The following is a 144,179-nucleotide window of genomic DNA, read 5'->3' as shown; positions in this document are numbered from 1 at the left end:
CAGTGAAACTTTGAAAGTCCCACGTAAGCAAATTTCGCTGTAGGACAGCTCACTTGGCTCAACTAGTTGGCTCAACAAGTCCATTTCTACCTTAAAAAAAAAGAGAGGCAGAGGACTGCCTCTGAATATTAATGATGACTGCTACATATTAAATCCCATGTGTAATAGAAACATAATTTCAGACAACCTTGGTGTCCTGATCCTCTTGTTGCTTCTTTTTGTCATCGCTTTCACTTCTCCTTTGTGTAAATAAAATAATCAGGAGAAGCTGTATTCTGAACCAAAATGACAAAAAATACAGGTGACAGACAGGGAGAAAGGAACTGAGAACATGCAAAATCACACTGGCCACCCATATGATAACAGAGCTAGTTAGTCGAACTCTGGGTTTCTTAGATTTCTATCCCCCTTTTTACTCATGGCAGCTAGTAATTTTAATAGAGAATACAAGGTTTAATAATTAAATCGAATATATTAAAATTAGTAAAGATACACATTTGCCAATAACTGAGTGGTGTTTATAATCTCTAAATCTATAGAAATTCAGACCAAATGCATTCTGTAGCCTGTCACGGAAAGTATAAGACATATTGTCCCAAAAGTGCCTTTTAACAAAAAGGCAACTGGACTTTTTATTTTTGGACGTTTCATTTTTCATCCAAGAAACTTCTTCAGTTCAGAACTGAAGACGATTCTTGGATGAAAAGTGAAATGTTTTCAAAGAAACCTCCCCTCCCCCCCAAGAAATCCAGGTTCCCTTTTGGAAAAAAGCACCTTTGGGACAACCGTGACCTGAATGATTGCAAATCTCCCTAGAAATATAGGGCATCTTCTATGCCGTTTTATACTGACACCTGCCCTCAGCTAATAAACTGACCACACTTCAGAGATTATTTGTGGAAAAGAATATTCTGCTAAAAGATTAGATGTTCTCTCTTTCCATGCCCCAAGACTGCAAGTTTGTCTTTTAAGTAATGTTTCAACTGCATTCTTCTCTTCATGGTAACAAAATTCATATACAGGGTGAATGCAAATTATAAGGCTGGAATCCATCATCCTGGCTGCCTTTTATCCACTGCCTCCTTGATCAAACTGCACATCTCAGTGACTCTACCAGAAATCCACTTAACCCACTACATAGTACAATTAAGCATCTTTATGCCAAATTTAATACATACTTTTAATGGGAAAGAGTTTTAAAGATTTAAAATAAAATAGTGAATATGGCTGGTGCAGAAGCCTGGCTCCTCTCTTCGGTCAGCTCTTTTTATTACCTTCTTTAGCAGAAATAACAGCTTCCAGAAATTTTCTATAGCCGCCTGAGCTAATTTAGTTTACTTGGGAAAAATTGGAAATGGCTCTTCTGAGATTCCGGAGAATGATGAACCTGCCCGTCCTTTCCCAGAGACAGAGAACATAGGATTGATTTCAGAGACAATTACTGTGACGAAAGTAGGATAGCTGCTTAATCTCCAAAAATGTCAGGATGGAATGAACTTTTGCTGGTTCTAGTATTAGCTCAAGCTCTAGAAATAGATTAGTAGTGCAGCAAATGTTGTGATGAGAACTTATCCCTAATTTTACCTTCCAATAAGGGGGTCATCTAGTTGCAAATCATGGTTTATGGCTTGAATCATGGCTTCTTGGCTTTAATTTCTGAGGTTTGGTTTTTTTTTAAAATGTTCTGAAAGTTGTGCCAACAAAGCTATTTGAGCTCTGGAAGATCATATCATGCAATGCTGCAGAGACTCAGAGCCCAATTGGTAGAATCTCGGAAACCACAATGAGGAACTGACAGGCAGGCAGTGAAGTAGAAAAGGTGAGTCATAGTGTCCCCTTCCCCCCAAAAAAATGTTTTACATTTTATTTCATCGGGACTGGCTACACATTTTCTTCCTGGTTAACTTATACAACAGGCCTTTACCTGAGAATTGGTACAGAATGCCAGGGAAAAGCATATAGAGGTATAGTGGGTCCAAGCAGCATGTCAAAAAGCAAACAACACAAGCTAAAGTTGACTGTTTCAAAGGGGGAAACAATTAACCTTGCTTGAAACTGAAACGAATTAAAATGAATCTCATAATGAATGAACAGAGAAATTATTTCAGATTGTACTAAAATTGAGAATTCTTTATATGAAACCTCATGGCACGCTTTCCTAACATTGAAGCAGAAGTTAGAATATGAGGAAGCAAACCAAACACATAGAAACAAAGGCCATATGTTGCCAGACATTCTGCCAAGAAATGTTATGTTTATTGTTGAATGTGCTGACAGTCAATATTGCATTATTGATCCATGCATATTTTATACATGGATTTTATGTGTCATGATACAGTACTTTATGTGCATGAATGTGTGTACTGGCAACTGCATCTACTTCAGTTAGCATTCATCCCATCTTACCTAAATTCATTGGTTGAGATTTTTTGGAGTTTCTCATTTAATTTCTACGAATTTATGTCTCAGCTTCCTTTAAAAAAAAGGGGGGGGGGATATATTTTACACTTTGCTAATAATTTTCCCCAATACAGCTTTTGCAATACCACAACAATCATCCATTTGCTATATGTTTGTATATTTCATTGGAAAATTGGGACTTCACTACTTAAACCTATCTTTTTTTTCTTCTTCATATTCCAGTTGGGGAACTGGAAAACAGATCATAGATAAGCACTTTTCCACCACACCCAGTTCAGCAGCTATCAGGTTGGGCACAGTTTAAATATGCTTTGATAGAGAAAAGTCCCTCCTTTTCTCAGTATGCATGGGGAGGCTGGGAATGATTGTTACCTTTCCCATTTCAGTGGAGAACGAAAGAGAAGTGAAAGTGAGTTCCTCCTTAAATTCCAACCTTTTGCTATTGCTTTAATGTTTTACACACAAACACACACACACACACACACACACACACACACACACACGTAGATCAGTGGGGCAGAATTTAGTTTCCTATTTTGGAGCATTCATCTCTACCTAAAATAATGTTGAACTAGAAATCCCAACTGCTTCAAGACATTTACAATGTTTAATACTTAAATTTTATTGTTTTGTGAACACATTGAAAGAACGCAAAACTCCCATAAGTCCTCCAAAGCAGGGTTCTTCTTTCTGCGCCTCTACTTCCCAGCTATTTGGATACTGTGAAGCAAATCCCCCCCGCCCGCCCACCCCAAATGTCCAGAAAGGAAGTACAGATTCATCCTTAAACCTGACACTCCTGTGCTCTCATTCCGGACACAATACATGCACAGAAAGGCAGTATCATGCAGATAATCCAATGACCAACAAGGTATAGGCAAGATGAGGTAGAGGCTGGAGCAAGGCGCTCAGCCTCGGAAGTGAAATGGCCATGCTGGAATCCATATATGGAGATATATAGATATATAGATATAGGCATTTTTTTTCTGAACCATCCACCCTACCTTAAACTGGACAGGGTTGTGGGAAGACTTGAGAAATTATGGGGGCCACTGCCTCACCTATGAACAGGCTGGGAGAATGGGCATAACCCAGTCTTAACAGGCCTCACATTCTGGAAAAAAAGGAATTCACGAACAACATAGCACGGTTTAAATAAGGGGAGAATGGATTCCCATTGCGCCCTTCCCCTCCACCCATCCCTAGGGGGCATGAGTTCAGGAACACTGGCTGCATTGTAGGTCAGTGAAGACCACAAACAGAAGCCAAGAACCAGGACCAATGGGAATGGAAAACTCTTTGGGATTGTACAGAAGCTCTCTCCTCCTCGTCCTAGCGGCACTGTCTGCCAGCTTCTGGCCTCGACAAGGCAGAGCCTCTCTCTCTCTCTCTCCCTCTCTCTCTCTCCCCCTCTCTCTATCTGCATGGTGTTTTTAGCTTCTTTCTCTCCCATCTGTGGCCTCTACAGGCCCAATCAGAGCATCAGCTGCTGCAAGTAAGAAAATGCAGAGACTTTCCCTCTTGGGTTTACTCCTCACTCTCCAGCTTCAGACTGACACTCCGGATTTTGGCTCGGGGCTGGGCACTTCCGGTTCCCTCTCGTTCCACCTGGCTCTGTCCCCGGGAGCGCAACAGCTGGCTCTGCTTGCGCAGGAAGTCGACAGGAGCGGGGCAGCCATAACTGCCTTTGCCCAAAGTGGGCCTTGTGGTTCCCTTCGGTGAGTGGGCGAGGGATGCCGCTTCCAGCTGGGCTAGATGGGCAACATAGCCATCTGAAAGGAACTGCAAGGGGAAAAGATTAAGGCAATTAATGCCTGCTTTTACCCGGCCCACCCATTTCTGAATGAGCCACAGCCTCTGCGCGAGGGGCGGGGGGGGGGGGGGGGGGCAGAAGCGCTTATCAAAATGTGGCACTTGCACATTTCAGTCCCTCTGTTAGTTGGGAAGGGCAGTAGCTGAGCCAACTCCATACCTGGCATTGGTTTTGCAGTTTTTTCACAGCCCGACCCACAATGTAGATCTGGGATGAAGGGATCCCTAAAGAGGTATAAACTGAGATGTCCTTGGTGGAACCATATGCAGCTACAATAGTGACCTCTGCCTACAAGAAATAAACAAAGACATTTTAGAATTAACGTTAGGCCCTTCCTATTCAAGCAAATATACAAGTGCAATAATAATTAAAATACAGAAAGTACCAAGTCCATAAATTAAAATGAATATTGACACTAATTAGCCACTCAAGACCTGGTGAAATTAATGCACTGTTACACACACGTTACACTTTACACTTAACACGCTTCAGATCTATTATGAACCAACCCACCTCCAGAGTTACACAGCCTGACTTGGCAGCAATGTGAGAAAAGTCTCCCTCCCATGTGCCACCCAGATAAGCAACGCCATGAGGCCTCTCCCGCAGAGTGTTACATAGCAAAACCAGGGAAAGATGTCCCTCTGAGAGTTGGGCTCTACTATGCCACCTCAGCACCATTGTTCACTAACTTCCCCTTCTCCAGCTTTTTCCACAAGCCCCCTCAGTTACACCACAGTAGACTCTCCATTGTATGCCTCTCCTGGTAGTGCAAGAACACAAGCGGCTACCTACCTCTTGCTGAAGGCCCTGTAGAAAGGCAGCTTTCTGGCGCAGAGGGTCATGCGTGAGGCCATCACAGAAAGAGACAATGCCATGTGGGAAATTATGCTGGGTAAGCCAAGCCACCACTCTGTGCTTCTGCATGTCTGGACGCCCTGTCACGTAGATGATCATGAAACCAGAATCTTGCCAATGCCTGTAAAAGCAGAGGGAAAGATAAATTATCTCTGGAAAACAAACTGAAAACCTATTGTTCTCCAAATATTTCAGGATACTTCTCCTTAGCACGGTCAACCCTAGCCACTCCCATAACCCTAGCAAAGGGTTTATAACATCTAAATTGCCTGCCCCTGTCTAGAGTATGAAGATAGAACTAATTATGACAAAGCTTAACAAAAGGTCATGCTGTGTTTATAACATTTTTGCATCTTAGTTCCTTAAAGAACGTCCTGTTGAGTGACCAGACCAAGGGTCCATCAATGCATGTTCAAAGAATACTGGTGAGACGGATGATAAATATCTATTGCCTCTGGAAAAGTCATAAAGGGTCAGAGAGGGAACAGTTATCACTAGAACCTTCCTTCATGCTCCACTGACACTGAACAACAGAAGTTACTGTGAGGTGAAGAGTTACTGAGTGGCCCATCTTCCTCCCACTGTGAGTCTGCACAAATCCCCTCCATGGCCATTGCCCATATCTTATAGCAAGCATGGGCAACTACAGGTACAGTTCTCAACTCACAACCCCAACTGAGCCCCAAATTTCTGTTGCTACCATAAACGACAGTTGTTGAGTTTTGGTCCATTTTATGACTTTTCTTGACACTGTTGTTAAATGAATCACTGCAATTGTTAACTGAATCTGGCTTCCCCATTGACTGTGCTTGTCAAAACGTGACTCCGGGACACTGCAACTATCATAAATATGACTCACTTGCCAAATGTCCAAATTTTGATCATGTGATCTTGGGGGTGCTACAATGCAGTGGTGTGATTCAAAAAACTACCAGTTCTGTGGGCGTGGCTTGGCGGTGGTGGCAGGGGAAGGTTACTGTAAAATCCCCATTCCTTCCCAATCAGCTGGGACTCGGGAGGCAGAGAATAGATGGGGTCGGGGCCAGTCAGAGATGGTATTTACAAATTCTCCGAACTACTCAAAATTTCCGCTACCGGTTTTCCAGAACTGGTCAGAACCTGCTGAATACCCCCTCTGCTACAACAGTTGTTAAGTGTGAAAAACAGTTGTAAGTCACTTACATCAATGGCGTTGTAACTTTGAACGATCACTAAACAAATGGTTGTAAGTCAAGGACCGCCTATATGGCCCCTTCACGACCTGTGGACTTCAACTGCCACAATTCCTGAGCCGCCATGCTGGTTCAGGAATTCTGGAAGTTGAAATCCACAGTTGTCCACCCCTATCTTAAAGCAACCTGATACCAGTGAGTTTGCTATGTCGGCTAAAAAATCTACAATTTGTGGTCCAACATTTGGAGGAATTCTCCCTCACTGCAATAAACTTCATTTTTTAATTTGGGGTTTATATAAAGACATCCTTTCATTTGATTAACTACAATGAACAATAAAAAGAATCTGCATTCTGTAACAAATGCTCATATTGTTGGTATGAATCCAGTCTGATTCATAGAAAACACTATCTATATTCAACTACCAGACTGTTTATTAAAGCTCAGAAAGTGAGCAGACATGCTTATCTCTTCCCTTTTCATAAAAAGAACAGGGATGGTTAGAATGCTACTTTAAAGTAGAAAAAACATCCAGTTGCTTTTACCAAAGCTTCTTCCAAGAAATCCATTTTGACAGCATGTTGGCAAGGACAAATATGGAAGCTGGCAAGTGTGAAGGAAAACAGCAGAACTATTTCCAATTGGTGCTTTAAATAGCTTTTCTGATACTGTGTTAACTTATTAAACATCTTTTAAAAATATTTTCACTTAATAGAAAAAATTAATTAGGCTAAATATTGGGAGAAAAAGATTTACAGAATGTGGAAACATACTAGAGAGTATCTCAGTTGAGGAATGTAACATATATAAGGATTTCTCTATAGTCCTGGGACAGATTTTGGAGGCCTTAAGAAAGAGAAACAGCCGATCAAGTTGGTTCAAAGAAATACAAGGAGTCTCTAAGGAGGGGTATTCACCTACCTTACCACATCAACAGCACCTGCTCGTACCTTGGGGTCACTGCCCATAATGGAGACACTAGCTGTGAAGGAGCCATCAATACTAAAGACGACACAAGGTGTGCCCTTAGCTACCACTGTCAGAAAGCATTCAGCATAGGTGTGATCACCTCTGTGGAGAGACAGAAAAGTGTCAGCCCAAAAGCAAATATTCCTACACAGTCAGAATCAGAAATGCTCAACTTCTGCATTCAAACAAGCCATGAAGATAGAAGCAAGGGAGGGTGTCGTCCCCCCCCTGTAGTGTAGAAAACCAAAGAAAAAAGCCAAGCAGTTCAACTATTAACTATAAACCTGCAGAGATCCTGTGGTGAAGTACACCTCCAAGCATCCCCCACATCGGCCATGCTGATCGGGGCTGCTGGGAATTGCAGTTCAGCAACATCTAAAGAGCCACCAGTTGCTCACTTTCACTGGCAGGCAACTGGATTCTAACAATTGAACCTGTGTGCTAAATAGTTGTCAAGGCCAAATTTGAACCGTTCTGGTCCAGAGGATCACACCCCACAATCAAGTGCTGCAACCGATATAATATCTGGCACAGAGGCAGCTGCTCAAAAGACCAAGCACAGGAAAGGATCTACCATGCATTCACCTCACCACCATACGGATAGGGTACATGCCAATGCCCAGCATCTTCTCTTCGGGAAGGGTATAAGAGAGCCTCCCGCTACCACTTGTCACTTCTGTGCCATAAAGTACCCACTTCCCTGACAATGGCTGCGCCATGATGTAGATATCGACCTGTAAAGGAAGATCAGGGCGGTGTTCACCTCATTGCATGTACTGTTATACTGCATTGCTAGCCACAAATAACACCTTGAAATTGCTAAATTACAGCTGTTATTACAAGGAAAGAACACAAACCCTTCCTTCACTCCTACATTAAGTTGGTTTTTAAAAATCCATATTCTTATAACCTTTTCATATTCATTACTCTGGAGGAGACAGGCAAAATTCTATTTTTTTTAAACTTACTTTTACTTAATTTCTACTACCTTTTTTCTTGCACTTCTGTCCTTCTGGAAAAATGTCTATTCTTTGCCTTCTCCAGGGTCTGTGGCCTTTTCATATTGCAACTCCAACTACATCTACTCCATTTTGCCTGCAAATTATTTCCTGCTCTTAGGATACAACACTTGCTGTCTACCACAGTTTCAATGTGAATGGCTTCCTTCAAACACTCCCCCCCCCACCCCTTTTTTTTTTTTTTTTTTTCATTTTAGACTGCTAGCTCATATTATGGATGAGCTCCAGGCTCATATCATTAATGACCTCAACGCAGCTCTAACCCTGGAGAAATGAGGAATTCGCACTAAGATGATCTGAAAACTGGTTCTACGGTAGGTCTCCTGACAACCAGGCAACTGTCTGGGTCACCTAAACAAAAGAACTAGGGAGGTTTTCCCCAAAAAACGTTAAGAATCCCTCTGGCGGCCACATTCTATCCCATGGTCTTGGCTCAGCTTTAAATATGCAGTCACTTGTCCATGGGAAATCAACCCTAGAACTAAAACCTTGGTTACCTTCTCTCCAGTGAGAGTTACCACATCAAGTGGACCATACATGAAGCGCCCACTAAGAACTTGGGGTCGTCCCTCACATACAACCGCATCGCTGGCACGATGGTTTGCTGTCACATTCTGAGAAACAAAAAGCCAGACATTATTAACCTCATCATGTCAGAATTTCTCAAGAAATGGATGACTGCAGTGGGATTGCAACAGAGCTGGTTGGAGAATTTAAATACCTTGGATCCCAACTCATGAACGGAACTCATGCAACAACGAAGAGTTGTTTAGAGCGGGCAGGAGAATCTTACTACATGATAGCTATCTGTTCTTCTAACTGCCTTAGAAGGATGTTTGTGGGGCAGAACAGGTCCTGTTTTTCTTGGTTGTGTGCCAATTTGATTAACAATATAATGCTATCATTAATATTAAAATCAGCTGCCATAGGAATGATAGGGATATCTTGTATTGAGTTTTCCTTACTAATAAAACAACCATTATATTCCACTAGAGAAGGCAGCTTATCACCTTTTATGTACTATGAGTAAATGAATTTTCATCCTACATTTAGCAATATGACCCTACATTTAGTTTGCCAAGAGCTCGTGTTTTGGGTGCCAGTGCTCACAACCATCACATCCCACACAGCTTGCTGCTAATTTATTTCAGGGGCTAAAACCTGAACTTAAAAAAATTCAAGATGTTATAAAAGTGAAGTAACTCTCCCATTCAATAACAAAAACCTAATATATTATCTAAGTAAAATCAGATTTTGAATTGCAGCAACAGTATGTCGCTCCCGCAGAATCAAAATGAGTATTCTAAAGTTTAGGGGAGTTAAAGGCAAACAAGGTGAGGTCAACACTGGTGATGGATTCAGGAACATTACCAGCAGAAAATAAATAGGATCACATTGTGTATCATCCTACAAAGCCAGTAGAGCAACCTCAGCCACACCTCAACACATGCCCTGAAAACTACAAAAAAACAAAAAAAGACCCCCAAAAGCCGAGGGAAGCCACAGCAGGTTCGTACCCGGATCTTCACTTGCGTGCGTTTACGCTGCCACTTTTCGCGGGGAAATGCTGGGCTGTAGATCGAGCTCTCCTCATTCTCGGTCACTTGATGCTGCTCCGTCTCAATCACCTGCAATCAAAGACTGTAAATTCTAGGCTTCGAAAAATACCGGGCAAAAGGACAAGATTCGCCCTCCATTAATATGTGGCCATTATTTAAAAGGAACAATTCCTTAACTTTCGGCACCTAGATTGCTGCAAACGCGGACAAGGCAAGCACCTTTGCGCTGCTTCTGCTAGCCTTGGCAGAATAGCGCTGGGATCCCTATTATCTCTGAGGCACTGCTTCCTGGTATTTTTCCAAATGCCGTTTTTGCTGAGTTGGCACTTGTTAATGAATATGGCATTTAATCTATGATGGGTAATACAAAATTAAGGGCCACATAGCAATGTACAGAATTGAAATTTTGGGAGAAGCAGCCAAAGTTTTAAAGGTCACTGATGTTTTATTATACCCAACGATGCCAAAAGGCGCAGCATAATGCAGTAAGTAGAGGGGTATTCACAAAAGCTGCTTCTTTGTTGATGCAATGTATAGCTGCATGAACACCTGTAGAGTTATAAACAAATGCTCGCTTCAAAATAAAGCCAAGTAAAAGGCTATAATTCTGTGAGCCGTGGGAAATAGTGCAGCAGTTTTATGCCCTGTAACAGACTGTGCAATTACTGTATATAATACACCTGCAATTATACACAGCAGAATCTAACTTTAAACATAAAATTGCATGCGTATTGAAACCAACGCAACTGTGTGGGTGTATGCAGAAAAGCAGCAAAACAGGCCTCCCCCCCCCCCCCCACTATTGCAAGCATTTTCCTGCTTACAAGTTTTTCCCCATTTGTGACTCAAGAAAAGGGAAAATGCTAAAAGCATTTTGATTTTAAAAAGATTTCCGCTGACGATTATAATTTTATTAAATTAGAAAACAGGGAGGAGGAATAGAAATTCTGGTAGCAGGATGGAGTGGGATGCGTATCGTGTGTCTTACGAAGGGGGCACTGGAATAAAACCTAGGGCAGTTGGGCCATGGTTGTTCTCCACAGATGGTCCTTGACTTAGGACCACAATTGAGCCGAACATTTCTGTTGCTAAGCAAAATATTTGTTAAGTGAATTTTGCCTCATTTTAGGACTTTTCTTGCATTCACAGTTAAGGGAATCACTACCGTTCGTAACACAGTTGTTAAGTGGCTTCCCCTTGTGGCTCGTCGGAAGGTCACAAAAGAGATGGATCACATGGCCCCAGGACACTGCAAGCTGTTATAAATACATGCCAGCTGTCAAACATCCGAATGTTAACCACGTGACCATGATGCTGCAACAGTCATTTAAGGGTGAAAAACGGTCATAAGTCACTTTTTTCAGTGCCACTGACTGCTTTGAAGAGTCACTAAATGAACTGTTTTAAGTAGAGGACTATCTGTACTACATTGCTTTTCCAGCTCTCCGGGAACTCAAGACAAAAAGGTCTTTCTCTTTTGGATGGAGATGCTAAGCATTAAGTGTACAACATTTGGAAATCTAAGCACATCATTTAGCCGCTAAACTAGATGAGTCTCAGAACTCCATCTAGACCTGACCTGTTAAGGTAAAATTTAGCCACCAAAGCAGCCTCGATTTCTATGCCTTCTACCTTAGACTGCTTCAAAAGGGATCCTGCATCATTTCAAAGGACGTTTCAGGTTTCTATGATCCCATGATGATAGACATGATCAAGAGATGAGGCCATGTATTTCCAACTCAATAATGGGGTGTTTAAAAACTGAAAGAAAATTCCTTCCTTTATTTTTTCATGAGAAATACTCTTTCCCCCTTTTGCATTTAACAAGGCATTACAGAGTATGAGGATGCCACAGGGATATATATCTAGGTGCATAGGCCTGGAAGCAATCTATTTCATCCTCCTTTTTGCCCAGAGAGGCGGGCGATGCGAGTTCTTTTCTTGCAAGGCCTATAGCAGTCTGGCAGTGATTCTTTGCTTGATGGCCTGAAAGACAATCCCAGATCATCTTTAAGCTGCTTTTGAGGGAAGCTCCCTTAGTTGCCTCTGGTCAAATCAAGCCGTTAAAGGAACCAGTTCCACAGGACATACACACGTCAATTTCTATCTTGCTTGCAAAAGCCCACCTGGCGTAAGATGAAGGCAGCCACATCAGCACTTTCCCAATAGCTGGCATGGAAAAGATGAGGCAGGGTGATGGTGGGAAAGGCTGTGAGTGCCTCGGGGCAGTAGAGAGAGTAATCGATGCGTTTTGAACCCCACCAACGATCCAGAACTAGACCAAAGGGGAGGAGAAATCATATTAGCACAATCCCCTGAAGATGCCCCTATTTTTTCCCCCTTTCTCCTCCTCTAGAATAGATAACAAGGTCCTTGGCAGGTTTGGCTGCTTTTATTGGTCATCCTTTTCTTACATTTCTCTATGTTTTACCCTTCAAAAACCATACGGAGATTCAAAATACAAGGGAAAACAATCCCTGAAAAAGAAATGGTGAAGGAACTTTTTCCCTGTATGCATTAATGCACCGTATCTTTCATCTTATAAAGCTATATAAAAACATTAATACAGATATAGTGGATCCATCAAAGCAATTAGTCCTTTGCAGATATTAGTATACTCAAGATAGAAGCATTACGTTACACTGACTAAGACCTCAAAATGTTTGACAAAACAGAAATGAACAATGCATTTTTTTAAAAAGCCAGCAAAACATGTCTCTTCAATAGCTTTTATCAAGATACATGAATAAAGTTACAACGTGGGAGATTGTTGTCTTCTCCAGAAGGTTAGGAACAATACTGACTAGCAGTAAACCATATCCATGTTGTGACATATGCTAGAACAGAACTATAGTGAGGAAGCTCATTCCCAAGGTAACACAAATACTGTAATATCTATTTCTTTCCAGCAAGTTAATATTGCCTATGTGCAGAAGGAAAAGCAGAAGGAAGTAATAGCCAAAGGAGGTGACTCTAAGTGAAATCTCAGCTCAACAGCAGCTGGTGAACAGTTTCACTAACACTCTGATGAATACTTTTTCAATTTATTCCCCCCACTCTCCCAAAAAATCACAAAAGACTCAAGGATCATAGGGAACTTGCCATAAAGGTAAAGGTTCCCCTCACACATATGTGCTAGTTGTTTCTGACTCTAGGGGGCGGTGCTCATCTCCGTTTCAAAACCAAAGAGCCAGCGCTGTCCGAAGACGTCTCCGTGGTCATGTGGCCGGCATGACTAAGTGACAAAGACGCACGGAACACTGTTACCTTCCCACCAAAGGTGGTTCCTATTTTTCTACTTGCATTTTACATGCTTTTGAACTGCTAGGTTCCCAGAAGCTGGGACAAGTAATAGGAGCTCACTCCATTAAACGGTGCTAAGGATTCGAACTGCCGAACTGCCGACCTTTCTAATCGACAAGCTCAGCATCTTAGCCACTGAGCCACTGCGTCCCCTGACTTGCCATTAAATGCATCTTTAATTTTAAGCTGCAGTTGCCTAAAAGTGCAATTAGCATTAATTTCTAAGCATTAGTACAGATATGGCAAAGGAATTCAATGTTCTATTCTTCCACTTCAATGGAAGCTATAACCTTGTTTTTAATGATTAAATTCTGATAGACGTCACTCCCTACTTCCAACTAATGACTGGGGTTTAAAAGAAACACACAGACCTCACATGCTTAATACAAATATTCTTTAAACATCATATCTAGTTTGATGATAGTTATCAAAACTTCCACGGAAACTTCTAAAACTGTTTTATAACACTCTGCTCCGTTTGCCAGAAATTGAAGTGGCCCAGGTCTGCCCAGAACTACATTCTTAATCACCATAATGGCCCTTGGATGTTTCTGAGCACTCCAGAAGTGACATAAAGTGGCCCAGTGTGGCCAAGCTTATGGCAACACTGTGGAATTTGGGTTTCCCACTCAATGAACAAGTATTTTCTTGGCACCAGAATAAATTGCAACCTTTGCAAAATGTACTTGTTTGCTTCACAGAAACAAGAACCTTTGTTCAGATTTCTGCTTGAATCGTCAATGAATCTATTCAAGGAGCAGGCAGTTCATTCTGAACGGCTGATGTGAAAGAACAGCTTTATATACCAGCCTCAGGGATACAAGAGAGACACAGTAAAAGATATATAGCTTTGCAGCACTTCAACTGAATAACTAGATGACACATTTTCTAATATTTATTATTTGTAAAGCCTAAAGCAATTAAAACAGGGCTCCACCTGCCAAAAATAAGAATGTCTAAAAGAAAATAATGCTTTTTAAATGTAGAAAACTCATGGTAGCCTTTCCTATCAGCAAATGGATTCATAATACCAAATGGCCCACTAAGCTGACTAGATGCACAGTCAAATCTGGTTTTGAGGAAATTAGTATAAAAAGGCAGCAGGTAACTCACTCTTGACAACTTCATTGGTGCTGGTTGCAGTGCTGTCACTTGCAGCTCCCTCATTTCCTTTCCAGAAGCCCCCAAATGCACCTGTTGGAGTGGGTGGTGTCACAAGGTCTAGCTCACTCACAAAGAGGGAAGAATGACTCTGCAAGGCGTCGGCTAGTTCAAGGAGAAACGTAAGCAGAGGTGAACACAGGGATGGCATATTTCCAATCCTCCGTTACTGTACTGCAGCACCAGCCTTTTCTAAATTCATTGTTTCCAGCTGTATTGGAACTATAATTCTCATAATTTCTTTTGCGGAATTAACTTAGCAAGACAGCACAAGGTTGCCACTCCTTAAAAGGAAATCAGTACATGTACACTACACACACACACACACACACACACACCCCTCATACACACACAATATAGCAGTAGTTTCAATCATGACATGGATCCTGCGATGTAGTGGGGGAGAAAACTGGATTAGGATCAGAGAAACTCAGTTTTAGTTCACTCCCAAGCTCATCGGATGACTTTGGCCCAGTCATTCACCTCTCAGCCTAACCCTTTCAATGGGTTATTTGAGGGAAAACAAGAGAAGGGAGTGTCTTGAGCTGCTGAATGACATGTTAATATATGTATAATATTATGCAATATGTAAATATAATAAACACACTAATGTTTCTATGGACTTTCTCCTACAATAGCACTGTCTCTCTTGCTAGGCTCCAATTCCTCAAGAAATACTCCTTGCTCAGCTTCCTTTCCGCAGATGTCTCAATGCAACAGAGCATGGCATCAGAATGCATGACAGGCAAATGTGAAAGGCTCCTTAGCATGGCAGATGAATGTAGAGGATTCCTCAGGAGCACTGGGGTCACCAGTCAAAAGCACATCTGCAGTTCCTCTTAATTTATGCAGCATTCTAAAAGTTCTCACACACACATATACACTTCCTTTCACGTGCATACTCCATCTACCTCTATCAATTACACAGGAAAGTAATTAAAAGGTTAGTTCTAAAAAGAAAAAAAATGGAATAAAATTAAAATAAATTACGCATTTCTACTCAGAAGTTTCAAATTTATACTGCTGACAGCTAAAAAAAGAAACAGAAAGGAAATTCCCCTCCTATCATTATAAATGACTCAATATACATTCTGAGAAAGGAAGTAGACTTCCTCCTTGGGCTTTACAGATAAAACCTTTCAAAAGCTGCTGGTTAATCATTTGCATACGGAAGAATTGTAGAAGAAGCTCCCTCTGAACAGATCTGGCATAAAAGGAAAAACACTACTTTGACATGAGTCTAGTTAAAAGGGCTTAACACTGCCTCACTCGTGGGCTGGGGGTCCAAAGCAGGCAATGTCATGAGGACACTAAAAGCAATACAGATTCTGTCACAACATGTTTCTGTCTCGGTTAGCCTCAAGTGCAGAGAAGCCCTGCATATCAATCAGCGCATGCAGCAGAATTTAGTGGTGGTTATCATGTCAGACCAGAGATGAGAACTTCTATGTCCTTTCCTATAACATTCCCTACAAATAGAAATCTATTATTCAGAGATGTCTACTTCACACCATTACCATCAGTTCCATGCTGATTTTCAATGTAAGGACAAAATATTTTATTATACCGCTACTGCAGGATAATAAATAGGAAGCAAGGCTAATTAACGACTAAGTGATGAAAGACCAGCTCCATCAGGCTCCTTCTCTTCCTAAGCTGTTTCCCTTCCAAACAGTCAAGCACTTTCCAGTTGTAATTTCAAATGTGGTTGACCTTTTGCTTGCTTTCCTCTTTGTCCCTCTCTCTTCCCTTTTTCCGTGTCAGCTTAAATAAACCACCCTGGGAGCTTTTCCACTTAGAAATAGATGCAGCGGCTACAAATAAATAATATAAACATGTGACATCCTCCCAGCAAAGGGGTAAAGGGACACGGCTGCTCTACCAAACTCCTCTATTGAATTATGAGACTGACTCCAGAGAATTCCTCTTTAGATATCAGGGCTCTCAAACTCAAACTGGATGCATCATGCGCTGGCCACGCCCATGCCTGGTATAGCGAAGGGGGGGAAAAGTCCCGATACGTCACATGACACCACAGTGACAATGTGAGTTTGACACCCCTGTTATATATTATTCCCCCTCAGCTCCGTTATAGCCTATGGTTGAAAACAACATAGAAGCCCTTGTTATTGAACAAAACGATGTCTCCTAAAACATGCATTTTACTTTATTTTGTGTCATAGATTTAAAACAAATGCACCACCGTACTCCGTAATATTATAATCCAGAGAACCAAATCTTGTGTTCTGCAGTTCCCGAAGTGCAGAACCACATCTGAAACATCCTCCATCCCTTACACTACAGCCCCAGCCTTCCACTTTCATATTTCCAAAAGAAAAGAAGCAACAGAGCCCTCCCAGGTCAGGCCAAAGCTCTTTCGAGTCCATTATTTAGTGCCTGGACTTCACCATTTTCCTCACCTAATAAAGTGGATGAGCCATCTCCCAGGGGATACTTCTGATAGCGGGGGACCCCAAAAGGAGGCACGGCATGAAACTGTTGAGCTAGTAGAGGTTCCAGGCGGGAGGCACAGGGGTCAGCAGCATGAAACAGGTTATAGATCTGTTCGCAGGACGGTCGCATCTGAGCCACTGAAAGACACAAACCAATGTGTAGATTGCTGCTGTCTACAATGGATGAGAAAAGCAGAAAATGTGATGAACTGCAGAAAGATGGAAGAAGTAAACATTTCCGTACCATCCAGGGCGGGCATTACTGTCTTACGAAGTGCAAGTACCAATCCCAGAGGGGAGCCAAATAAGAAAAAACCAGACACTTTAAACTCCAGCTTCCCAACCATGCTAGGGCCTTCAAAAGTCTCCACCATCGAAGATGAAGAGTTACTGCTCCGTCGAGGGTCTCCTTCTGTTTCTGAGGCAGGCACGCTAGACTGCAGGCTAAAGACAAGAGGAGGGTAAAATCATGTCCCTGATAGAAAATACAAACAGCCCCCAACCAAGTCCAAGTAGTCCACAAATTACATTTGTCCATTTATTTTAATTTCTAAAGAAACTAAGAATGCATGATGGTAAATGGAAAATCAATAACAATTAGAAAAAAAAGAAAGAAAAGAAATTTAATGAGTGCAACACTTATAGGGTGGAAATTAAAATTAATGACAGAAATGTTGCATTCCGAAGAAGCTTCTTCTCCAGCCCAATTGATTCAGAGTTACTGAACTACAATTTTCAGCATCCTTCTTATTGTTAACTATAGACATACAGCCTTTGGATCTGAAGTGGGAAAGAATACTGGAAATCCAGGAGGGTCACACTTACTGTAGTGTTGTGTAAATGAGTTGTGTAAGCCCTAAGAAATGCATGACTTTAAGGAACAGCCACCCAGCACAGCAAGAGCAACTGTATTGGATCCAAAGCACCTCTGCCTAGTTCAGATCTGTACATTGCACAACTCCAGTGATCTTTACAACATTATTACCACAGCAACTTCTTACACAACCAAGGAGTAGCCATAGCTGTCTTCCAAAATTCTGCCTTTCCAGGGAGAAAGGCAGCACAATATTATAAGTCTTCACATGTTGCTGAATTACCACTCTCAGTTTTTCTTAATTATATGCCATCAAGTCAGTATCAATCCCTAATGATCAAATAAACAGATTTTTCTCAGGAGGATCCTCCCCTAACGCGAAACCTTCGGGTCTTGCAATGATGCAGCCATTGCTGCTGTACTTGAACCCATTCATCTTGCTCCTGGTCATCCTCTTCTTCTCTTTATTTCCACCTTTTGTCAGCATTACAGAATATAACGCTTCTGGGATTCAGCAACTTCTTGAGGATTCTAGATTGTGCACCCATGATTTTACTACATTTCCTCCAAGTGTGAAAAGTTTAACAGACTCCTTAGAGTATGCTACTTAGGGTTAGAGAAATTCTTTAGAAGACTGAGAGCAATTCAGCTGACCTCCTGTTCTCAACTGGCAAACAAGCAGCTCAGATGACTGAAAAAACGATACCTAATAAGTCATCTCGGCTTTATAGCCTTGGATTCCTTAATCTCTCACCTGGACAAGATTTGTTGCTGTTGTAAAGAGTCACTCTCTGGAGCTACACTATCGCAATATTTCGGAGTAGGAGGAAGTACTCCTGGCTCAGGACTGACACGGCCAATCCCCCCCAATGGTTCCGGCTTCTTGAGCAGTGGATCTCGCACCATAGAAGTCTCTGGAGACAGGAGATCAGCATTCTGGAAAGAAACATGGAAGCTTGAGAAGTTTCCCTTTTGCTCAGGAAATTAGAATGCCTTTTCTTTAGGCAAAAAAGGGTAAATCATGACCGCAGGAAAGTTACCCAATTATTTTTACAGAATTTAATAGCAAGCTGCTGAAGCATGATTGGTCACTAAAACAAGCAGCATAACACTCCAACAGCCACAAGATGCCTCTTTTAGCAAACCAAATTGTAACCATGACAAAATATTGCCCCTCTCTCTCTTAATTAGCCCTCAGAATTTGAAACAGCTGTGCCTCCTGGCTACAAAAAAAAATATTAGCCACCCGTGCGGTTGATCTCAGCTAAAAAGAAACAGGACGCTTGACTGATCTACTACATTGCATTCTAGAGCAGACATACTTGGGCAGTTCATCCCTAGAATGAAGTCAGAAGAAAATATTGCTCCTCTTCAGCTATTTTCAGTTCACCTCGTCAGTATGTAATCCCTCTGCCCATTTTACAATTCGGAAGGAGAACACCATCACAGGTAAGGAGCACTATCCCAGGGCTTGGGAACTGACCATGCTGCCACGACGGCTGCTCCCATGACTTCCTGATCCACCAGCACGACTGTGGCAAAGAGCATCAAAGGCCAGGATACCCCCAACACAGTCTCCAATCAGCAGCACCTGTTGGGAGAGATGAAGATGAATTGCTAATAGAAGAAACTCAAGGCATCAGCATTCTTTCTTGCTAAATTGTCAAGAAAACTAGAAAGGATCCAAAATATATATTCTACCTCTTTTCTACAATGGTTATGACTGGAGTAGCTGGAAAATATGCTGCATATTAGAGCAGCATTTCCCAAACTTGTCAACTTTAAGATGTCTGAACGTCAACTCCAAGAAGTCCCTAGCCAGCCGTGGCATTACAAAATTACTAATTTACTAATTACTAAATTATAAATTTTCTAATTTCTAAAATTAGAAAATAAATTTTCTAGTTCCGCATAGTGCACAACCATTGCATGGTTAGATGGGAATAGGCTCCTATCCTTATGGTTATAGGGAAATACATAACCTTGAAATCATAAGGGATTTGAAGACCTCAATTGCTATGATTGTTATGGTGGCCTCAATCATCTTGCAAATGTTCATGTTGTAAAAAGAATGGATCTTTGTAATGTATTATCTCAGTGATTTCTGAATTACTTTTTCAATAAACATCACAGCTCTATTTCAAAAGAAAAAAAAAACTGAACAGGATGCAGATCTAAATGTCTTTTCCATTGGCTCATGTGGGCACATTGAAATTAAAGATCTTTCTTCCTCTGTTCTAGATTTCTGCCTTCAACTTCCTATGCAAGCTCTAAAAATTTCCAGCAATCTAACCTGGCCACAGAAGCCCAAGCCGTCAGGGGAATGGATGAAACTGGCATAAGCCTGGTTGGTACGGGAAATGACCTTTGCCACAGCGCTCTGATAACTGCCCGAGGAGGTTGCAAGCAGAGGCAAAGCAGCCAGTGGAATGTGATCTTGGCTACTGGACAGACTGTCGCCATCGTGGCTGTAGGGGCTGAGTCTAGGAAAGACGAGTTGAAAGGAACGTCAAGACACAATCTAAAACACAGGCATGGCTCTGTAGAGAGAGCTATGAAACTATCCCCCATGTATAATCACCCAATGACGTGTTTTTTTTAAAAAATATACATGCTTGGGGATTAAAAGACCAATCATCTACTATGTCAATGACAAAATAAGGCATTCTCCACACGCAGCTTAAGAAATGGCCACGGGCCAGCAATCATTTGAAATTAAGACCTGTAGTAAGAGTTTAGCCCAATATCCAGAGCTATGAGCACCTGAAGAAAGAGAGACTAATTCTGAAAAGACAAAACATAATTTTCCTGGAAAGTCCTGCCCAGAAGTCTCTAGTGTTGGGCCAAAGCACAGTTCACCTTCTTGGGTCTTCATTCTGAGTGGTACATCACATACTTCAAGTATTTTACTTGCCTCTACCATACCCAAGCTAGTGCAAAGATCAGGTCTCATATTTTTTTTCTAGTTCTCAGAACAAAAAACAATATTGATGAAGCGGGTACCACTGCCCTCATTAAGCCCCTTCATACTCCTGGTGCCTGCAATTCTTGGTTTCTCAGGCAGACAGCCAAATAGCACTACTCACATCAAGTCTTTAGCAACTCAAAAAAAAAAAACCATGCTTCCTACTTGGAGACCAGGACATAGGCAGCAGAGCAGATCGGTGGACAGGGCACTAGGCGTAATGCTATGTGCCCCAATGCTTCAGGAAAGTGCAGTCGGGTGACTGAGTCCAAAGTAGCAGTGAGTGTATGCACATCAGCCTGTTTGGAGCCTGGTTCTCCCACACCCTGGTCTAGGATGTTGCCACTGTGGAGGATCAGGAAAAGGGCATGAATACGGCAGGTCCCAGAGAGCCCTTCTGAGCCAACCTATGGAAACAAGGCAACAAGGCACTGTGAGAATGTACGCTATATAATACTTTTGTACGTCGCCCCGAGTCCCTGTGGGGAGAGGGGGCGACTAATAAGTTCAAGTAATAAATAATAAATAAATAAATAATCCACTGATGGAGGTGGTGTGTATCATCCGGGGCGGGGGGGGGGGGGTTAAATGTGACCATGTATTGCAGCTAAGGATATGAAAAATTGGCTAAGGATATGGCAACAGTAATCCTGTAATCATCACAAGCCCTCTCCGATTGCTTGGGGCCACAACAACTTAAGGCCATGAAATAGCAATGCTGTGTTGCAGGCATGGGTTTCCTCACCTCTGGTGGGCCAGGTACAGGGGCACCATCACTATCTGACTTGGCTGCTCCAGTCACATCAACTGCAAAGGAAATTTATATTGCACTCAGTGCAAGGTGGCAAAAGGCAAAAGACCAATAACAGACTCTAGAGGTCAGAAAGGGCAGAAGTCGTAGAGCATGGAAATGTATTTCTCTTACCTAGAACCTCATCCCGTTCATTGGGTCGCTCCAGAGTATCAAGGAAGTCATTTGAATTCCACTTAGTGATTTCCTTTGCAAACACATCATCACTGTCAGACAAATCCTCTAAAATGAAAAAGGGTTACATGCAGTCTAGTCACTGCAAATACACTGAAATGCCCACCATGGTTAAGAATCAGAGTTAACAAAGAAGAGATAATTTTTAAAGGAAGAAAGGCACATTAGATGAATGTCTCTAACAGTCCTCCAGATTCATAGGAAGAATTCTTTTCTAGCTTTGCAATCTATCATCTATGGAGTCCTTGGTGCTTTCTGAGCTTGGTTGTTTGCTTGCAGGCATTCCATTACCCAACTAGATAATAACATCAGTGAGAGTACTGTAGGTCTTGCTCCCTATGTGTATACAGTAGTTTGCCTTGCCAGTTTTAGTGAGGTATGGTATTCTCCTTGGTAGTTCCTTAATTGTATTCTGCCTGATTGTCTGATGTTAATCTGCCCTACACAGCAGCATAGTGCTTGTATTGAAGCTTGTAGATGACTCATTTTTAATTCTTGGGCTATTGGGTCTTTTTGTTTTCTTAAGATGTTTTGGAGGGCTGACAGGTAGTCCTAGGTAAAGAACTACTTGTTTAACAATGGAAGTTACAATGGCACTGAATGAGAGGTGATAACAATCAGTACTCAAATGTTCTGGCCATCTAAGCAATCCCACAGTCATATGATTGCCATATGGGCACTTTGAAACTGGCTCACTTTTATGACAGTTGGGAATGTTCCACAATTACATGATTACAATTTGCAACCTCCCCTGCTGGATGCCCACAAAGTCAATGTGAAAGATGGAAAGGAATGTTGCAAGTTGCCTAGATAAGCCTCCCCAACCTGCACACCCTCCCTCAGCCTTCTGTGCTCATGTCAGCTACCCACGCACCTTCCCTAAGCTTGTGGTGCATCTCCCTTTCATGTGCCGTTCCCAAGCCTTCTTGTACTCATGCAGCACCTCCCCAGCCACCCTTCTCAACCAGCAGCCATCCAAAGCCCCACAGCATTTGTGCTGTGCCTCCCTGCTACTTGGATACACTCCCCAAGCTTCGCTGCCTCAGAACAAACCCTGGCAACCTCCTTCCTGGCAGCAGCTGCAGCCACCCCAAACCCCACCATACTCAGGCCTCCTCGGCTATCCATACATCTCCTTGCTCCCTTTCTCATCTGGCAGCAACCACTTATCTACTGGCTGGGCTGCTTGCAAGCCACCTGACAACTTTCTGCTGGGTTCCTCACTGAGTTTGCTTGGAAGCTGGTAGGAAGTTGTGAGGTGGTGCCTGCTTAACAACCCACTATCCTTCCTTAACAATGGCAATGGGAACTACAGAGATTGCTACTACTTAGTGATGCACTCACTCTGTATTGAGCTTTATAACCATATCGCTTAGTGATGGAAATTCCAGTAAAAATTACTGTCCCAACCTAAGGGCTACCTGTAGTTGGGCCATATGCTACAGAAAGTTGTCAGGTGGTTATTTCTGGTGTTGATGTATGCTAATGCTCCCCATTTTTGAAGCTTCTGCTGGTTGTGCTATAGTGGGTTAAGTGGTCAGGCACCTTTAAACAAAGCTGTGTGACTATTTTGATGTATAGGCGGTCTGTTTCTTTTTTTGGTGTTGCCATTGTTGGAGGAAATGTCCTTCTGGGTTCGGCTCCAAGTGGGGAAAAAGACACGCAATGCATTTACATCTGAAATAATATTCTTATATAGTTCCTCTTGTGAGAGGTTGAGTTGTTACTTTGGTAATGGAGAACTTGGGTTACTGTGGGTTGCTGTACAAAGACTGTAATAGCTATTATGTAGGACAAACACACAGAAGATTAGCAGAGTGCTTGATATTCAGACAACTCAGCCACCAATAGATACATAGTAATAAACCACATTTACATTCAAAAGAGGCACTATAAATGCTAAGAAGAAAACAAAGCGACTAGAATACTTCCTCTCCAGCAGCCGAAACCCAGATAAGGATTAACACCAGGCAAAGAGACAGAAAAGAATACCCTAATCAAGGAATTACCAAGGAAAAAATGCACACAACTGAACTGGCAGGGCAAGCTACTATATGTAAACAAAGAGCAAACCACACACACATTGTTAATGATATCTCAGTAGGTAATGAAATGTCTGCAAGCAAACAACCAAGCTTAGAGAGCACCAAGAACTCCAATATATGAGCTTATACGTATATGTCCACCTATACATATTCTACTAGAATCCATGATCTGTAAGCAGAAATTTTAAATCCCTGGAATTAACATTTGGGATTCACAAAATAGGAATCAAAAAGATTTCTATCTAAAATTATTAAAAGTTATTGACCTACCTATTGATAATAATGGATTGGTTTTCTGGAAGGTAGTTTCCTATATTTCCTATGACCTTGATCACATATACACACACACACAAAAAAAACCCTCATGTGCATTTAACAACTAAGCTACGAACCATCTTTTCATGTATGGACATACTACCTCTTTTCAAAGAGTAAGGATAAGAGATTCTGACCATTCCCTCACCATATAAATCCATATAAACCCAACTCTCAATACATACGCAAAGAATTAATTCTTACAGGTCTGCTTCTGCATAACTGGGATCCCAAGTCTTGGAACCAAAAGTAGCTCACTTGTCATCTATAATTGAGTCTGAACTCAAGTCTTCTCAGAAACAAAATACAATGTGGAACCATGTTACTCTATTCAGTATTACGAACCATGAGCATCAAAGAATTCCTCTTCGGAACTGTTCTCAGAGTCCCGTGCAATATTTTGCATCCGCCATTCTGATAAACAGTGTGGAGACACCGATACTGCAGTGGAGACATATCAAGTGAAATCATAATGACCAAGGGAGCTGGGTAAAAGACAGTCATTCTCAGCAACAACAGGAACACTTCTTCATTACAGGAGCTATGATCACTGGAAGCAATAGTATCTTACTATGAAGTTTGCTTTGCTATCTTAATTTTCTGAATTTGCAGAAAATTGCAGGAAGTCCTTAATTTTTTACAGACAAGAAAAGAGTAGGAAAAGGAAATAGGTCAGATTACAATTATTAATAGAATCAATTTCACAAAAACTATTCTGCAACGGAACTTTCTTCCCTGTATATCAATATCTATTTTCACCTTTTCGTCAGTTCTTTTCCTCCTTTAGGTTCCAAACGCAAGAAAAAAATTACAAACAAAAACAAAAACAATGGCTGCTATAATGGATACTGTAATACACACCCCAGCTAATCTTTCTTTAACATGTGTACCAATATTCATAATGCCATGCCTTTGCACAATGCAAAAAAAAGTAAAGCATTTCAAAGGAGTCAAAAATCAAACGAGTCAAGAACTAGTAAGGGAAGAGACAAAATACATTTGTGAAAAAACTAAGCCAACATTACCACCAATACAGGAGTAGTTAGTCCCTGATTATAATCTAGAATGAAATGTTAGTGAATTTCATCCTTTCTTACAACTGTCGTTCCTCTGCAGCGAGAGTGCATTTTCATTAGTATCATACAATACAATACAATACAATACAATAGTAGAGTTGGAAGGGACCTTGGAGGTCTTCTAGTCCAACCCCCTGCCTAGGCAGGAAACCCTATACCGTTCCAGACAAATGGCTATCCAACATCTTCTTAAAGACTTCCAGTGTTGGGGCATTCACAACTTCTGGAGGCAAGCTGTTCCACTGATTAATTGTTCTAACTGTCAGGAATATTATGTACTATTCTTATAAAAGTTCCTTTCCATTTGTTGCAGTGGTCACTCACCAGCATGTTGAGAAGAGTACGAGGACCGAGAAGAACTTGACCACTGCTTTGCAAACGGGTCATCTGGAGAGGAATCGGGAGCCCTCAGGCTATCCACCCTGTCCTGTGTCTCATGGCCACCCAACTCAACTGGACACTCAGGGCTGGGCACACCAGGATCTAATTCAGGTTCCACACATGTAGCCATCTTCTGAGCCAGCATACGAGCTGTTTCCTCCTCCAACCTTCGAATGTCATCCATTGTGAGATCTATCCATTCGTCCTGCCAACACCAGGCCTGGCGATGAGCTCGCAGCATCACTTTCCGTAGACCTACAGTGGGAAGGCAATCAGGAATCATGATGGCATAGCCTTGCCCAGACACACCGCCCTTTGGTTAGGTATAACTTCAGCTCCTCAATACGTTAAAAGAGATTAAATGTTATTTACTTAGTGCAGTGTTTCTCAAACTTGGCGACTTTAAGTCCTGTGGACTTCAACTCCCAGAATTCCCCAGCCAGCTATGCTGGCTGGGGGATTCTGGGAGTTGAAGTCCACAGGACTTAAAGTCGCCAAGTTTGAGAAACACTGACTTAGTGAGTGCTTCTTCCAATGCTTTTTAATAACTTAAAGGATTACAATCCAGTTCAGCTTTAAAAGAAAAATTCAGTTTAGAGAATAAAAGAAGATAACAGGATTGCAGTTCTTTTTCCTTTTGCATATGAAGATGCAAGATTCATTTTGGCATTTTATTTACCTGTAACCAATACATGAGCATTTTTATTTATTTACGGTATTTATGTAGCCCCCTATCATACGTGAAAGTGGCTTTGGGAAGCATATAGCACTTAACAAAATAATAAATATATAAAGACAGTCACACTTAAAAATAACTATTAAAAAGGCAAACAAAAAAGAGGGGGTGATATTAAACCGTAGCAAGGGAGTAATTGATAAATCTCCCTGGTTCCCCCCAGGGCTGATGACATAACCACATCTTGAGGGGTTTATGGAATGCTAAAAGGGGTGGGGCTAATCTTATTGGGATGTGGGGCTCTGCTAGATGTAATTACTCTGCTAAAATCACAAGACAATGTCAAACTAGTAGTCAGGAATGGAGATAATCCCTTGAGTTAAATTGAAACCAGGGTCTCTAAATCAACCTACATTATTCACATAATGATGTTGTGGAAAAAGTGAAGGAAGGAATCTAAACTTCTACAGACACCAAAAATCAAAACATGCCGCACCATCCCATTACTACCACTTCACTACATCAAGCATGTCATTAGACAGTTGTGGTTTAGCTTCTTTGCCTAATTTCATATCACAAAACTTTATCGTTAACTTGATATGACCATTTCCATCACACATGTTTAAATTGAAGAAGAGATCTCACTTTTTTTTTTCAATCTAAACTCTTTCAGAAATCCAGAAAACATGCTCAAATCCAACCAAAAATTATTGTATCCAATCTATATTGGGATCTTGTCATCCTCATAATCTGCCACATGTCAGCTACTGCATTCAGGGACACAGATTAGATGAGCAGATAGCACAGCTTAGCTCATTTTTTTTTGTCTGAGAGTGCTGCACAAACTTGGATGACAATTCAGTTCATGTCAGAAGCTGATTTACATGGATAGTCATAAATGTCTTTTAAGCCTCTACCCGTAGTATCTCCTAATTCTAAACAAATCTCCCCAATCTAATATTAGGTTTAATTGGCAACCATTATTTTATATCATCTATGTTTCTGAAGTCTTTTGAAATCTGGCTGCTCCTTCAACTGTGCTGTCAACACAGTCTCTTTCTCTAATTTACTGATTTCAGCCCTTGTGACTGTCTGAAGCCTTTCTCTTACACGGTTACTACCACTAATACTTCTGAGGTCACAGTAGCAAGAGTATCTCCCAAGCAACCAATCAATACATTAAAACCTTTTGGGTGCAGTTTTAAATTGGACTAAAGCAGTAGTTAATCAGCAATACAGAGGAAGAAAATCCAATTTCTCACCAATTTTAGAGATAACGTTTAGAGTTGCCATATGTTGGAAGATTGTAGATTCTGAACAAATGCCTTGTAATTAGCAGAGAAATGTGAACAATATTGGTTTTCAAAATGACAGAGGACCCAATCATTTATTTTCAGGTCAGAAAAAATGGTTCTGAACATTGTGCAGCCTAGGCCTTAGACCAGGGGTGTCAAACTCAAGGCCTGCGGGCTGGATCCAGCCCATGGGGTGCTTAGATCTGGCCTGCAAGGCCGCCCTGGAAACAGCAAAGGACCAGCCCGTGGAGCTTCGTTTTCACTGGCAGAGGATTGCAGGAGGCTGTCGCAGCCGAAAACGGAGCCTGGACAAGTGACATCGAGCTGGCCATGCCCACTCCAGCCAAACCTACCCCACCGGCCTCCCAAGGTCAAACACAACCCTGAGGTGGCTCTCAATGAAATCAAGTTTGGCACCCATGCCTTAGACTGTCTCTTTAATATAGGGACCACAATAGCAGCTTAGAACTGTATCTTTGGGACAGTATTAAATCTGATTTTGCATTAGAGTAGCTTTAATGAAATTCATGAGAAGGGCAGCTCAATAGATAAGGTAAGTACTGCTACAGAGAGGAAATGGACAACATGCCTCTGCCAGCACAAATATAGCATCAATCATCCCATTCCATATTATTGTGGCCTAAATCAACTAGGTTCAGTAGGCCAGAGTTAGGGGACCTGTAGCCCTCCAGATGCTACTAAACTATTACCATTTGGATGGAGCTGCTATGAGTTACAGTTCAACATCAGGAAAAACCAAACCATCCACTACTCCCACGGATCTTTGTTTGCTGAAAGAAAATGAAAAAGAATGGCAATAAAGAAGATACCATGCTTACCTACATCATGGATGAATTGTTCAATCTTGGACTGCATGCCCCAATAGCGAAACTCCACCTTACAAAGCTTGTAAGCACACATAAAAGGCCCAGTATTTCCACTGTCTAGCCAATCATCTCCCAGAGGACCACGTCCTGTCTTCATCGAATGGTATAATCGTGGATCTTCCTCTATCTTGTATTCACTGGGTGAGATGAAATCCCGTACAATATCAATAGTATCTGTGGGTACAATAGAGGTGGTTTTATAAAAAGTGATTAATTGTAGGAAATTAAGATAATCATACTTCGATTTCTCAAGTTGCTGTTCCTTCTCATCTCAAAATTGCTTCAGATGCTCAGCTACATTCCTGACTACTCCTCTTACATGGTGCACATATTTTGCCAGGAGCCTGGCTGTTCTTCCACTCCCGTGTGTAACAGCAGCATCCCCTAATCTATTGTCCTCCAGCTGCATTGGATTTCAACAATGGAATGATGGTTGGGAATTCAAAATGTGAAAGTTCCTAACATCTACATGGAGTGAAGCATTCTCAAGGCTGGTGAAGGCTGCCTTATAGCACAGCACTTTATATGCTATGAGTGAAACAGATGTCCACTTATACCTCAGTCACTTACTGACCCTAAATATCATCAGATAACCATCATTGTTCAGCCACTCCTGGACAATTAGTTACTCAGCATAGAAGCATTCATGCGATACTACATCCTGATAACTTAAAAGTGAAAGGAATGGGTCAGTGTTTGAGAACTCACCCACAATCCTTTGCCTGCGCTCTGTGGTATTTAGATTGAAGATATTGGTTTGCTTTCCAGCATCTGGTCGGTAGTAAGTCTCAATCTCAATTGAAAATTTCTCCACAAAGGGGCATGTGTATCTATGAAGAAGAGTATGAAACTCACAGTTCCACCTTGGCAAACGCCAACCACATCTTCCAGCCCCCTATTGTCTTCCTCTCACCTGGTCCGTGTGTAGGGGTAGGCATTCCAAGATTCTTCCTCCACCTGCAGAGCAGCCTTAGGTAGGAGAGCACGGAACCAGCTAGGAATATGAGAGCCCACATGGTAGATCTTATGTGTATATTGACCACTTCCTCCTGGACCATCATCATATGGTCGGTTGGACAGGATTTCAACTCCACTGCCTTCGCCACTGGATTCCTCACGGCTTTTTTTCTAAGGAGGGAGGGAGGGAGGGAAGGAGAGAAAGGGGGGGGAGGGAGGGAGGGAGGGGGAGAGAGATCTTCAGCTTGCAATCTATATCTTTTGTTCTTTACACCCCTCAACCTGCTTGGTTTTGGTCCTGTTAACCCCAAAACTCTATCTGGTTAAATAAATATGCCTGCTCTATCTATCAGCCTGCTCTATCTATCTAAACTGATGTTACCTGGATCATGTAAAGTTGGGCCACCTGGTATTCAGACAGGCTCATGGGCAGCAGTATATGATATTCTTTGATCAGCATCTTGACTGTCAGATCCTGTGAGTTGAGACACAGTAGAGGGCAAATAAAGGTGTGCAGCCAACTCAAGTGCCTATTTGTGGCTGTGGGAGTCTTAAAAACATAGTATGACAACAGGATCACAGAAAACATTAAAACAGCCTAAGAAAATTGTGTTTTGGAGAACACAGCTTAGCCAATTAAAAGATTTTTCCCAAATGCTCACCTCTATCATAAAGATATTTTTTTTGTATCAACCAGATTGGCATGTATTTATTTTTCTCATCATCAGAAAACTATCATATGTCAAAATGAAGCATTATATAAGTATGGAAAGGAGTTGCTGGTCAAAAGTAGTAGCTTAAACCACATTCTTACTTCCTCAAATGAGAAGCTGGAAAGAAATCCCCATTTGACCTTATTTCAAAATCCAACCCACCGGGTAAGTTTCCATAGCAACTCTTAAGCAAATGAGGGAGTTTCAACATAGCAAAAGGGAAATGTGGAAGGGAGTAAAATAATAGCATCTGATGCTCTTTTACATCTTCCTGGACCATGTCAATGGTTCCCAAACTTTGCCATATTATGATCTGAGAAAAAGAAATTGTGCCATCTCACATGTAAATAAATGTTTTCACTGGGACTGGGTGAGGCAAGAAACAAACCTAAACTTATAACAATACATAACAATTACATTTTAACCTATATAGCAAATAAAGTGGCAGACTTTTTAAAACAAGTTACTTTGGGAAAAAAGCAAAGATACAATTTAAAACCATGTTTAACATGAAGAATGAATTGCTTTTTTTGGCCTAACATTTGAAATTGGAATTCCGTTTTGAAAGCCATTCTCTCATTTACCAAATTGGGGGAGGGAGAGGGGGAATTGCCACCTTGCCCCAAAACTACTTCTCTTAAACTGTTCTTAAAATGCTATAGCTTGCAGAACATGGGCAGATTATAATCTACTTTTGGTGCTCTTTGAATTAATACAGTCACTCTGAGGTAACAGTCTCACACATATCCCCCCTCCCCCCATGCTTGTAAATCCTTCCCCTTACTGTTGCAATTTCCTTCTAGCTGCAGTCTTACAGCTCTTCCTCTCAGAAGTGATAATTTCCTATGCAGAGTGAGTATTTGATCAGATGGTCAATTTTGCACAGAAGCTTCATGCCTTCTAGGCATGATTAACTCCTCCTCTAAAAGGCAAATGCAATGTGTTAAAAGCAAACGTTCAGACTTCATATAGGGATCTGGAACTGAGGGTTACTTTGCATTCAGAATAATTTTGAATCGAACTGTAATTTTTGTGCAAAAACAGCACCAAAAAGTACTTTGTGGTGATCCTCCTCCTCTCATCTCACAACCTCCTTTAAGAGTTCATTTAGAGAAATGCTGAAATATGTAATTTCTTTGGTTTTGGCTTAACATAGTTTCAAAAGCCAATTATATAGCTTATTATGTTGTATGAAGCCAGCTAATAATGGCTTGTGCACCAAACAATGGCTAAATGAACCTTAGCTAAATAAGATGTATGAATTTGTTTTATGATTTACAGGCTTGTGTCAATCCAGCTAGACTAGAACATGGAATTGCTAAAGCTATGTAAATAACTTGCTAAAATAAGGCTTTAGAGTTAGCCAAATTTATTAGAACCAAGGTTTCTAGATAAGTATGCATACAGTTGCGGTGTCAATGCTGATGCTCCTTCTAATTCTGTATTTCTATAATTCTGTTTATGCAACACTTTGCAATCAAGGTTTCTGGGGATTTAAGGGGTGTCACTACCGCCCCTTCTCTTCTCCACCAGCATGCCATGCAGAATTTAAATCATGCATAACTTTGCTCAGCAGTGTTGTGCAGGGAGAAGCTACTAAATCTCTGCCCATCATGCATCTATTCAAAGCATTGGAGTACTTTCAAGAAAAAAAAAGTCTGCAGCCCTCCTAGAGAGTTATTATCATGAATATCTTTTGCCTTATGAGTCTATCAAATTGCTCTGGCCCTTGCAACCTATTGTTCCTGTAACATACCTCAAGCAATCCTATAACTTCACATAGATTATTACATCCTGCCATATCCTGAAAAGTCAAAAAAGCCTTATTATCATCATAAGGGAATAAAAAGGCAAGAACTGCCACTAAAATTACAATTTACCCATTGAAAGTTATATCATAATTCTTGTGAACTCTGTATCCCATTTGAAAAATAAAGTACTATACTAGATGTGGCCATAATTGAAAGCAATACAACACAGGGGTTTACAGAGTTTTTATGAAAATACATCTGAAGAATGTAAACAATTAAGTTGTATGTTCTCCTCACTAACTGGGAAATGTCAGTGTACCCTATGCTCTATATTCCAGTATCAGTGTTTATGAAAAAACCTCTTTCCAAGTACAAATACATTAAACCTTTCAAAATTCTGAATGTGAAAAAAAGAAAGCCAAAACCTGTTGAGACTTTACAATAAACAAATTAGTATGCTATGTTTTCCATTCCATATATATAGACAAATATGTAGGAAAAATGTGTTAAGGAAATTAAGCAACATTTATTGTCTACAGTACATTTGTAAGATAAGGTGAACTTCAGCACAAGCAGATGAAAGATGAAATTCACTATTTCCCACAACATATTAGACAACTACTTCAGAATCTAACTCCTTATAAAGTCATGTTCTACAGAAATAGCTTCTAAAATAGTGTCTAAAACATTCCCATGTTCTGGCCACAAATCAGTCAGCCTGCTATACATTTAACATACATTGTATTGTGACTAGTAAGTAATCTTTTTCAAATGAGTTACCCAAATTCTTACAAGCACATGATGGAAAGCTTGCTAATTGCCATAACCAATTAAGCAAAGCTCCTTAGAGGGAAATACATGTAAGCTTCCATCCTAAAAACTTATTCAGGACATACAAATAGGATTTGGATACAAAGCTAAGCATACTTAGAAGAGAAGGAAATGGGCACACTGAGTAAACACACACACACACACACACACACACACACACACGTTTATATGATCTTCAGCAATTTCGTGGAAGCCTTAGATTAGGCTATGTATTTTTGTTTGTTTCTTGGTGTAGTTATCCTCATAGTCTATATCTCACTTTTTAAAAATAATAAAGGAAGCACCTCTCTCCCCCAAAACATGCTTGCCTCAAAAAAATAACACAAATTTAACTTTGCCTAATTCATCCACAAAGCTCAGGTTTCAATAGGTCTGCCCCATTAGAAGAAATTACCACTTCCACAAGAACAAAATTAAGCCAGCAGATGCAGTTTACACTTGACTTCCATGTTTTGGACGCTACTCAAGTGACTAAAGGTATGCTTGCCTTGCAGCCATTAACGGGCAAAGGCGCCCTGTATAAATAAAACATGGCAATCTCATGGCTGAACGATGGTTGGTTCAAAACACCTTCCTTCCGACCCAGACATTCAACACAGCAGTAAATTACCATTTAAAAAAAACTACCGTTCACGCTAACTAAATTCAACCCACAGCACACTGTCAGAAAGTCAGAAAAGCGTTGCTCGGTTGGAATAATCGGAGCAGAAGGGAACACGAGGCGCTGTCATCACCCACGGCGCCTTTGCTCAGGTGAAAGACTGTTGCTTTTGGAGAATGGCGACCTGAGATGAAAGAGGGCTGGCTGGCAAGGGGGGGGGGGGTCCCGCTTCAACCCACATGAGAAGTCGGTGAGGAGGGGGAAACGAGCTGGGCTGCTTCATTTCTTTCCGGGGCCCAAAGAGGGCCATCCCCGTCGTCTTCGGAGCGACATCCCTTCCCACCTTTCTTCCCACCTCCACCAAAGCCCATGCAAGCGTTATTCTGCACCCCTTCCTTACAGCCCAAACCGTGTCCCAAAACCGCCCCTGCTGATACCGGGCTCCTGTCCCGTCCCGCCCGCCCCTTCCACCCAGTGCAGCGCGTGCCTTTCCCCAGCCTCCGTCCCAGCCCCACGGCTACGCGTGCACACCGACACTGCCTGCACAACACATACACGCGCCACCTCCCGGGCCCAGCCAGACCTGTGGCTCGATGTAGGGATGCCGGCGATGGAAGCAATGGTATGCTACGTCGGGGGTGGGGGCGGGGAGGGGGGGGGAGAGAAGGGAAAGAGACCGCCAACCTCACTGAGCCCTCCCCGAACCCGCCCTTTCTCTGCCTGGGGCTGCCCGGGCGCTGTCAGGGCTCGGTTGCTGCGCTGGCGGGAGCATGGTCTTGAGAAGCAGCGCGGCCGGGGGTGGGGGGAAGTCCCACTGACTGGCGATGGATGGATCGACAGACCGAACCAGCCCGCTGGCTCTCGCGTCACCGCGGCGGAGAACCGCGTTCAGCCGCAGTCCTTGCGGGGGAGGGAAGGAGGAAGAGGAGGAGGCGGGAGTGTGATTGGGAGGGGAGCGGGCAGGGCTGCTCGTGTGAAGGAGCGTCGAAGTGGGCGCGCGGAGAGAGAGAGAGACGGGCAGCCGGAGGCAGCAAGGCAGGCAAAGCCTCCGGCCGAGCTGTGTCTGGACCTCGTGGGTTTTGAAGGATACTGACACGGCCGGTCTCCTGTGCATTCAGTGAGAGGCCCTCTACTGATCCTTAGGGGTCGAACGGTCGGACCCCATTGTTATTTTTCACCCCTTTTGAGAGAGAGCGAGCAGAGGATCGGAGGAAGGAAAGCTTAAAGGGGAGCGGGCTGCAGTTCAGAGGGAAACCGCCTGTGCCGGCATCGGGCAAGTGAGGAGCTGGCTGGGGAAGCAAGTGCAGCCTCCGGGTCCCCAACACTCGGGGCTCTCCCCCCCCCCTTCATTCACAGAGTGCGAGGCCTCCCGCTGGCTAGTTCCTTTTTTTAGCACGGCCGTAGGTTTCCATAGAAACTGCGACCCAGAACTTGCAAAGTCTCGGCACCTCCGAGCGCGCGAGCTCGCTCTTCCCCGCCCATCCTTCTGTGACTTCATTGCTCGTTACCACGGAAACGCCAGTGACGTCAGATCCCGGTGACATCAAGGACTCGAGGAACGGCGAACTTTTTTCGAAACCGTTCAAATAAGCTTGGTTGTTTTGTGTTTGGCGTGGCTGAACTTAAGGCAGGCGGGAAACTGAAGTCTACTCCCACCTTAGGCATGAAAGCTTACTGGGAGATTGTGGGCCAGTCGTGCGCCCTCTCTCAGCCCCGATCCACTTGTGAGGAAAAGAGGAAGCTGTATTAGGCATCTTTGCCGCCTTGAATTACTTATAATAAAGGCACGGGGGGGGGGGGAGATCAAATAATTAAATAAGCCTATGTGAATAACTAGCAACTAGAACAGAAATATATTTGTATTAGACCACATTCAAGGGACTCCTTCACCATTTTTTTTACAGAGAACCCTTACTGTCTGCTTAATTTCCCAAATAATGGATCATTGTCAAACACTCAGTGTCTCCAGACTCTAACCTACTGCAACACACTGGAATGGAATAAGACCAAGAAACATCAGCTTTAATTATGTTAGTCTTTGGGTGGAACTGGGGCTTTTGTCAGGATAAATTCTTCCTCAGGTTGAGCTTGGCGTCTGGTCAACTCCGTATTATTATTATCTGTATTAAACAGTAGTGAAATGGTTTTCATTGCTTTTTTTGTGGGGCGTTTTCCAGTTCCTCATCTAGCTTGTGATTTCCTGGTAATCTATCAAAGTATGAACTGGTCTGGCTCTTGAGTTTTTCTGACAGCAGCCATACCGGTAGTTGGCTAAGCATGACTGCCTGACATGATGAGACTATCTGTTATATCTGTTAGCAAAATAAATTTAAAAAATCTCAGATTAATGCTATTCAGATATTACATACAGCCACAGAGATAACGTTAGAGAAACCACATGGAGCTTGTTACAACATGTTCAAAAACATCACTTGAGCCTTAGAAATGGAATTTGTTTGGAAAAGATACAAACGGACTCCTCCTTGATTCCCTGGGATATAAGGGAAAATGCATTCAGGCTTGCAAGAGTGATGTCAGACCTTTGAAATCAGGAAACAGGCTCCTCACTAGAACTATGTTGATACAAGATATTGTGACACAATCCTGCAAGCATGACTACAAATCTAGAATAGGGGTGTAAAACTCGCATTGTCACAGAAGTGTCATGTAATGTACCAGGACTTCCCCCCCCCTTCACTAAATCGGGTATGGGTGTGGCCAGCGTGTGACGCATCCGGCCCACGGCCTGCAAGATTCACAGCTCTGCTCTAGAAGCTGCCTCTTCTCTAGAACACAGTGGCACATTCTGGATACTCTGCAATTTTCCTATGTTGCATCATTGCTATGCAAGCTGCACTGGCTGCCAGTTGCTTTCCAGGTCCAATTCAAGGTGCTGATGATCACCTTCATGGTACATGGCCAGTTATCTGCTGGACTGCCTATCTTTGGGGGTATCTGTCCATCTCACTAGGCTAGAAAGAGAGGACACATCTCTAAAATTCTGTCATCATGGAACCTCAGAAGGGCAGATTTTCTGTAGCCACCTGGGTTTTTGAAATACCTGAGATTGAGAGGGCCTCTAGCCTTTTAGCCTTCCAAAAGGCCAAGAAGACCTGAGTCTTCCCCCAAGTATTCAGCTAGCATGGAAAAAAGTTAGGTAGTCAACAAAATGGATGGTTCTGGCACCTTGGCAGGAAGGGTATGATAGTTTTTAAGGCAAGAGATGTACAGTATATGATTTGAGGAGAAACTTTTATTGGTTGTTGTGAACTGCCTAGGATTACTGTGTGAGGCCAGCGGACATGTTCATTTAAATGAAATAAAATGTGCAGTTTGGAAATTATTCTCGACTCTCAGCTCTTGTAGTTGAAAAGCTTTTATACAACAGATGTGCCAATTGTGCCCTTTTTGGATCAGAAGGCACGACTCACCGTTATTCATACTTGAACAGGTCTCAAGTGGATTTCTGCAACATGCTTTACATAGACCATCCAGAATGCAGCAATGCGTCCACATCTCTGTGCCCACCTCTGCTCTGCAAACTGCACTGATTCTCTGTATGCTTCCAGGAGTGATTCGAGGTGCTCGTTGTCATCTATAAAGCTGTATGTGGCATGGGGCCAGGTTATTTAAGGGACCACTTCTCTCCAATTGATTCTACCTGTCCCATTTAATCTGATAGAAGGCATGTATCAGGTCCTGCGTATTAAGGAATTTCATCTTGCAGGATCTAGAGAGTGCCTTTTCTGTCAGAGTGTCTGCCCTCAAGAACATCACAACCCCGCCCAAGATTCAGTTGGTTCCAGCTCTGCTGACATTTCAGAAAGCTTAAAAGCATGGTTGTTTTCCTGGGCATGGGGACTTGGAGTTTAATTGGCTTTGTGAGATTAGCCAGTCATTTGCTAATGATTTAATGCTGTCCTCAGTTGCCATTATACTGTATACATGACTGTTTATTGTGTCTCTGCATTTAACATTATGCCAGCCTCCAGAATCACTATTGTAAAATGGGCAGCCTTACAAATTGATTAAAGTAAATCAATCAATCAAAATTAAAAATACATTGTGTTCTTTGTATTTTTTGAATATCTTTTGAAAAGACATTTGCAACTGTTCTTCAAATATTTGTTAATACACTAGATGGCAAGCAAATTCTAAGAACAAAAACATATTATACTGGGTGAAATTTAATGTACTGGCCTTCCTCCCTCCCTCTTTTTTTGCCATCACTAGTCAGTAGAATCATAGGATGATAAATCTTGTGGTCTTATGTCAGTATCTCATTAAAGCAAAATCTACAAGCAGGATTCTGCAAGATTTTCAGGCAACACTTTGCTTGTGAAATTAGTTAAATCCACTCAGATCTTAATTCTGAATGTGACAAATGTATATTGATAACAGAGGTAGAGTATTGCAATTAGTGATTTCATGAATCTTTAAGGATAGGTGCCTTGTAAGTATGAGTCTTATTACATGGAAATTGGAATGGCTGACCAGGCTCTTTAAGAAGCAAGTGGGTGAGTGATTAGCTGGATTTTAGGGGTGTGCGTGTGTATGTGAGTATCTCATTAAGAGAAGAGGCAAAACCTACCCTGAACAAGATAGTAATATGGGCTATCCTGAAAAGATGTTATTTGAATCCGGCCATATTACTCTTATCCAGCTTTGAATCTCTTAGGCGATATTTATGGAGAGGCTGCGGGGAAGGGAATATTTCAGGCTTGTGCATTGGATTAAAATGGCATTGTTTACATTGGTATTTGTAGATGTATCCCTGCCCATCTGTGATGAATTGTGTCTGTGAAAGGGGGGGGGGGGTATGATGAACTACAGTGAAGCTGCAGTTTCCCAGGAAGGAGAGAGCACATTCCAAGGAGGGAGCTGATGTGAGACAAGACACAGACAACCCAGAGCTGGATCAGGGAAAGATGAAGAGATTTTGGATAGCCACTCCTTAGAACAGTGATGGCAAATCTTTTTTGGCTGCCGTGCCAAAAGCGGGGGGAGCACAGGGGGGTCCTGTGCTGGCGTGCCACACCCATAATGCTATGAGCGATCAGTGACACACACACACATGCTTTTCCTGCCTTTTTTTGCCTTCCCCTGAAGCCTCCGGAGGGCAAAAAAATGGACCTACGGGGAACCCGGAGGTTCGGGAATGGTGTCTTCCGGTTTGTCCGTAGTGCCAATTTTCAACCTCTGGAGTCTTCAGGAGGCTTCCCTGAAGGTCTGAAGGGCAAAAAACAGACCTACGGACAAACCAGAAATCATCATTCCTGAACTTTCAGGAAAGCGTCCAGAGGGTGAAAAACAGCCTCAAAAGAAGGCCAAAGTCAGTTGGCCAGCACGCGCATGCACACTGGCCAGCTGACGGCACCTCGCGTGCCCTGACAAATGGCTCCACGTGCCACAGGTTCTCCATCACGGCCCTAGAATCTCATAGGATAGGGGTGTCAAATTCAAGGCCTGGATCTGGCCACGCCTGCTCTGGACCCCCCCCCCCGCCAAGTCAAATACAATCCCCTCAATGAAATCAAGTTTGACACCCCTGTCCTAGAATATATCCATTAGAGTTATAGGTAATAGGGTAATATTGGTTTAATCTGGCAAGATTCTATCTATATGACTAATAAAGAACTGAACTTTAGCTGGATTGTGCTTTGCTGATCATAAACTGGGCCTGACATTGTCCGTTTACATTTCTCTGTAACATTTGATAACAATGGATTGTAGTATTGTTCTTTCATCTCTTCCCCAATGCCTGCAAGGGGCAGTCAAAAGGTTGGAAATCAAAGCCTATTTTATAATGGTTTGGTTCCTTCCTGAGTGGTGGTTCCAAAGTGAAAGGAAGGAATGTTTGTCTATTGGCCTCTCCAACATAGATGCCATAGCATTTTTCTTTTTATTCCCCCATAGACCATGCACATAAAGTGATGTCATCCATTGATTTGGAGTGAGGTGTCATTGATATGTAGATGATACACACTACCATCCAGAACTGAAACAATGATATGGTGCCCTTTTGTCTGGAAGCTGTAAGAAAAAGGATAAAGTACAAGGTTAAGTTACACTCTGCCCAGCAACCTTATGGCATTCTAGATGATTTAGTAGTGTCTCTGAACAGGGAAGTAAGTACTCCCCAAAAGAGATACTCCTAGGACCTAGATGCTTGGCTATTGCTGATAGGTCTGGGGGGCAGTGCAGAAAGGTTGACTGGTTTTGGCTGCAGCACCAGTTGTGACCTTTCTAAAACAAGGAGACTCTGGTTTCTGTGACTTATCTTTGTTTTTAACATATTTCATTAAAAGTTTAACAAATAACATAATAAAGAGTTAAACACACGAATACAAAGTAAAAGAGCAAAGAAAAAGTGCAGAAAGAGGATAGACAAAATAGAAACAAAAAACCTCTGGTTTTCTTTGCAGCAAATATAAACACAATTACACAATTATTTCTTACTCTATGATTGCAAAAAAAGTTACTTTTTTCTATCATTCAGAGATCTTTTTTCTAATCATCAAAGCTACTAATCATTCCTAACCATGTGCATTTTTCCATTTAATGCAAAAAAATCTATAAAGGGTTTCCAGTCAACAATGAATGTAGAATTGTTTTTTCTCTGAATCAAATAAATTAATTTAGCCATCTCTACAAATTCCATCAACAATGGAACAATTTCAACAATCATTTTTCTGTTGTGGGTGTGACTTCATCATTGTCACCTATCTTTTAGATGATTGCAGCATAATCTATATGGGGTGGCAGCCTTCAAACACTATTTTCAAGCTGCAGTTAAAAGATCTTTGTTGGAAGAAATGTCCTCCTGGGTTCAGTTCCAAGTGAGGAAAAAGACACTGGAAACATGGAAGCTGCTTGGAAAGATGGTTTAATGGTGGATAGGATCACATGACGAGCTCCTGAACAGAAAAGGGATCACAATGCTTCAAGATGTTGGGTAAAGAAGAAAAGAGTGTGAGATGCCGAAAGTCCCTGGTTTTATGCCCTCTTTGGCATTTGATCTTGATCTTGCATTCTGATTGGTTGTCAGACTCCCATGGGGCCATGCAGGGGCACCTCTCTAGGCTGTGTTTTGAGTCCAAGTTTGGTTGAGCATTGCTTCTTCCCAGGTGCCCCGTGGTGAAATGGGTAAAGGGTTAATACTATCACGCCTTCATCCCATCACCCTGGAGACGAAGGGGGAGATCTTTGTTATGTAGAATAGACCGGCTCAAGCATTTTAATGGCCCATTGACAAAGGTGGGGGCTATTAAGAGTGAGCCTGTTTCCTACCTAAAAATATGTTTCTTCATTTCTTATCCAGGGAAATATAATATTCTGCCTTTTCAATATTTCCCAGGATATTTCATTTTTCTAGGAGAGGGGTAGGTTTTAATTTTCTACATCTTCAAACACAATTTCATTTCGCTGGGCCTTTGACTCTACTTGAGAGCCAGTTAGACGTAGTGGCAAAGGCATCAAGCTAGAGAGTGAGTTCTAATCTTACCTTGGGCACAAAACCAGTTGGATGACCTTAGGCCACTCACTTTCTCTCAGCCCTAGGAAGGAAGTAATGACAAGCCACTTCTGAAAAACCTTGCCTCCAAATTGGGCACAATTAAACAGAAGAGAATTACTCCACTTAGGCTTGTTTTTGTCTCTCCTGGGGGATGATTGGTTTACAATATGATTTAGTCCCAATTCATTTATTACAAATATTGCTTTTACATTTTGATATGTTATAATCTGCTAAGATTCTTTGGAATTGGGTGAGCTAGAAAGACCTGTAAAGTAAATAACATTTTAAAAAACAAAGCAACTCACTTTCAAACGTATAATATATGTGTTACGAGCAGTGCATTGGCTGCATCAGAGTTCCAAGTACAATTCAAAGTTCTGCTTTTGGCCTAGAAAGTTATACCTGGTTAGAACCTGGATATTTGCTGATTTTTCTGTTTCAAGAAAAATCAACTTAGGTGCTTTATGGAGCATATGGGGAATATGTGGAGGTTTTTAAGTACAAGTGCCCATCTTTTGAAACAGCTTCTTGCCTGCCTTTTGCTTCTGAGTTTTAGAAAAGTTCTGAAAACAGAATCTTTTGTATGGTATTTAGAGATCAACATCTGGTCATGAAATGCCTATTTATATTAATTGCAGCAATGTTGATGTACCTGTGATTTTATTTGTTTTGCTCTTGGCATATCATGCTGATTTACTGTTTTGTTGTTCCATTGTCTTTATACTCTTCGAGGTTTTAATTGTATGCCACCATGAATCCTTGCAGAGTGCAGTGATACAGAATATAAAAGGCATAAAGAAATAAATGTTCATATTTTAAATACAAACCTTAGCAATTTTATTTGTATCCAGTTCTGCTGCCTCTATTTAGTTCAGTTCCAGATTTTAATACTGTATAGTTTATACAGAAATAGACCAATCTGATTTGTATTTTTTCACATTTTTTCATATGCATATTTAATTGGTAATATTCATATAACATCCTAAATTACAATCTAGTTAATATATTTTAGATAGCATATTGATGAACTCACCTCTGCAGTTAGTCTATTGTTCAAAAATATGAGAAGCTGCTAGGTGACCTGTGAACTGTTGGGTCATTTCAGGGATATTTCCTTTCCTAAACAGAGAAGCAGAATGACCATGGAGAGCAGGAGTGACATCTGATTTCCTGCTAGCTTAATCTCCAATAGCCAATAATGAGACTGGTTTACTTGGCCTCCAGAGGGCTAAGACAAGACCACTTTACTAAACCTCTGGATGGCAGTGCGGTAGCACTGAAACCCTGACAAATTTGGCCAGATTTCAATTTAATGAGAGTCATAGGTCCTGGATTTTGAATTTATGCTGTCAGTTAGCCCATTGGAGGTACCTTCGTTCAAAAATGGTGGCCCCATGATGCACTGTTTCATTCAGTGAAAGGTTATAGACACAAGAGTTTTAGTAGTATATAGAAGACAGAGAGATAGATAATAGGTAGATTTATAGATAGATGATAGTGTGTGATGGTACAAATAGAGTGGGGGGATGGATTGATAGATGGATAGATGATAGATAGATAGATAGATAGATAGATAGATAGATAGATAGATAGATGATAGATAGATAGATGATAGATAGATCATTAGATAGATAGATAGATAGATAGATGATAGATAGATAGATAGATAGATAGATAGACGGGCAGACAGAGAATAGGCAGGGAGAGGGGGGGGGGACAGACAGACAGATAGATAAATCTCTATTGGGACTAAATCATATTGTAAACCAATCATCTCCCAGGAGAGAGAAAAACAAGCCTAAGTGGAGTAATTTTCTTCTGTTTAATTGTGCCCAATTTGGAGGCAAGGTTTTTCAGAAGTGGCTTACTTCCTTCCTAGGGCTGAGAGAAAGTGAGTGGCCTAAGGTCATCCAACTGGTTTTGTGCCCAAGGTAAGATTAGAACTCACTCTCTAGCTTGATGCCTTTGCCACTACTTCTAACTGGCTCTCAAGTAGAGTCAAAGGCCCAGCGAAATGAAATTGTGTTTGAAGATATAGGAAATTAAAATCCACCCCTCTCCTAGAAAAATGAAATGTTCTGGGAAATATTGAAAAGGCAGAATATTATATTTCCCTGGATAAGAAATGAAGAAACATATTTTTAGGTAGGAAACAGGCTCACTCTTAATAGCCCCCACCTTTGTCAATGGGCCATTAAAATGCTTGAGCCAGTCTATTCTACATAACAAAGATCTCCCCCCTTTGTCTCCAGGGTGATGGGAGGAAGGCATGATAGTATTAGCCCTTTACCCATTTCACCACGGGGCACCTGGGAAGAAGCAATGCTCAACCAAACTTGGACTCAAAACACAGCCTAGAGAGTTGCGCCTGCATGGCCCCATGGGAGTCTGACAACCAATCAGAATACAAGATCAAATGCCAAAGAGGGCATAAAACCAGGGACTTTCAGCATCTCACACTCTTTTCTTTTTTACCCAACATCTTGAAGCATTGTGATCCCCCTTTTCTAGTAGGTACGTAGGTAGAAAGAAAATAGGAAGATTGATAGATGATAGATAGAATAATAGAACGATAGATAGAAGGTTCACTACATCTTTCCTCCATCTAGACCAGCAAGGGTATATAGAATTAATTTTGTTCTAAGGATCATAAAGCAGGATAGAAATTAAATCTTGGTGTCTCCATAATTAAGAATGAAAGCAACTGCAATGAGTGAGAAATCTCCCCCCCCCCCAATCTATAGCTGCTTCCAACCTCTAATGGGGTTGAAGCTAATGATGGATGGTGTCAGAATACAAAAAGGGCAGGGGGCATTTTTCTTCCTTAGGGAAATGTAAACTCACTTACTGATGATTTTGCCAAGATTTAAAAATGTATTTCAATAGTTTTTATATCCTCCTTTTTGTATACACCATCAGAGTTTTTTTTTTTAAAAGAACAACATATACACTTTCTTTGCCTAAATATATGACACACCTGCAAGCTTTGCTGCTTCCTAATTCCACACATTTCCTAATTCTACACCTTGGTATGTTTTGGAAGTCAAATTTCTTCCATTATTAACTTCATCTTAATCATCATATTTATTTTAACAAAGCATTTCTTTAAAAAAATTCACAACATAGGGAAGTCAATTCAATACCATCATTATTTAAAAATACTCAGCAACAAGTGTGAACCTCAACCTAATTTCCAAAAGTAGTAAGATTGTTGGGAAAAGTTTGTGTCTTTTCTTTATACTTTGCAATAGTTCATCCACCTTCAGTTTAGTTCATACGTCTGTATAAAGCAACTGTTCTTTAGAACAAACCCACTGGTTTTTCTGACTTTGCATCTCACATTTAAGCTGCTAAACTAACAATTACTTATGGGGATATTTCCAAAAATAAAATCTTACAGATTAATGCTACATTTCAGATTTAGAGAGCATTTGTGGGGTAAATCTATTCCTTGTGATATCCAGCTGATACCTGCTATATTCAGAAGATCTGCTGACAAAAAAGATGATTTGCAGTTCTATGTTTTGAGCTTGTGGAGTGCCATGTGGGCTTTGTATTTTATTTATTTCATATTTCTTGACCGCCCATCTCCTTCAGAGGAGCTATGTACAGTAGAACCTCTGGTCACCACCACTTCTGACCAGGACCAAATTGGGTTCCAACCAAAAAATTCACATTTTTTCCCCATGGCCAACTCTGTATGATATTCAGAGATAGCAGTTAAGGGCTGAGTACATTTTACATCTAAAGACATATACTTTTTATCTCAACAATAGTTTTAAAAAGTTCCTCTGTGAAGAAGCATCAGCAGGTAGGAGGGGATTATTTAATACATCCCACTCAATCACTTTTCTACAATTCCTCATCTTGAACTACTACTCTTCTTGACATATATTATTTTTCAACCATCTATGAACTATCATTTTTCTAAAAAAGGAAACACCGGGAAAAGGGAAGGTTTAAACACCCTTGTATTCTATTGTACCCTTCTATAAAGCATACTTTCTAAACATATTGTAGGAAGCACAACTGAATCTTATAGTCCCATGCTTCACTAGTAATATCTAGGCCTCCTTACAACTAATACCCTCTCCCTGGGCACCAAGAAATTATTCTAAGTAAGGTGATTCCCAGTTCATAAGCCAAGCATGTTTAGTGTAGTTGCTCCAGGAAGAGCTGGTTTACAATCTGTGGATTCTCCTGGACTCTCAATTCCCATTGGCACAAGTAAAAACTGTGCCTTGGAGATCCTTTGCCCAGCTTTGACTGCCACAGGAGACATGGCCAGGCCAATGCATGCTCAGGTCAATGTCACTTCCTATTTTGGATTACTAGAATTCTCTCCACATTAAGCTTGGGGCCTGGTTATCTGCAACACCATATATCCAAGCAAAATCTGCATGTCCAAGTCAGGCTGGCAGAGTGTGTACTGAGAGTCCTAACCTCCAATAAGGTGAGGTAAGAGAGGAATTGGAACAAGCATTTTCATTGGCGTTCCTTTGCTGTGGAGTATGATATCACCAGAAATAAAGAGCTGTATTGCCATTCCTAATACTTAGAAAGCTTTGCAAAATGTGGCATTTTCAAAGTGCATTTGAGAGCCAAGTAGTGAGTTGAAAATATGCTTGGGATGGATGATGGTGTTTCATGATGGTTATAATATACATAACAACCAACACATTACATTAGCAATTTGTGTTCTCCTTCTAAGCCACTTAGATCTGAATGGTTGAAGGGGCATAGAAATACTTTAGAAACAAAAATCCAACTTCAAATAGATGAAACTACTTCATGAAAGCTTCTCGCCCCAATGAGAATGGGAAGAGCAGAAACCTAGTTTATTGGGGAAAAAATGCTTTAGAAATGAAATGTTAACATAGGTGTACTCCTAACATGGACACAACAACAGCAAAAACAAGTCATACAGGAGTAGAAACATTTTATTACAAGTTTTCCAATACAGGCTCAATGATCGCTGGTTGAGACTCTTGTTGCAAGAGGAAGACAGGGCCTCATACTGCTTTACTAAGGAAGCATATCTTGCAATACATGCCCTTCAGGAATATTTTAGTGAGGTAGAGAATATTTCCCTCACCACATTAAAAAAAAAATAGAAAAGCACAGTGAAGAAGAAATAATCCAAATTCTAAAGATTTTTATTTATTCCAAAACCCCATGTATTTTATAAAGATATAGAACCTGTCACCAGCAATTATTTCAACTAGTAAACCAAGGATATGCACAACGGACGCTTTCTGTATAATACTCCCAGAATGCCAATTGACCGGAAGTTCTGTGATGCAAGTGGAGATAATTCAGATTCTTAGATGCCAATTGGTATAAAGGTCTTTGAAGGCGATCACAGTTCTAAGACTTGAGACACTGATTGGTAGAAATATTTGAAAGGAAGGGGAAAACTCCAGATTCTAAAATGTTGAGTAGCTGGAAAGTGCTAGGATCCTCCAAGGGTGGTGCAAAGAGGAAGCGAGTGTTACGTGCGGGCATTGCGCTCTGTCTCTGCCAGACACTCTCTTACTAGGGCCCGGGCATGAATAATACCTGCAGAAAGAAAATCACAGGAGTAAGATATGCTGAATAATGGATTTCAAAGTAGCAACACAAACCACAAAGAATGTGACAGAATTTGCAACTGTAGCATCTTCCATATAAAACATTTATATATATATATATATATATATATATATATATATATATATATATATATATGTGTGTGTGTGTGTGTGTGTGTGTGTGTGTGTGTGTGTGTGTGTGTGTGTGTATGTGTATGTGTATGTATATGTGTTACAACCCCTGGTATGCCCAAATATTTATTTATTTTATTTATTTATCAGCACAAATACAACACACACACATATAATCTTATTAATTAAATTCAAGATCAATCAGAAGATGTAAGGCAAAATGCAGATATGTGGGTTTGAATAAATCAGAAAGTACAAGGCACTGCAGCAATGCAGTTATACAACATGTTGTACAGCTGTCTGGCAGAAACAAATCAACTTTTCCTACAAGCTAGGTTTATACCTGCTGGGTATAGATTCTAATCTAGCAGGTTCTACCTGTTTCTACTGTGGCTAGCTATTTGCACTAGTGAGAACTGATTTGGCTGGAAATACTGAGCTCTGGCCTTAGGGTTAGGGAGTTATTTTCATTATTTCCTGAGCAAGACTAGAACTTTAAACTAACTTTCAATTACAAACTCAAAAGTCATGACTTGGAAGAGTTAATGGGAAATTGCCACAATAGTCATCTATTAATCACTGTGCAACATAGTATTTGAGAAGAGGTAAATTTGCAGAACTTCTGGGAAAGTCAGCCACCTATATGCGAACTTATAAGGAACCTGAGAAATTTCAGCTAGTGCCAGTCTCTGACAGGACAAATTTGAGTAGCTGCACAAAAGTGAGTAATTGTACTCATATACAATGATGAAGATGCTTCCTACCTCGCTTCAGTCGTTCCATAGCACTCTTGCTACCTGCGTACGTAGGTCGTATCTCTTTGCCCATCTCTTCAATTACAGAAAGCAAATCTGTGTATGTGCTCTGGGAGCCTTGGGCACCTGGTGGCTTCATAGCCTGCAAGATCATCAGCAGAAATCAAAAACAGGAACCTTCTTCCATTATTTCCATCAATGGGCAAGACCCTTCTCATCCTTATCTGCTCACCTGAACGTAGCCCATAGATGGGGGCCCAAAATCGTTGAAAAGAGGTCGAAAGGGGGCAGATGTTCCAGGGACAGAACCAGACGGGGATGGAACACTGGTAGCTGAAAAATAAATGATGGCATTAAGCTCGCTGCTTAATCTAAATTCTTGGGGCTCATGGACTTCTTGTAAGGGGGTAATACTGTGATTTTGTTATTTCTCTTTGTGGAAACAACTAAGACAATAATGGAAGGGTTTCTTTTGAGTAAACTAAGAGGTTGTTTTGTTTTTTAAAAATCCAAAATCAGATTTACAGTATAGGCCTTCTGAACTGCTCATGGGAATTTGATTTTCAAATGACATCATTTCTATTTGAACAATTATGTGGGACAGTTGACATAAATCACACAACTGTAGAGTTTTATGGCAGCTTGTCTATAATCTAATAGGGGAAAGGGAATTGGGTGTGACTATTTTTGTATAGATGAAAAACAATATATTATTTAATCTTGGAAATCCGTCACCAGACCTCAATCAGTTACATAAAGAGTTGGTTTTTGTTGTTCAAAACATTCATTCAAGGATGTGATTAACTAATTTGTAATTTTTCATGAGTTAAAGAAAAATGTTAATTACATGATTTCTTCTTCCTATCATAAATACATAACAAAGAATTACACAATACATCTGAATATGTTACTTTAACTTTGTGGCACTTATTTGGAAAGATTTTTTTAATATTCAGAAATGCATGAATTAGTATAATATATTCAGAAGACTAAACCAAACCTGGAGCCCAAAAAGGATTTTTATAATCAACATCTAGTTAAAATATAATAATTTTGTATGGAAGATTTTTGATAGTCTCCCTAGAATAAGTACCATTATTTTAATATTAAGCATTTTATGATTGTTTCAAATTTAAATTTGGAGAATGTGGTCAAATTTACGATGAGACTGAAAAAAGAATTTTATTCTTGAAAGTGTAAACCATTTAATGTTTTCACCATTAACAAAACAGAATTTCCTTGGATTAGTACACATCTTGCCAAGACAAGGTTAATATTTATGTAGATTACACAAGTGTATGTAGCTTACATTCTTTCTAATCCTAGAAAGTTTATTTAAAAATGCAAATATACTTACATACATTTTTAAACAGCTGCTTATATGCGAATGCAGCTATTAGTTTATTTTAACTTATTTTTACCAGTCTTTGAATAAAATACTTGTTCTTCCATGTTTATTATGTTTTATATCTTTGATTCCTTTGTTAGGATCGGAAAAAAAGAAATTTAATTTTAGGCTTCACCCTATCTTTTCTCTCTTATTTTAGATTCTAATATTATATTGACAGTGTAATCTTATCTTGAATGACAAACTAATTGTCACCTTTACCTGGTGCTTCATATCATAATATCATAATCTTCATAATCATATTTTCATTACCATCTGGCTGACTCCTGGAATTCACTTTATATGGGGCTGCCATCTCTCCCCCCCCTTCCCACACTTGCTGTTTGTGTACATTTTGTTTTTGCTCGAGTTTTATGGTGTTATTGTTTTAATCCTACCTTGGATGTTTTATATTTTGTTAATACATTATATGAACTACTGATTTTGTCTTGCTTGTCTGAGAAAAGTTACAAATTTAATAAATAAATGAATAAAATATCTTGGAACTATCAGCAAGCCTTCTTTAAGAAATGGAGGCAGAAGTAACAAAAAGATATTTATAATGTGAACAGACAACTTCCCCCTGGGCTTTTCCGTCTTGACCGCAGTAGCTTGTGGGTTTTAACTCAACTTCCGGCAGCCTAATATATAACATAAAGCATAATTTTATGGGTTTTTACTGATAACTTGCTGCCCTTTATGGATCTGAATTCAGCCATTATTCTTGGCTGTCAACTTCATCTTCCTTTTCTCATCCTAACCATGTGAGCCTGAAACTCTAAAAGTAGACCATAATTTCAGTATTTTATGAGTAATCCTGCGAATAAAATGATAGACACATAACAAGTAAAAAGTACAAATGTACACATAAATGGTACACTACTCCTCATTCCTACATCACATTATGGTCTACTAAAACTATTCAACTCAGGACAAGTTTCTAAAAATAGAAAACTTGAAAATAGAGTCTTTAATTGAGAAAAATGGGTATTATTGTGCCACTTATAAAGGGTATGTTTTTAGACTATGAATCATTTGGAATTAATGTGCGGTAGAAAGTAAGGGAGTAGGACAGTAACCCAATTACTTTGATCAGAGGAATCCAGAAGAATAACTACTTGAGGTTGGCCCCTACCAAGATTGCATACAATTTGGATATCTCTTCTGAACCACTTCACTTGCTGTTTTTAATTTGTGCAAATGATTCACCTATGGCTATTGCAAAGTGAAGCAAACTATTGCAGATGTTGGTTTAGTACTGATTTCTTCCACAAGAAATATCATTTTAAAATTGTTATAAATATCATATACAGTTTTCTTTAACACTATCCAATAATGATGGCATCCATATACTTCTGATTAGCATAAAGGCAGTGGGTTTTCTACCAAGTGTCTAGCTAGCATTTAAAATCACTTACACATCCGCACAGTAATTACAGACATGCAATTAACTTCCCTGAATTGAAGAAGAGATGAGAATTAGAAAAGGAAGATTTTATAAAGTGAAAGTCTGCTGATTCTTTTCTTTGGAAACTATTAGTGTTCTGCAGATATCTAATACAAGCATGTAGGAAATTCAGTTAATAACCTAATGCATGGACTAGAATACATGAAGTTTACATGATAGATTGCTCAAATCCAACAGTATTATTCTGGTTACCCATGATTGTGTATAGTGTGGGTGATAATTCAATTTGCTATCTAAAATCTAACTCAAGAAGACTTCCATGGAAAAAAATGGCAAACTAAAGACTGTTCTGCTAGCAGAATGAAGTGACAGTGAGAACACCAGCATTTTATCATTCTTTTCTGGACAAAGAGAGGACTTAAGATCACCCACGATTGTTCCAGATAGTTGCTCCTCATAAGAATGCAAGACAGCAGTTTCCAGGGAATCGAGGGAAAGCCAACTTTGCTCAAACCATAGTCTGCACTTTAATGACACTGGGTTTCCATACTTTCTTCTCTAATTACTTTCAGAAATTGCTTGTTAACTGCTTTTCAGCTATTAAGATTCTTTGAATTGACCCTTTTTACAACACTAGGTGAATTTCTTTTAATCCCTAGCAAAATAAAATCTAAATACAAATTTAGGGACTTAAAAAATTATTGGAACAGTAAATGGGTGATTAGAACTTTGATTTAGGAGACAGGAGCTGACGTCGCAATGACACGACGTGCAATCTCGGAGCTCCGAGATCACAGTTGATACTTTTGCTGCTGGGCGGTCCGTTTGGACCTAAACCGTCCCGAAGAGATGGTGACAGGGAAGAGTACGTCTTGCTGATCTCAGGGACAACGCAAAGTCCCTGATTGATCCAAGAGAATCTCTTCTTGCCAGCAACAGAAACGCAGCCAAAAGCTGCTGAAGTTGGGACAGCTCCAGAACGGGAAGAAAACGGAAAGAGAAAGTGTGTCCATCTGGTGAGGAAATCTTATTGTTATAAAAGAGACTGCACAAAAAAAAAAAAAATAAAGCTAAATTAAATTTGAAAACAAAAGAAAATAAGCAGTGAAATTAAGCTACATTAGACAGTGTGTTATCCTTTTTTAAATTTTCTTTTATGGATGGAATTTTTGCAAATATTTCCTATTTTTTAAAGTGAACGGATTAGTTTTTCTTCTACTTCTTTTTTTACCTATGGATTAAAATCTTTTTCTTTATTTTTATAATATTGGTTTGGATGGTTTTTTTTTTTCTATTTTGCTTCACTTAAGAATTTTGTTTCTTTTAAGCCTGGAATATAAAGAAGATATAAAAGGAATACAAAGAGGGTTGTAATATCAGAGGGAAAGCAAGTAACACTGCCACTTGGAGGTTGGAGGCTTGAGTCCTGGAAACATTGCCCTTTCTTTTTTCGCTTTTTTCGCTTTGATCATTTTAACTTGCACTTCTTCAGCTTGTTTATAGAGAGTGATAAGGAGAAGAGCATGGGTTGTTTATACAGGTGTTCTTTGGGAGTTTCATTGGCAGCTGGAGAGAAGTGGAAACAAAGCCTTGTTTTGAAAGATTATAAATAAACTTGCATCAAATCTAATAAAAAGTTTTGAATGCTAGAGTGGCAGTGTTTGCCAGTTGGAAGACTGGCACAACATCAAAAAGAAACCTTAATATTGCAAAAGATTATGTTTGAAATTCAAAAATTATTAGAAGTAACAGAGAAAATAGGGAAGAGATGGGAAAACATAGATTGTAAAACAGTAAAATTTGATGGAAAAATTGAAGATGTTCTTCAAATGGAAAAAGTGGAGGTTAGAGTCCTAAAAATTGAAAGGAAAAATGAACAAATAGACAAAATAATTGTTGATACCAACAGTGAACTGAGCGTGGTTGGAAATGGAAAGAGTGGAATATGGAAAGGGGAGATAGATGGACAGGAGCTCTACCCCAGATTTCAAGGTATAGAAGAAGAAAAAAGAGAAGAATTGATGGATCTAAGGAGAGAAATTTTGTCAAAAACACTATTGATAACCAAAGATAAGCTGATTAAAGAAGCAAATGGAGGGTTTCAAGATTATATAAGGTATGCAACAAGCAACAAGATGCGAAGAGAAGTCCATACAAATCTTACTAAGGAAACAATCAAAAGACTAATCCCACAAATGGCAAAAGACCTAAGACTGCACTATTACTGGAAAGACACAGGTTGATATATGAAAGCTTATATTAAAAAATTAGTCAAATTTAGTTAAATTTAGAGCATTATGTAAAAAATGAAGTGATAATGGATATAGTTAGATAAATAATTGCTAATGATAACAATGTATACATATGTATTGGTTTGATAGGAAATTTGATATAGATTGCAAATGGTGACTACAAAAGGAAGTTTAGAAATTCTGTTATGTATGAAAGCTTATAATAAAAAATTAAGTCAAATTTAGTTTAAAATAATGCATATATATGTATTGGTTTGATAAAAGGAAATTGGATATAAATTGTAAACAGTGATTAAGAAAGGAGATCTAGAAACTTTGTTATTAAATATAATCATTTTTTTTATTTAGAACATGTCATAAAGATGTCACGTTACCAGATGATAATGGAAACAGTTGACGGAATGCCATTATGTGGTTTTTCTTTAAATTCTGGAATATTTTATATAAAAGGACGTAAAAATAATTGTAGTCAAATGACGGTTGAGGTATGATGATAGTAATATATATAAATATATTTGATTCAAAATATTTAACTTGATATGAATTGTAGGTGATGACTGTGGAAGGGATGCACCAAAGTTTTTTGCAACCAATTGACACACTTTCTACAATTTGTAATGAAATATGGTGTTTTTTGTTTTTTTTTGTCTGTGTTTATTCAAAAATAAAAAAAAATATTTAAAAAAAAAGAACATTGATTTTGGAAAGTTACAAGCAGTGTAAGGGTCCAGATAAATCTGAAAAAAATTGAAATTAGTTGTAAGACGTGTTCCCATGGGAAAATGTTTTTGTTTGAAAAATGATTTGACGGGACTTGAAGGTTACACTAGACTAGAGGGAACTAGAAGGGACTAAAGATTACAGTTGAAGAACTAAATTTAACTTAATAGGAAAACAAAATATTGCATATTTTTGAAAAATAGACACACACACACACCTTTTCTTTGTTGCATTCTTATTGTTTCTTTTCTATTTTTTTCTTCACTAATTTTTCTTTTTTATATTAGTTTTTATCTTTTTAATTGTAAAATTTAATAAAGGTATTATGAAATCAAACTGGACATCATGGCCTGAAACCTGAATGTCCTTTATGCAAAGAACATACTTCATCACTGAGCTAAACAATTTCCTGTTGTGCTCTAGTTTACACACCTATTTATGAATAATTAACATCCTGTAAGTATACAATGAGGAAGTCAATCTCAATCTTTTTCAAGAATATACATACATTCATTCCAATATTTATCTTCAAACCTATATAACAGACTCAAGTATGTCAAAAGAAGCATAGGAACACAGTGGGTATCAGCATAGTTAATACCTCCAGGAACTTTCTGTACCCAGGCCAGGATATATACAAAGAACAGAGTTAGTAGTCTGTACTAGGAAAAAAGTAATTTCCGTTCCTAAACATGGTAACCAGATCCTAGGGAACACCCAGTCAGAATACTCTACAGAAAAACTGACAAGAAATGCAAACCCCAGGATCCAGTTCCATTCCTCATGTATATAAAATTGCTTCTTCCAGGCCACTGCCACTTATGCTATGTTCAAACTTGTTAGCCAGAGTTGCAAGTAAAATTGTAACTTGTCCTCCTTTGTGCTTATTTTTCAATTAAACTCTAGTGAACTGCTTAACCTAGCAAAACGTGATTCACCTGATATTATGCAACCCTATATTGCTCAAACAGAAATCGAACCGGGTTTAATGGGGTTCACTACTCTTGGCACAAACTGCAAATTCTATGCCACCACGCCGAATATAATCAAGAAATCTCTGCAAAGATGCAGACTGAGCTTCCCTTCTGTTTATTCCCCCTGCTTTTACCATCCAGAAGTTAAACTTTTCACTTTTCTGGGCCGATTGGCTTCTCTTTTTAACCACCACCCCTTTCTTACCTTAAAGGAATCAATGTGATAAGACACCCGCATATTTTATACATATACATATATATTAATCGCCTTAGATCCCCCTCCCCCAACTTTTGTTTAAAGTATACATTCATTTTGTTTCTTTCCTATTCTAATACAACCTGGCTTTTCCCCTTCTTCCCTTTCCCGATCGGCCTCCCCAGAGCCCTCTTGTCTTATCCAGCTGCTCTGGAAGGCCTGGAAAAACCTGCCAGGAAAAGGGCGGAGGGGATGGGGAGGAGGGAGGTGAGGCAACCCTCTAGGGCCGGCCACTGACCCCAGGCGACTCCGCCATGTAGCCTTCCGCCCCGTTCGGCTTCCAGCCGGCCACCCGTGGTCGGGCGCGGGAAGAGAGCAGGCGGGCGGGCAGGCGGGGGCTCTTACCGACCAGCGGGGCTCCGGGGGCGGGACTGGCGCTGCTGCTGCTGGTGCCGGCGGCTCCTGAGCTGGTGGGGGCAGGCGCGATAGGCTTGTAGGACATCCCCGACTCCGCGCTCTCTAGTACTGGCTGGGCCGCGATTGGCGCGCTGCTCCGGCTTCAGCCACGACTGCCGCTGCTCCGATTGGAGGGGAAGCTACAAAAAGCACACGCCTCCGGGGCTGGCAAACTCTTTCTTCCCTCCCACTCCGACAGATCTGATTGGTGGGAGGCGTCCTAAACACCGCCTATCCAATCGGCTTGCGTGGGTCTTCCCTCCTACCCAGCACCCCCCCTTTCCCGGCTTCACGCCTCTTCAGCTGCCTGTCCCGGCTTGGTTCCCCGGCGAGTGGGGGGAAATCTTTCTCGCGCCCCGAGGAGGCGCGCGCGCTTCACCCTTCAACCCCGCGAGCGAGCGGCCGCGCTTTTTCCTCCCTCTTTCGCGACCACGATTCTAGGTGGCCTCTCGGACCCTGGGAGAGCGAGCACGCGCGCCTTCTGGCCCCTTTCGCTCCTCTTCCTCTCGCGCTCGGAGCGCTCGAGTCCTGCGAGTGGCCGCCGCGGATTACGCCTTCATCTCGCGCCTACGTGTATCGCTCCCTCCCCCTGTGACCTCACTGCGTACTATCGAACCCGTCCCGTCCGTTTCCATAGCGACGAGAGGGCCCGAACAGTGGCCTACTTGATGTCCCTTCGTCAGGCCTTCAGGCTCCAAAGAAGCCGCTGCGGCCTCAGTGGCCTCTTTACTCCGCGCCTTCGTGTGGCGGCCTTCTACGTGTACTAGAGTGCCCTCTTGAACCGTTTTGAGCCCCCTAAAAGTTTGGGACATTCTTTTTTCGGGGGGGGGGGGAATGTTACCCCAAACGTTAAAATCCTAGATTTTCACATGATCTATTTTTGCATTTTCCCCCTAGATTTCCTATGCCTGAAACTGGGATTTTTATTCGAAGACGGTTGAGTCAGGGATCAGAGGTCAAGGTTTTTCTTTGGATACTGTACGGTTCACTAGTTGGATATTTTGCAACACTTTTCTCCCAGTGAGGTAGAGGCCTTTCTGCCACAGACAAGTCTGTACAGATATTTTCATTGCAATGGACTTCCAAACCTTAATGGCAATTGAACTGCCTTTTTTCTTTGATATACTTTATAAAGAAAGGAGGAAATTACTTTGGACTGAGGGATACGATTTTTATTGTATGACTGCTTTTATAGTTTTGTACATTGATGATAATGAGGGTTTAAAATTATATTAAACCGTAAAAAAATTGGCTTCATTTCAGGTGCTGAGTTGTTTAATGATGGATTCCAGACTCTGGAACAAAAATTGCATTTTTGTTGTCATCTGTAAAAACCTCAATGTATGGCAATAAGTTGAACAGTTTTTTTCCATCAGATAGTAGGCATATGGGGAGCGGTCAATTCATAAACAAGCAGCAAACTGCAATAGTGTCAAAATCATGATGGGTTGTCAAATAAATTACAGCTATGCACTTACATCATGGGTAATTGAGCACATGGAAGAGAGAGATTTATACCCTCTCGGGCTTTCAACTTGTTTCCTGTTCCTGTGCAAAAATGTATTCTGATTGGTTATCAGACTCCCATGGGGCCATGCAACTTGGTAACTTTGTTGGTTGTCTTGAGTCCCAGGCTTGGTTGACTCTTGCTGGATGATGTAATGAAGGGGCTTTGGGCAATTCCTAATATGGTTTAATGGCTTTGTCCTGGTTTAGGTCTTGACTGAGGGCTAATCCTATCAGTCCTGAGGATGAAGGCCTTTTGTTTTGTAGATAAACTATCCCAGCCTTTCGCCTTGTAGATAGATTGGCACCAATCTTTCTGGGGCTATTAACAAAGGTGGGGGCTGCTCTCCAAGAGCATGTTTCTCCTTTTCTCATCCAAGGAAGTATAATATTCTGCCTTTTTAAATATTTCCTAGAATATTTCATTTTCTAGGAGAGGGGTGGGTGCAAACTTCCTACACCTGATAGAAGTTCATTATTTGCCTTTTCTCTTGTGAATAAAAGTGAGGTACAGGTAGTCCTCGACTTACAACCATTTGTTTAGTGGTCAAACTTAAAACTGCACTGAAAAAGTGACTTAAAACCAATCTTCTCATTTATGACCATTGCATCAACTTCATTTGACAAGGGAAGTGAAAACAGAAATGTAAAAATAAAGCTTAAACTTTTCATGGAGCTGTAGTTAATGCCATAGGAGTCTGAATTTCAAGTCCAAAGCTGACTAAGAATCAGAGATGGAATCCAATCTACTTGTAGAGCACCAAGCTAAAGAAATGTATTTTAAAGTATATATAAATATATGGCAGGTTCACTTATTAAAAAACAGCTCTTCCAACATGCAATAGAGATAGGAATACTACGTATATACAATAGAATATCCACTGCCTTGATTTTTTAAATTTGCTAAATGGTTCCCTTTTGTTTAAAAAACGAGTGTAATTTTGTACTGTACTGATTTAAGCTATAAAATATGAATATTTTCTTTACTATCAATAATCCCTTGGAACTCATTTTCAATAATCTATTAGTTAAGCATAATAGAGGAAAAATGCTTTGTTTAGGTAAATATGTCGTGGATGATGGAAATGCAACAAAAATTAAAAGCCAATTTCCAGAAACATTTAAATGTAAAATCTATTTAGAATAAGATTAGGATGATGCCCTATGAATAATTTTGATCCCTGAGGCAACAGTAGGAATGCATTTGGAAAGAGAACAAAGTGCTGTGTCAACATTTGGTCCAAAAGTTTAATTTGTGTAACAATGGGAATCATGCCTAATGAGAAATTTTAAAATAGCTATGTTAAGCAAGGCATTCTCTCATAGTTGTGTTGCTTTAGTCCAGTGATTCTCAACCTTTCCAATGCCGCAACCCTTTAATACAGTTCCTCATGTTGTGGTGACCCCCAACCATAAAATTGGTGTCTCGGTTCCTAAGACCATCAAAAATATGTGTTTTCCAATGGTCATAGGCAACCCCTGTGAAAGGGTCATTCGACCCCCAAAGGGGTCCCGACTCACAGGTTGAGAACCACTGCTTTAGTCAATCTGTGTACTTGTTATGCTGGTGTTTATTTGCATTTAAATTATTATTGCCATATTCATCCTCATCTGCAGGTCTGGTATGAGGAAAGAAAAGAAAGAAAAAATAAGATTATAGAAAAGAAGTGTAACTTACATCTTCTCTTAAAATATGATAAATGATCTCTTCTTCCCATATCTCATCTATAAACAGAACCTTAAAACTTTGTCATTCTGTTCTGTTATGTATAAGTCCACTAAAGATTACCAGAAATAATATATCTATTTTAACCTTGATCAAATAAACCAACTTTATAATTGATCCCTTACTTTTAATAAACTTGACCTTTAGCCTTTCAAATCTGTCCCATATATATAATAATAATATTCATCAGAATTTTAATAAATCACTTCTGTAAATACAATATAAGAAGGCTACCTTAGGAATTAGGATTAGGAAAAGAAATAGCTTCCCTTCAGAAATTGTGGGTGCTCCATCACTGGAGGTTTTTAAGAAGAAACTAGACAGCCACTTATCTGAAATAGTATGGGTTCTCTTGCTTGAGTAATGGGCTGGATTAGAAGACCTCCAACGTCCATTCCAGCTCTATTCTATTCATTACTCTTTCCTTAAGACTTCAGCCATTCACTTGTATGTCTAATGATATTGAGAGAAACACAATGAGGAAAATAGAGAAAAAGGAGAATCCTAGGAATCCTAGACCGGTCAGAGCTACATTGATTCTAGAGCAGATCATAAAAAGCTTTATCTGCAAACATAAAAAATACTCTCTTTGGATTTACCAAAATAAATCTTACAGACTAACTTTAACTCTGATCAATTAACTTCTTTAATTTATCATGGAAATACTGTATACATAGTATTATTTCAGCAAGGCATTCAATAAAAGCACTGAACAACATTCTAATTAGCAAGCTAGAAGAAATGTAGAGTAATAACATAACAAATAGATTCATAACTACCTGAAAATTGTACTCAGAAAGTGTTTATCAAAGTTCTTCATCAAACTTGGTGAGGTATTGAGGGGGCAGGAATAAGGTGTATGACCCTGGGTCTCAGTATTTTTATTAACAACTTGCATTAATAAAACCTGTAAAATAAGTACTGTTTTATTAGTAATTTTCATATGTAGGCTGAATAAATGCTTATTAAATTAGCAGTTGACATAGGGCTGGGAAGGATAATGCCAAAGAAAATAAAATTCGGAACAAACTTGTCAGATTAGAAAAATGGGCTGAGAATGAATGAAATTTAACAGAGACAAATGCCAAAATTGTTCGCTTCAAAAACAAAATATGCAATTATAGAACAGAAAATTATTGGCTTGTTTATAATACTTGTCCAGCAGTTTTTGGAACAGTTGATTAGAAGCTGAACATGAACCAGTAGTTCATCTGGTTATAAAAAGACTTGTATAACAAAATTATTATAGGTAATAGAAGAAATTGTTCCCCTTGTCTGCATTCCCCCTGAAAGTTTCAGATAAACTGAAATGTTCAAAGAAAACCAGCAGAGAAAGGCTAGAAATGACATCTAAAGAACAGGAATTGAAAGAACAAGGATGCTTAGCTTTCAGAATAAAAGGTGAAAGACAACATGACAAACTCCTCAAATATGATATTGCTAGTTCATATTCAGTTTCAGGGGTGAAATCCTTCCAGTATGGCCGAACCGGTAGGGATGATTGTCCTTGATTCTGCGAACCGGTAGTAAAAAAAAAAGCTTCCAAGGATTGCGCGGCTCAGCTGTGAGCCACACAATTGTCGAAAGCTTTTTCTGCTTTTTAAAGCATTTTTTCTCTGCCGGTTCGGGTGAACTGGCAGGGGAAAATGCTTTAAAAAGTGAAAAAAAGTTGGCCACGCCCACCGTCATATGATACCCCCACCAAGCCACGCCCACAGAACCAGTGGAAAATAAAATTAGATTTCACACTGTTCAGTTTATAATCAAATAAAAGATGGTACATATATAAAAATTCAAGATCTGTTTTCTGTTGTTATTGAAAATGAATTTAAATTACAGGAGGGAGATTCTAATAGTTATAAAATGGTAGCAGGAAGAACAGTTTGATAATGCAGCTGCTTTTCTTTGCTCAATGTATTCAGAAAAGGACTACACATCTTTTGGGAATGCTTTAATTTGGATTTCTCTGGAATCCCTATCTTCATAGACCTTTATTTGCCTGCTGTGAAATCATTCTGAAATTGTGAAACATTTTGGTGCACACTTATTTAGGACATCATGCTGGGTTCTGGTGTTTGAGTGCATCTTAAAGCTCATTCTACATTCCCTTTAGGCTGTACATTTTCAAAGACACAATAGGAAAGCTAGTTCAACATTTTTTTTGTGGGAGTTCTAGCAAGCTTCCAAGAGTTTCTAGGGTTTTCCAGAATACTAAAAATTACCAATATAATACAAAATTACTAATAAAATAGATTAATGTATTTTTATCATAGGCCCGGAAGGAGACATTTAGTCATTGAGTTTCCTCCATGCAGGAATCCAAGTTAAAGCATCTCATACAAATCATTGTTTTTGCTGGAGCACAACCAGTGAAAGGGAGTCTACCTTCCTCTGGGTTATTATCTGTTCTTACAGTTAGCATATTTTTTCTAACATTCAATCAGAATTGGTCCTCCTGTGACTTATCCATTGTTTTGTGTTTTGTACTCTGGCATGGTAGAGGGCAATCTACAAAGCATATGTTCATGGAGTGCGTGGAAGACATATGTCCTGGAATTAGACAAAAGAAGCAGTACTGTAGTTATATCCTTTAGCATTCTAGCTCCATCAAAATAGATATACCTCTGGATCACAGATGCTACTTCCTGTGGATTTAACATTTTTGTATCATCAGTTTTATTCAGACATTAAAACTGAATTAAGAGTAACCAGCTGCCTATTTAGGTCCTAGTAATTCTATTTGGGGCCATAAGTCAACCTCTGCATTTCTATTCTGCTTAGGAAGAAGAGTTTATGATACAAAATTGAATTTGGGTCGATCAATGGGATCAGAGATTTACTCTTTACTCCAGTTAGTAAATCTCTGGTTCTGGTGACCGACCAATTCGATTTCACATTGTAATCCTGGGACATGTATGTTTGCTTTCATTTCTAAGAGTTTATGACATATGTCATATCAGAAATGAGGAAATATTATTTATGCCACAGTGGAAAGCAAAATATATTTTGAAACAGAAAACAGCTGTTAGAGGAAGAACAAATAAAGAGAAACAGCCCTTCTTATAGTAGAACAGAGGTATTTGGAATATTTTCACAAATGCACACAGAACAATTAGGGAGATTTGTTGGTTAAGCCTGCTTGGAATGAACAAAATAGAAGTTCTGTGTTACAACAAACAGTTAACAAGATATGATGACATCTGAAATCTATGAGAAGTTGGAGTTAATGTTCATGGCCATGTTTAATACAGAAATCTGGTATTCCTCTGGTTAATGTCCACAACATCTTTAAAGTTGCTGAAGCTGGCTGAACTCTCTGGATTTTAGGAATAGCTGCTTGGCTCCAGGCGGAAAACAGGATATGCGGGAAATTCTTTGCTGCCTTCTCTCCCAATGGCATGATTGATTGAAGCTGGAATATATGGCAATTGTCCTTCTCAAGGCACTTTATTCTTACATTGCTGCTTGTTTTTCTCAGCGAGACATCATCCGTACAAACTCTATATGGAGAAGAGCCAGGATGTCAGCACATTAGGAAAGAAAAAAGAATTTATCATAAAAAAAAAACATTTCTGAGAAGTAGGAATGGACTAGTTAGCTATAGATATTCGTTTTGTAAAACATCACCACATTTTTTCCAATATTACAGTATTTCATCACACACTAGTTTGACCAAGAAACAAATGTATATGCATCAATGGACACCCTCCCTTAAAAAAAAGAATAAAAGAAAGATAAATACATTGCAAGAGGCAAGAGAGCTTCATGAGCAAAACATGATTTTGCCATTTTTCACTGACTTAAAAATCTTCACTGAGTAAAGATTTAGAGTCAGCCATTGAGTTCACATGTTTATCTTCTCCAGTTGAAATATGCCTGCCAATAGGAAAAGATAAAATGTTCTATAGTAGTTGAGTTTAAAATAATGCCATGCTAGGCTTATAATATATAGGTATTCTGGTTAGTATTTGCTGCTTTGAAATAAAATAAAAATCTTAGCTTTCAAACTGTCCCTATTTGACTGTATTAAACAGAAATTGGTAAATCCCAATATTTTTCTGCCAGCCTGTTCAATATATTCCTTCCCAAAACCAAGTTCCAAATAGTTTCTCGGCTTCAGTTCAGACATCCTACCCTATTTGTAAAATACAAATTTTCATCCCAAAGGACTTTCCCTGTCATACCTTCGAAGTCCACAAGGCCATCCCCATTCAAATCAACATCCTGGAGAATCTCATCCATCTCTTGGTAGTTCAACTGTTGCCCTAGGAGCTTATGCATTGCTTCCCGTAGTTCAGCTATGCTGATCTGCCCATCACCATTTGTATCAAACTGGAAGGAAAAAATACACAAACACCTTATTTCACTGTTCATTTAGTTATCTCTCATACTTTTCCAGTCTCATTTGAACCCGGTATTGTTTTCTGTTCTTAGCTGACTAATAAACAATGGCAATTGGTCTAGTGGTTAGGGCACCAGACCAGAAAGAGGGAAACATGAGTTCAAGTCCTCCTTAGTCATCAAAGCCAGCTGGGTGACTTTGGACCAGTCACTCTCAGTCTAATCCACTTCACAGGTGGTGGTTGTGGGGAAAACAGGAAGAAGATGATGTTTTCGATATGTCAGCCACCTTGAGTTATTTGTAAAAATAATAAAGGCAGGATATAAATAAGTAAGTCAGTAAACAAATAGTAGATACAGTGCAATGCAATGCAATATAATACAATACATCCTTACATATACATCCTGCCCATCCAAACGGGCTTGCATACAGCAGACATTTCAAGCAGCTGCACATAACAACATTACAATGTATACTCTCGTGAATTTTGCAGATTCAAAAGCAAAATCATGCCTGAAAAAGCATTCATTACATCTATGGTAGCTGTTGCAGATAAGAAGTATTACTTAAGAAGGATTCAGAGAATTTGGAATAGGCTCAGAACAGGGCCATGAGGATGATTGGGGATTAGAAACTAAATCTATAAAAAGAGATTGAAAGAACTGTGAATGTTACTCTTGAGAACAAACAATGATAACACAATTTAAATCCCTAAAATACGGTAATGTGCACAAAATCTATTTTTCTCTCATCCCAGAGTCATAGACATGGAAGAATGCATTTAAATTACAGGAAGGGAAACCCTACCCAGTATTGTTAACAAGAAAAGCATGTTGACACTTCAATCATTCTGTGAGATGGTGAATTTCTGTTTGCTAGATGTATTCAAGCAAAAGCTTGACAGCTACAGTATATGTGAAATAAACATTTGTAGGTTTCTACGTGTTGCAAGAGGACGGTTCTTAATGGCCTGAAAATAAGCACTTGTAATTTTGCTTTCCCAGTTCAAAATGGCACCATAGTCTCCCAGTTACTACACTAAACAGCCACCTGTTTCGGCTAGCCGGCCTGGCATAACTCGACAACTTTTCCACCCCTAGGTCATATTTAATTGTTAATTTTAGTTTTTAAACTATTAATGTTATTGGGGTTTTAACCTTTTTCAGTATTGTAATTATTTATTTATTTTTTACCTCCTCTGTACGACACTGTGCTGACTGTTGCTTGTGTACGTCGCCCCGAGTCCCTGTGGGGAGAGGGGGCGACTAATAAGTTTAAATAAATAAATAAATAAATAAATAAATAAATAATTTTTTCTGCCTGCAGACTCGTGACTTGTTTTTGATGAAACCCCAAATATACAACATACTTGGAGTCCAGCATTTCATTATTTCCTATATGACTCCAGTAAAACAGAGAATACTAAGGAGGATTCTTCTTAATTTCCCAAGTATTTGATTAGTTTCTCTATTGGTTTTCTGCAATGCCTTGTTGGTTTTACTAATAATTCTTTTGATACATAAAGAATATGCCCTTATATCAGTTTTACCTAAGGAATGGGGGAAAGTCTAAAAGGTAGGGTCTTAGCATGGCCTAGAAGAATGTCAAAAATAAACAGCAGTTAAAAATATGGAGGATATGCTTCTTAGTCAAAGATGAAAAATTGAAGAAAAACAATACCCCTGATTTTCCTCAGAATTCTACAGAGAAAAGTCTGGTGGGTTGAAGGTTTCTTACGCAACAACAATACTTCAAAAAGCTAAAATATAATGATAAAGCTATTTCTTGCCTAAATATCACATTAGAATCTATGTATATCAAGTGTAAGAGAGTTACTCAGAGACACTTTACATAGTAAGAGAAATTTAATTTAAACAATGAAGATTTGTTTCCTTTACAAGTTAGCCTTAGAGGGGTTTTTTTTTTAAAATAGTAAGAATAATCTCATATATCCTTAAGAAATAACTGGGGTATTTCTTTTTACTTCTGCTTGTGGAACCTCTGTATTTATGTAAAGCTGGAGGAAAATATGAGTAATAGGGGCCTCTGTTTTTAGGAATGAGAATAATCTTCAGAGTCCTTGGTATCATTTGGCACATCTAGCAATGATTAAATCATTCACTCTTCATGTTGATGCTGAACCTAAAATGAAAAATTCCAGGACATAATTTCTGGTGTCAGTTTCTCACTTTTTGATTTGATTTTTTTTTTAGGTTGATGAAACATTGATCTTGAAAGTACACATACCAATTATTTAAATCCTTTAATGGTTGTTGATACTGTGTAACTTAAAATTGTGAATATTTGTTATAATGGGGGGGGGGGGGATAATCAAGGCAGCAACAATTTAATCAAAATTAAACATCTACAATATATACAGGTGAAACTCGAAAAATTAGAATATCGTGCAAAAGTTCATTTATTTCAGTAATGCAACTTAAAAGGTGAAACTAATATATGAGATAAGACTCATTACATGCAAAGCAAAATAGTTCAAGCACCAAAACCTGGTTCAATGACTGTGGGATTACTGTGCTTGATTGGCAGCAAACTCGCCTGACCTAAACCCCATAGAAAATCTATAGGACATTGCCAAGAGAAAGATGAGAGACATGAGATCGAACAATGCAGAAGAGCTGAAGGCTGCTATTGAAGCATCCTGGTCTTCCATAAAACCTCAGCAGTGCCACAGGCTGATAGCTTCCATGCCACCTCACATTGAGGCAGTAATTGCTGCAAAAGGGGCCCAAACCAAGTACTGAGTTCATATGAATTCTTATACTTTTCAGAGGCCCGATATTGTTCTATGTACAATCCTTGTTTTATTGATTGCATGTAATATTCTAATTTTCTGAGATTGTGGATTTGGGGTTTTCATGAGCTGTACGCCATAATCATCACAATTATGACAAATCACGGCTTGAACTATCTTGCTTTGCATGTAATGAGTCTTATCTCGTATATTAGTTTCACCTCTTAAGTTGCATTACTGAAATAAATGAACTTTTGCACGATATTCTAATTTTTTGAGTTTCACCTGTAGTTATCAGCCACTGTTTGCTCACCGTATGTGATCATGCAATTTGTCACATATGGTTTTCCCACTCTATGATTCAGTGTGATTTGCTTATTTATGGCTGAGTGTGTTAACTCAACCAGAATTGTTTTGTAAGCAACAGTCTATGACTAAAACTAGCCAAATGTGGTTTATTCAGTAAATCATTATTAACGTATTCACCCATAATGTATTATGGGAATATAGTGGGCATGCATATAATACTACTACCTCTCATCTTTATAACTGTAGCTCACCTCTCTGAAAGCATCCCGCAGCTCTTTAACCCCAATCATGTCTGCTGTCTCCGCCAACAGCTTAGGGCCCATCAGTTCCACAAAGTCATCAAAATCCACTTTTCCTCCAGCTGTAGACATATAAAGGCATGTTCAGAAGAAACAGGGCAACACAAAGTTAAATGTTTTATATCATGAGCCATAGTGGGAGAAAGTGAATTTCATTTTTCTAATTATCATGTCCTCCAACAGAATTCCCTTTTATGTGAATTCTGTATATTTATTTAAAATATACAGGAGTAAAGTGACTGTTACCAATCTATAATAGGGACCCTGCAGGTTTTGTAGTCCAATTCTCTGCTCAAGCAGGAAACCCTATACCATTTCAGGCAAATGGTTGTCCAATCACTATTTTAAAACTTCCAGTGTTGGAGCATTCACAATTTCTGGAAGCAAGTTGTTCCACTAATTGTTGTAACTCTCAGGAATTTTCTTCTTAGTTCTAGGTTGCTTCTCTCCTTGATTAGTTTCCATCCACTGCTTCTTGTCCTGCCCTCAGGTGCTTTCTAAATAATCAGAATTTGAACCCTGCTAGAAAGTCTACTCAGTCAGTAGTTTCTCCTTAGCATAACCAGGACATCTCTAATGTGAGGCTTCTATCCTCATTTGAAAAAGGTTTTGGCCCCTGCCATCCCATCCCATTGTCTATTTTCAATAAGCTCAGCCAGTATTTTCAGCTCAGCTGCAACTGCAGCAAGGGTAGTATTACTATTTCCAATGCTTTGAAACAATCTGTTTGTGCATGGTTCTTTTCTTCATTGATGGAAATTCTTGCCTCACCCCTTCTCTTGAATTCAAGGCAAACCTCCCACCTCTGTTTATCCTCTAAGGATCTTTTGTTTCAAGGCAATCACTGAGAAAAAAAGGTAGGGGAGAAAAACCTAAATAGCCCCCTGGAGCTTTGCAGTCTGCTTGTCCCTGCAGAAAAGAAGCGGAAAAAGCGTTATTCTTCATTTCACATCTACTTGCTTTGCCTGGGTTACGGGACTCCTGGGAACACTTGCAATGGTCTTGAAAAAGTCAAAACAACATGGATCGATCTTGGCTGAATTCACCCATTTTAGCCCAGCAACCAACCACCATGGTTAGAGCCATTGGGAAAAGTGCCTTAGTTAAGGTGACCAGATTTTAACATTGGTAAAGCGGGACACCATTGACCGGAGGGGGGTGTTCTTGATTTAAAATTTGGTCTATATCTTTGCACCCCTAACCCTTTAGGGGAAAAAACCCAGGGGTCTTCAAACCTGACAGCTTTAAAACTTGTGGACTTCAACTCCCAGAATTCCTCCTCCAGTCATGTTGCGGCGACATCATCTGCGTGGATCTGCTCCATCTTCGGTTTTTTTCACCGGGCGCAGGGCTGCCGCTGAAGATGCCGATGAGCCCCCACCGCCACCAGAATAATTGCTGCCGCCTCCTCTTCCTCCTCCTCCAACAGCACCACCACATTTGCTGCCCGGTGCTGCGGCTGAGGTGAAGCTACGTTACCCCTGCCACCTCCTCCTCCATGCTTTTAAGAAGCCATGAGGCGTTTTTTTCCTGCTCCCGCCCCCCACGCCACCTTCCTACTGGTTCCCACGGCCTCATGGCTCCTCAAAAGCACGGCGGAGGAGGGGGCAGGGGTAATGTGGGGCCCAGCTCAGGCACTCCGAGTGGAGGGGGAGGCACTGCTGCCACGGGCAGGGGCACCAGCAGGAGCTTTGGCAGCTTCACCTCAGCTGCAGCGTCGGGCAGCAAATGTGGTGGTGCTGTTGAAGGAGGAGGAGGAAGAGGAGGAGGAGGAGGAGGAGGAGGCGGCGGCAGCAGCAGTTATTCTAGTGGTGGCGGGGGCTTTGGGGGTTCACTTCAGCCGCAGCGCCAGGCGCAAGCGGCTAGGACTGGCTGCCCACAAAGGACCCCCCCCAGGCTTGCTTTGCTGAACACGGGGTGACTGACAATAGTTTGAGCAGCTGCGGCCGGCGCAAACTACCGTCAGTTGCCTCGCGCTCATCAAAACAAGTCCGGGGAGGTCCTTTGCGGGCGGCCAGTTCTAGCCGCCTGCAAAGGACCTCCCCTGTTTCCGGAGCCTGTGACAGTAGAAATCACTGTGCGGCAGTTGCAAACTGCTGCGTGGTGTTTTCTTGCCATGTGCACAGCCGCGCACCTTAGAGGGAACATTGATCCTGGCTAAGTAGCCACATGGCCACCGAAAACCGTATATTCCCTTCCCGTTCTCCTGCCGTTCCCTAGCTTGTCGTGCATTCTTTCCAAAAATCGGGACTTTTTAAAAATGATGCGGGATGCGGGACAAATTGTTAAAAATTGGGACCGTCCCACCAAAAGCGGGACGTCTGGTCACCTTAGCCTTAGTTTGCTGCAAAATAGCTAACTTGCTGCCCTTGCAGCATCACAGTTCACAATCTTTTCAGCAAAATCCAGGGGTCTCCACAGGGTGAGATTTTGATTACATAGCAGCGGCTGCCATCTAGACTTTTTTGAGATACCCAAAGGCACCCACATCCCCGTCGACACCCCCTGACAGAAGCTGTAGAGACCAGAGTGGCTCCTTTTCTAGCAACTGTTCAGATTGTTTAAACAACAACATCCAGACTATCCATACAATTCAAACTGAAAACATGGATGGGGAAATGGGGGTGCTAGCTATTTCTCTCTTTCTTATTATTGGAATTTTATTTTAACATTCAATAGTAATAAAGCAAGCTGAATATTATTTTATGACCATAATGACATCAAAGACATTTCCTTTCTTGAACTGAATCTTTAAAGCCAGCTCTGTTGAAGAGCATGTGATGCTCTGATACTTTCTGTGCTTTTCCTATAGTCTGAAGCAACACTATCATACATATGGCTAGGAAAAGACCCAGATATTTCTTCATCAGCAGTTGGTTCCACTATTTTTTTAAACTTTTTATTTTGTTTGTACAAACTTCACATTTTTGCAACACATTACATTTTTTACATATCTGCTGTGATTCTTTTATCTATACAAATAAATCTTGTATAACTATAACTTTATATATATGTGCATTTATATTATTTCATACAATTTTTTCATTCTATATATAATATTCTATATATTCTATGTATAACAGCCTTTACTACATTTGAATCGTTTTGTATACGTAATATTTATTTGCTATAGTCTATCTCGTATTTCTATCTTTTAATCATTTTCCAGTTTTGTAGTTGTTTATTAATTTGTTGATTTTTCTTCCTTTCTTTTTTGCTTTCCTGCTCCCCCCCCCCTTTCCTTTAGCCAATTATACCATAAATCCCATATGGAGTAATATTCAGATTCTTCTTTCTCTTTTAGTTCTTTCGTGAGCCTATCCATCTCTGCACATTCCAAAAAATTTTTATTCCATTTTCTTCTGTTGGTGTATAATTATTTTTCCAGTTTTGTGCAAATGTAATTCTCGCTGCCATAATTATGTGTAGAATTAATTATCTAATATTTTTTTCATAATTTCCTTTTATAATTCCTAACAAAAATAATTCAGGTTTTAGTGCAATTTGGTGTGTAGTAATCTCCTCTAGCCAATCTTTTTTTTTCCCAATATTTTTTCGCAGATGTGCACAGCCACCACATATGTTAGTATGTTCCATGTTTTTGGTTGCATTTCCAACAGGTAAGTGAGCACTCCGGGACTGCTACGTAGCTATTTCTCATTTGAGTGGAATGTGTGTGTGAGAAAAGATTTCATTCCAGGAACTGCAGCAGTTTGAATTTTATTTGTTTGTCTGGCTTTTCCTTACTGGTCATCCTGAGGAAAAACTGATCAGTTTATGGCATTCTCTGCTATTCTCAGCATTTCAATGCTGGCAGAAGGGGAAATGATTAGGGATTGACTTCAAAGAGTTTTTGAGGGATTTGGGAAATAAAATGGTACTGGTTTAAAAGTGACCTTGGTCTAAGCGCTAACAAAACAAAACAGTAAAGCTCTGTGGAGGTGAGAAAAAGGAACCCCAAAGGTTTCTACAATGACTCATACCCTTACTTATTCCACTCAACTGGACTTCTGCAACATAGTTTATATGGGGTTACCATTAAAGACCACCTGAAAGCTGCAGTTAGTTCAACATGCTGGTAGATTGCTTGCTAACTGGTGGTCATTTACAGGATAATATGACATCTATTTTGGAGACCCTGCATTTCTTACCATGGGTTTCTAGGTACAGTTTGCAATGCTAGCAAAGATTTAAGATTTGGGATTCTATTGATTTGTTTAATTTATATGCTATCTTTCATCTAGTTGTTCACAGATCTGTACATATTGTGCCCATCTGTCATTTTTCTCCACCCTGAAAATCCTTTGAAGTAGATTGGGCTGAGAGACAGGGATTGCCTCAACATCAATCTGAGTAATTCTTGACTAAGGAAGATCTTGAAAGTGGGTCTCTACGGTGCCAGACCAGCATTTTTAATTGCTAGACCACACTGGCTGTCAGGTTTGTGCTGTTCTGGTTTTCTCTCCATTAATACCTCCATTAATACTTGTCAGCCTAAGATATTCCTAGTCAAGGTAGCAGATAATTTCAAGGGTGCTCTTCATAACAAGGTGGATGAAAGATTGGGAGGGATCAAGAGATGAATGTCAGTTTTAACATCTGTGCTGTAAAAGCAATTCAAGAATGAGAGGCAGCGAAAAGGTATCACTGTTTATAATTCCAGCACTCAAAATAAAAAGGCAGGGTGAGGAAAAGCCCAGAATCTACATTAAATGTAACTGGAAGACATTTATTTATTTTTATTTTTTAAAAAATAATTTTTATTTCTTAAAGACAAACTTACACAAACAAAACATAAAACATAAAAACATCTTCCAGTTACATCCAGTGTGTCGGTTGGTTACAAAACCTTTGTGCATCCTCTCCATAATCCTCTTACAATTTATATAAAATCTCATATTATCAATCTAATATATTTGTATACATTATTGTCATTATTAATCTTTTATTTGACTATAACTATTATTCCTTCATAATTGGAAGACATTTCTCAATGTGATATCCCCTACTGCATAGTATTCCTTAGGCATTAGGTTTACTTAGAGAAGAAGGTACCTACTAATTTGTTGAGATAATTCTATGAGTTCCATTTCAGTAGGCATGTAGCCCATGGTTCGCATACATTCTCCCAAGTCCTTATAACTGATGTACCCATCACGATCTTTGTCAAACTCCCGAAAAGCCTCCTTGAGCTCTGAAAGGATAAAAGTTGTTATAACAAATTACAATTAATAGGCAGGTGAACCCCTATCCCCACCTTCTGGTCCAAGGTTGCAGCCTGCCTGCCAGTCCTTATACCAGGGGACAAAATGTAGCCCTTCATATAATTGTTTAGTCCTTTCAGTGAGAATTCCTTTTAAACCGAAATGTGTATTTTCAATAACTCTGTATTTTTATCTTATTTCCAATGTAATGGGCTGTGAGAAACCTTGGAGACAGGAGGAAGAATTGCAGCCTTGACAACAGTCTGATAAGAGAGAACTAAATCTAAAGGAAAGACAGAGGTGGAGAAAGCATCTCAGATGGGACCCTCCCTAGTTCTCTGGTAATTAAAGGTGCCATGAGGGGCCAAGTGCCTTCAGACTTGCAAGCAGGGGTGGGATTGAAAAATTTTAGCAACTGATTCTCTGCCGATGATATCTTACTAAACAATAATTCTTGAATTTGACTAGAAACAATTAAGTCAGTGAACTCTTATTCTTAGCAACCACATAGATAATTTCCTCCACAACAATCTGTCCTTAACTTGGTTTTACAGATCTTCCAGCAATGCAGCCATCACCATTGCAACTGAATCATTACAAATCTTATTATAATGGATAGCCTTACACATCCTCCAGAATCCAGACTCATGATAGAAAAGCAAACTTTTTTTTATTTTAAAAAGATTTCCACTAGTTTTATTTTGTTAAATAAAAAGTACAAGCATTTTAGAAAGGGGAAAAAACTGATCTTCCCTGGGACTGTTTTTCCCGCTTTGATGTATTTTCCTTTCCTCATCTTTAAAAATTGTGCTATTATTTCAACATTGCCATCTTTAACTGAAGTTCTGCAGGAGAAGAAAACGATGGGAAAAGTGGAAGAATTGCAAATGTCAGTTGGTCTCACAAAGTTTTAAAAACAAGAGAGTGTAGCTGCACAATAAATTCTCATTTAGCAGCACTCCCCTTCTTAGCAGGCAGGTTGACTAATGAAGATTTAGATTCTAGGTCTTATGAGGCTCCCTTTAGACAGCAATGTGTGTTACTTCAGGTATGAAATATACAGTGAACATTTCTACCCATAACCATGATCTTTCAATGGCTTTTAATTCTTGAAAAGTAAGCTGGGAGAAAGGTCCTCACACCTGAGAAAAAAATTTCAAATTACCATTAATTTATTAGCATTCATTAAAGGGTAACACCTCCTCCATTACAGAAGCAAAATAGTGTTTGATTTTGCACTCCACATTTATTGAAGAATATTTGTTATTTATATTACCTGTACCATTGATTTAATCTGCTTCCCATTAAAAGTAATCTCAGTTAAAAAAAAAAAAGCTCATGAACCCAGGCAAAATGATAAAATTATACAAAATTAGAACTGTGAAACTTTTCACGGCAAAAATGGCAAAAATGCACTACCATACAGGATGGTGATGCCTATAGTGGCACCACATCCTTCTAACAGCAGTGAGAGAAGAAGGATGAAGGAGGCCTGGCATTATCTGGTAACCATATATTTTTTTTGCCCTTCAGCTTCAGTTCTGCAGAAACAGTTGTGGGTTCTTCTGAGACTCCTTTGGAAGTGAGAGGTAGATTGAGAGGAAGATAAAAATACCTTAAATAACAGCATGGAATGAATTCAGTCCAGGATTAAGAACTGTTTTTCAAAGCAGGGGGGAGCATATCAAAATTAAAAGGGAAGCATCACTAGTGCCAATCTCTAGGCTGCCCTCAGCTATCAGTTTATCGCCTGTTTCTGGACATGTTTTTGAAGAACCTTCTTAGCTGTCTGCAGGGCCCTAGATTTCAGAGCAGAGTGCAGCCTAGCCGAGCTTGAAAAGACCTAAAAATAATTATGAGAAAGTACCGTATTTTTCATTTTACCTTCAATTTCTTCTGTTCGAAGCTTTCGGTCCTAAGGAGAGAACAAGAGTAGAGGCCAGTAAAAAGACAAAAAAAGAAAAAAGAAAAAACCAGTTTGCAACTGATGCTTATTTGAATGCCTTTGATGTCTGATTCCCCCATCTGTTTGTAACCTTCAGTTGGGCAAAACAGTGAATCAGAAGGAGGACATTTTGCAACAAGTTTTGAGTTAAGGTACCTGAAATGGGCTAATTTAAAGAATGCATGCAGAATCCAGGATCCATTATTCTGACGTAATTGAAATTTCAAGGATCTTTCACCAGTTGTATTAGCAAAGCGGTGGCCACTGTAGCATTGCTGCTGCTTGCCGCAGTCATTGTGATTGTTATTTCCAACTACACATTCCTGAAAGCCATAGGATGCACGGCGCAAGGAAAAATGAGAGGGACATACCCTTTGCATCCAATTGGCGGCAAACCCTGACAGGAGATCGGTGATTGGATGCTTTGGAAACAAGGCTGAAATTTAAAATTCCTTAGTGGGTGGTGAAGGAATAATGAGGAGCGATTCAGATGCCTGCTGGTGAAGAAGGGCTGGCAGTGGGGGGTGCTATTGGTCAACGTAGATGAGGGGCCCTTGGGGACACACCAGGATGAGGAGCACAGGTGCAAATTACATCACAGTTCAGGACAGTCTTTTTTCCCACTCCTCCTAGCAAAGTGGCATGTAATACGTGGGTCAGCCAAAGTGAAGGAGGACATTTTCCCAGGGTTCTTCTGGGAATCCTGAGGTGGGGGGAGAGAAAGAATGCCAGCCTATATTATAAGTGGAAAGAAGGATAACCCAATGGGTCATGGGTTGTAGTTCCTTTTAAAAATGGGTGTTTTGTGGACACTGACATTGAGCAGGTAAAGTATGGTAATATGTTAAAAGGGTTCATCTAGTCGGAGGAGCGTTCAAAAGCTGCTATTAAAAGATTGATCTGCTCATTGTGGAGTCTCAAAATAGGAGATTGTCTTTGCCACGAATTAGCAAGTAGCCTTTAGCATCTAACCCCAGTAACCTCACTTTCCTCTTTTATGGCATGGCGTAAATATTATGGATTTGTCGAGAATGCAGTAACATAATGTGCATGAAACAGCTGCGTATCAATATAGCCTTATTAATCATTATTTAATCTTTCCAGTTTCTGAGCTTTTGACATAGGGGCAATGAAGGACACTTTTATATATCCGGGGGTTTATAATTTGTATGTAGAAAAAGGTGCTAAGTGAGATTTCCAAGGGAGCAGAAAACTCTGAAGGTTGAGCTAATTCAAAATGGAGCAGTGGGGGAACTCCACAGAGGGTAAGTGAGGAGAATCATACCGGCAGGGCAGAGGGTCATTGCGGAAAATGGAGATATGGTGGCAGCTACAGGAGAAGCAGAGTACGTACGCTCAATGAGATCGCGATGCTCTGACGCAAGAAGATGCAGGCTGGCCCCACCAAGCCATGCAGCATTGAGTAATTCTGCAAAGATGGATACTGTGTGCCATCGGCCATTTCATCCAGCTTGCTGTTAGAAGAGGTTGGGGAGTCAAAAGCTTCTGAGGGTTGCTTATTCTCCTTTACAATAGCCTGCAATTAGGTATGTTTGATTAAAGTCCTTATCCTATCACGCCCGAGGGCTTAAGATTCCTGACTCTTGGGAAATTTTAGGAAAGGAAAGAATGCAATGGAAAGAAAAGAACAGACAGAAAGAAAGGAAAAAAGGGACAAGAATAAAAAGAAAAACAAGGAACGACAGAGAAATATTACCAGCTGAGAAATACCTTAACATCTGTCAAGTGATGTCAGCCAGCTGATGATACAGTATATTTCAACCTGCACAACCCTTCCGTAAATCTTTAATGGGAGTCTAAAGTGTTGTTTATAACACCAGAACACCAGTGCAGCAGGGTCCATGCTGGAGTACAAGCAAGTGTATTTTCCTAATACCATAAATCAGGGGTATCAAACTCATGTCATCACGGCACCGTCACATGACATATTGTGACTTTCCCCCCCCCCCTTCGTTAAACAGGGCATGGGTGTGCTCAGCACGTAACACATCCGGCATATGGGCCGCAAGTTTGACACCTCTGCCATAGATGATGCTCATGGCACCTACTCAATGCATACACAGGATTTTAGGGAGACTTAGAATACATATTCCACTCTTTCCAAAATGTCATACTGCTGGGATGCATACACCAATGTCTCAAGCACAAAATATAGATCCTAATAATAACACCTTTAGAGTAGGTGCGCTCATTTTTCCTAATAATCTCTCTGCCTTTCGTCCTACATATTGTCCCTACAGATTTAGATTGAATCTCAAAGAATTGTGGTTTGCCGAGGAGGGCAATGAATTTTTAACAGGGCTCTCAGCAAACTATGTTTCTTTCCTAACCAGATGTCCTTCATGTGTGTTGCATTAAAATGTCTATACTTTCTATCCAGCATCGCATATAAAAGTTAAACAGAAGTAAAACTGATGTAGTAAAATATTCCTTAAAAGTCATTAAAACATGGGTGGTGTAAAAGAATGCCCTAACTCTGAGTAAATATTCTTTGCCACATAAGCATACAACTTTAAATTTTTCAAACTCTTCCAAAAATGCCCAGCAAACCATCAATTTCAATTTGACAAAAAGGGGATTATGAAATCATATAGTGTGCTTATTTACGCAATTCTATACTGAAGCAACATAGACAGAGATAGAAACTGGGCTGACCTGTTCATGAGAGTTTGGTTACAGATCTCCCTCATGCTTTCAAATTTTAAAAAAAACTTTTGGCAGTTTCTCTTTTTTGGTTCTTGTTTAGCTTTGGTTGAATGTCTTCTCTTTATCAAAGATTTTCAAAAGTTACAATTAGAGTGCTTTGGCAATTACATAAATATGACTCTGGACAACAGGCAGAAACATAAGCCTAGAGATGATGTTACCTAACATGGTAATGAAACATCTGTAGGAAAACAACCAAGAGAACTTCAAGAATCTAAAAATTCAGCCCTGAGCTACATAGATTCTCTACTATTAGACCTACAAAAAATTTTTCAACATACATGTTTTGTTTCCTTCACTGAACAATACTATCTTCTCCTCCATTTCCTTTATTTGATAGTCTCAGCAATGTACAGAAATGGCACACAAATACTGGGATACAGGCTGGTTCTTCTCACCTAGTCATCAAGAATAGAGATGACTGACCTTGAGCAAATGCAAGAATGTGGGACTGAGCATAAACAATGGGACCCATTTCCATTAACCAATATTTTCTGGTCCTGGGTTATAACTTGTTCGCTCCCTCCATTCACTGGATGTAAGAAATAGATCTGCTGCTAAACTAAGGATTAAAACAGGGAGAAAGAAAAGGGCCATTTTCAGCCTCCTGAATTACTCTGCTGTAAAATATTCTAACAATTTGGAGAATTTTTACTTACAGCTAAAGGATCTTGGGATGATACCTCAAGCCCCGTTAGTCTGAGACAGGGCAAAGCAAAGAGTTTTTTCCACAAACACTCACCAAGTAGGGACATTTTGCCATATTTTCTAAGAGAATTCAGGCCTGAAATCCAGACATTGATGGACAGACACAGTGAAACAAGAAAAGTAGACAAACGTGCTGAAACAGCCACATGCAAGGAGCCAGACAGAAAAATGGGAATGCAACAGGATGAGGGCCCCACCCCACCCCTCCATCTTTTTCTCCCTACCTTGGAGAGCTGCTTGCCAAGGGTTTTGGTGCAGTTGCCCATGGCTTCTAAAGCCCCCCCATCCCACAGAGCAGAGCATTGGGTTGCAGGCAGCTGGCGCGGATGGCAGTGGGTTTTTTATAGTAACAAGTGATTCTCTTCTAGGAGGTTTAGTCTCTTTGAGGATTTTCAGGGTTTTTATTGTTGAATATATCTAGAATATTAAGGGAAAGTAAATGGAGGGGGAAAGGCGTAGAGTAGTACCATAATCCTCAGGATTATGCAAAACTCAATAATAGATGGTGCTGAAACAGAGGATGTAGGGGCAAGCAGGCATCTCTTCCTCTGAGCACCGCAGTATCCCAGAAAGGAAAACATTATCCATAGTTTGTTCCTCTTGCCTCCTTCCAAAAACCCATCAGAGGTCTGCAAACAGAAAGTCCCTGGCCCATAAACTTCTCCCCCCCTCTCTCTGTCAGAGTATATGTGGCTATACTCTTCTCTGTGACAATCATGTATATTTTGAAATCTTTGCAAGAAGGATGGACTGCTTCCACTCCACTGAATATAGATGCTGTAGCCCTACCAGCATCATTGGGCATACAAGGTAGCACATGCATCACCAAGAGTGTCAGTCAAATGTATCAACTGGCACAAGATCTGAATGAGCTAGTGAAATCCACTGTATTTAGACACTCAAGTCAAGGCCATTCTCACTACAGCTGAACATCTGTTAGAAATAACACTAATTCAGGACAGAAATTGGGAGAGAGATGTTGCAAATGTTTTGAAAAAATATGGAAAACATAAAATAATCTTATGGTTGGGGGTCACCACAACATGAGGAACTGTATTAAAGGGTCATGGCATTAGGAAGGTTGAGACCCACTGGACTAGATGATCTCCAAGGTCCCTTACAACTCTATTATTCTATGTTACAAATCTCTACCTGCTATTGCCAACCATCCACGAGCCATGTACTATTGATAAACTACAACCTGTTCATACCAGCACTGTGTCAATCCAGTGTCTAACAAGTCTTCTGAATCCAGCCCCTCTATTGCTCATTTAGTGCTGTAGCTAAATACAGGTAATCCTCATTTAGCAACCCCAATGAGACTGGTAACTTGGTTGTTAAGTGAAGTGGTCTCTAAGTGAAACTGCAACTGAGTATATGATCAGCTTTCCTTTGTTTTATGGACCTGCAAAGGTCGTAAATGAGAGGATTGATGAAAAGTCACTTTTTCATCACTACTGTAACTGCAAATGATTGCTGTGTGAGGCAGTTGCTAAATAAGGACCATCTATACCACTTTCCCCTTTGCCTTAGCGTCATGTTGTTCGTTTTAAAGGCAACATTGTGACATGAATTGTTGATCTGACAGCCAAATCCACCACCCTTGCTCTGCTCCTCAAAGAATAATGACCTTTTGCAAGCCTTTTAACAACCATGGCAGAATGGAAAGCACACTTCCAGTGCAACATTTTGGTTCCACTATGTAAGTATCCTTGTGGTCTGTTCTGTGGAAGAGCTAGCCTATGCCCCAGGGGTGGGTTCCAGCTTCTTCTACTGCTGGTTCGCTCAGGGATGCACTTCGGGTGCGCGCACACTTCGGGCGCGCTCCACACGCACATGCGCAGTAGGTATAAAATTCTTCTGCATATGCGCAAAAGCAAAAAACAAGATAGGCGCCGCCAATAGAACCAGTTTGGGGGCATGGCCAGCCGAGTTACTACCTACTTGGCAGAACTGGTCCGAACCAGTAGGAGCCCACCTCTGCTATGCTCCCAGATCTTGGCCTCCAGACTTCTTCAGCTGATCCCAAAGTAATGAGTAACAAGCCTACGACTTCCCATATATGGTTAACTCCCCAGCCAATATAGCAAATGCTGAAAAACCCTGAGCTAACTTGGGACATTGCAGGAAAACAATGAAAAAAATAAAAAGAGGGGAAAAGCCTAGAATGGTTCTTTTTATATAAAAAGATAAAATATTTAAACCCTACAACAATAGAAGGTGGAATATTGATACCTGGGGAATTTCTCTTATTTGAGCTTTTCTTCCATTGGACCTGAAGTACAAATTCCCTGATTTTCATCCCCCTCCACTTCCTGGATGGCCCACTCTTCTTCCTTGTCATGGCTTCCCCCATCTGCTCCCAGTTTTTTTAGTTACCTGCCCAAAGACAGAGGTGAGGCTAAGCTCCATATCCCCGATACTTAGGCATTTATCTTCTGCGTGAGCCAAGGTGGTCCTTCCGACAGCCTCTTGCAATGACTTGTCCTCTGGCTTGGGTGCAGGCAAGATTGCTCCATCACCCAACTGGGAGCGGGTGTGAGAGAGGGGTCCAGAGGCGGTGGTTGAGGCAGGGTCAGAAGTGCTCCTGATCCTGGGCCGCTGCATGGATTGCCGGTCTTCCTCATGGGACCGACTGCTTGTCCTTCGGAAGAGTCCACTCTTAGACTGCCTCTGAGAACCATGTCGGGTAGTAGATGCTTGCAGGTGTGATGTCTCACTGTTCAGCCGGTGGGTCTCCCGAAGGAAAAAGAACATGTTGAAGACTGGCAAGGAGCTACAATCCTCCTTTGGAGCTCTTGCTATTTACTCCCTCTTTGGGGAAGATGATCTATGGCAAGGACCAGCCCCCTTTCCCACTGCCGTGGCCTTCCTCTCTGGCTCCCATTCTCATAGGCACATTCCATGTGATGTTGACCTATATTCCTAATTCTTTCTCACCTGTTTCCAGTTGCTCCAGTTCTGTTCCTTATGCTACCTGCTTGCCCACTCTATTGTGGACCACTCTGCTGGCATCTGTCCTCTCCAAAGGCACACACTCCTAGCCGGACTGCCATAGTGTTATATTTCTAGATCCAAAGTAATGCAAATATCTCAGAATACCCTTCAGCTACATATACCTTCCACTGTCTCACTCCTTTTCCCATTAATTTTTTCTCTGCAATGTTTTCCTCGTTCTGGGATCACTTTCCCTACTCACTCTAAACACTCTCTCTCCCTTTTCTTTCTCTCTTTCTCCTGTTTCCTATCCTTTCTTCCCCTCCCTTATCTCCCTTATTTCCCCATTCCTTCAGGCATTTTTTCTCTTTGCTGTCCCTGCTTCGATTGGATCATCCCTTCTGTTTCCCAGGGCTGGAGACTGTCCCATGTGAGCAGGAGGGGACCTCGGCTTCTGTCACAGCTCACCCTCGCTCTCCATCAAAACCTAAACCTACCTAATAAGTCATCTTATTATTGTAAGGAGCGAGATTGAAGCCGGAGGATGTAGAGGGAATCTGAGCTTATCAGGTCAGACATATGACCCGGTCCAGATTGGCTTTTCACTAATGATGCAAACAAGGTAAAACAACTCCCTGAAGTAGGAAACCCAAGAGGTCTCAATGCCTGCAGGATAAGGTTTGAGCAACACTACGGAGTCCCTGGGCGTTTAAATAACATCTACTTATTTTTGAAAGTAATGCAGTAAAGAAAAGAGACTGAAACAATACCCTGGGAATAAGATAAAATCATATGCTAGTAGAGTCTATTTTTTTTTAAAAAAGAAAGTATTTGATAAAACTATCTCTGAACCCCTGTTTGCTGCTTGCTACATCTGTTCAGGAATCAAAGCCAAGCAAAGCAAATCTTTATTATGGTCATAGACCAGCATAATGTTTAGTTATTTGCAGGGTTTTTTTCTCTTTGTTCTGCTGTCTCTGTTTCCATCCTCATACCTGCATTTGCTCCCTTAAGCCTTACTCTCCATTATGATTCACTCACACATGCGCCATCCCCTCTCTCAGCTTAGAAAGCTGATTGTATTTCAGCAAAGCTGGACCCCACCTGTGGCATTGGCTACCTTCCTGGCTCTTTGAATGGCAGAAGGGAGTGAATGGCAATGCTCCACGTGGACTGTTGAGCAGACCATTCATGATTTATTTAGTGGAAAGTTGGCGACATTCCAGTTCAGGAGTAACCAGACCTCATCTAGCTCTTTCAGACAATGCCAAAAGTCCTGGATGAGGTCTTCATGTTCTGTGGCTCATCTAAGAGAAATCAAGAGCAGAAAGAAAGAACTAAAGAACAAGTCTCAGTTGCTTAGACATTGAAGATTTCTCCTAACCCTACAGGCTATTCTCTTACCTAGACTGTTATCGTATTTACAGGGACGGGATTTGTGTACTTTTAATTGCTTTAGGTACCAAAGTTTTCCATCACTGCATCTTCTTGTTGAAGAGCATCATGCACTCAATATCTACTAATCAAGCATTTTACCCATCTTTATATGCTTGATGAATGTATCCATAGATATATATTTACACGTATGCAGTTATTTATGGCTAGGTGACTGGGCTGCGAAAATCGGTATCATGGCAGCAGAGGAATAGAGAAAACGTCAATCTCATTGCCATCTAGAAATTGTCTGAATTTTTGTAACCTAGATCTGTTTTTTTTTACACTCCCCCCTTTTCCCCCTTAGGGCCTTTATCACCACAACAATTCTGCAAGGAAGGTCAGGGAGAGAGAGATCGAAAGCAAGTAGCTCAAGTAAGGTTGTCACAACACTTGGCTGTGTATCTCAGATCTGGCCTGGTGATGTCTGTCAACTGAGGCTGCTAGAAGATTCTTGCCCTGCTTGCCTGTTGTCTTTCATTACAGCAGAGCAAAATTTCCATCAGAGGTTTTGAACTATGACTGGTCTTTCTTTCCATATTTGGTTTCTCTTCAGACAGCTGGCAAATACTCAGAGGTGTGTTTGGCTGAACCGGTAGTGGAATTGCAGCCTGGGTCACAGAATCGGCAGCGACCCAGGCTTGCCATGCCCCCGAATCGGTTCCCTGATCTCTTATGCCATTGCCGGCATGTTTCTGCACATGTACAGAACAATATTTAGTCAACCGCACATGCACCAGCAATGTGCGGCCCGCAAAGCGCATATGCAGTGAACTGATACCGAGTATAGAGACCCACCCCTGCAAATACTGTAGGCTAGTCTTGCTGGGATTCCAGTGGCATGGACTCGAGACAACCATCCCATCTCAAAGACATGTCCCACCTGCATTTGTAGGTGCACCAGCATGGCTGAAACTATAAAGTGAAAGACCTGAACGATCTCAAGCCCTGTGTCCCCGAAGTACTTGGAGACCTGGCACCCACAGCTTCCTCCCTTTCTATGCGGTTTCTATGCCACCCTCTGCCTTCAAGGGAGTTGCCTTCCACTTAACAGTCATTTACTTAGGGACTGTTCAGAGTTACGTACAACTGCAATGAAAAAATTAACTTACGACGAGTCATCCTGCTTACAATCATCACAGAATCCCCATGGTCATGTGATCAAAATTTGGGCGCTTGGCAACAGGCACATATTTGTGATGGTTGTGGTGTTCCAGGGACATGTGATCACCATTTGCCACCTTCCCAAGTGAGCTTCTAACAAAGTCAATGGGGGAAGCTAGAATCATCATGTGATTCACTTAAGCACTGTGGGAAAAAGGTAATAAAATTGGCTATGACTCATTTTACAACCACCTTACTTAGCAACAGAAATTCTGATCCCAATTCTGGTCATAAGCCGAGGACTACCTATATTTGGCATCTTTTCCCCTTCTAGCAGCTCTCAAAGTATGCAAAGATAGGGTACCTGCAGTCTGGGCATCTTCCTACCAAGGAAAACGTAATAAAAATAAAATAAACCCTATAGCCCCATCCTACCCTTAAATCACTGAGGTATATTACTGGACTTTGCTCATCTCAGGGGTGAAATCCAGCAGGTTCTGGAGAACCGGTAGCGGAAATTTTGAGTAGTTCGGAGAACTGGTAGCGGAAATTTTGAGTAGTTCGGAGAACTGGTAGCAGAAATTTTGAGTAGTTCGGAGAACCGGTAGCGGAAATTTTGAGTAGTTCGGAGAACTGGTAGCGGAAATTTTGAGTAGTTTGGAGAACCAGCAAATGCCACCTCTGACTGGCCCCAGAGTGGGGTGGGAATGGAGATTTTGCAGTATCCTTCCTCTGCCACACCCACCAAGCCACGACCACCAAGCCAAACCACACCACACCATGCCCACCAAACCACGTCCACAGAACCTGTAGTAAAAAAAAATTGAATTTCACCATTGGCTCATCTCCTTTGTGGGGTGATAGAGCAATATCTCCACAGTTAAATCAAATCAAATCTCATTTTCAAAAAAGTGAAAAGAAAAAGCATAAAGACATCTTTTAATTACAAAATTCAGTGGCAGAGGGGAAAAAATAAAATGCTACCGAACTCACAGGGCTGAAAGGAACCCAGCATTTTAGAGAAATGAATAGATAAAGATATAGAAAGATAAGGCTTTCAGTTTAAGCAGATCCCAAGATGATCCCAATCTTCTCTATTTAGAAGTACCTCTAACACAAAGTAATTCTAGTTTCCCCAAGATTGCAGAGAGATAATAATCTCCAGAAACTTAAATACTGACAAAGAAACTAAGTGTAGTCAGGTATTTTTCTCATTCCTATACGTTGGAACAAATGTTGTCTTTGTGCAAATCTGTTACATGGAAAATACTTTTTTCTAAAAACAAAACAAAAACCAGCTGTAATCAGAGGTTAAAGGATAATCTTACCTCTCTCTTTATTTTTACTCATCTCAGTGAACAGCGTTTTTACTTGGGTCCTTCCTTTTGCAGAATTCCTGGAGTTTTCAAAAGAACAGTTTCAAAGTACCAGTATGTAAAATTGGGTCTGTTTTGCTAACAATCCTGTTGACAGCATAATTGGGTAACTCGTAGGGGGTAGGATCAACTTGGCATTTCTTGGCCACAACAGACTGGTACAACCCATTTCCTACGGTTCTTCAGAATTCCCCAGTAACATTATTTTATTTTCTCCCAGAGAGCCATAATATAATGGCACGGGGCACTGCTCTGTTTAGTGGAGGGGCAGAAGTTTGAAACCTGGTCTTTGGAATGGTAGGTAAAGCAGAAAAACTCAAGTGTAGTCATTTTTCAAAAGTTGAGAAAATGGATCTCACTGGTGTGTGTGTGTGTGTGTGTGTGTGTGTTGTAACCCATCTCCCTTCATCCCATGAGGTTCTCCTTGCAATCCATTCCATTCACTGCTCTTTGTATTGTCAACTCTTGTCAATAGTAAAATTGTAATCATATGATTATGGGGATGCTTCAATGGTTGTAAGTATAAATACCAGTTATGAGTCACTTTTTCGGTGCTGTTCAAACTTCGAATGGTCACCAAATGAATGGTTGCAAGTCAAGGATTACCTTTGATTCCCATTAGTAAAGTATTCTTGTTTATTTGTATAGCTGATGGTGACAACTGGCCTTTTAGGCGCTGGAGTTGGAGCAGGTTCTTTTAAGTCATAACCGTACAAATCTTGACATTAGGTTCCAGGGAATCTTGCAAGGCCCTTTGGTCCAACACGTCTGTTTTCTCTTGCAACTATTCATTTTCCTCTATAGGTTTATCTTTCTTGCTCATATTCTATATTTCTCTTTGTGCTTTCCTTCCAGAGCAAAGATCTGAAGCAAAAACATATACCAGAAGCTTTTGACTCATCTAGGAATTTCCAAAGGGCAAAGACTAGAAGTGAGTAATTATACCGACATTCCAGATGCCCGGGATATTCTGTTATCATATTCACACGATACGCTAAACCAGTGGTGAAATGCAATTTTTTTTTACTACCGGTTCTGTGGGCGTGGCTTGGTGAGCATGGCAGGGCAAGGATACTGCAAAATCTCCATTCCCTCCCCACTCTGGGGCCAGCCAGAGGTGGTATTTGCTGGTTCTCCAAACTACTCAAAATTTCTGCTACCGGTTCTCCAGAACCTGCTGAATTTCACTCCTGCCAAAAATCAGGGGTCCTCAATTTCTGCGCCATGGTGCACTAGTGGGTCTTGAGGTGTTTACAACTAGGCCGCGGAAACAGCAGGCAAGCATGCACATGCATCCCCACTTGCGCTAGCAGTGGATGATTAGTGTGCATGCCACTGGTGCAAATGGAGCTGCGTGCACTTGTACAGAACTAGCCCACCCCTCACCCCACCAGTCCACAAATCTGGAAAGGTTGGGGAAATTCTGCTCTAAACCATTCAGAGATTGGTTTTACTGTGTAATCTAAATCTGGAAATATGATAACCTTGTGAGTAGATGAAATGCCATTAAGCATATATTTTTTTCTTGGAAAAACAGCTGAGCATAACTTGGTATGTTGTTTGAACCCAGACTAATGATCAGCTTATGGCAGGGGCGCCAAACCCGCAGCGACACATTGTTGTCACGTGACATATTGCAACTTTCCCCCCCCTACACTAAATGGAGAGTGGACATGGCCAGTGCGTCAGTGCGGTGGGCAGACCGGTTCACGGGCCATGAGTTTGACACCCCTGGCTTATGGTAAAGTAGCAATTAGTCCCCCCAAAAGTCAGCACAGGCTGCAGCAGTAAAGAGCTACCTTTGCTGCAGAATTTGCTGTGCTCTGCTGTGGTTTTGCAGCCCCTGTAAAGCTATGGGAATTTCTTTTGGAATAAAGGGGATGAGATGAGATCGACTTTCCCTTTCTATGTATCTCCCTATTCCTAGAATCGAAGCAGACTACCCCAGACTTTTAGCTGCTTGTAAAACAAATTTAAAAACTTTTTTAAAAGGGTACTAGTTCACTTTTTCTGGCTGTCCTTAAGCATGGTTAACACTGAACAATTCTTAAAACAAAGGTTGCCACTAATTTCAAAAGGATGTATTCCTTACCTTTAGGTTGAGGTGAGACTTCAAGCATGATTTGCTGTAACTGCAGACCATAATTAATACTCTGACATAAATAGAAAACTGCAACTAGATCAATGACCAAGAAGCACAAAGTAAAAATGTCTATACTCTATAACAGTGGTTCTCAACCTGTGGGTCGGGATCCCTTTGGGGTCGAATGACCCTTTCACAGGGGTCGCCTAAGACCATAGGAAAACACATATTTTCGATGGTCTTAGGAACCGAGACACCAATTTTATGGTTGGGGGGTCACCACAACATGTGGAACTGTGTTAAAGGGTCGCGGCATTGGGAAGGTTGAGAACCACTGCTCTATAGCATACTCTTCTTCCATAGAATAAGGATCTAATTGAATCACTGTGTAGGAAGTTATCACCTAGCCCTCTCTCAGAAAAATGAAATATCCTAGGAAATATTGAAAAGGCAGAATATTATATTTCCTGGATGTGAAAAAGGGAGAAACACATTTTAAACACAAAGTAAATTCCTGCAGCTTCCAGCCCATCCCCACTTTGTCAATGGGCCATTAAGAAGCCAAGCTAGTCCACTTTACATAATAAAGAGTTCTCCCCTTCAGCTCCAGGGGGATGGGTGTAGAGTTCTGGCAGTGACAATGAAGGCATGATAATATAAGCCTTTACTCAACTGACCACATGGCAGCTGAACTCAATCAAACCTGAATTCAAACTCAGCCTAGAGGGTTGCCCTTGCACGGGCCGATGGGAGTCTGGCAACCAATCAGAATACATTTCTTACACAGGAACAGGAAACAGATAGGTGGGACAGAACAGATTACAAAAAGCCCTGCAAGCCCTTCTTCATGTCTCTTCTTCTCTGCTCTTCCCTTCTCTTCTTCTCCACCAACATTGAAGCATGTGATCACCTTTTCTGTTCAGGACTCAAGCCATGCGGTCCTGTCCACCATTAAAACCATCTTTCCAAGCAGCCTCCATGTCTCCAGTGTCTTTTTCCCCACTTGGAGCCGAACCCAGAAGGACATTTCTTCCAACAACTGGTTTGTTTCAGAGCTGAAATGATGCATGCAGATTTTCTGTACATGTGATATAATTCCCAAGCAATTAAACATGTTTCAACACACTGTAACATTAAGATCTCAATTGACAATTGTATTTCAAAATCACCATCTGGGAACATTTCTTTTATTTCTTCATTTAAAAATAAAAAAGGGTTGATTTTTAAGATCACATACACATCAAGTGACTCTGGACAGCTGACAAACGAATAAAAGCAAACTGCAGAAGCAACATACCAACCGCCTCCCCCCCCCCCCCAGTAACCATGATCAGATGGGGTTATGCAACATCAGGGCATAAGGCCTGAGGGAACAGCCAGTTTAAGGCTCATCCTTTGCATTCTTAATCTCAGCTATGAGTGATTTTCATTTATGAGTTTTATCCTCTAGTAGTCTCTTATGGCCTTATTTTGCACAATGTAACACTCCAGTAGTTTCCCATTACTTCTTCTATCAGACATATTTGCTGCACTAACCAATACGTTGTAATTGGAAGAAACATTCAGGTTTGACACCTCAGCTATGCGGCTTAGTATGTGATGTGATTGTGATTTATAATCTATTTCCTCCAGCTGTTGCTCCTTTCTCTACCAATTGCAGTTCCCCGGAAAAGGGGAAGGGACACCCTACTTTTCGACGTTGTGAACCAACTTTGACTCTAAAAAAGCAAAAGTCGAGTCTATAAACGACCCCACTGCAGTGCCAGCCCCGTGTTCCAAAAGACAATCGACTCCCCGTTTATTTAGGCAACATCGTTTTCCCAGGCACATTCCAGTGTCCGACCCAAAAGATTGCCTTTGATTCCTGCTAGCGGCTAAACTGAGGCCAACTTAGGCTAGGAGATAAGTAAGAAGCCAAGTCTAAGAAGCCCTTTCCCCCTTCCTGCTCCTTTAAGAAGGGCTGGTCCAGAGGCCAGCTAGTGGAGCGTGACTCAGCAACTTTTGCCGAGCTTTGCTTTGTGCAGATACTAGCTAGTTCGATCAATTGCTCTCTGCTTTGGTTGTGTGCCTTGATCCGCAGATTTTCCGACAGTGAGTAATCCCCACGTTTCTGTACCGCTGGCCTGGTTTTCCTTCCCCTCCTGGGGTGATGGGCACACGCGAGATGCAATGGGGGCTCCCATCTCCTGGCAGAATTAAACGCATCCCGTTGCGGGTGGGTTTAATTTATTATCTCTAGCGAGTGCTGCGGTAACAATCCTCTTTCCTTCTCGTGTTTTTTTTCCTCCTAGTGCCTGGCAAGTACACTCTCACCTACTTCCCTGTGCGAGGTGAGTACTGAGAAACGCGTCTCGGGGGTGGGGGTGGGGGAGCTTTTTAAAATAACGTTGCAGGAAGGAGAGCGGGGAAATCTTCGCCAATAGGACGAAGCTTGAAATATTCTTCAAAGCTCTTTCTAAACTCGCAAACGTGTTTGATTTGCAGCAATTGCTCTATTCGCGCAGCTCAGCTTGTCTTCCACTTATCAGAAGGTCTCCTTGCTGGTTTCCTCCTGCAAAACAGGCTGCCGTTTTTACAAGGGCTTTATTGTTTCTCTCCGATGAACTTCGATCATCTGTTGGGGGTTTATACTGTGCTGTTGCCAGGAAGTGAAGAATTCTGGCTGGCTTTGTTGCATCCCAGTTGACCAGCTTGGAGTCTTCTGAGCTGCCCATGGTGCTTAACCTGGCAGAGTCCCCTAGGAGAGGTCTATTCGTCCCACCTTTATTATTGGTGTAAGTAACTCAAGGCAGCAAAGATAACTAATACTCCTTTCCCTCCTCCTATTCCCCACCACCACAACAACAACCCCATGAGGGGTGGTTAGGCTTGAAAAATTTAATGGCTGGCCTGAAGTCACCCAACCAGCTTTCTAAACTAAGGTGAGACTAGAACTCACAGTCTCTGACTTTCTAGTCTGATGCCTTCACCACTAGACTGAGCTTTAATGGCAGCATGAGAAGTCCCCATAAATACACAGGACAAAAATGTCAAAATTATTTGCTACAAAAAAAAAAAGTATGTGAGGAGGGAGTATATCAGAGTCCTTTTTGTAATTGGACAAAAGCACATGTATTTGCTCATTATCATTCAAATATAACAGCAACATAGTTATTTAATCCTGCTAATATTAATAGCAGTATATGAAACACTGTATCTTTCATATACTATCCTGAATATTAGCAGTAATGTATTTCAAAATAAAGGATATATTTAGGTTAGGAAAAGGAGTTTTTAGCTCCATTAAGTCCTGGGGGGGGGGGGGATGTAACACTTTGTCTAAACTATAAATACATTCTGAACAGCGCTAAAACTCTTTCTTCAGATAATAAACAAAGGAACATTGAAAAACCCTTTTCTCTCTGTTTCCTCATCCATTTTTATTCAAGATCTCTCAAGAATTCTTCTTTTGCAGTTTGATCTAGATTGGCCTTAGATTTCTGTAGTATTTTGAAGAACAGGAAAAAAAATAGCACCCACCCATGAATTTTTTACCATTTTTCCATGGGGGGAAAAGTTTCACTTTCATCAAACTGAAGCAACTTAGAACAGAGGAGAAATTTCCTGACAGTTAGAACAATTAATTAGTGGAACAGCTTGCCTCCAGAAGTTGTGAATGCCCCAACACTGGAAGTCTTTAAGAAGATGTTGGATAGCTATTTGTCTGAAACTGTATAGGGTTTCCTGCCTAGGCAGGGGGTTGGACTAGAAGACCTCCAAGGTCCCTTCCAACTCTACTAATGTATTATTGTATTGTATTGAATATAGATAGAAAACAAATGCAGATATTTTTTTAAAAATTTTTGCAGAGCATTTCTTTATTGAGAAGTATGCCCCCCCCCCCAGCTAAATAGGATTTGCTGCATAATCAGTTGTATTAACATTCCATATCCATATAGAAGGAATGTCCTGGGGCATCAGCTGAGGGGCGGAAAGGCAGATCATATGGATTCTTCATCATTGGAGCTCCCAATATTTATTTTAAAATGCTTTTATTATAAAAAGGGGGGGTGATATACAATCAGAATTAAAAACTCAAAAAATTAATAGAAAGGGAATATATTTGTTGCTCGGGGTTAAATGGAAGGGTCCTTGGTGCCCTCTGAGGTGGCTTGTTTTCTTGCAGATGTTTCACTATCTGCTGCTGATGTCGTGGATGATGTTACCTAGTTTGGGCAATGAAACGTTTGTAAGAAAACAAGCTCAGAGAGCACCGAAGACCCCTCAAAGAAAACTATTTTTGAATTAAATGTATGCCAACAAAAACTTCAAATTACAAATTACATCTTAACCACCTGGAGAAACACTGTTTAGATTTTGTAGGATGCTGATAAAAGTCCAATTCCTACTCAGAAAGTGAATACATGTCCTCCATGCAGGTCTCTCAACCAGTTGTAATTGTTTAGTAGTTCACATATTTAAACACTTTTTCTACCCACATTCAAACAAGCCCAAAACATACAAGATCAGGTCCAAAATATTATGTTTCCAACTTAGGTTAAACCCAACTTTTACTACACATTCTCTGGGGTACTCAAATACACATGAAAATAATATCACGGAGTACTAGTTTGATGTTCATTAAAATATCAATCAAAAACATTGCTTTGTTAAAATAAAAATTGCTTCCTTGTTTGCTTTTATTAACAGCTTTTGTTCATCTGCTCAGTCTAACCAACTCTGGGTGCAATGTACATGAGCAAGCCAATACAAAATATATCAACAAAAATTAGCTTTTAAAAAACACAATAAATTAATGACAGCAAAACAGGTAAGCATTCTAATCACTCTAGAGGCCCATGGGATATAATTCATGTTCGGTGTTGGCAAAGCAATTGGGGAGAAGATGGAAGAATAAGCCTGAGGGAAATGGCTGCTGTTACTCAGTAGTTATTGAGCTTGTTATTGGGCTAATAATCAGGTGTAATTCACCATTATCTGAAGGAGGCTTTTTTTGTCTCTAGGTTGTTTTGAGCATACAGCACCACCAAATTTATTGTTTGGTTTAAGTGATTTTCTCAGATTGATTTACTGCACAATAGATAGGGTTTCCTACCTATCTACCACCAGGAGTAACTTGGCTCCTGTGACTTCATGGGCATATTTTTCTTTTGAAAGCAATAGATATGTGCTTTGCTACTGCTGCTTCTGGGATGGTTTTTGCCATCCCAACCCTGGTTTTCCTCAGAGGACTCCCATCTGAATATTAACCAAGTGTGACACTTTTGCTGAAGTCCCCTTAGCTATGCTTTGGAAGATGGTGTATTTTAGTCTGACAGAGTTGGCTGCCATCAGAGGTAAAAAGCCTTGTAGTTAATGTTTGATCAACCCCTTAACTTTTGTTGTTTGCTTGCTTAGCTGGTATTAAGCTCCATTTGGGCAAGTATAAAAAGACTGAGCTATAAGCCATCTACGGCTGCTTCTCCTTTTGGAAAGTAGTTATGTCTTGACTCTGAACATTTATCCAGCAGGAGGAAGTCTTGGACTTAGAGTGAATGCCTCATTTTATGACAGTAGAAAAAATGTACTAATTCAAATCCCAATAGCAACATTTTCTTTCTTTCTTCACTCAATCATACTTTACATATAATCTGTTCCTCTCATTTTTCTGTTGGAACACTATTATTTTAAAGAAATATCTGGAGTTCCATGGATGAAGAAGCAGCCTGGGCAATGGATAGTGCACTACATGAAATACTCAGAGGACAAAGTGTAAAACACAACATTTTACATAAAACATTACCAACAGAAGGAATTATTTGTTCCTAAGAATTGAACTGTGGGGTCCTTGGTACTCTCTAAGTTTGGTTGCTTTCTTGCAGACATTTCATTACCAAACTATATAACATTATAAGTTCTAGTATGGAGTGGGGTTTACTCTCATTCTGTATACTAGTGGATTGCCCTGTTAATGTTGGTAGGAGTGACCTTGGTGGTTCCTTGATTGGACTGTTGTTTACAGTTAGCTTGTTGGCAGTGTAAAAACATTGCTGTATGCCCTTCCCCTGAATCTACTGAGGTTGAATTCAAGAGGCCATAGAAAGCTTCTGTAATACCCTTCACAGACAACTTCCTCCCATTCCAATATTTGACTCAAGCATGCAACTGCTTCATTTTCTGATAAATCTCTCTCATTATTATCTGCATCAATTTTGTTCATTTTAGACGTCATCCTTACCATTTCTTTGGCACATGTCATCTCCATTGCAGTGACAATGAGGTTTTCTTGAAAATACTGCTTCTCATCATAGAACATGCAAAATTAAAATGTGGGGGCTGAGTGGGTAACTTAGCATCTTGTGAATCCAAATAATTATAGTCAGTGACCCATACTTAAAAATTATGGTTGAGTATACTTGATAAATATTGCCACTAGGTTTATCCACGCTTGAATTTTGTTTTGTTTTTTGTTTCAGGCCGTGGAGAAGCCATACGCCTGCTGCTGGCTGATCAGGGACAGGAGTGGACTGAGGATGTGGTGAATGGGGAGATTTGGAAGAAGGGAGATCTGAAGAAATTATGTGTGAGTAAAACGGGCTTTGAGATACATTTTATGGGTTTAGAAGAGAAACCTTTCTGCAAAATGAGGTCTTGCATGCATTCCAGCTCCCAATGTTGTACCGTATTTTTTCGGAGTATAAGACGCACCGAAGTATAAGATGCGCCAAGATTTTGAAGAGGCAAATTTAAAAAAAAAGTTTTTACACTCTGCAGACCTCCTCAAAACTGCCCGTTTTTTGTGAAAATGGCCCAGTTTTTCGCTCATTGCTGCCTTCCCCAACCCCCAGGAGCACTCTGGAAGACTCCTAAAGGCTATGCACGGCCATTTTAGTGAAGGGGGCAGTGTTTTGGGAGGCCAAAAATGCTGTATTCAGTGTATAAGACACACCCAGATTTTCACCTTCTTTTTTGAGGGAAAAAGGTGCGTCTTATACTCCGAAAAATACGGTAATTTCATTAACCAGATTTCTGTCTTAGGATGCACAGCCTGTGGCTCTCCGGTTAGTTTACAAATTTCATTATCTTCGCTATTTGCAACACTAACTGGGTCTTGGAGGAGGCATTATTATTCAGCAATATCTTTACTTACTTGGAAATAATATGGAATGCTTCATCACTAACCACTTTTCTCTCATTTCATTTCTTTTCTTTTCCAGGCCTTTGGCCAACTGCCGAGATTCCAGGATGGGAATTTTATATTGCATCAGTCAAATGCTATTCTGCGCCACTTGGCTAGGAATCACGGTGGGATATATGGGCAAATCTGTGGGCATGTTGCCTTTTGGGGCGAGAGCATTTGTGTCTACATAAATGCTTATGTGTATGTAACATGCCTCTTGAGATGATCGCAATGGATTTCTACATGATTAACTAAAAGACCAAGAAAAAAATATAATGGAATTTAATTAATAGCTAACAGAGATAGAGCCAGTTTGGTGTAGTTATTAAGGCACTGGGCTAGAAACTTGGAGACCAGGAGCTCTTGTCCTGCCTTAGATAAAAGCCAGCTTGGTGTCCTTGGGCCAGTCATTCCTTCTCAGCCCAAGGAATCAGGCAATGGCAAAGCATTTCTTAAATCTTGCCAAAAAAACTGTAGAAACTTCTCCAGGCACTCACTAAGAGTGAACACTGACCTAAAGCATAAACAAACAAACAAAAGGGGATGATTTTATTATTCATAAGAAATTTTTAAAAATATAATAAAAGGCAATTATCAGATGTGGCTGAAAAATACACCAAAAATCAGAGAATAAATTTATGATTTGCATAAATACCGATAATGAATTAAAAACTGACTTGGGCCAAATACATCAATCAGATATATGCTTAGCAGTCGTAGATGGTCTTCCAGATGTTAGATGCATGAAGTCTCTGACTACATTCCCATACAACGCTAACCCAAATATAATTTGTTTTTGACTAAGTCTGTTTTTAATTCCACCCATTATAGATCAACTCGCTGTAGCTTATTCAGCAAACCATGATTTAGAAAAATCCTGGTCTAAACTTGCTATATCGGGGATGGTAGAAAAATGCAGTTTTAGTTATCAGCTTTGTTATGATGATCCTCTATAACTTTAGACTTGGCCACTTTCTTTCTCTCCCCATAGGACTCTATGGTGAAGATGCAAAGGAAGCAGCACTATTGGACATGGTGAATGATGGTGTGGAGGATCTGCGAATCAAATATGCCCGCTTAATCTACCAGAACTATGTAAGATGGATTATAGGAGAACTTGGTTTTATTTTTAGCTGCTGTAGGGAGAGCTCAGTCCCCTATTTAATGATGCCTTGGTTTCTCTGAGACCAACAGGCTGATCAAATCATGGGTTTTTCTAACAGTATCTAAGAAGAGGTAGATTTTAGTGGGAAAAGCTAATTTGGGTTTCAATCTAAAAAAAATGTAACAGTAAACCTGATTAATTTTCAGATGAACTTTTTACCCCACTGCAGACGGTAAAGCTTTAGCCAAAAGGGTTCCAGCAAAAGTGTCAGTGACGTTAGCTCCACAGTCTCATTCGGTTCCTACTAGCCAGAAGCCATGGTTGGGATGTTTCCTATTAAAAAGCATCACTAGCATCCATGTTCTTTGCCTGATTGCAGTGAATTATTTTAGGGCAGGGGTGTCAAGCTCAATTTTATTGAGGGCCAGATCAGCATTGTGGTTGCCCTCTGTGGAGGGGGAGAGTGGGGGGGAGAGGTGAGGCCAGGGGGACGACGACGGGATGAGGCCTGGGTGATCATGATGATGTTGAGGTATATGATAATGCTGCTGCTGAGAACGGAAACTGGGCTGGAGCTGCAGCTAGGTTTTCCCCTGTCAGAGCTTTTGGAAGATCCTGGGGGCAGTGCACCCTTGATGGCATATTCTGGGTCTTGGCAACAGGTTGGTTATCTATACATACATGCATGCATATAAATGGCTCTGTGTGTGTGTATGTGTGTGTTCTAGCATGACTTTGGCACCAGAGGTGGCTACCTACCAGTTCAGACCGGTTCAGACGAGTAGGTAGTAACTTGGCCACGCATGCTTCCAAATCAGTTCTATTGGCGGCGCCATAGGTGGCACCATCTTGTTTTTTGCTTCTGTGCATGCGCAGAAGCAATTTTTTCACTATTGTGCATGCGTGCACAGAGACTTACTCTCTGGAAAAAAATACTGTGGGGGTAAGACACCCCTAACCCCTTGGGGGGGTGTTCTGTTAAGATACAGCCTGTTGTGCCTTAAAAAGGCTTCTACTGTACTGCCGTAAAATGGATTCTATTGTACAGTGCAGTGGAATTGGTATGGTAATGGCTTCACAGTATTCCACAAGGGGGCTTCCTCTGGTAAGGGGGAAAATCCAACCTTAGAAATTACATTTGGTCTGGACATTTTCAACACAGTGGTTTCATTTTTATTGACGCTTCTGGGGGCAGAGGGAAAACATTTTAACTAATTTAATTGTCACCGAAATCAGGGCTCAGGGAGAAGTTGCTCTTGCCATTGCCTCTCCAGGAAATGTGGCGACGTTAATGGAAGGAGGGAGGACAGCCCATTCCGCACTTATGTTGCCACTTATAATTCATTCCTTTTCCTGTCTAATACAGGATTGGGAACAAATACCAGGGCAACACCGGGTTATCAGCTAGCCAGGTATAACAATAGGCAGCACATCATCTAGAAAAGGCAACTGGAACATGAGAACCAATGATTAGCAAGAGAGGTTTGGATTAATCAGAAACTCTGATCAGAGGATCTTTGAATATAAACGGAGTTGAAAGAATGCTAAGTGGTGGAGTGGTCCATTAAAGGGGAAAATGTGCATTTTATGAGTATGGATTCAGCCCAGTGACTAGGGCAGTGATGGCTAACCTTTTTGTTGTTGGGTGCCAAAAATGCGAGGGCGTGCGCACGATAGCATGTATGCATGCCAGCACTCAATGCAAAACGCGCCTCCACATGTGCATGCGTGCACAACCCCTACTCCCCCGTGTGCTGCACTGCTCGCCTCCAAGCTGACCTTGGTGTTTCCTATGGGGGGAGGCTGTTTTCTCCCTCCCCAGGCTCCAGGAAAGCCTCCGGAGCCCGGGGAGGGTGAAAAACTCCGGTAGGCCAGTTTGGCTCATTTTTCACCCTCCCCAGGCTCCAGAGGCTTTCCTAAAGCCTGGGGAGGGAGAAAACGGCCTCACTCAGTCCTCCAGAAGGCCAAAAATCAACTGGATGGCAAAAAAATCATGCTGGAGCTGATGGCTTGTGTGCCAGCAGATATGGCTCCGTGTGCTACCTGTGGTATGCGTGCCATAGGTTCGCCATCATGGGACTAGTGAATGCTAGCTGCTATTATATTGGAAGTAAAAACTAGATTTATTAAGAAATAAATGAAGATTAGAAAAGCCTCCCATCTACAGAGGTCTTGGACGGATGGGATAAAATTGTCCTTGTTGGTTGAAGACAAAGACATAATAAGTCATGTGAGAAACAGATGCTGAGATCTGTTTCTCCTTTTACCATGGGCTCCTAGGTGTAAGGAGATCATGCCATCTCTAACAATCAAACTCTTTTTTAAAAAAAAACAAGAGGCATGGATTACCTCCCCTCCCCCAATAGCAAGAGCTCAAGCAAACTGCTCAGGATAATTGAATCCTTCATTTTGCATTATTGGTAGAAATCTCTTGGTGCATTCCTTTCACCCTAATTCTTCTCCCGGGAGGGAAAGGCAGACCTGGGGGAGGAAAGAGCTGACTGTTTTTCTTTCACAGGAAACTGGCAAAGCTGCTTACATTGAGGCCCTGCCAGCCGATCTGGCCCCTTTTGAGAAGCTCTTGGCTGAGAACGATGGAGGGAAAGGCTTCATTGTAGGCAAACAGGTAATCAAACCATCACAGCTTCCCGTCGAAGACAGACATCTGGACTGGCCATTAATGGTCTTCCGGAGAGGGAGGCAATTACTCTGGGGTGAAATTCATACATTGTTGCTAATGTGTGTTCATCGTTAATAAAATCACAGCAGTTTACTATATTGCAGCCACCACCGTCTGGTTCATGCCAGCCATTAAATCAAAGCTAAAGCAATCAAGTATTGCTAATGTGCTAACAGCAGGCTTCTGCTTTGTCTTGTCTATATTAATCTTGATTTTAGATAAAGAGGGAATGCCGACTCGTCCTTTATTGTATAAATGGAGTAATACATTTAGAATCCCACTTCTACTCCCAGTTGATAGTATTTCTTAAAACTCAAGAAAGCTGCTTCTTTTAAAAAGGAAAATCAAGATTTTTCTGACGGTTGGGGTTTTTGTATACTGTGTTCTGTGCTTGAAAGCACAGTCCCACAGAATTGTTATAAAAACAAGGACAAAAAGCCTCCTCCTCCACATGTGCTTACTTTTCAAAGCCTTTACCAGCAAAGGCCGTACCAAGTTTGGCGCTTTCTTCTGTGACATAAAGCAACATGATTCATCAGTGTGTGTGTTTCCATCATGTTTTCTGAGCATATTTGGGTATGCGTGAGTGAAAACTGAGCAACCCTGAGCAGGTTGATTTGCTGCTGGTGAATCATTCCCTCCTCCTGCCTATACAACAACATCCCTGCCAGGGCTACTCTTATTCCTGGGAGGGAGGGGGTGTTTTCTAGACGAGATACTGGGGGAAAATTTGACATGGCTTCCCTTATTGAGTGGTCTATACAGACCAGAGGTGGGTTCCTACGGGTTCGACCAAGTTCAGCCGAACCAATAGTGCAATGCCAGTGTTTGGTCACAGAACTGGCAGTGACCCAGGCTGGCCACGCCGCCCAGTGGTGGGTTCCGGATCCCGTTGCAACCGGTATGGTGCAATGGGGCTGGGCGTCCACCAATTGCACGCAGCACGCACGCAATGAGCGCATGCATACTTACTTCCCGCGATGCTCCAGCTGCTCGACGGAGTGTTGTGCAGGCTCTGTACGCTCCGTGCGCGTAAGCCCCGATCGGCTCAAATACAGGTGAGGGTGGGCGGAATGGTACCTGGTACTCCCAACAGGCACCGGTACACCCAGCATACCAGTCGTATCCCACCGACACCGCTGAACTGGTTCCCTGCTTCTTCCGAACTAGTTCCCCAGTCGCCATCTTTTTTTTTTAGTTCTGCACATGCGCAGAACAATTTCCATTGAACTACACATGCATGCGCGAAGCGTGCACACGAGCGAGCCAGTAGTAATGCCAGTTGAAACCCACCCCTAATGCAGACCATGGGTTCATGGCTACCATGGATCTTGCCAATTTACTGAGGAGGCGACATGCGTAAGGGGCGATATATTGGAGTAGATATGATATGATTTGAAATGAGAGACATTGACTCCACCCCTTGTCATGGACATATCATTCTCTGGTTGCTATGGAGTTTCACTGTATATACCCTCCCCCCCCTACACATTTTTCTTCCTATGGAGAAACTTAAGTCCAGATGATTTTCTTTTTTTTTATAAAAGGTTTTTTATTTTCTCTTTCAAGTTCATTCACAAATATACACTTATAATTACCATTAATTATATCATTATCATTAATCATTTATCGTTATTTTCTTACAAATATATAGAATAGTTTGGGTTACTTTCTTGCCACCCCATTTTATTTTGCAACAACCTTGCTCCTTCTAGCTTCTCTACCTCCCTTCTCTGCCTTCTTCTTTCCTCCTCTCCTTCCTCCCTTCTTCTTCCCCTCTTTCCTCCCCTCCTCTTCTCCTCCTTCTTACCCTCTCTCCTACTCTTACTTCCCCTCCTTTGCTTCCTCTGCTTTACTCTTTCCTTTCCCTCCTCCTCCTTCCTCCCTTCTTCCCCTCTTTCCTCCCCTCCTCCTCTCTTCTCCTCCCTCTTACCTTCTCTCCTACTCTTAATTCACCTCCCTTACTTCCTCTGCTTTTACCCTTTCTTTCTTCCTTTCCCTCCTCCTCCTCCTTCCCTCCTTCTTCTTCCCCTCTCTTTCCTCCCCTCCTCTGTTCTCCTCCCTCTTACCCTCTCTCCTACTTTTTTTTAATTAAAGTTTTAATAAGTTTTACAATTGTTTTCTCCCTCCCCTCCCTCTCCCCCCAACCCTACCCCGTCTCCATCCCTCCCCCCCCCCCGACCTCCCAGAGCAAAGTTCAGGGTATAATCATTTGTCAAACATATGCTAACATAAGCTAACTAATTTTAACATTCAACCATTCTTGTGCTTTAACTCCCCCTTTCTCCAGCTAACTTTGAATAATTTGTAATATTGCTTATGCCTTCATTCATAAGCTAATTGAATCTTTTTAGTCTGGTATTTCTTTTGAATATAATCAATCCATTTTTTCCAGTCCAACTTGTATTTCTCATCTGAGTGGTCCTTCAAATACGCTGATATTTTGGCCATCTCGGCTAGGTTTACTACTTTTAATGTCCATTCTTGTACATATGATTTTCAAAGGACAACGGGGGAGTTTCCCATGGGCAGGATGGATCATTTGATTGAAACCCTGATTTTCCAGTTTAAATAAGGTGGTTATGGCACTTGATCAGATTACACTGGAATGGCCACCCCTCTCATAGTTCCTTAGTAGACCAAGGTGCTCCTGGAGATGAAGTAGCAAAAGAAAACCCATCTTAAGTCAGAGTGGTTGTATAAGATCTTATATTAAAGCTTACACTATGGGGAAATAGGCAGAAAAAAGATCATACTGTATTTTGCTGCCCTCATTGTGTCCATTGGATGCCACCCAGCAGCCCTTTTTTTGTTGCCTTAAAAAGCAACCTTCAGGTATGGGTAAAATACAAATAGATCAAATGCATAAATATGCTCCACTTGGAATCATCAGCACATTGCGAGTGACTGCCAGACTGCTCTCCCCAAACACACACAATTGGAGGGTTTTTTTCCCCTGAAATATTTTTCTCCCTTGACCTCAGCCAAATCCAGCTCATTTTAAAACAGAGATTTAGTTCCATTCTGTTTAGTTTTTGCAGGGTTGTTGTGATAGGTAGGGATTCAAGCCCCTTTATGTGATTTCATCTCAGTATTCCATAATTCTGTAGGTTGCAGGAAAGCACAGAACACACTATCGAAATCCAGCTATATAAGAATATATGAGATTTCTCATATATTTCTATGTCAGAAATCTCAATTTTATTTTATTTTTAAAACTGCTTTCTTGAGTTTTGAGAAATACTATCAGCTGGAAGTGGAAGAAAATGCCAGCTCGGCCATTATAGATATTTAACAATAATAATAATAAATTAATAATAAATTTAATTTGTTAGCCGCTCCCTCTCCAAAAGGACTCGGGGCAGCGTACAATAAAAACCCATACATATATACATATACATACATATACATATACACATACATACATACACATACACGTACACGGAGGAGGTAACAGCCGTAAATACATATAATAATAGTAATAGAATTAAAATTAGCAATTAAAATACCCTCAGTTAAAATTACAAATTTAAAAAAGACTGTCAGATATGGTACAGGTAGTCCTTGAAAGGTTTGATATGTATTTAGGAGGTGGCATGGAACATCTGTGTATAGTGTTTTGTACAAAAATGCAAAACTAAACATGTTTTGAAAAGTTAATGTTTTTTATTTCCATTGCTCTCTTCTGTTGCTGGGTGCCACTCCTCTCCATCTTCTTCAGATCGGCTTTGCAGACTATAATCTGCTCGACATTCTACATGTTCATTTGGTCCTGGCATCCAATTGCCTGGCTTCCTTGCCTTTGCTGGCTGGCTACGTGCAACGCCTTAATGACCGGCCACTTCTCAAGAATTTCCTGGAATCAGATGCCCGTAAGAAACGTTTCATCAATGGGAATGGCAAGCAGTGAAGCCGTTTACTTTCCTAGGATGCAAGTTTGTAGTTTTGTACCTTTGAGATCTAATAAAGCTACCGTAGTTTTTAAAAAAGCCTCTATCACTCTGCTGGGGAAGGAAAATCACAAAAACTATGGACATGGAAGCCTTTTACAGCCCAGAAAAGATGGTTTTGCATTTGGTTTTTGGTTGTACTAAAGTAGCAATAATGCTAAAGCATTTATTAATGGCAATGGTAGATACACTTTTTAAAAAGAATAAATGCAGTTCTGCAAAGACTGATTCATGGTGTGGCTATGACACAGGAGTAAGAATGTACCATTCCCCCATGCTCTTTTCCCATTGGAATCAAAATCCAGAAGTTGCATTTTTTAAAGTCAACAGTTCCTCATAAATCAGTCAAACCCCCCCCCCCCCCTTTTAAATATATTCTGGTCTCTCTTACTAGCAATGTATATTTCTCTTAGCAGTAATTTGCATTTCAAGTTCCAAGATTACAGTTCCAAGATTATGGTGTACACTGCATTTCAGGATTAAAGATAGCTAAAACTGCTGAATTTTTTGTTTTTATCAGGATCTGATATTGAACTCTACTACAAATTGGAGAAAATATCCTATTAGTCAGTTTGATTAAAATAATTTCATCAACCATTTCTAAGGTAACTTATTTTCAGACAGTTATCTATTAAATAAGTGTCAAACCATTTTCTGCCCCGCCTCATCAAACATTCTTGTCATATCTTCGATATTTTCAACTGGTGCATTGCCCAGTCGCTTCTCTTTTCTGTGTTGGATCAAGTCATTTCTATTTATTATACATTTAAAATAGGTCAAACTGCTATTCTGCTTGAGATTCTTAGGTATTTTCATTATATAAGTTTATCATACATACCTTGTAGATTATAAACTATTCTGCAAATGTATGCTTTGAAAAGAAAAAAATCTTTTCTCAGACTTGTAGCCAGAATTCTTTTAATTCTTTTAACCGGGATATCTGAAGAACCATCTCACCCCAAGGAGATAGGTTTCCCTATTCATTCTAGCATGGGGTGGGCAACTATGCAACTTTACAACTTGTGGACATCAACTCCCAGAATTCCTAAGCCAGCCATGGGAGTTGAAGTCCACGGTTGTAAAGTTGCCATAGTTGCCTACTCCTGTTTTAGCAAAAGGGGACCTACTGCACACTCCATCACCCAAGGAATTTCAGCCGGTAAAGTCTAGATAGGAGAGACCTTTCTGCTGTGGCCCCTGGCCTTTGGAACATCTTGCCAGTGGAGATGAGTTCCACTCCCCTCAATCCTTCTGGCTGTCTAGAAAGACCTTAAAACTTGGTTCTGCTAGTTGGCTTGGGGATGCTCTAGTCTAGGCTAAAGTGACAGAAGACACTACTTCAGCCCCACATTTTTTGCCTGTATTTAACTCTTGTAATTTTAAATGGTTTTTTATATGTATTGTATTGTATTGTAGGCCACCCAGAGACACTTTGGAGGGTGATATGAGCAGCATATAAATTTAATAAGAAATTTTAAAGGAGAGGACTCATTCTGATTTGTCATACATGAAAGATGATTTTAACTCTCATTTGAAATTTTTTCTTTTACAAGGGAGCCATTATTTTTCTTTTAAAAAAGAAACCGCCTCTAGTGATACAAGCACAAGAGAATGATGATGTCTTCTGGGGTGAGAGGTAGGGGGGACAGGATTCAAAGCTGATTATACTTGCCTCGTTTATTTTTCTGTGTTGGTAATTTTACAGAAAAGTAAGCAAGTTAGTCCTGGAGAAATGAATTTTAGCCCCCTTTTTGGGGGGGGGGATCAATTCTGCCATAAATTGCTGGGTTGTAAATGAATTTCAGTAGGGTGATGCTAGACTCAGGGCCACTATATGGGTTGAGGGCCACATGCAACTCTTAAATGATACTATTCCTATCTTTTGAACATAGGGACGTCTATATGATTTCACAGAAAATCATGGGCATGCTTGTTAATCTTTGTATTACCATCACAAGCTACTATTTCTAGGAACTCAAGACATTTTGCTATGTGAGATAGTGGACAGAAAGGTGTCCTTCTGCTAAATATATACTAACAGCTTAACTTTATCTTCAACACTGGCAATTGTGTCCTTCACTCTATTCGAGAAGGATGTACTAGTTTGATGGCATAAGCCCCTCCTCCCCTTTTGTCATTTAGAACCTTTCCACTTCATTTCTCCATACACCAATGTGTGTCATATGGTCATGCCGCACATTCATTGATCAAAATTGTCCTTTTTGCTTACTTGGTTAGGTGTTTTGTTGGTGTTTTGTTTAGCCATACTGCCTGAGATATTGGTAATGCAAGCCTCTAGCTTCTTGCTACCTGGGCTAGCAATGTGCAAGCAGCAGTACTAGCTCTGAAAGATGGAAATGCTCATAGAACAGAGAAGCTAGGGTTAGGAGAGTCAAGTGGAGTTGAAGATACTGCTGTAATGCCTCCCTGCATCTTTTGTCTGAGGTAAGTACCTCACTGTCTAATGGCTGGCCTGGCCTCTCTATAAATGGGGATTCAAGATCTATGTATGATTGATGATCCCTCTTTAGAATTTTGGAGCACTTCCATGCAACTGCTATCCTAGAGTACACTCCAATATAATGGGATCATCCTTCTCGGACCAAGAATCAACAGGATCAGAGAGATCAGTGATGCAATCCTCCCTGGCAGAACAGATTAGCAACTTTCTGAAAACTAGGTAAACTGGCAAAGGCAAGCCCAGTGGAACTAATGGAAATGGAGGTATCTGGAATCTGTGGTCCTTTGTGTACCAGATAGAGACAGAAACATAATCAGAACATTCCATATTTAAGAAGAACAAATTATATAAAACAATTTCTGGAATTATATATTATTTAACTTTAAAATGATATTGTTTTTCTTTTCATGATCCTGCAGACTGCAAATCTATGAGCATTTAAAAAATTGATTATACTTACATTCTAATAATATGTTTGGTTGAAGAGCAGGATAAATCCTTACCAACTAACTAAAATAAGTAAATAAAGCAAGCCAGTAGAGGACATTTTTGTGAAAAAAGCACTATTATATCATTTTAGAAGATAGGAATATGTAGAAAGGTAAGTCCACAAAATTTAAACAATATTGATTAAAACTGGAGACATCTAACAACATGCATGTGGGATTTATAGCCACTGTATGACTAGTTACATAAAATACATATACATAAAATACATACAACATATTTGAAACAGTAAGCAGCCCATCGTTAATTGGATAAAATATCAAATTGCTGTATCTTTAGTCATGCCCATCTTACGAACTTTCTTAAAGTACCTGGTTGACTACTGCCCAGCTAACTTCACATATGAAAAATCCAATAGATAATAAATATTCTGTAGGGTTTTACAACTGCAATGACTATTTTACATAACTGTCTAACAATTTCACAAGCAGGCTATCAAAACGTGTACAGCAATCTTCACAGACGGAATCCTAAAATGTGTAAAATCTTTGACCCAACCTGACAAAGAGAAGCCAGCTAACTGTATGATCCAAGTTTCACTATGAGTTGCATTTGAAAAGGCTCCAGATGGTTGTGCAGTTGAGTGCAACAACCAAGACTAGATGGGAAAGATGTCCAGTACCTACTGAAAGATGGTTGATTTTGCTGCAAACATATTAATTCATTGCAATCTTTTAATTACAAACTTCTGTCTTAAGCACATAGGGCTTTAATAGTTAACATATGTGAAATCTCACTCTTTGTATTGAAAATAGATTTCGGAATAGTCCCTTGCATATCCGATTTTTTTTTAAGGATCCTAAATATTGTGTCATACATGTTGCAAACAAATCCGAGAGGAAACTTTACCCTTATAAATATATTTTATCAACCACTGTGCGACGCACATATACCGCTTTATTCCACACCCCTTGCTCCAAAAAAAACCCCGAACCTTCGCTGCAGTCTGTCATTTATTCGGCCGTAAACACGGGTTGGAGATCGCGTGCACTACCTTGTGGAACTTAAACTACAATTCCCATGATCCCAGACGCTAAAGGAAGCCTCTGGTCTTTCGGGAAGAGCGAAGAGAAACATCGTGACGTATTATTATTGCGCCCGACAGGTGAAGGTGACGAGGTTAGGAGCTGCAGCAGGGGAGACCCCCCCACCCCTTCGCTCTTCGCTATGTTGGGGGCTCAGCCCTTGCGCCTCCGTCCGATTTGCACCCAGGCTCGCTTTTTTTCCGCCGCCGCTGCTCCGGAATCGGTGACTTCTACTTGTCCTTCTTCGGTTTCTTTTTCAACAAGGGAAAGGGGAGAAGGGATGGGGACCTATACAACTGCAGCAGTGGTTCTCAGCTAGCTTGCCACAGCGCATAGGCATGCCATGGGCTTGTTTCTAGTGTGCCACGAGATTTTTGTCTTATGTTATTTTTCTTTTCTTTTTGTGTTGCGCATATTCTGTGTGATCCGTATATGCAGCACAGTACAGATATTAGTAAAATAGCTTTAACTTCTTAGAACATGTCTTACACCTTTAAAAATATTCTATGCATTTCATAATTTCCGGTGTGCCACAGAACTACCGTTATGTTCAATATTGTGCTGCAGATTCAAAAACAGGATTGAACTAGAGGAATAAGGGAAGGGAGTATGGATGATGGAGATCTCCAAAGTCCTGCTTTTTGGACCTTATCGGTTCCTCCAACATGCTTTTTAGTTACTTCTATGTTTAGCATGAACTCCTGTTTTAAAATATATATTCTTGGGAGAGAGTGAGAGTGCTTTTTCCTTGCGTATAATGAAGATGGCTCAGTTTCTGTGCTTAGCTTTTGGAAAGAGATATATTTGCCCCTTTTGTTTTCTTGCTTTTGTTCTATTTTTGTAGTATAGTTTTCTTCAAAAACTATTAAAGCTATTTCTTTTTGTTTGACAGGCACCCCCAAAGAAAACTCAGTTTGGTCCCCTCAAAGATGAGGACCGCATTTTTACTAATCTTTATGGACGTCATGATTGGAGGTGAGAAACAAAAATGTAGAATATATTTTGCTTGCTGACAGGAAAATACACAGTTTTCAATTTTTTTTTTTAGTTAGTGGAGAAAAAAGAGTGAATGAATTGTAGGCTGCCAAAAATATTTTTCTACTTATCTAACAGTTGTGGTTTATTTAAATACAATTGAAATTGTTTTAAATTTCTCTAGTTGTGTGTATTCATTGGTTGCTTGTAAAATTGCTATCTTGGCAATTAAATTTCTCTGATATTTTGGCACTGTACAATTTTGTGATTGTGCATTTATTTGTGCAGCTACTACTTTTTTTCCTGTACTATTATTGTAAAGGAAAAGAATGCCAGGATATTGTCATGTCCTGGCTTCTACTACTTTGCATAAAATAGAAAATAGAGAAGAAAAATCCGCAGTGATCTGCTTGGTGTCAGCATGACCATGGATAGAGTTGAATCTTACTGAACCCCACATCTTTCTGCTTCTTTTTAGTCTCTTCTGACTTTGGGGAGTAAATTAAGAAAAACAAAGAGATGAAAAGCTAAAGGAAAACCTATTTTTCTTGCATTTTCTTAGATTTTTACCACTGTTTTATAATAACAAATTGAAGGCTAATGTTTGTTAATTCTGTAACTATTGGTTTTTATACAGTGGCTAAGAGAATAAGCAATGAAACATGCAGTGTGATGCAAATTATGGCTTTTACTTACTTGTGCTACAAATACCATAGGACAAGGCTCATGTCATGATATCACGATGCATGTTTTATCATTTTGTCATTATTGTGGTTAGAAATGAGGACTCTCAACTCCATCTACAAGAGGAAGATATATTTCCTAATTCCAAACATTTCCAAATTTCCATGTGCACTATATTGCCAAAAGTATTCGCTCACCTGCCTTTACTCTCATATGAACTTACTGTAAGTGACATCCCATTCCTAATCTATAGGGTTCAATATGACATCGGTCCACCCTTTGCAACTATAACAGCTTCAACTCTTTTGGGAAGGCTGTCCACAAGGTTTAGGAGTGTGTTTATGGGAATTTTTGACCGTTCTTCCAGAAGCGCATTTGTGAGGTCGCACACTGATGTTGGACGAGAAGGCCTGGCTCTCAGTCTCCGCTCTAATTCATCCCAAAGGTGTTCTATCGGGATGAGGTCAGGATTCTGTGCAGGCCAGTCAAGTTCACCCACACCAGACTCTGTCATCCATGTCTTTATGGACCTTGCTTTGTGCACTGGTGCACAGTCATGTTGGAAGAGGAAGGGGCCAGCTCCAAACTGTTCCCACAAAGTTGGGAGCATGGAATTGTCCAAAATGTCTTGGTATGCTGAAGCATTCAGAGTTCCTTTCACTGGAACTAAGGGGCCAAGCCCAGCTCCTGAAAACAATCCCACACCATAATCCCCTCTCCACCAAACTTTACACTTGGCACAATGCAGTTAGAGAAGTACCGTTCTCTTGGCACCCGCCAAACCCAGACTCATCCATCAGATTGCCAGATGGAGAAGCACAATTTGTCACTCCAGAGAACGCATCTCCACTGCTCTAGAGTCCAGTGGCTGTGTGCTTTACTCCACTGCATCAGACGCTTTGCATTGCACTTGGTGATGTATGGCTTGGATGCAGCTGCTCGGCCATGGAAACCCATTCCATGAAGCTTTCTGCGCACTGTTCTGGAGCTAATCGGAAGGCCACATGACGTTTGGAGGTCTGTAGCGATTGACTCTGCAGAAAGTTGTTGACCTCTTTGCACTATGCGCCTCAGCATCCGCTGACCCCGCTCCGTCAGTTTACATGGCCTACCACTTTGGGGCTGAGTTGCTGTTGTTCCCAAACACTTCCACATTCTTATAATACAGCTGACAGTTGACTGTGGAATATTTAGGAGCGAGGAAATGTCACAACTGGATTTGTTGCACAGGTGGCATCCTATCACAGTTCCACGCAGGAAGTCACTGAGCTCCTGAGAGCAACCCATTCTTTCACAAATGTTTGTAAAAACAGTCTGCATGCCTAGGTACTTGATTTTATACACCTGTGGCCATGGAAGTGATTGGAACACCTGATTCTGATTATTTGGATGGGTGAGCGAATACTTTGGGCAATGTAGTGTATTTAGATTGCACCTATTGGTACAACTCAAGATAGATTCAAAATGCTCCTGCCTCCTGTTTTTCTATATTCTATATTAAGAACCCTTAATGTAGGGTGAGCTGGGCCAAGAGAGACCCACTGGGTCAAAATCATGATTAAATCATATTCATGCTGAAAGGAAGACTTGCAGCTTCCCAGTTTTTAGTCCAGTATCTTAACCACTACATTAAACTGCTATCATATTCTGAGATACCTGAACAACCCCAGATGGGGAAAGCAGCTCTAAATTTATTTACAAAATGGAGTTAATATGCATGACTCTTTTCTTTTTTGTCTCTAGGTTGAAAGGGGCTTTGAGCCGAGGTGACTGGTATAAAACCAAGGAAATCCTGCTGAAGGGTGTGGATTGGATCTTGAATGAAATAAAGACTTCAGGCCTGAGAGGTCGTGGAGGAGCTGGCTTTCCAACTGGCCTCAAGTGGAGCTTTATGAATAAGCCTCCAGATGGCAGGTGTGGTACTAATTATGAAAATTGTAGTTTCAAATGTTAAACTCTGCTTATCTTCTTATGCAGAACCTGTTTAAGCCATAGTTTTTCCTTCTACTTTTGGGTTGGAATGCCATTTATTATTAATTGGAATTTGCGGCTGTAGTTTCCATTTCAGTCTTTTATATTTAAAATTGTGCATCTCAACTTTGAAGAATGATTTATATCTGTCTCAAAAGTTTTAAACCCCTCTTTTCTTCTCTCTTTTTCAAAAAAAAAAAGTTGTGTTCTCTAGAAAGATTGGCTCTGTGAAGCAGCCAGATTTCTAGACTTCTTATCCAGAAGAACTGCCATAAGAGGGGATAGTTAGTTTGACTAGCTAGATGGATGGAGTGTGAGATTCGTACTTGGAAAAGTCAGCTTTAAATATCTCTGTGTGTGCTCTAATTCAAAATTATCCTTTTCTCAGCTTTGCCATATGGCTAAAATATTATCATTTGCTGTGGCTGCAGAAGTACAAATATAGTTTCCTCAGTAATACTTAGGATGCTTACTTGTATGCTCAGGTTTTCCTAAGCCTTGATTTCCTTGCGGTTGAAGTTGGGACACTATGATTATTGACTGGGTGAAGATCCTGAACTGGATAGATTAGTTGTGTAGTCTGTCTGTAAACGTTAATAGATTAGATAGCATTACTAACTGGAGCGCATACTGATGGAGAAGCTTTTCTTCTTGTTGATGAATATAATTATTTCTGTGTTTCAGGCCTAAGTACTTGGTAGTGAATGCAGATGAAGGGGAACCAGGCACTTGTAAGGATCGGGAGATTATGCGTCATGATCCCCATAAGCTAATAGAGGGCTGCCTAGTGGCAGGAAGATCTATGGGGGCTCGAGCTGCCTATATCTATATACGTGGAGAGTTCTACAATGAAGCATCAAACTTGCAGGTAAGCTGCTGTCTCTTGTGGTTACCTTAATTTTGTCTGCTAGATTGCCTTTTTCTATGGTCAGAAATCAAGGTCACTGGTGTTTGGGCTTTGGCTGTAGTAATTAATGCTATCTTCCTTTATTAGGTGGCAATTAAGGAGGCCTATGAAGCAGGACTGGTGGGCAAGGATGCTTGTGGCTCTGGCTATGACTTTGATGTCTTTGTAGCAAGAGGGGCAGGTGCCTATATTTGTGGTGAAGAGACTGCACTTATTGAATCCCTTGAGGGCAAACAGGGCAAACCCCGCCTCAAGCCTCCTTTCCCTGCAGATGTAGGTAAGGCATTTTAAATGCTCCTTCTACTGGTGTGTGCGCGCGTGTGCATTTCTAATATGCTTCCTCAAGTCAACATGAGACTTCCATTATCTATATATAAGGCCATCAACATACTTTTTTAAAAACCTAAAATAACTTTTAAGTCCCTATCAAATATCCCATTTAATAGTACTAAAACTCCCATTTTGATTATTCTTGTGCCCATTCTCCTTTTCATCTTAAGATTGTTCAGAAATGTTATTCATGTTAACCCATTTTCTTTCTTTCTTTAGGGGTGTTTGGGTGCCCTACCACAGTGGCAAATGTGGAAACGGTTGCGGTAGCACCTACAATCTGCCGTCGAGGAGGTACCTGGTTTGCTGGCTTTGGACGTGAGCGTAACTCTGGCACTAAGCTCTTCAATATCTCAGGCCATGTCAATACCCCTTGTACTGTGGAAGAGGAGATGTCAATACCATTGCGTGATTTAATTGAACGACATGCAGGTGAGAGTGACTTATTCACCCTAAAGAATGAGCTGTCACTTTAATTTAGATACCAATATTAGTGGCGTCAGCTTTTTAGTTCCTTTTGTTCCTCTTGTATATTGACCTGATCCAATCATCTAAAGAGCCAGGCCTCATGGTGTGTTTCTGCCTTCTGATTAGGCGGCATTAGAGGAGGCTGGGATAACTTGCTCGCTGTGATTCCTGGAGGCTCTTCAACTCCGCTCATCCCCAAGTCAGTGTGCGAGACCGTTCTGATGGACTTTGATGCCTTAGTGGAGGCACAGACCGGGCTTGGGACAGCAGCTCTCATTGTCATGGACAAATCGGTAAGCCATGTTCCCTAGAGTTATTTCTCTGGGTTTTGCATGTGATTCATCTTCATTTTCTTCTCTTTCTCTCCAGACAGATATAGTTCGAGCCATTGCCCGCCTCATTGAATTTTACAAGCACGAAAGTTGTGGGCAGTGCACACCTTGCCGAGAAGGTGAGTGTTATTATTCAAACCTTTTGAAGTATCAGCAAAATTACCCCACAATTCTCTGAATTAGGGTTGGGATTGAAAAAATAGTGTGAAAAAAATGTTCGCATTATTTTTTTAGGCCAGTATTATTTAAAATATAGTGGAAACAGATTGACAATCCAAGGTCAGGGAAAAGACCTGTAACCTGGGCAGCAAAATCAATTTACGCTTCTGTGTTAAGTATTGTGCTGCCTTGATGATTTTCATGAGGCTTTGTATTCCACTTTTAATGTTGATTCCCTTCCTACAGGTGTTGACTGGATGAACAAGGTCATGTGGCGATTTGTGAGAGGCAATGCCCAAGTGACAGAAATTGATGCACTCTGGGAAATTAGCAAACAAATTGAAGGTCACACTATCTGTGCCCTGGGAGATGGGGCTGCTTGGCCTGTGCAGGTAATTTCCTTTTTACTTCAGAATGTGCTGAAGAGTCACACAATTTGCTTGACAAGAGGGCTAGAAATAAAATGGTTTTGTAGGAGGCCTCAGGTTGGAGCACAAGGAATGCTACAGATGTATCTAATGGGTAACTCCTGTGCTTGATTTTTTACAGGGTCTAATTCGTCACTTCCGTCCAGAACTGGAAGAACGGATGAGGCAATATAATGAATCTAAAAAGCAGGCATCTGGATGAACAGTTATAACGCCCACCTCTAAGAAGTTACACTGTTCAAATCATCTTTTGTAGCCCACGTCTACTTTTGCTTGGGCTTCAGTAACAGAGTTTAATTTCTATTATTTGTGACAACCTGCTTCAACTCCCAGTTTTTCTTTTTTGCTTTCTTCTTGGGCAGTTTATTAAATAGTTTAGACTGATCTGTGTAGTTTCTTACAGCAAGGAGAATGAGTGAATACCTGGATGTGATCTTATTTGATTATTGGATTTATATGGCCATCTGATTCATAAGCGTGACTCTGGATAGCATTAGAAATAGAATGCAATATGTCCCATGAAAGTAACTAAGAATCAAACCACATAGGAAGCCCTAGAACATCTCACAGAACAAGCGCAGCACCATCCTGTATCCGAGGCCTTGAATTGCCTTTATATATTACTTGCAGTGATTGATTATGTAATGAAGCAAAGACGTCTTTACAAACTATAAGAGTTCATGAGAAAATAATTGTCCAGCATGACCAGTCAGGATTCCGTAGTACATAAATATAACTTTGATGAACTCATCTAAACCTTTACTTTCCTGTTCCTAATTCTTCTTCTGCAAGGCCTATAAATGTGCAAATGAAATGGAAAGCTGATTGTACTATTAATTTGCAAATATTTTTAATTTTTTTAAGTAGTAAACATCAGGCTGAAATGGTTTAATGCCGCATATCTGGCTCTGCAGATATATTTCACTTTTGACTTGCATATGTAGTTGGATGTGCAGTTGGCCATGTCATGGGGGAATTTACTGAAGAAAACAATTATGTTTGGAAGAATTAGCTGCAAAAGGAACCCAGGTTGTGAAAGAACACGGTGGCTGGACACTATCAAAGCTGACACCAGCTAGAGCATAGAAAAACTCAAATGAAGTAGTGCAGGATTGGAAGATGTGAAGAGACATGACCCAGAGAATCGCAAAGGGTTAGACTTGACTGAATAAATAACTTCATGCTGTTGGATGAGCAGTATCAGTCATCTTTAGAACCTGGAGGCTTAGTAAGAAAGGAGTAGTGCAGTGTAATAAAAGATGCCTTTCATCCATAACTTCTTGAATAGCTTTTTGAGCAATGTAGTTTCAGGATTCACATACTATGCTCAAAAGTGTAATCATATTATGGCTTAGTACATTATGTAATTCTTGTACTCTTGCCTCAGCTATTGCTTTGGAAGAAATTAAAAGGGACAAAATGGAGTAGTTTGGGCTGCTTATGATTTCTTTTCTGGTATTCTATACTGGTTTTTAAACTATTTGCCACCTAGAGTTGTTCAATGGCCTCTAAATTGTTTAAACACAGATGCCATATTGTAATACAAAGTCCTATTTCATCCGCTGTTAGAAGAGAAAAGCACAGGATGTTTGGAGAACATAGGGGGTAAAACATAGTGTTATATATCAGGGCTCCAACCTCACTTAGGAATGTTAAACTGGGACCTGCCCTCCTATCCACTTTACATGTTATATTCAGCCATGGCGGCATTTGAATTATTTTACATATTTCTCCATAGTAAATAGACCACAATTTTTGTCTAACATTAAGGCTAGCGGACATGCTTAAAATAACTTCCTGAATAATAGGTGATACTATTACAAGAGATTCTGTGGGCTATGTATCAGTTTATTTGTTCTTATAGATAACAAATGATTATGACAAGTCCTGGATGCATTTATTTATTTGCATCCTGCCTTTATTACTTTTACAAATAACTCAAGGTGGCAAACACATACATCATTTTGGGGATTAATTCCAGGGCAGAAAACCCCAAATAAACTTTTCATTTTGTCATTGATGCTTCATGTGGTTTAATACCTGCCCTGAAAAGTAAGGGTTTTTAGAATTACTGTTTGATGACTATCTTAAAATCTCATAAAAGCAAGTATCAACCTTGAGTTAAATAGATCTTTTTGCATCCCGTAGTCTACGAATACATGCACATTGGGTGGAGTTCAAACTCGTCAGAGTACGTCAGCACAAAGGTTTCTGTGTAAATCATTGGAAGATGATTTAAAGATGCCCTTAAAGAGCCGTTTAGTCCTCTAACCTTTCCGGCCATAAAATCCTAACAGCCGCCCTCAAGGTCTCTTAAGGGGCGAGGGAGCTCTCGCTGCACCGCCCAGGCTCTCAGTTTGGGGCGTGGCTTTTGCCATCCTCCCGTCTCATTGGTGGAGGCGGCGTCCTCGGCTGTCGGTTTTAAGCTGCTGTCGACGAAGAATTCCCTCTTTTGACGGAGGAACGTTTCTAGGAGGTTAGAACGGCGCTTTCCATATTTCGGACTGGCGGAAGTATGCCCTAACTGACATCGTCCTTCCCCCCCCCCCCCATTTGTTGAAAAGCAGGCTGGGAAGCTTTTCCGTCCCGCCATGTTTGTTGAGGGGAGGGGCGGGGCTAATAGAAAGAACTGTGAAATGCTGGGATTCTTGGCTGGGTTTTTGGTTGCTCTGAGTAGCTGGTTGCGTCGCCGGGTAGTTTGCGGGTAACTATGGGAGCGGACCGAAGACCGTCTTGTGCCTTTCCTTGGTGGCTGCTCTCGAAAGAACGAACCTCCCCCCTCCTTTTCTTCTGGAGACTTTGAATGGGACGGTTTTAAAAGCCCCGGCATCTCCTCGATGGGATGGACTACGGCTCCCATCTCAGGCTGGCTGGCTAAGGATAATGGGAGGTGATGCCCAGCTCATATGGAGTACCCTGGGTAAAGCTGATAAGGCAAAACAAAAACACCCAAGACCTGCACCCTTGATTAACCACCCTATAACAGTTTTCTGACTATGGAGGACTTTAAATTCTTGGCTGCTCTGGGCTTGTCAAATTCCCTGTGTGTTTTCCGGGTCTTTGTGCTTGTAGGCCGCAGCCGCATTTCCTGACATGATAAGAAGCCACTGTCACAGACCAAGAGTGGTCCAGATTTCACAAGGGAGTTCAAATGTTTGGCACCTTGTGTTTGGATCCCAAACTTTAGCCCTCCCTGCCCCCCCCTCCCACACAACAAATTGGGATTAGCCTTAGGAACCATGCAATGAGGCTTAAGGAATTCACTGAGTCTCAAGGTGTGGGCTACCATTCAGGTGAAATTCTTCCCTTTCTCTCTCCCTCCCCCCTCAATATTTAGGGCACTATGCTTCAGTCTCTGCACTACCTCTGCCAGCGTACACGCCGTATGCCCATAGCCAGTGTGGGTCTGGTACGTAGATATTTATCCTGGGAAAACGAGCAGCGGTGCAGAGGGCTGCTAGAGAAACCCACCAGCCGGTACAAGAAAGAAACTATGGGGGCAGCTGTGCTGGTATCTCTGTGCTCTGTGGCTGGGGACCCAGCGATCCTGTACACTCTGCGTTCCAACACTCTGACCGGTTTATACAAAGGGGAAGTCAGGTACTTGACAACTTAATCTTCTTCCTTGGTAAATGCAAAGATAAATAGCAGAATACGCAGATGGGAGTCATTAACCCCCTCTTGTTGTCTTTGGGGGGACCTCATAAGTTTTCTGAAAACCAGTTGAAAGGCTGAGTAGAGAGAAGATTAAAGAGAGAAGAGGAACAATAGTTGTCTCCAGATATATGAGAGTCTTGCAAAAGGCAAGACCTAATTGTTCTAGAGTTCTAAGGAAAGTGACAGGGAAGCATTGCTTAGAAACATTAGAAACTGGCACACAAATGTTTAATAGCAATATAGACTGGGGAGGTATTTGAAAAGTAAGATGGCAATTCAACAGGATGTATCTTCATTGAAGAACTTGGCGCAACATTAGTGGTTGAGCCAGAAGATGTCCAGGAAACTTTCTGACTCTCCCAGTCCCTCTCAATCCTAAGTAATCTTTAAGATTTTCCATCCCAAACTTCCCTTGCACAATAACTTATTTGCTTTTGCAGTTTCCCAGGTGGTAAACGTGATGACTCTGACCAAGATGCTATCTCCACAGCACTGCGGGAGACCCATGAAGAGCTGGGCATACGGTTAAAGGAGGACTGTGTCTGGGGAATCATGAGACCTGTTCCTGATAGGGTAATGCGTAATGTTGCCCTTTGTTTTCAGAGATAAGATGAACGTTGAAATAGGCTTCTGTCGTGGAATCACGATGGATATGCTGTTTCGTGCTAGAATCAGTTGGGGGGAAAACTTTTTTTTGTAATTGCTGTCTGCAATGAGAGAAATGGAAAATTTCCAGGAAGCAGAAAAGGCTGGGCTAGGGGATTAACATACCATCTGTGATATGCTTTGCTTTATGCTTTTCTTTGAGAAAGCATGGGATAGTGAACAACTCATATCTGTTTAATTTTGCCTTTTTTTCCCCAGACTAATAGGATGGTGGCTCCTGTACTAGCAAACCTGGGGCCTTTGGAGAACCTGACACTGAAACCTAACCCCCAAGAGGTGAATCATAATATTAACTGGGACACAGTGACATAGTGTATCACATATTATTTTTATTCAATATATTTTTCTAGAAAGATGGATGTGAAAGAAAATTCTCAGACACTTAGTGATATTCTAGTGGCAATTTCTTCCTGTGTTAAGCACTAATTCCCTTGGAAGTAATCTCTTGAGTGGAGCATAAGATGCCTGTGGTAGGGATCTTATGGTGGGATGCACCATTTTCTTTCTTTTTGATACCAGATGTTTCTATTTCTGAACCTCACCCCCCTTTTTTGCTTCTGTTTATTTCTGATCCTCTTTTCCCCCCAATATTGCAATTTGAGATTTGAACTAATTACATCCAAAGGAATTTGATGGAAGAGAAGTTATCCCATAACTAAATTGGACAAGTTATGCTTCCACTCAATCTTCGTTGTTCAATTTACAGGTTGAGGCTGTCTTCACACTGTCTTTCTCCCACCTGCTACAAGAAAAGAACCAGGGCTACACCCACTTCTGCCGTGATGGTATCTACCGCTGCACATTCCCTGTCTTCTTGCATGGTCCTCACCGTGTATGGGGTCTTACAGCAATCATAACAGAGCTGACTCTGGAGTTGCTAGCACCAGGAAAATATTGCATGCGGACTGATGTCGTGGGTCGGATTCGGCACTGACTTTTGACTCAAATTCACACTTGGATCTCTTAAGATCTTTTCTGTTTTCTACATTTGTCAAAGGACTTTATAGAATTGATGATCTCATCAGGCAAGTGTTGCTCCTTTTCTTTGTCATAAGAATCTTCAAAACTCAGGTCAGCTCAGTTCTGAACAACAAGAAGAAAGCCGTTTATCTCTCCAGCTCACTACCTCCGAACACTACTATTACATTATTGGCAAAAAGCAATGATGAAACATCTATCTAGTTTACTGTTGTTACCTGAATAAACAAGGACACTTGAAACCTTATGCAGATTTCTGTTTTGGCAGGTACCGTATTTTTCAGAGTATAAGACACATCTTTTTTCCTCTAAAAAGGCTGAAAATCTGGGTGCATCTTATACATCAAATACAGCATTTTTTGCCTCCTGAAGCCCTGCCCCCTTCGCCAATTTGGCCATGCATAGGTTATTGAGGTTTTCAGATAGCTCCTGGGGGCTGGGGAGGGCAGAAATGAGCAGAAAACAGGCTGTTTTTGCCCTCCCCCCAGCAGCACTCTATAAGTCTACATAAGGCTATGCATGCAATTTTTTTGACAAAAAACAACCCGTTTTTGCAAAAAATGGGCTGTTTTTTGCTCGTTTTTGCCCCCCCCCCTTCCAGGAGCACTCTATAAGCCTCCAACCCGGCTATTAATTCCTTTTTAAAAAAGGGGTGAAAAACGGGCCGTTTTGGGGAGGTTTGCAGAGTGCAAAAACTTTTTCCCCCTTTTGGAAAGCTGTTTAGTTACAGTGGTTGTTGAGAATTAATTGATCAAGTGCTGTCCCAGCAGAAACAAAGTTTTAGGTGCTACAGGTTGTCAGCTATTTCTTTCTCCAGCACATGTATAAATACACCTGGAAAGTGATGTCCCAGCAGAAACAAAGTTTTAGGTGCTACAGGTTGTCAGCTATTTCTTTCTCCAGCACATGTATAAATACACCTGGAAATATCTACCTACCTACCTACTCTCTCTCTCTCCCTCCCTCCTTCCCTACTGTATTTCTCTCTCTCAATCCTATCTACCCATATACCTACCTACCTACTCTCTCTCTCCCCTACCTATCTACTGTATTTCTCTCTATTTTTCTCTCTCTACCTACCAACCTACCTACTCTCTCTCTCTCCCTCCCTATCTACTGTATTTCTCTCTCTCTGTCTATGTCTCTCTCTCTCTATCCCTCTACCTACCTACCTATCTACACACACTCTCTCCCTACCTACCTACTGTATTTCTCTCTCTCTCCCTACCTACCTACTGTATTTCTCTCTTTCTCTCCCTCTATCCCTCAATCTACCTACCTACTTTTTTTTTTAGATTTGCTTCTTCAAAACCTGGGTGCGTCTTATACTCTGAAAAATACGGTATATGTGTAGTACAAATAAAACATGGGTTTTAACCTCAAAGAAAGGTTTAGGCTTGCTTGTTTTGTGATGGCAATAACCGCATAAATGGATGATAAAAAGAGCATTTACCAAAGAAAGCACTGACCTTTAAGGTACCCAAATAATAAATGCCAGCAATCCAGGTTAGGATACAAATTTGTGAATGAATATTGATCCCTATTTCTTTCACATCTCCACTGTTTTCTTATCATTGTGCTGATTTAACAAAATTTGCATTTCAATAACATACATACATACAAACATACAAAAGTTGTATACAAGAAATAGTATTTAAGTATGTTGTTAAATTAGAATAAACCTGAGATTGTTTGGAATATAGGGAGTCTAATCAATTCCTAGTTTTTTGAGACATGGAACATTTTTACTCTGCCCTTCCTACTCCCTAAAACAGGAGCATGAATCATATATTGCTACAGTAAGAAAATGTAATTATCATTAGGGCTATAGCACATCTTGTAGAACAAGGCATCTTACAAGATACTTGTGAATTGGTAAAACCTTGTTGGTTGTATGGCAATCTGAATTCTGCTGGGTCTGTGTGTGCGTTCATACAGAGGGGACAATATGCTGATTTCACCGTAGCCTTTTTCCAACACGTAGCAGACAATGATATAGTTGGGATTAAACTAGTTCAAATATTTATTTGGTGTAACAACGATTCAGAGTTGATGTCAGGAATTACGGAGAAGCTGTACATTTCTGAATAGAGGTTCACACCAAAAATGTTAGTATCCTTCAAAAGAATGTTGGTGAGTTCAGAGACAGCCTATAAATAAAACGGTGGAAGACTATGGATCTGAAAGGATGTTGCACTTTAAGACACAGAAACTGATTGATTATAAACAATGTGGCTTGTGGGAGAAAAAAGTATCAATGAATGTATGAGATGGGCAGTCTTGTTTTACTCTAACCAGGCCACAAGCAATTTTCCTATGCTGAATACGGAAAGAGGAGAGTCTTGCCTAAAAAGAGACAATAAAAAAATTATTAAATTTAAATTTGTTTAAGAAATAAATGCCAGTCCTGCCCTGAGGTCCCATCTATGCACTGAGAGTAGAAACATGGCCTGGGGAAGTCTCCACAAACAGGCCTCCCTAGATGATTGCACTGCGGTCCCAAACCAGTCGGTATGTGGATGCCCAGCACTGTCTGCAAGGCAGGGCAGAACGACAAAAAGAACCGAGTAAGGTCACAAGGAAAGCCCCACCCCTTTTGTGCATGTGTCAGGACAGGACATGCATTTCTAGACGGCTTGTGGCAGGCCCTGCTTCAGTTGTTTGGGTAAAACTTGGCTGATGCTTTGTGGCAATATCTGCATGCAGAGCCTTCCCTTATGAACATTAGACAAGGAAACAAAACAATGTTGTGGCAGATGCCTCTCTTTAGGACAGAATCTCCTCTTCATGATTTTAACATGGACAGTTTAATTTGTCCACTTAGCATGAAATTTGGATAGAGGATTTTCAGAATTATGTCAATAGGTTGGTGGGGGGGGGGGAGTCGTTCTAAAGATACTGTGCATATTCTTGCCATTTGATTCTCTTAAGATGATTGCCCCAATTAGCTGTTTCATGAGGAGTCCTAATCTCTTGCACTTCAAAGAAGAAGCTGAATTCACACTAGATGGGAGCAACTTGCATTGAGTTACCTGACCTAGCATAGTATGTGAACCGGGGCCTATTCTGTAAACTGATACAGTAAACCATAGTTTATCAGTTTGTATAGTAAGGTAAAATTTAGGAAGCTATTAGGGACCCAAACAGTGCAAAAGAAGACTAGTCCAGCAGACAAACACAACTAGAATTTAAACTGCTCTGTTGAGAGATAGATCTGCATTTTATTTTGCTTCCTGTATGAACATAACTCTTTCTAATCAGTACAGGAGACTATCCATGAAAGAATTCTCTTGTGAAATGTTACTAAACACAACACTCTAAACTCACCGATAAATACCAAGGTTATTTCTTTCCAGTTCTATCGGTAATGTTTATAAAAATGCATTCAATAGATGGCGGTGTTGCTTTAGACAAGCATTTTCAAACCTGTTAAGGCCAGGGAACTTGTTAGGTTTTTTTAAAAAAAATACAAATTTCTGACCAAGAGGTAAAAGCTAGTTAAGAAAATTGGCTGCATTTGAGTTAACTTTTTGTTTGATCTTAGCCTCTCACAAAGAGTCTCAAGGTTCCCCAGAACAGTTTAGAAAACTAGGGACTTCCTTCCAGTTGAGCAGCCTGTAATTTTGTAGTGTTGGAGGAGATGATACTACAAAGAGCAGTTCACTTTTCTTACTGGCATTGCCCTCCACCCCCCACTCCACCAAAAAAAAAAAAAAAAAAAAAAAAGTAAGACCTGCTTCCCTCTTGCAGGCTGGTCTTCTGGAATGAGGAAGTCTCTGCAGAGGTCAGGAGTGGAAGTGCCCCTGCCTGGGCTAGACTCAAAAATGCACTGCTTAATTCCAAGCATGAAGTTCTTTCCGAGTGCAAGGGATGGGCCCTTTCAAGGTTATTGGAGGGAATGACAGAAACCGCTTCTGTCTCCAGAAAGGAATTCTTTTCAAAGTATATTTCTCTCTTTCTCTCTCTCTCTCGCTCGCTCTCTGAATCAACAGCGGCTGCATATCAGGAATCAAAGAATGCTGTTGCACTGATTTTCTCCTGAAGCATTTGTTGTCCTTTGCTGTGGTTATCACTGATCAACTGCTGGAGTAACATCTTTTTAAATGGGAAATTTTTTAGAAAGGCAGTCATCTTTTTTAGTGTATGTTTTCAGGTAATTTATGTGGTACCGATAACGATTTATTTATAATTATGCTATAGTTTTCTATCCTTGTTCTTACAAGTAAAATCGTTTTTTGAACTCCACTCAGTTTCCTCCACCTGTTTTTGTCTAAACCAGTGTTTCTTCGACCTTGGCGACTTTAAGTCCTGGGGACTTCAACTCCCAGAATCCCCCAGCCAACTGTGCTCACCGTGTAGGGGGTCTTACAGCAATCGTAACAGAACTGACTCTGGAGTTGCTAGCACCAGGAAAATATTGCATGGGGACTCATGTCGTGGGTTGGACTCGGCACTGACTTTTGACTCAAATTCACACTTGGATCTCTTAAGATCTTTTGTTTTCCACATTTGTCAAAGGACTTTATAGAATTGATGATCTCATCAGCCAAGTGCTGCTCCTTTTCTTTGTCACAAACATTCTGCCTTTAAATGCTTATGTGGTTTCAATGGCTAAACTTCTGCTCGCCGAACCAACTATTCAAAACCAATAATTCTGCAAGGAGAGAGGATGGGAATGGGGATATTTATTGTATTATTGTATTGTATTTCAAAAACTAAACACATATCCTAAAAGAAAATCCACCCGCGACCAGCATTGAGTGAAGCTTTTATAAACTTTAGATTAGAATAAATGAGCTGGAAGGGACCTTGGAGGTCTTCTGGTCCAGCCCCCTGCTCAAGCAGGAGAATCTATACCAGAGGCCTTCAAACTTGGCAACTTTAAGACTTGTGGACTTCAACTCCCAGAATTCTCCAGACAGCTATGGACTTCAACTCCCAGCTATGCTGGCTGGAGAATTGTGGGAGTTGAAGTCCACAAGTCTTAAAGTTGCCAGGTTTGGGGACTCCTGACCTATACTATAGTAGTATATACATATAGTATACTATACCTATATCAAAGAAAGCTCCCGTGAGTTTAACAACACCCGTATTTCCAAGGCTAGGAACGGAAGATTGCAATGTGAGCCCCTCCTGGTAATCCAAACCTCCCTAACCAAAATCCACACCACCAAAAGAGAGCGACCACACTTCTGCTCATCACTCCCTCCCCCCTGGTTACTTTTACCCAGCAGCGTCTCCATACAAAGGAAAAGGATGGCACGAAATATGTGACCGTTTTTTAAACCAGCAGCAAAGAGCTCTCTCACAAGCTCAACTAGAATTTGATTGCTGGGGTTTCCCCCCCCTAACAACACCGTGCACAATCTCCCCACCCACCGACCGTTTTAAAAAAAACTTCACAAGCCAAGCTGGTCAGTTAAGATGTCGGCGGTGTTGAGGGGCGGGCGATTGAAGCCACATGCGCCCCTCTCCTGGGAGGAAGGCAGTGATTGGAGGGGAGGGTGGTGACATTGCTTAAAGGGAAACCCGCAGCTATTTTCAGGTTTGTTTGGGTAATTTAGTCTTTCTGCCCGTGCCGATGGGCTTTAAACAGTCTTCTGCTCGGCAAGTTTCTCCTTTCCATCTAAGAATTAGCTAAGGGGAAGCTACCAACCTAGGGGCGACGCCCTCTGCAGCCAGCACAATACATGATCTTTTTTTCCTCACCCTCTTAGTGCTCCCCTGCTGCTCCCCTTGCCTCTTAGCGCCCCCCTAAGTCATCCCACCGCCCATCAGTAGGCGATATCACCCACTTTGGGAACCACTGTTCTAAAGGAAAAGCTGGATATACAGTACAGGTAGTTCTCAACCTACGACCATAATTGGGCCCAAAATTTATGTTGCTAAGCGAGACAGTTGTTAACTGAGTTTTGCCCCATTTTACGACTTTTCTTGCCACATTTGTTAAGTGAATCATTGCAATTGTTAGGCTAGTAACACGGTTGTTAAGTGAGTCTGGTTTACCCATCAATTTTGCTTGTCAAAAGGTCATGGAAGGGGATCATAATATCCCAGGACAGTTCAACCTTCATAAATATAAATCAGATGCCAAGCATTTGAATTTTGATCACGTGACCAGAGGGTGCTGCAACTGTCTTCAGTGTAAAAAATGGCCACAAGTCACTTTTTTCAGTGATGTTGTAACTTTGAACAGTCACTAAACAAACTTTTGTAAGTTGCAGGACTACCAATAACTAACAAACAATAGCATGATTATAATTAATGGAATATTAGGAGAAGATGTTTACACTGGAACTCTTTCAAATTTAACAACTCCCATCGCCACAATTGCTTCCTGCAAATAGCAGCAAATATTTACATACTCGGAGCCTGCTTCTTCAGAGGAGCAAAGTGACTGCCAGTTACAAATGGAGTAGATCTGAGTATTGCCCAAAGGGTTGAATAATTTGCTGACAGGTCATTCCTTTAATTAGGGGGATTTAGGATAATTACACTTGAGAACTTATTGTATCAATCCCAACTGCCTTTTACTAAACATTCCACACAATTTTCTCACAAAGAAGTTACCTAAAATTCTTACTTTTCTAAAAAAGCTCCTACGTAGGGTTATCTTGTTACTTAAAAGTGGATGAAAGGGAACCTAAAAAGCAATTCCCCTGGTAACCAAATAAAGATTAAACATATTTAATGGCTACAGAATATTGGAAAATTAATGTAGGTACCATAATTTCCAGTTTGATCAGCATGCTGCTCATGTCTATACAATGCCTATATCCAGATCAGAGCAAGTACAGACACCACTCAAATCAGCTAACAAAGATCTAACGTGATGTTGATTAAACAATCACTAAGATCAAAACATTTAATTGGCAAAGCACGATAAAAGGCAGACAAAAGCAAGGTAAGAGACATGAACTGAAGCAAGTACTGACATCCAAAGAGGCTGAATTTTCCAGAGCCATTGGAGACAATTCTGTGGATCACTCACATGGGCAGTTCCAAAGTCTTTGGTTGGTTATTCCAATCTTAATCTTTTTATAACATAATATGAATGGGATAGGGATGGGAAGAAGGGCACCAAATGTTCCTTCCTCCTTTCTCTATCATGAAAGAAACCATTTGGTGGGTGAAGATGATGTATCCAAGACAGATGACAGTACTTAGTCTTTGCAGCCATGTGGGTGGGTGTAATGCAAGTTGTTTGAAAGGAAGCATGGCTGGCTTGAATTTAAGCATTTGTCGTGAAATATTCTGTTAGAGTTTTCACATGAAAACTGTTAATGGCAGTACCTCAAATGCCATTCCTTGTGTAGCCAGCAATAATGGAGTTATCATCAGGCTTAGAGAAAATCTGAGAATTTACTGAAGTTTGAATCCACATACAAACATGCAGGCTACATGTTGGAGGAGAAAACAAAGGTCCCTATGGGGCCGAATATGTTCAATAAATATACAATATTGAGTGATTGTGATAGTAGAAAGAATATGTGCTAGAACATATCACTCAGGCAGGTCATTCAGTGTAATGTTGGTACTGCATGAGCTTATTATATTCTCAACATACAACTGTGGGTACTAGGGAAGAAAAGAACAACCTGAATCATCTGTGGAGTTGCTAATAATAATCCTTGAAGCCAACAGGCATTTATGAAGATTAGAAAATACTTCATTTGAAAAATACCCAGATTTCTAGCCTCTGAGCAAAACTGTTTCCCTGAAAGCTAGGGCTACTTCTTTGGAAGTGTCAGCTAGGATTCAAAGAACCTGACAGGAAGGAACAATGCCTTAGAAATAATCATCGACTTACAACAATTAGTTTAATGGCCGTTCACAGTTACAACGGCACTGAAAAAAGTGACTTATGACTGCTTTTCACACTTGTGACCGTATGTTGCAGCATCCCCCATGCTCATGCGATCAAAATTTAGATGCTTGGTTCATATTTATAGTAGTTACGAAGTCCCAGAGTCATGCTGTAGAAAGTTAGCACCCACCCCTCCTAGAAAAATGAAATATCCTGGGAAATATTGAAAAGGCAGAATATTATATTTTCCTGGATAAGAAATGGGGAAACATGTTTTTAGGCAGGAAACAGACTCACTCTTAATAGCCCACACCTTTGTTAATGGGTCATTAAAAAAGCCTGGGTCAGTCTATTCTACATAATAAAGATCCCTCCCCTTCAGCTCCAGGGTGATCGGATTAAGGCATGATAACATTAGCCCTTTACCCATCTCACCACAGGCACCTGGGAAGAAGCAATGCTCAACCAAACTTGGACTCAAAGCACAACCTAAAGAGTTGCCCCTGCATGGCCTCATGGGAGTCTGACAACCAATCAGAATACATTTCTTACACAGGAACCGGAAACAGGGAGGTGGGGCTAAACAAAGAGTATAAAGCCAGGAACTTTCAGCCCTTCTCTCTCTTTTCTTCTTCACCCAACATCTGGAAGCATGCGACCACCTTTTTCCCCAGGACTTCAAGCCATGTGGTCCTGTCTACCATTAAACCATCTTTCCAAGCAGCCTCTATGTTTCCAGTGTCTTTTTTCCCACTTGGAACTGAACCCAGAAGGACATTTCTTCCAACAATGTGATCAACCTTCTGACAAGCAAAGTCAATGAGCCTAAATCACTTAGGAATTGAGTTCCTAACTTAACAACTGCAATGATTCACTTAACAACTGTGGCAACAAAAGTTGCAAAACTAGGCAAAACTCACTTCAACGTCTCAGCAGCATAAAATTTGGGCTCAATTGTGATTGTAGGTCAAGGACTACCTGTACTGTGGTTATCAGTGCTCTTGGCCTTGGACTTCTCTCACTAGAGTGTTTTTTTTTAATTCACCAAGACTTCCTTTGCCACATGGACAACTACCTCAATGGCTATGAATTCTGTGGTTGCAGAGAAATATGTAGATGAGAAGTACAAGGGAAGCTGTTTATTGTATTAGGCTCTAATATCATGTTTCACCTCCTGAGGAATGAAGGTGCTGATCAGTGGTGGGTTCCAGATCCTGTTCCAACCGGTACGGTTGGAACAAGCCCAGCGGTGTCCACATGGACGTGTGCAGCGCATGCATGCATGTTAGTGCCTCCGCAGGCCTCCACGGTGCTCTAGCTGCTCAGAGAAACATCGCACAGGCGCTGTATGTGCTGTGCTTGTGCACGGAAGCGCCAAAGACTTAAAAGACCGGTAAGGAGCTCGGGCAGGCACGTGGGCCCTCCGGAACACCGTACCGGAATGGTATCTGGTGCTCTGGGCAGGCTCTGGTACGCCCGTACTAGGGCGTATTGCCTGCAACCCACCACTGGTGCTGATGCAAGAATGAGCTAGATATAGAAGTCCTTATGTCTTCAGCAATAAAATGGCTTCCAAGACCATTGGGAACTGTATCCATGAGACTTCTGCTCAGTAAGGCAATTCCTCAAGCAGGTTCCAGAGAGCCCAAGATCCACAGCTGGTTAAAGCCTGACCCTTCTTGGTTAAGACACCTATACATAGCCACCAGCTTGTCCATCAATCCTGAAAATCACACTTCCACTGCTCCATAGGCATCTTGATAGTTGTCTGCCCAGCACTCAGTATTCCCCATGTGTTTTACAATGACCAGTAAAAGATTGCAAAGTCAACTTCCCATTCCCATTCCTTCCTCATAGTCTCACTATTTTGGTGTGTGTGTGTAATTATTACATAGCTTCAAAAATGTGATGCAGTGGTGGCTGGCCATCATGATGCCTTGACTATACTAGAGAGGAGGAAGCGTACTCCGTTTAAAAAGTGCAGTGAATGATAGCAAGAGGCAGCAACGCCTTGACTTCAGAATGGAGTGGTTGGATGAGATGAAAGCTGTCATCAAAAGGAAAATCTGCCTTGTAGCAGAACATTTCTTGCAATATGTGTTCTTTCACTGCAATTGAACTAGAAATTAATCAGCTCAGCGCTGGAAGAGCAGTAAAAGATCAGTAATGTCATGAGAATGCTATAACACAACATCAAGTCTTGGCCTAATCAAACCCATGAGCCCAGCCACAAATATCACACAGGGAGAGAGGTCTTTAGAAGCTACTGCCATTCCATTTGTATAGTGCCAATGCATAGACGATCTGTTTATGGTATTCACAGCTGAAACTTTTTACTTAGAATATATTTCTTTCTTCCATGTTATCTTAATGTAATACCACTTAATAATAGGAGGCATCAGAAGAAATTAAACATGAGTACAATTTAATATAATAACCAATCAAATCCAAGCATGAGTACAATTCAATTTAATAATCCTAAATTAAATGTGAACTATATCAAGCATTGCTATGGATCAACTGTTAGAAGTTATAGTTCAAGGATGACATATAATAGACTATAATATGTTGCTTAATGGAAGTTTCTTTATGTATCTGTAAATCAGTACCAGTTTTGAGGGTTAATATTACATACTTCGATGACAATATATTTTTGCTTAAGCAATTAATAGTAGCTCATATTAATCAAGATGATGATTCCAAGTGTTACTAAATGCCAAAATGTGCAAAATGTACCCACATAAAATTATATACGAAATATGAAACAGGTTTAATTCCAGACAATTTTCTTGATTGTTAGCAGTTTAACTTTCTCCCCAGTTCCTTCTGCCCTATACTGTCATTTTTCCTATAAGATAAAATTGTTGAACAATAGAACTTCCATAGCACTAAGCTACTGTCCTCACTTGACAAGGAGCAAACTTATGCAAAAGTATTTTCTTGGACAACAGAAAAAACACAAGAAAACAGAAATAGCAGGATCTCTATTATGTTGGATCTGTGTTTTCTGAGGCTGAATCTCTAAACAATTGTCCCTAAACCATCTGGGGGGGGGGGGAATGTAGCTGCTAAAGGAAGGATGGTCAAGAAGCAATTTGCATCAGGGCTAAGGCAGGAATCAGCAGTTCCCAGGCCTGAGATGGCTGTTATGTAAACATATGATGAATGTTTATTATCAAGACCACCAAGCACTGCACCAAGTATCTGCTAATTCAGAAGGGCAGGAGAACAAGCTATGAATCTTCTCCCAAGAATATATAAATAATTTACATCTTCTCATTGCGACAGTGGGAAATTGACTGTTTAGCATAGCTTTGTTCTCTCCTGCAATGAAAATTCAAATTTAGTCCAGTCGGGTTTGTGATTCTTAAGAGCACCCATATTTGTTGACATTTTTAATAATGACTAGAGGCCAAGTATTCATTACTAATTTGAAATTTAGATTGCGTACGTCAAAATATATGAGATCCAGTTTCAGCAGACATCTGTTTGTTTGTCAATTTAGTTTACTCATTGCCAAATTGGGTACTCTCCAAAGTTTTTAGTTGTTCTAACAGGGGAGTACTATAGTTCTGCTTAGGGATGAAACCTTCCCAGTTCAGCCTGCAGCTCCTGATAGTCTTCCACCCAAGCACTTACCCTGCCTGCGCTTAGCCTTCTGAGATCAGCCAAGATCAGCTTGGATACTGAACAGATACCATCTGTTATAGAGAGCCATACATTTTTATGGTTATGTAAGAGGATATCTGATGTTTGTTACTGGATTTGAATTTATCAGAAGTATGTTTCCGCTCGGGACAGACCTCAGGTATCAGCCAACTGATTTCTATACAATATAAAGAACTGCATTAGGCAGTTCACATATTTGTTAGACCAAAGGAAATATGGAGATAATCGCATGATTTTCATGGGTAACTTTTCCTTGGAGTAGAGTTAGACAGAATGTTGTATGACATTGTAACTTGTAGAGGATGCTGCTTTCAACAAAACTAATTTACTTATAAAACTGCTGAATACTAAGGCCCATCCCTGCCCTGATCATATTTTCCCCAGATAATATGGTCCTAGCTATAAGTTCATGTGTGAGATGTCAAAAGGGCATAGTTTGCATGTGAACATTCTTTTGCTGCAGCCAATGGACCAAAATGAAATCAGGATTGTATCTCAACTTTCCCATGCTCAATTTAAAGTAATTGATATGTTTCTGGCCTTGAAAAATACACAGTAATGCATTTCATCACACGGTCTTATTTCTAAATCACACTGTCTTAAAATCCAGACAGTATACAGCTCAATGTAACAAAAAATGCATCAGCATCTTATGTAAGTTTAATCTTAATATAAGAGTCCTATGGGATCAGTAAGATTAGCTATATCTAAATGGATGTATTCTGTGGAATTGGGAACTTGTTTATCATTTGAGCTGCTGGACAGAGTGCTCCTAATCGCATATTTTATGAATGACTCTAGACAGTTTATAATACTTAATGCCTTTAAAATTTTCAGTGTTTCATTGTGTGTGGGGCTAAAACATTGGACTTTATTGGAATACAAACAAATAAAGGTTGCTTGAGTAAACTTCTGCATGCATATTTCTGAATGCAGAGGATGTAATTTTTATGTGGGGAAGTACAATGGGAGGGTGGATAAAGTTGGGAAAACCACATGAAATACATGGGCAAGGGTTTTCTAAAGTGGGGTGATGCAACTCCTAACTTCCCTTTTTAAAATGTTAATACTGTGATCTTATGTGTTAATCTTATTACATATATTTGTGGGATTTCTGCCTCAAAACAATAGGAAACCACTGCTTTGGGGAAGTTGTATTTTTCAAAATTCAATTGATAGGGTTTCCTGGAGCCCCACATTGTTTCTAGCTTTAGCTGAGGTTAGGAAAAGAATTATTGTCCCCAGCTCAGCTCTCATCCCTATTGTTATTTCTGCTGTTGCCATTTGTGAACAGTTTGGTACAGGCCTACAGGGTCAGAGTATTATATACTCATTAAATGAAAAAGCCATAGAGGAAGAGATTTGTGATGTGTGTGTGTGTGTGTGTGTGTGTGTGTGTGTGTGCGTGTGTGCGTGTGTGCGTGCACACACATACATACACAGACTACACCACACTTTTCTTTGAAACCTTTTTAGATAGCTCTTTGGGACCAAGCTGTGGGCTGAGCATAGTGTTCCTATTGCACTGCAAAGCTTCACCTTTAACAGCAGACCACACCAGCAGTTAGTAAATTGAGGGGTGGGAAAGTGGAAGAAAGTATTTCCAGATTGCATTTCAATTTTCTTAAATAAAGGGTAACTCATACTTTCCATTAGCAATGCGATTTTCAAATAGTTTTACCTCTCCCACTTTTCCTTCTTTTCATTAACTTGCATAAACAAAATTGGGGAAGATACAAAGCCCGGATATTTAAAAAAAATCAACTGTCTATTTTTTTTTCTTCATATCCCAGCACTTTAGATGATTCCACATGGCAAGCCGCGCTTCTTCCAACTATGTGGATATATATGGAAGCAATTATGGCCAGAAATAATAAAGATGATATGGCCTCACACATGGAGGTCCTGCTTGCCATACTAGGCGGAGAAAAATAGATACAGAATCAGATTCTTCTATCATACAATGTGCAATAAGGTAGGGACATCTTAGGGCGTTACTAAGAGACCCTTTAAGAGGTGTAGGGCAGTTTATTCTGTTACGATGCTCATCATCAATATTAAATATTGACTTATTATTTTGTAGTGGTGAAGGTGCTGACCTAGAAATCATGCGATGGTGATTTCTAGGTGTGCTTTAGACATGAAAACAGAGTTTTCAGGGGTTACAAAACTATTGGTGACTTTGGGGACGCTGTTGGACAACTTAATCCAACTCAGTGGGTTGTTGTTTTGTTGTGGGGAAGATAAGAGACAGGAGTTGTTAGCTATGCTCGTTACCTTGGATCACACATAAAAAGATGGGATAAAATGTAATAAAAAAATTGTCTACAGGTAGTTCTCGACTTACGACCGCAATTAAGCCCAACATTTATGCTGCTAAGCAAGACATTTGTTAAGTGAGTTTTGCCCCATCTTATGACCTTTCTTGCCACAATTGTTAAGTGAATCACTGCAGTTGTTAAATTAGTGACATGGCTGTTCAGTGAATCTGGTTTCCCCATTGACTTTGCTTGTCAGAAGGTCACAAAAGATGATCACATGGCCCCAGGACACTGCAGCCGCCAAGTCAGTTGCCAAGCAATTTGGGGATGCTACAATGATTGTAAGTGTGAAAAGTGGTCATAACATTTTTCAGTGCTGTTTGTAACTCTGAACAGTCGCTAACTGAATTGTAAATTGAGGACTACCTGTATTTGCTATCCATGGACATAGAAAATAGTCACCATTTATACCATTTAACTCTTGATGATTTCATGACTTACCATCCTGAATTGTCTCCAGAAAATATCTGCAGCTTCTCCATGGATTTGCCATTGATTCTCTCGAACCCACTGATCCATTCTATTTGTTGGCTTTGACTTTAACTTCCCTCAATTTTGTCAGCATAATCATTTTCCCTAGTCCATAATTCATTCACATCATATGCCCAAATTATATGGATTTCTGCTTCCTAATCTTTGCCTCAAAGGAGCAGTCAGCCTTTATACGGCTGGTGGATTCGCCTTTTTTCCTCCCTTGAAGTTTATACTACTCTTAGTAACCATCTTCAAATCAAAGGCATCTATCAACAGATCAGTTTTCACCAACTTAGCTGTATAAAAGGAATATAGAGTGATAAGTATTTTTAAGCTTCCTCCACAAGATCCAATCCCAAGAGATCCCCCCCCCCCCGCGCAAAGCATGTCATCACAAAGACTGATTTGATAAGTGATGGATATATACATTTTAATAAAGACATGACAGAAAGGCAACATTATTTCCACTTCAACCACTGCTGATGCTTATATTCTGGCAGAACAACCAACAGGCCTAATCACTGTTGACGGTCTTACGCATGAAAGGAGAAATGTAGTCCAGATGTGACTGAGGAAAGAGTATTAGATTTGCAAGGAAGCAAATATCCCAGAGGGGATGATCTTGGTCACAGTGTTTGGATTTCTACTGTTATTGCTTGCCAGTTGCAACACGGATGAAACAGAGTGGGTGAGTGAGTGGGTGGGTAGGTGGGAGGAAGGCTTTGTGAAACATTCATCATCTGGTTTGCTCAGGGTTTTATTTTTCCCCTCTTCAAGCTACGCCAGGAGGAAAATAAAACATCTATATTTTACTAATGTTAAGATTTGTACTGGACTGGCCAGCTGTTTCTCTTCGTATAAACTGGCACTCTGGTTTCTAAAGCATCATAATATTACAGATATGTTAAAGAACACTGAGGATGCCATCGCTCAAAAATAGCCAGTTTTTGCACATACATACATACATACATACATACATACATACATACATATATATTTATGTTACAACCCCTGGTATGCTTAAATATGGGAGGAAGGTCACTACTCCCTCTTTCTGTCCTTCGGCTCATCACAGAAGACCATGCAGGCAGAAAACCATATTTTTATTTTTAATGTTGCCTTTTTTATATTTGTGTTGTATTTGTACTGATAAATAAATAAAGGGAGACTAGTATAGATCTATTTCGAGCTAATTAGCTCTCATCAGCTAGCCATACCCTTACTGGGATTTGAACCTGGGCTGTATTATATTGTTGTAACACAAATACATACCTATTTCCCTGGCTCAACTGATAAGGAGGAGAGCCTGTAGCTTAGTGGCTAAGACTCCTGCCTAATATATAATACAGCCCAGGTTCAAATCCCAGTAAGGGTATGGCTAGCTGATGAGAGCTAATTAGCTCGAAATAGATCTATATTAGTCTCCCTTTATTTATTTATCAGTACAAATACAACACACACACACACACACCATATATATATATATATATATGTTTTCTGAGGTTTTTGCGGGTGTTTGTATGTATGTCTTTGGTTGTTCGGGTTTTCTCCCGCGTAGAATTGTAAGTATCTTCACAACGTTTCGATGAAGTCTCATTCATCATCTTCAGGCTGGTGCTTCCGGCTTGGTGCTTCCGGCTTGGTGCTTCCAGGAGCAATGTGAGATCTCAGCAGGTTCCTCCCCCAAACATATCCTAGATCTGACCAACCACTGCCTATCCAACACATACTTCATCTATAACGGACAAAAATACAAACAAATAGAAGGAGCACCCATGGGATCACCCCACTCACCTGTCATTGCTAACCTCTTCATGGAACATTTTGAAACCCAAGCTCTAGAAAAATCCGATCACAAACCCAAACTCTGGCTCAGATACGTAGACGACACCTTCATAATCTGGCCACACGGGAAAGATAAACTGGACAACTTCCTCACACACCTCAACAGCCTACACCCCAAAATACAGTTCACCATGGAAACAGAAGCCAATAACCAACTCCCCTTCCTGGATGTCTTAGTCTATAAGAAATCCAATGGATCCCTAGGACACACCATCTACCAGAAGAAAACACACACAAACCGCTATTTGCACGCACTCTCACACCACCACCCAGCACAGATCAACTCTGTAGCCAAGACACTCATCTCCAGAACAAAACGCTTAGCTGACGAACAACACCTCAAAACCGAACTACACACTCTCACCAACGTACTAACATCCAACGGATTCCAAAGAAACAATATCACTAACCTAATCCAAAAAGAAAACCCCACTAAAATCCAAGACAGTGAACAAGAAAACGGCAAAGCCCTCCTCCCATACATAAAAGGCACCACAGACAGAATCAGCAAGATCCTCCACAAACACAACATCAAGACAGCATTCTACACAAACCGAAAAATATCCACCATCCTAAGAAACCCCAAAGACAAAATAGAGTTAGAAAATCAAGGAGTATATGAAATCCCATGCACCACCTGCCCCACCACATACATCGGACAAACCAACAGAAGAATAAAGGCACGCATCGAAGAACACAAAAACTCAGTCAAAAAGGAGGAACCAACTTCTTCCCTGGTCCAACACCTCAAAGCCACAGGACATGATATAGACTTTAAAAAGACCAGAACTATTGCCAAAATTGAACACTTTAACAACAGAATAATCAGAGAAGCTATTGAGATAGAAAAACGACCACACAGCATGAATAAACGAGATGATACCTCCCGCCTACCAGACATTTGGAAACCCGCCCTCACTGACAAATGAGTCCCTAACACAAAGAATGATACCAGACCCACACTCACGAAAACCACACAGGATGTCACTATCACACATCCACGCAAAAAGCAAGCCCAAACCCACACCGATAATGACCACAAACCAGAAGCCAGACCACAAACCAGAAGCCAGACCACAGCTGCATTATTAGCCACTTTAAACCCCTCAGATCCATACATTAAGCAAACTGATGCCCACCACGGAGATGTGGCACGACCACAAACACGAAGCCAAACAACAGTAAAGCAGCTCACCAGCTCAAATCCCTCTGCAACTCAGACTAACACAAGCACAACCAGGCCCCCACCCAAACAGAACACGCCCCCATCCAATCAGAGCACAGCCAAACTCCCATCCAATCAGAACACAGCCAAGCCCCCTACCAATCAGAATACACCTCCACCCAATAAAATTGCAGCCAAGCTCCCACCCAATCAGCACAAACCCCCACTGGCAGTTAAAAGGAGGAACCGGCTGAGATCTCACATTGCTCCTGGAAGCACCAAGCCGGAAGCACCAAGCCGGAAGCACCAGCCTGAAGATGATGAATGAGACTTCATCGAAACGTCGTGAAGATACTTACAATTCTACGCGGGAGAAAACCCGAACAACCAAAGACATACATATATATATGTTATATTTGTACTGATAAATACAGGCATACCAGGGGTTGTAACACTAATACATACATATATATATATATATATATATATATATATATATATATATACATACATACATACATACATACATACATACATACATACATACATACATACATATATATATATATATATATATATATTTGTTTTCGTAGATTTTCACGGGTGTAGGTATGTTGGTTTTGTTGTATTCGGGTCTTTTCCCGTGTAAGGTTGAGATTGTCTTTGCAACGTTTCGGCAGGATCTCACCTGCCATCTTCAAGCTTGGGCTCAAAATGTGGGCTTAAAATGGGAACGGAGCTGCCGTCTTTCTGTAAGTCTTGGTGGGAGGGGATGGGGTGCTGGCTTTGTTTCAGTAAGTGGAATGATTGGTTGTGTGGTTGTATCATGATTGGTAGATTGGTGCTGATTGGTGCAGGCTGCGTGTGCATTGTTGTTTTGTATTGTAACAGCGTGGGTGGTGGGTGGTGTTCGTTTGTTGGCTAGGGCTGGTTTCCAGATGTTTGGTAGGTGGGAGGTATCATCACGTTTGTTCATGCTGTGGGGGTGTTTCTCTATTTCGATGGCTTCCATGATTATTCTCTTGTGGAGGTGTTCTGTTTTGGAGATTAACCTGGCTCCTTCAAAGTTGATTTCATGTCCTGTAGCTTTAAGGTGCTGGAAAAGGGAAGAAGTTTTTTCTTTTTTTCTTACTGCATTTTTGTGTTCTGTGATGCGTGCATTTATTCTCCTGTTTGTTTGTCCTATGTATATTGCTGGGCAGATTTTGCATGGTATTTCGTAGACTCCTTGGTTTTCTAGCTGGAAAACCATCCCTTCCCACCAAGACTTACAGAAAGACGGCAGCTCCGTTCCCATTTTAAGCCCACATTTTGAGCCCACGCTTGAAGATGGCAGGTGAGATCCTGCCGAAACGTTGCAAAAACAATCTCAACCTTACACGGGAAAAGACCCGAATACAACAAAACCAGCATACCTACACCCGTGAAAATCTACGAATATATATATATATATATATATATATATATATATATATATATATATATATATATATATATATATATATATATATATATATATATATATATATATATATATATATATATATATATATATATATATTTGTGTTACAACCCCTGGTATGCCTAAATATGGGAGGAAGGTTACTACTCCCTCTTTCTGTCCTTCGGCTCATCACAGAAGACCATGCAGGCAGAAAACCATATTTTTATTTTTAATGTTGCCTTTTTATATTTGTGTTGTATTTGTACTGATAAATAAATAAAGGGAGACTAGTATAGATCTATTTCGAGCTAATTAGCTCTCATCAGCTAGCCATACCCTTACTGGGATTTGAACCTGGGCTGTATTATATCTTAGGCAGGAGTCTTAGCCACTAAGCCACAGGCTCGCCTCCTTATCAGTTGAGCCAGGGAAATAGGTATGTATTTGTGTTACAACCCCTGGTATGCCTAAATATGGGAGGAAGGTCACTACTCCCTCTTTCTGTCCTTCGGCTCATCACAGAAGACCATGCAGGCAGAAAACCATATTTTTATTTTTAATGTTGCCTTTATGTTGCCAGGGAAAGAGGGAGTAGTGACCTTCCTCCCATATTTAGGCATACCAGGGGTTGTAACACAAATTTATTCTGGAATCCCCTTCTGGGATTCTTCCCAGAAGGCCAAAATGAGAGCAAAGAACAGGAACAGACAAGAATTTGGGAAACTCTGATAAGGAATGTTTATTTATTTAATTTATATGGCTGCCCATCTCACACTATTATCTCATAACTCCCTGGGTGGCTCACATTATGAAAAACAGTCACATAGCAAAACAAGTAAACAAAATATATAAATCAATAACACATATGCTAACCCTCTTTAAAACCCAATTTAAAACCTAATTAAAAACCCCAATTAAAAGGGAAAAATGTAAAAACCAGACAAGTAAAAGTCGTGGATCAATCAATACAGTCATCTGGCAGATTCCAGACCATACTGGAACTCCAGTCATGTTCACACTACCATGTGTTTCACCCTTTGAAAGACATGAAGGTTAGGGACCAATCTAGCTGTACCTGGTTTGCTCAGGGTTTTATTTCCCCCCTCTCCCTTAACAGAGACAGTGCCTCAAATAAGCTAAGCCCATGTAGGACTTGTGAGTTATTACTTGCAAAATGTATTGAATCCGGAAGCAAACTAGCAATCAAAGCAAATCATGGAGCAGAGGTGTGATGTGTGCTTATCTTGGAGCACATGTTACTGCCCCTTCTGCTGCATTTTGCACCAGCTGAAGCTGTCCAGCAGTCTTCTGGGGCAGATCCATGCAGAGCATAGTTCCAGTGATCCAGTTGGGAGAGACCATGGCATGAATTACTAAGAGTAGAACCTTCTGGTCAAGAATGGATGCTACTGGTGCACAACACATAGCTGCCCAAAGATTGTCCTGGTCATGAGTGCCACCTACTCTTCAAGTAGGAGGTGTGAGTCTAGGAAAAACCCGAGATTGTGCACAGTCTGTTTACAATAGTGCAACCCATAAAACATACAAAGATGTTAAGTACCAGGGGAAAAATGTACCTTTGGAACAACCAGGATGGAAACTTAAATTCCTGGGTCCTCATTTTTTTTAAAAAACATTTGTACCTAAATAGATACCTTCCTCCTCCTCCTCCTCCTCCTCCTCCTCCTCCTCCTCCTCCTCCTCCTCCTCCTCCTCCTCCTCCTCCTCCTCCTCCTCCTCCTCCTCCTCCGTAGAAGAGAAGTGGGAGTCAGAAATACAAGATGAAGAATCTGACTTCAAAGTAGGCTGATGCTGAAAGTGGATGCAGACTTTTTTTCTTCTTCTTTTTCTTTCAGCTGCCTTGATGAAAGAGATCACCTTCTCAGATTCTGGGAGTTGAGAAAGGAGAACTGAGAGATTAGAAGAAAAGTGTTTTTGCTCATCTTATTTCAGAAATAATTCTTTGGAAGCCAAATGATCTAGTGGTAAAGTAATTGACAAATCCTGACAGTTTTTGTTCCAGTCCTCTGAATGTCATGTTGAATTACAGCTTACTTAATAAAAAGTATCCTATAATGTATTTTCCCCCCATCTACATAATGTTCTCTAGACATGTTCAGTTTGTAATTCCTTTACTGATCATCCAGCATGAGCTAGAGCTGCTAGACATTTGCAGGCGTGTAGTGGTCCCAACAGCTAGAACCCACCAGGTTGGAGAAAGCTACAGTAACAGATCTCATGTGCACAATCCCAACAAGGCTAAACCCTTTTTAGGCTTTGATACTACCAATATGTGTATTTACTGAACTAACTTTGGTTGAAATCACTGAACCTTGATTCTGGGCAAATGTGCATATAGTCAGGCTGTCTATCACACTGTAATTAATACAAACATTATGTGCATTCAGTTTGGATTATCTTCATTGACTGCCTATAGTTGAAGCTCATGTGGCTCAATCAGCTGTTAGATGATTTTATTGATTGGTTGATTCATTCATTGATTCATTCATTCAATTTCTAAGCTGCCCATCTCCCACAGATTCTTGGACATGTTACAGATGCAGCATGGAACTGGATTGAATTTATTATGCACATAACACTAATGCAGAACTAACTAACAATGTGCCTGGGGTTTGTAAATATAATGGATAATGCATGAATAAAGTATTTTCCCTGGTTTACTTTCCCATGAACATAGCTATTTTAACTGTTCTTTTTATAGCTACAGAAGCATTGCTTTTCCACATAAATTAATGAGTCACAGGAGCTCAGAAAGGGAGCAATCTGTAGCCGATATATGAAATGTCATCGGAACTTAGATGCTTCTGGAAGGAAGATTAGATTGGAAACAAGGAAGCAACCTGATTATCAAGTATCCCAGGCTGCTACCATGTTAGGATTTATGAGACTTGAAGCCATTCCGGTTGCATATTGGCTATGAGGGCTCTGAAATTTAGTTTTGTATTTTTCTCCAAAATTATAGGTATATGGTATTGTTGCAACTTTTATTCATGGTCTATTGCTCAGGTGAATCACCAATCTTGATAATTTTATGTACTTTATGTAGTTTATGTAATTTTATGTTCAGCAATCTTGATAATTTTATGTAGAGCAAAATGTTCATAAATATTTCTATTTCCTGTATTGTTTTCCTCCTCCCTCCTTTATGCTACATTTGTATTAAACCTGCCTTGGAGAGCTAGAGAGATAAAAATAAATTGGAATCATTGCCCATTTCACATCTCGCCTGGGCCAAGATAACTGAGGTTGCTTGCTTCTTAAGTGGAGTTGGGTAAACAGATTTATTTTAACAGGTATCATTTTAGAAAGCATTTTGAAAAGGAACTTCATGCATCCATGCCCTTATTTGGCTATATGAAAATAAGCATAAAACCTATTTGTTTCATCAGAGGAAAAACAAAAAAAAATCATATGGTAATATTTGTTCCTTAAGGCTCAAGTTAATGGTTAAATCACTGCCAATGACAACAAATGTCAGGACAAGAAAGAAAAATAAGTAGAGAATGTCTGAGAAATAGGCACTCTGTCTACCAGCATTGCAAAGCAGGAACTGAGGACACATGCTTTTATTCCCAACTCTGGAGGTCACAAAATGACCCCAAGGCTTCACTTGATTAAGTCTTGCAGCATTTCAAAAAGCATGTTAAAGAGGACCACCAGCACAGGACATTTAGACCACACGTACCAAAACATTGAGTCGAGATAAGAGACTCTGAGCACCACCATAAAATTGTTATTTTAATTATAATATGCACTGTGACCTTCATGGATTTCAGTAAATTATGAAATAAATATCTGGAATGTTGTCCAGAAGTCTTCCTGACAGCCCTAAAAGAAATATCCTTAGCATATTTCAATAATGCAAATGCCCTATAGAGTATATTCTTTTTTTAAATATATAATGTTATTGAAAGTTTTAAAAACAAGTAAAAATTTATGCAAACTAAAATAAGGGTAAGAAAGAAGAAAGCTTGAGTGCAAAAAGAAAAAAAAAGCAGAAAAGGAAGAAAAGAAGATATAAAGAAGTGTTTTCTGTTTTTCTTTATTGCAATTATAAGTACAATTACAGATTTACCTCCTTCTTTAAAATTATATTGCGACTCTTCTTTCTATAATCTATCCTATCTAATCACGAAAGCCATAAATCATAAGTTCACTTATTTCTATTTCACACAAAAAGTCCATAAGGCGATTGGACTCAGCAATAAATATATATCTGTATTTTCTTTAATCAAACAGATCGACAAATTTCCAATATATTCTTCACAAGTGCTATCTAAATCATTTTTGTCAAAACCCAGCAAGTTAGGCCAATTGAAAGTATGATAAATGAACTTAAACCATACCACGGGAAGTGGAGGTAGAGTAGACAGGCATAGCAGTTGAGTTGATTTTAAAATCTGATTCCTTCCGGTGTTTTATTTTCTGAAATGCAGGACAGAAAAAGTTTCTTCCTGCTCTCTGCCCAGAAGTCAATCTGGCAGCCCAATCTTATTTTGATCTGACAGTCCAATCTTATTTTAAGTCCAGTGGCAGAAAAACAGCCTCTCTGCTCTTGAGAGCCACAAGTTAGCTGATAAAGCCATTAAAGGAGACTTTCCAGACAGCTGATCCAGTTTGTCTGTGGTTGGGGCATCTGTTCAGAAGAACGGGTGAGGGCTGAGGTCTCAGGAGGAAGGGCCATGTTGGAATTGTGCTATTTGCTGCTACAGTTCCTATCTTTTTAACATCTGGGGTCTGAGGCAGTTAATTTCATGGAAAGTTTGGGTCCTGGCATGCATGATTAAACAAGAGTTGCCATTCTGGGGAGATTTAATTTGGTGGGGCCAAGAATGATGAGTTCTGGTGAAGTAGGCTGTGAAATCAAAAGCGATGCCGAAATTCAGACCTCACTACCACTAAGTACCAGTAGCAAAATATTAGTTTTTATGTCCCTTTGCTGCCATCTAATGTTCATCCAGATTTTTGCAACCCATGTATGATAGATAAATCCCTGACTCTAAATAATTGGTTAATTTAGCAAGGCATCAAATGGAAAGACTGAAATAAAAATATCCTCTGTGCAGATGATATGTCCCAACAGGGAAATAGTTTCAACCACGATTTCCCACTAACCCAATAAGTTCTTCCAGCTGCTGTCCTCCAGTTTCCTAAATAAAGACAATCCAAGAATGGACAACTAGTAGCCTTAGGGTAATATATAGACTCAGCAACCTAACTCAAAGTCTCTGCAACTCTGACATTTCTCCAAGCAGTCTAATCACCAAGAAAGAAAGGAAGGATTAAAAAAAAAAGAATACAATACTTCTGATCGAGGCTTTACATCCTTTGCTGTGATTTCACAGGATCAAGAAGATGAGGGCATCTTCTGTTTGTAGACCTCTTGTATTTCCACAATGTTTTGTTATTTTTCTTACCGCAGCAAATTTGTTAAGAAAGTTTGGATGGAATGGCTTTTAATGAGTTGAGAGACTAGGGATTCAGGTGTATTTGAAAGGACAAGGGAAATAAAAGGATATAGCTAAATGCATGATGGGGGGTGGGGGAACCTCCCCCTTCAGTTCTGTCTTGTCTGTCTTCTTGATGTGGGTTATTTGAGAACACTGAAGCATTTTGGGCATGTCCCTCCCCCTCACTCAAAAATTGTATATATTCCAGAGAGGAAACAGTAGCCAATAAGGGTAAAACTGGTGGGATGTTGTGGTTAAGATGCTGGTCCAGGAGTCCCAGAATGAAGTTCTTCTTCAGCTACAGAAGCTGCCTGAGGTGACTCTCGGCCAAACACTCTCTCAGCCCAATCTACACCACAGAATTGCTATTATGGGGACAAAATGAAGCAAGTTCACTTTGTAGCTTATAGTTTGTTCTATGGAAGAGCCACAGCCTATCAGGAAAAAAAATCCCTCTAATGGCTTTATTTGCACCAGGGCTACTGCTTCAAAAGGTTAAAGCTCTTGTTCTGTAACATTAGTTTTCAGGCCAGATGCCATGCTGGCACTCCGACTGTTCTGCTTTGTGTCTGCCTAGGTCAGCCTCGTTTTTCAAACATCCATGGACACCATTTAGCGCTTCTTGAATCTTTTGCTAAAAAGTGAAGCCAAAAAATATGGTCCCTTCAGCCTGAATGTACATATCTGTGAAAACCACAAAAGGGTAGGATTAGTTATCCCTCCCCCTACTCTACTTCCATACAATTTGCATTGGAATCATTTAGGATTAACTATCAATGGTATGCAAGCTCTGTCTTCTTCCTCTGGCTAATGTTGGGTCTATCAAGAAGGAACTCTTTCTTAGTCTAATGTGTTCCTAATTACTTGTACTATGCTTGTCTGTGCGTGGCTGTCTACATAAGCTCTGCATTTTGTCCATTGTTTGTAGCATATGCAAGTCTTCCCGCCCAGTCCTGCTTACAATATTAATTAGCATCTTCTTTAAAACAGAACGTAGATCTTGAGTACAGATATGCAAAGTCATTTTTTTTAATTCTTAAAAGAGAACCCAATGATCAAAAGTGGAATATGTTTTTAGAAGAGCCAGGAAAAGAAACCATCATAAAAACTTTATAAAGCAATGGGACTAGGAAGGAATGAAAAACACGACACATTATCATTAATTACAGACAGTTTAAACTCCTTTAGACATGGAAATAATACAGAAAAAGATGCCACTGAAATCATATATTGTAAAAGATTGAATTATGTAAGAGTCACATTTAAGGTTGGTAGACAAAAGAAGCCATTTTGCAAAAGATGCTGGCTTCGTAATTAGATCTCCCAATGTCATTGTTCCCATTGTTGGAAATATTTAAAGCAGCTAAGGGGAGATTTAAATTTGACTGAACATTTCATTAACCAAACTAGATAAGATTCTCAGTGCTAGTGATCAGACTAGCACTGATGATGTTACCTAGTTTGGGTAATTAAATGTTGGCAAGAAAATGACCAAGCTCAGAGAACACCAAGGACCCCTCATTTCAATCTTCAACTACAAATATTCTCCTTTATTGGTGAAATAATGTCAGGGTGAGGAGTCCAGGCTCCTCTCCCCCACCACCAACCACCAGGCATCTGCTCGGAAGAATCCTTCCTGCCCTAAAGAATAATTAGTCCAAGAAAGGATAGGTTAGGTAAAGGAATACATGGACCAATTCCTTCTATGAAGTTGTAGGAAATTATCACCCAGCCCTCTCCCAGAAAAATGAAATATCCTAGGAAATATTGAAAAGACAGAATATTATATTTTCCTGGATGTGAAAAAGGGAGAAACACATTTTAAACACAAAGTAAATTCCTGCAGCTTCCTGCCCCTCCCCACTTTGTCAATGGGCCATTAAGAAGGCCAAGCTAGTCCACTTTACATAATAAAGAGTTCTCCTCTTCAGCTCCAGAGTGATGGGATTAAGGCAGGATAATATTGCCTTTTACTCAACTGACCACATGGCATCTGAGAACTCAACCAAACCTGGATTCAAAACTCAGCCTAGAGGGTTGCCCTTGCATGGACCATGTGAGTCTGACAACCAATCAGAATACATTTCTTACACAGGAACAGGAAACAGATAGGTGGGGCCGAACAGATTATAAAAAGCCCTGCAAGTCATTCTTCACTCTCTTCTCTTCTCTTCTCTTCTCTTCTCTTCTCTTCTCTTCTCTTCTCTTCTCTTCTCTTCTCTTCTCTTCTCTTCTCTTCCCTTCCCTTCCCTTCCCTTCCCTTCCCTTCTCTTCTTCTCCACCAACATTGAAGCATGTGATCACCTTTTCTGTTCAGGACTCAAGCCATGTGGTCTTGTCCACCATTAAAACCATCTTTCCAAGCAGCCTCCATGTCTCCAGTGTCTTTTCCCCCACTTGGAGCCAAACCCAGAAGGGCATTTCTTCCAACAAAGTAATTTTTTGTCTTAAATTAGAAAATTGGCCCCACTTTGCTTTGTTGAAAGTTGAAGTCATCCACAGTTGCATGGAAAATGGAGTAACCGTAATGTCTCAATGCAGAACTATAAATCCAACTTTGGGCTCTTAGTCAGATCTCAAGTTTTAGTGTTGTTTCTTTCAGCATCTGCCAGGGTCTTTGTACTTAAAAGATGTTGAGGCATGTTCTAGGACTCAGTTTCATTCTCTGGGCATTGGATGTCCTGGATCTCATAACTTGCTTATGTGAACTGTGTGTGTCCCAAACACCTTTAGCACGCATAGATATATATAGATACACACTCAAAGAAAATAAATACAGTTTTGTTTGCTAATATTTGAAATTGTCCAGGAACAGTTTGGAATCCACAGCCATAGAACAAATAAAGGAAGTAAAGAGGAAGTTTACTCATATTAGCTAAATGACTGACTTCAGACATTGCTCTAGGCCCCCAACCCTTGGTCTGTGCACCAGTATTGGTTTGCAGCATGCCAGAAACTGGGCAGTGCAAACAAGCCATCCGTGGGATACAGGCAGCACACCAGAGGTGGGTTGCTCCCTGTTAAGCCCGGTTCAGGCAAACTGGTAGTGGTGGCAGTGGGAGGCTCCACCCACCTGCCTGGATGCTTCTGTGCATGCGCAGAAGCGTTGCACATGAGCGAGCATGAGCACAAGGACGAGCGAACCAGTAGCACCAGGATTTGCAACCCACCTCTGCAGCACATAAAACCATGCCCCCTCCAGTCCTCTCTCCATGGAACTTGTCCCTGGTGCCCAAAAGGTTGGGAGTTGCTGCCGCTGGATTAGTATGTTGTATGAATCAACACAAAACATGCTAATTTCATTGATAGCTTAGTGTGTTGTGCAAAATGACCAACTAACTTATTCAACAAAGCATAATTCAGAAAATCATAGCCTAGATGATGTCTGAATCCTATCAGTGTCAGACAAAGGCATTTAAAAAGGTATTCTTTTCTGAAGAATAATCAGCAAATGTTCCCGGTTTAGGATCGACCCAGACTTTATTGAAAAGCCTAAAAAATGTCCAGATATCTCCATAATATGCATGTCATTCCAAGCAAAATTCTTTTTTTTGTAAGCTGAATGCTGCAAGGTCAAATAATTCTATTTTTTCAGGTGGTTTCAGAATTCTACTCTTATAACTCCTAATGTTCTAGTAAGTAATTGTGGAGGAAAATTACTGGTCTATTCCATCATTTTTATATTTCAGTGAGTACCTCTCAATATTTTACCTTCTTTTTCAGTTACTTACCTTTTCAACTACTCTACTTTCATTTGATATTGCCACACCTATAAGTAAAATCTGCTTCCCCCCCCCAACTACCATGACATCTGGGGCATTGTGTTCTAGATATCACATAATTTGAATTCAGAAGTCCCTTACAGTTCTGGGCATAGTAAAACGATATGGTAAAATGGTGTTATTATTTTTATTCCTACTGCTACTATGGTCATTATGTGAGGCTCATATCATACAATACTCCGGACAGGGTAGGTCTTATTACTTTATGTGCAATAGCTTTTTCAATAGCTGGTAGTGGACAGCGCTGAAGTTTAGTGAGGTATAAGCTTTACTGAGTCTTCTCATTTTAATCATCCTCAGTGGTTCTAGAGTATTTTTCAATCATATATTGAGACATTGATATAGGATCAAAGGTAAGCATAAAGGTTGCAGGGGGAAAAAATCCATAACTGGCATAGCATCTCCTGGGTTGCCTTTTGTGGAAAAAAGGCTTCTGCCTGAAACCTTGAAGATCAATATTCTTAGTATCTGCCTACATGGACTGATGATCTGAATCCGTAAAAAGTTACGTCCTATTAGGTTTCCAATCTGTCACAAGAAAGCAGCAGGAAGCTCAAACATTCATCTCATCAACTCATTGAAGTGGATACTTCTTTTCCTTCCACATTGTGGGGCAGGAGAGAAGTTCCCTCATGGAAAGGAATGAACAAGAGTGATCTGAACAAACAAAACCCTTTCAGATATCGAACTGAAGGAGGAAAAAAAATCTGCCTTTTCAGGTCCTGGCAGCAATTACTGAAATCTGTGAAAGACATAGATAGTTGTGGCTTTGTCTGGATTTTTTTCTGTGTAGGAAGTTCTGAATTAGCCATCAGATCTTTGCTTATGTTTCCCAAAGGAAGAAATGTAACCGCTATCTGGGAAAAACATCCACACTCCCACATACAGATCTGCAAGTTTAAATTTTAAAACCAGAAGCTG

The 144,179-nt window shown here is 40.5% G+C and overlaps 6 protein-coding genes across 19 annotated transcripts; 3 read left to right on the top strand and 3 right to left on the bottom strand.

The window, feature by feature from the left end:
* Positions 1–3,151: 3,151 nt before the first annotated feature.
* Positions 3,152–33,819, bottom strand: PITPNM1 (phosphatidylinositol transfer protein membrane associated 1). 9 transcript variants are annotated; one of them, XM_081936227.1, is made up of 25 exons: positions 33,604–33,647; positions 30,622–30,759; positions 29,507–29,599; positions 29,081–29,295; positions 28,876–28,997; positions 28,120–28,341; positions 25,253–25,564; positions 24,198–24,293; positions 21,433–21,540; positions 21,253–21,314; positions 20,673–20,914; positions 19,836–20,025; positions 19,026–19,133; positions 18,297–18,478; positions 16,973–17,172; positions 16,696–16,866; positions 14,228–14,380; positions 11,938–12,086; positions 9,770–9,880; positions 8,750–8,866; positions 7,819–7,967; positions 7,186–7,335; positions 5,030–5,213; positions 4,394–4,522; positions 3,152–4,203 (listed from the first exon to the last, which is right to left on the bottom strand). In XM_081936227.1, the coding sequence occupies exons 3-25, from the start codon at positions 29,582–29,584 to the stop codon at positions 3,949–3,951; spliced, it is 3,705 nt and encodes a 1,234-aa protein (XP_081792353.1). In that variant the 5' UTR covers positions 29,585–29,599; positions 30,622–30,759; positions 33,604–33,647; the 3' UTR covers positions 3,152–3,948. The 9 variants fall into 9 exon arrangements, 8 of the variants coding, with proteins under 8 accessions (XP_081792353.1, XP_081792352.1, XP_081792355.1 ...); XM_081936226.1 differs by lacking the exon at positions 33,604–33,647 and adding an exon at positions 33,260–33,365; XM_081936229.1 differs by lacking the exons at positions 30,622–30,759; positions 33,604–33,647 and adding an exon at positions 33,705–33,819.
* Positions 33,820–45,458: 11,639 nt separating this feature from the next.
* CDK2AP2 (cyclin dependent kinase 2 associated protein 2) lies at positions 45,459–54,579 on the bottom strand. Of its 2 annotated transcripts, none has more exons than XM_081945313.1 (4): positions 54,336–54,579; positions 47,226–47,326; positions 47,003–47,135; positions 45,459–46,095 (listed from the first exon to the last, which is right to left on the bottom strand). In XM_081945313.1, the coding sequence occupies exons 1-4, from the start codon at positions 54,430–54,432 to the stop codon at positions 46,028–46,030; spliced, it is 399 nt and encodes a 132-aa protein (XP_081801439.1). In that variant the 5' UTR covers positions 54,433–54,579; the 3' UTR covers positions 45,459–46,027. The 2 variants fall into 2 exon arrangements, with proteins under 2 accessions (XP_081801439.1, XP_081801440.1); XM_081945314.1 differs by having other exon boundaries at positions 54,229–54,367.
* A 6,287-nt stretch (positions 54,580–60,866) lies between these two features.
* On the bottom strand, positions 60,867–76,170 carry CABP2 (calcium binding protein 2; the record flags this gene model as incomplete). The annotated part of the gene is made up of 7 exons (XM_081934379.1): positions 60,867–61,118; positions 61,803–61,950; positions 65,273–65,382; positions 70,380–70,514; positions 72,409–72,439; positions 73,824–73,994; positions 76,129–76,170. 7 exons carry the CDS (start codon positions 76,168–76,170, stop codon positions 61,093–61,095), a joined length of 663 nt encoding a protein of 220 aa, XP_081790505.1. The 3' UTR covers positions 60,867–61,092.
* A 10,608-nt stretch (positions 76,171–86,778) lies between these two features.
* On the top strand, positions 86,779–99,954 carry GSTP1 (glutathione S-transferase pi 1). The gene is made up of 7 exons (XM_081934826.1): positions 86,779–86,929; positions 87,130–87,168; positions 91,294–91,400; positions 92,035–92,122; positions 92,989–93,092; positions 95,621–95,728; positions 99,504–99,954. Coding segments are annotated over exons 1-7 (636 nt in total). The 5' UTR covers positions 86,779–86,928; the 3' UTR covers positions 99,693–99,954.
* Positions 99,955–103,785: 3,831 nt separating this feature from the next.
* Positions 103,786–110,363, top strand: NDUFV1 (NADH:ubiquinone oxidoreductase core subunit V1). The gene is made up of 10 exons (XM_081936310.1): positions 103,786–103,948; positions 104,618–104,700; positions 107,128–107,298; positions 108,040–108,223; positions 108,350–108,539; positions 108,812–109,024; positions 109,187–109,353; positions 109,430–109,511; positions 109,798–109,943; positions 110,101–110,363. The coding sequence occupies exons 1-10, from the start codon at positions 103,868–103,870 to the stop codon at positions 110,179–110,181; spliced, it is 1,398 nt and encodes a 465-aa protein (XP_081792436.1). The 5' UTR covers positions 103,786–103,867; the 3' UTR covers positions 110,182–110,363.
* A 1,793-nt stretch (positions 110,364–112,156) lies between these two features.
* On the top strand, positions 112,157–116,980 carry NUDT8 (nudix hydrolase 8). 5 transcript variants are annotated; one of them, XM_081936313.1, is made up of 5 exons: positions 112,157–112,492; positions 113,317–113,579; positions 114,077–114,209; positions 114,501–114,578; positions 115,009–116,980. In XM_081936313.1, exons 2-5 carry the CDS (start codon positions 113,323–113,325, stop codon positions 115,234–115,236), a joined length of 696 nt encoding a protein of 231 aa, XP_081792439.1. In that variant the 5' UTR covers positions 112,157–112,492; positions 113,317–113,322; the 3' UTR covers positions 115,237–116,980. The 5 variants fall into 5 exon arrangements, with proteins under 5 accessions (XP_081792439.1, XP_081792438.1, XP_081792441.1 ...); XM_081936312.1 differs by having other exon boundaries at positions 112,163–112,455; XM_081936315.1 differs by lacking the exon at positions 112,157–112,492 and adding an exon at positions 112,628–112,683.
* The last annotated feature ends 27,199 nt before the right edge of the window (positions 116,981–144,179 follow it).

The sequence above is a fragment of the Natrix helvetica genome (genome assembly GCF_964273705.1).
Source record: "Natrix helvetica genome assembly, chromosome: 1".
Lineage (NCBI taxonomy): Eukaryota > Metazoa > Chordata > Lepidosauria > Squamata > Natricidae > Natrix > Natrix helvetica.
Note: the sequence above shows the minus strand (reverse complement) of the source record. Positions and strands in the feature narration are given on the sequence as shown.

Coding starts and splice junctions, on each gene's coding strand:
- PITPNM1 (XM_081936224.1), bottom strand. CDS start 33,391: ATGGGCTTTGGTGGAGGTGGGAAGAAAGGTGGGAAGGGATGTCGCTCC. Junction 28,998..29,080: donor TACCCCTACACACGGACCAG/GTGAGAGGAAGA, acceptor TCTTCTTCATAG/ATACACATGCCCCTTTGTGG. Junction 17,173..18,296: donor CAGCAACAAATCTTGTCCAG/GTGAGAGATTAA, acceptor TCTTGTCTTTAG/CCTGCAGTCTAGCGTGCCTG.
- NUDT8 (XM_081936311.1), top strand. CDS start 112,873: ATGCCCAGCTCATATGGAGTACCCTGG. Junction 112,900..113,316: donor GCTCATATGGAGTACCCTGG/GTAAAGCTGATA, acceptor CTCAATATTTAG/GGCACTATGCTTCAGTCTCT. Junction 113,580..114,076: donor TTATACAAAGGGGAAGTCAG/GTACTTGACAAC, acceptor TTGCTTTTGCAG/TTTCCCAGGTGGTAAACGTG.
- CDK2AP2 (XM_081945313.1), bottom strand. CDS start 54,432: ATGTCCTACAAGCCTATCGCGCCTGCCCCCACCAGCTCAGGAGCCGCC. Junction 47,327..54,335: donor CCCCGGAGCCCCGCTGGTCG/GTAAGAGCCCCC, acceptor TTTATTTTTCAG/CTACCAGTGTTCCATCCCCG. Junction 47,136..47,225: donor CATCTATGGGCTACGTTCAG/GTGAGCAGATAA, acceptor ATGATCTTGCAG/GCTATGAAGCCACCAGGTGC.
- NDUFV1 (XM_081936310.1), top strand. CDS start 103,868: ATGTTGGGGGCTCAGCCCTTGCGCCTCCGTCCGATTTGCACCCAGGCT. Junction 103,949..104,617: donor CCGCCGCTGCTCCGGAATCG/GTGACTTCTACT, acceptor TTTGTTTGACAG/GCACCCCCAAAGAAAACTCA. Junction 109,354..109,429: donor TCATTGTCATGGACAAATCG/GTAAGCCATGTT, acceptor CTTTCTCTCCAG/ACAGATATAGTTCGAGCCAT.
- GSTP1 (XM_081934826.1), top strand. Junction 93,093..95,620: donor GCTTAATCTACCAGAACTAT/GTAAGATGGATT, acceptor TTTCTTTCACAG/GAAACTGGCAAAGCTGCTTA. Junction 95,729..99,503: donor GCTTCATTGTAGGCAAACAG/GTAATCAAACCA, acceptor CATCTTCTTCAG/ATCGGCTTTGCAGACTATAA.